A 144,179-nucleotide genomic window follows, 5' to 3' on the forward strand; every position below is an offset into this window, starting at 1 on the left:
CACCACAGGAGATGTAGCTTAATCACACTTTATTCACAGTACCAGCAGAAGGACCCGACGGAACAACCCACCTGCCTCAGGGGTCACAATTACTCACAAGGAAGGTGTATAAACAACGCAGTGGCTGTCTTCAGGCTGCTCTGTTTGACCAATGTGGATTTATTTCCTTGCTTTCCTGTGTTTCACACGAGTTTTTTTGCACCAGCATTTTGTACACCTCCCTTGTTTATAGAGAGTTCAATTGTGACCCCTGAGGCAGAACGTCTTTTTTGGCCAGCCTCTCACAGACAAGCTCGTTAGCCAATTAAGTTGCACGCACATCTTGGGACCACACCCCAAATTTGGGCACCACAAATAGAATCCAAGGGTCAATGTGTTCATGTTACAACAGATAATATGGTTGCACTTAGTGACATATTTGATGGTTTAGTTAACTGTTCTGCGTTAACGCACATTAACTGTGCTGATCACTCCTTACTCCTTCCCTTCCCTTTCCTGTGCCCTTTCATACTAGGAATTTAACGAGGGATTTAATTAGATTTAGATTTATTATTTATAAGCCACCCTTACCCAGGGCAAGGTACAATGTACATATATAAAATACATAAAACATACCAAAAAATTACTTTTGACCTACTTTATAGTTCATAAACAGACAATCAAAATGCCGAAAGTTTCAGCCTTTTACTTGTCCAACAAATACAGAAAAGGCCAAGCACAACAAATGTGCCTTCAATTGACGTTTAAATGCCAACAACATGCTTCAGTCCAGCTGGCAATCGATTCCATTCGGAAGGGCCAGCAATCGAAAAGGACCCTTTCCTAGTCACATCTAAGTGAAATTTGTTCATAGCAGTCTCAATTATATTTCCAGCGATCATTGATTGCAACCGTCTCTGTGGAACATAACTCTGAATAACATTCTTCAAATACACAGTAGTGTCATGAAACAAAGCATGATGAACTAACATCAACAACTTAAAGTTAATGCATGTTAACTGTATTTACAAAGTAGTAACTGCTTTTAATGCATGTTAGAAGTACATTAAATGCTTACTACTGTAAATAGGCCACTTTGTCTTGTAGAGTAGCATTTTCTATGACTCACATTGATAACTTCTTTCTGGCTGAGGGCAACTGACCATGGACCAGATGCACACTAGGTTGTAATTCCTGTGCCTTTAATCCCAATTACAAGAAGACACACTTCACAAATACCCAGGTTTTGCTGCTCATTAAGTTTAATGGAACACTTCTGCAATAGAACAACTGGCTATTACAATCACAATCTGTAGTCTACACCCCTAAAATTGCTTGTTCTGACTAAGACTAAGCATGGAACAAACTACAGTAATTTCAGATCATTTTTTTACTTCCAACACATCCTAACTGGATTTCAGCATATCCAGAGTGAATCTTAGTTTCCCCTGGAGTGTGTATTTGAGTTGTGTGGTCACTCTACCTTAAGTGTAGGGTAACCAGCAGTGTTGTATAGTAACTAAGTAAAAATATCTAATTACCCTCAGTTGTGTAATCACCCAGGCCCACCCACTTTGGGCTCAGGCCTACCCAAAATTCTTGCACAGTTGTTATTGACTGGTGGGGATCCCCATGTCCCACCAGCTATAGGGGTCCCCTGGTGGCAAAGAACAGCTCCTTTTCCTACTTTCTCCAGCCGACGGCACTGTCTACACGCTGCCGTTAGTCATGCTGGGCTTCCCCTGCCACACAAGCTCAGTTTTCACACATGCGTGAAAACTGAGCAAGAGCAAAGGGGTGGGGCAGTGGCAACACATGGACAGCAGAGCACTGCCAGTTAGGGCAAGAAGGAGAGGGAGCTGTTCTTGCTGCCGGAGGACCCCTGCAGCTGGTAGGACTTAGGGATCCCCAGCAGCACAGGTATTTACTGTAAGTTTGACTTGGAATGGGGGGGGGGGGGGGGGTTGTGGAGACTACAGTACATTTGCCCAACCAGTTTGCCCAGTGGCCCATCCAAAATTTGAGGTCTGGCTTTGCCTCTGGATATCCTACTTAAGGAAAAGCTTTGTCACTTTTATTTGTAAAGAAGTACAGGAAACATTTGTTACTTTTACATTTACCAAAGTAAAGATTTACCAATTTTTACTACTTTTATCTAGTTACATCTGAGGCTTGCCATTAAAAGTAAAAAACGGAAACGATACATAAATAATGATTCCTTGGTAAACCAAATGAAGCAGAAAAAACTGGAAAAATAGTTTTTAACATAGTAACATAGTAGATGACGGCAGAAAAAGACCTGCACGGTCCCTCCAGTCTGCTCAACAAGATAACTCATATTTGCTGCTTTTTGTGTATACCCTACTTTGATTTGTACCTGTGCTCTTCAGGGCACAGACCGTATAAGTCTGCCCCACACTATCCCCGCCTCCCATCCACCAGCCCCACCTCCCAACCACCGGCTCTGGCACAGGCACAGACCGTATAAATCTGCCCAGCACTATCCTCACCTCCCCAGCCCTGCCTCCCAACCCCGGCTCTGGCACAGACCGTACAAGTCTGTCCAGCACTATCCCTGCCTCCCAACCACCAGTCCCGCTTCCCACCACCGGCTCTGGCACAGACCGTATAAGTCTGCCCAGCCCTATCCCCGCCTCCCAACCACCAGCCCCGCCTCCCGATCTTGACTAAGCTCCTGAGGATCCATTCCTTTGGCACAGGATTCCTTTATGCTTATCCCACGCATGTTTGAATTCCGTTACCATTTTCATTTCCACCACCTCCCGTGGGATGGCATTCCAAGCATCCACTACTCTCTCCGTGAAAAAATTAATGCAAACCTCACCATGTAAACAGCAGTGGAGCATCTCATCTTAAATTTTGCTGTTCAGGGAACACAGCCTATAAGAATAATAGAGTTGCCTGTGTTTGTTGAACTGTTTACTGGTCTCCAGCCAAACAGAGCAGTGATGAGTTTGGTGACTTTGAAGTGGTGATGAAGCTGAAGCTGGTTGCAATTCTTGGTGAACAGCATAAGTCTCTACCACAATAGACTGCCGGTCATCCCATGAAAACTTTTACTTTGGGGTGGCTGTCCACTGGATTAATAGTCTTTAGAAAGGAAGTCTACTTGTCTGGCCTTTAAAAAGATTTAAGGGTTTGCAAATATTTGGGACTAGAGTCTATAAATGATTCTTTAAAAATCTGCACCCAAAAAATCCATGCTTAGCACTATTCTATTTGTTAGTGCTGGGGGAATGCTTGGGGATAGAAAGTAGATATGCCTAGTGCTTATTGGATAGTGCAGCTACATTGCTGTGCAGCTACAGATTAGCACACGGTTACTGCATGAGCCCTTTCCACGTACTAAATTGGTGTCGGTAAGGGCTCATTTGTAAATTGGGAAATTAGCGTGTAGCCATTAATTGAAGAAATTAAATCTTGGCCATTTTACAGCTACTCCAAAGTATGACAATGATAACAAAGATGAAGAAGAAGATGCAAGTGATGAATTAGAGATCACTACTTCTAATGCAGATGATAATGACAGTGATGGTGATAAAGCATTCTTTGCTATAAGGAAGTCAAGGGTTTCAGATAGAGATTCCATTGATCAATGCCTGCAGACCTATTGAGATGACATAAGTAAAATTGCATTCTGATTTGGTGGAACATTTTATCATACTTCACCACCAATTAAAATGTTCTATTACGTATTGTGTTGACATTGTAAGTCGTATACTATGCCATACTTTGTATTGTTAGTTGAATATTTTTACTGCTGTAAATGCATATTGCTCATGTTTGATCTATTCTTACTGTACATCGTCTTGAGTGAACTCCTTCAAAAAGGCGGTAAATAAATCCTAATTAATAAATAATAAATAAATAAATACTGAATGTTCCACTTCTTGTGAGTGCAGTTGAATGCTTTTTTTTTTTTTTTTTTAGCTCTGCTGGTTTATAACAAATATAAAATAGAAAATGTTCCACTCAATGTGAAAACTTAAACGCGTGAAACCATTCTTCCCGAGGGCAACTTTCCGCAACCTGATACAATCAATGGTACTAAGCCATGCTGACTATTGCAATGCACTTTATGCAGGATGCAAAGAACAACTCATAAAGAAACTGCAGACTGCTCAAAACACAGCAGCCAGGCTTATATTTGGAAAATCACGATTCGATAGCACCAACCCTCTATGAGAAACACTGCACTGGCTCCCAATCAAAGAATGTATTACTTTCAAAATCTGCACCCTGGTCCACAAGATTATCTATGGCGAAGCCGCGGGTTATATGATTGACCTCATAGAGCTACCAACCAGAAACACAATCGGAACATCACGAACATACCTAAATCTTCACCACCCTAGCTGCAAGGGACTCAAGTACAAATCAATTTACGGATCCAGCTTCTCCGATATAAGCAAGCAACTATGGAATGCATTACCAAAAGCCTTAAAGATAACGCAGAACCACCTCAACTTCCGGAAATCACTAAAGACCGATCTGTTCGAGAAGGCATACCCTACTGATCCAACTTAAGTGCCTGAACTCAGCAACGCAACGAAACTAAAACTTGCAATGAACATTATATAACTCTTCTTCTCTTGATTCTATAATTTATTTATTTATTGCATTTGTACCCCACATTTTCCCACCTCTTTGCAGGCTCAATGTGGCTGTAACACATATATCTCATTCTCTATAGCATCACTTTGTATTTGTTTCATCACCAGAGGTGGCTAACGCCTTACGGTACTATGTAAGCCACATTGAGCCTGCAAATAGGTGGGAAAATGTGGTGTACAAATGCAACAAATAAATAAATAAATGATAACTCACAAGTGCACCTACATAAGTGACAGTCATTTTCAAAATTTAGTTTTACTAAACGAATAATGGTTTCAATTGTAGAACAATAAAGTTTTTAACGTGTTCTTCTGTACTTTTACTTAAATATTAAAATGTGATTTTTTTTTTACTTTTACTAAAGTACTTTGAACAACACTGGCCAGACAGCTCAGCTTCTTGTAAAGGGGGACAAACTGTGCCAATTCTGGTTTCATCTTATTGCATGCATGGAACTATAGTTGGATTTATTTAATATCATTTGTAATCCCCCATTTCATGACAATCTGCACAAAATGGAGGGCATCATCTATAAGAACATATTGAATATCAGTGTGGAATCCAGCAGAAAAATCAGAAGTACATCCTCACCCATGCAATACAGTAAAACCAAGACTGGCTCAGCTTGATAGTTTTTAGTATTTTTGTTTTGTGTCATTTCCCTTGTCATTTCTGGGAAAGTTCATTTTATGAGGATTTTCTTGTCCATTTTGTCATTACAGTAGCAATGATGTTAAGAGTGCACCTTCTTTGCAAATAGTGTGCAACTCCAAAAGTTCAATGCCAAAATTTTGGTGCAGATCCAAGATGCAAACACAACTAAATAAGTTAACGAGCCATCAAGTACTAATTAATAGGCCTTAACAATCAATTATTGAATTATTCGCCTTAATTGGTACTAATTTGAATTTGCCTATGCATCTGCATTTGCACTATTCTATAACACCTGGCATCTAAATCCCAACCAGTCACCTTAATTTCTAATTCTTCCTACTTTCTTATCCATCTATATGTTACAACTTTGTCTTACCCTTCACTACCAATTATAATGTTCTATTACGTATTGTGTTGACATTGCAAGTAGTATACCATGCCATACTTTGTATTGTTAGTTGAATATTTTTACTGCTGTAATTGCCTATTGCTCGTGTTTGATCTATTCTTACTGTACACCGCCTTGAGTGAATTCCTTCAAAAAGGCGGTAAATAAATCCTAATAAATAAATAAAATAGCACAGTATTTCCCAAGTCAAGTCCTGGAGTACCCCTTGCCAGTCAGGTTTTCAGCATATCCACAATGTATATGCATGAACTTGGTTTGCATACACTGCCTCAATTATATGCAAATCTCTTTCATGCGTATTCATAGTGGATATCCTGAAAACCTGACTGCCAAGGGGTAGTCCAGGACTGGGAAACACTGCCATAGCACGCAACTCAAAAGGGAGCACGGCCAGGGTAGGGGCATTTGTCCTCAGCTTTATAGAACAGGTTCATTTGCATGCTGAAATGCCACAAGTTGAGTGCCTTATCTCATTATACTCAGCTTCAACTTCGCATTAATTACATCCTTATTCAAAACATCATGGTCTAGTTAAATAGACACTTTAATAGGATCATCAGATCTGCGTAGCTACCTCTATAATGGCTAATGTGAGCCAAGCATATTTCAGAGGCAGTACCGCAATCCTCATTGATCCTAATTTTTGATTTCTATTTAAACTTTTTTTATTTTCATTAGTTATCATTTAACTTGATATATATATAATTTAGTACTTAGCTTTTAAGCTTCAATTAACATGCATAGTGGAGACTCGGCATTTACAGCAGGATTCAGCTGGCGTAAATACCAGCGCTCATTTTTAGACACAAAATTTAGCTCTATGCACTGTCTTAATAACGACACTCAATCTGGAGTGCCCTTTATATAAAGCACTTGGTGCCAATTATTTTCTGGGGCCAAATTTTGACCTCCATTTATAGAGTTCCTCCCTATGTGCAAAGAGGGTACACTCTTTTGGTAAATGTTCATATTCTATCCTGATAGTTCATGCACTATATTAGTGACCCTTTTCGCAACTAGTGCAAACTTTGCAAAGAGCATGCCCTGGTTACAAATAGTATGTACTATTACTGCCAAATAAAAAAAAAACATAGAATGTCATGTTTTTTGTTTTTTTTTCTCATTTTCAGTTGTTAATGACATGGGATATATGAGTGACATTTCTCATGTTGTTGCAAATGACAGCCCAACCCTACCTGCTATGGGTTGCTAGTAGAGACACCTAAAGACTTTACTAAAATAACTTATTTATTTAGATTTTGTTCACACCTTTTTCAGTAGTAGCTCAAGGTGAGTTACATTCAGGTACTCTGAATGTTTTTCTGTCTCAGGAGGGCTTACAATGTAAGTTTGTACTTGAGGCAATGGAGAGTTAAGTGACATGCCTAAGATCACAATAAGCAGCAGTGGGATTTAAACTGGTCACCTCTGGATTGCAAGACCAGTGCTCTAACCACTAGGCCACTCCTCCACCCACTCAATTATTTTGCATAGCTATGATACAACCAGTTGTTAGACAAGAGTATCTTCCAGTTTTCTAATCAAGGGAGGAGACTTGTTTTGGAGGGAATGTCCTTGGGGTATACAGTAAATCCCTATGAAAAATTAAAATTCTTGTCCTTGGCATCTTGCTTTCCTAGCTAGATGACATGCACATGCAGGACAGCCATCCAGCCCACAGGCCCTAGTCATCTAAGCCCAATCAATTATATAAGATAAAGATACCTTACCCCCCCCCCACCCCACCCCTTTTACAAAGCTGTTCTAACTGCTGGCAGTTATATGGACAAGCAAGTTATTATGAATATGTAATCAGCTTGCTGTTATAGCCAGTAGACTATTCTAATGCCAGTTAATATTATTTTAAAAATGGAGTTACCATATGAATAGTAGAAAATATATAGAAAGAATATAGAGGAAGAATTAGAAACTGGTAAACCGAGTGCTTTTTGTATTTATGCAAACATCATTACCTCAGGAGAAAGAGTGAGAAATAATTTTAAGATTGGATATTCGAAAGTATGGTGAGAGAGTGAATAGAGTGAGCTTCTGTGTTGAGAATGTGAGAGTGAGAAAACAAAACGAGAGTAGGTAGAGTTAAATCTATCACTCAGAATATATTTCAGAAGTGTTTTATAATAAAATTAAGTTGAATATAAAAGTATTATATGTAGTTATTTTTGGCGATGCATAATCATTGGGGATCCAAGAAAACAAGACGGCAGATGATCCGCAAAATCCATCGTGGAAGCAAACAAAAGAGCAGATCACTAGGTGGTGTTAATAAGACTTTATTTCTCCAATAAAGTCTTATTAATACCACCTAGTGATCTGCTCTTTTGTTTGTAATCATTGGGGATACCCTGAAAACTGGACTGGCTGGTGGTCCTCTAGGACAGGTTTGAGAACCACTGCTGTAGAGCATACAAAAATGAATGATCACACACTCAAAGAGTGGAAACAGGCACAAAGAAAATACAAATACAAAATCAGACATACCAAAAGAATGCATTACAAAACTATAGTAGGACCAAACTACAAGGACACGCACAAACTCTTCTCACTTGTAATCAACCTCCTAAACACCTCACGGGTCACCTCGAATAGCACAGACACCCCATCGGCCACCAACTTAGCAAATTATTTCAATGAAAAAATTACAAAGCTTTGACGTATGATACCAAGCAATACCATTGAGTATACAAGCTTCCTTGAATGCTTAGACCCAAATCCTGGGGAATACCCAGCTGATCGATCATGGACCAATTTTGACCTGATCTCAATAAATGAACTCACACACTGGCTCAGTAAATATGCCAAATCTCAATGCAAACTTGACATTTGCCCTACCAGCCTAATAAGATCTGCACCCAAACAATTCAAACAAGACCTCACGAACCAAGTAAACTATAGACTCATAAATGGACTCTTCCCCATGGAAAATGGAAACATCCTACTCACTCCACTGCCTAAAGATGCCAAGAAAAGCACTATGGACTTAACCAACTACCGACCAGTCGCTTCTATCCAACTCACAACAAAATTGATGGAAGGCATAGTGACGAAACAACTCACAGAATACCTGACCAAACACTCAATTCTACACGAATCTCAATCAGGATTTCAATCAAATCATAGTACAGAAACTGTACTAGTGTCGGCAATGAACACATTCAAAAAAACAATCGCAACCAGCAAGAACATACTTATACTGCAATTCAATATGTCCAGTGCCTTCGACATGGTGGATCATGAAATACTATTACACCTACTAGAGTACTTCGGAATCGGAGGCCCAGTTCTCAAATGGTTTGAAGGATTCCTCACCACCAGATCCTAACAAGTAACAACGAACATGGACAGATCGCCACCTTGGAGACCAGAATGCGGAGTTCCTCAAGGATCCCCCCTCTCACCAACTATCTTCAACCTAATGATGATACCATTAGCCAAACTCCTAGCCAATCAAAACCTTAACCCTTACATATATGCCGATGACGTTACGATCCATATCCCGTTCAAAAGTGACTTAAACGAAATAACAAACGAGATCAACCAGAGTTTCCAGACCATGCACTCTTGGGCGGACTCATTCAAGCTAAAACTCAACGCAGAAAAAGCTCAGTGTCTAGTTCTCACCTCCCAATACAACACAAACAAATACCCCACAATAACCACACCCTACTGCACACTCCCTATCTCAGAAAATCTGAAAATCCTTGGAGTCACTATTGATCGAAACCTCACTCTCGACACCCACGCAAAGAACACGACGAAAAAAATGTTCCAATCGATGTGGAAACTCAAAAGAATAAAACCTTTTTTCCCAAGAAACATTTTCCGCACCCTAGTACAGTCATTGGTATTAAGCCACTTGGACTACTGTAACGCTGTATATGCAGGCTGCAAAGAACAGACCATCAAAAAACTCCAAACAGCCCAGAACACCGCAGCCAGACTCATTTTTGGAACACCTAAATACGAAAGTGCGAAACCCCTCAGAGAAAAACTACATTGGCTCCCGCTTAAGGAACGAATTGAGTTCAAGATCTGCACAACTGTATACAAAATCATTCACGCAGATGCCCCACTCTATATGCTAAACTTAGTGGACTTACCGCCCAAGAATGCCAAAAGATCGGCCCGCAAATTCCTCAACCTGAACTTTCCCAGCTGTAAAGGAATGAAGTACAAACAGGCGTATGCTACCACCTTTGAGTACAAAAGTACACAGTTTTGGAACGCACTACCCAAGGCCCTAAAAACCATGACCAATCTAACCAGCTTTCGCAAAGCTTTGAAAACGCATTTCTTCAACAGAGCCTACAAAAGTCACCTACAATGAAACAAATCATTCCTTAAACCACCCAAGTACACCAAATCACCTCTCTCACAACCTTACCTAACACCTTCTACCTAAATTCCTCTTTCACCTCAGCTTATGATCGAACAACTGTTTTCTTAGATCATGTAATGACGTTCTCATTTCCACACTCTGTAAGCCACATTGAGCCTGCAAAAAGGTGGGATAATGTGGGGTACAAATACAATAAATAAATAAATAAATGAGACGGGAAGTATATAGATAAGAGTTCATCATCTAAAGGGACTGGTGCTGTTTATAAGTGAATAGCCTAAGATTTGTACAGGCAATGGAAGACTGGGCTTCTATAAGTCCAACAGGAGAAAGACACTAACACAGGAACCAAAGGGAACATTCCTGACCTGAACCTATAGAAGTGAAAGAGAATGCATGAAAGCAGAGGAGAAAACATACCAGCTAGGAGATCAGGAGTGTATATATTTTAAATACCTTTGATTTTGTATTCAGTTACCTTACTTTGTTTTCATAGGCTCATTAATTTCATAGCACTACTTCTGTATATTTTGTGGCATTGGGAGGGCTTAATAAATGGGTGTTTTATCTTAACCTTGATTTGCCTTCCTCAGCTGTTCTTCCTAGGTAGGCTCATTGTGCCTGTCCAGAGACTACATACAGATTACATACCAGGACTGGTAGGGCCCTTTTTTTTATACTTCTTTGGAGGAGAGTGTGATTCTATAGCTAGAGACACTAGCGGCCTTATTTTCGAAAGTGATGGGCGCCATATTTCGACCCAAATCGGGAGATGGGCGCCCATCTCGCAAAGGCGCCCAAATCGGTATAATTGAAAGCCGATTTTGGGCGTCTTCAACTGCAATCTGTCGCGGAAACGGGCAAAGTTGACGGGGCGTGTCGGAGGCGTGGTGAAGGTGGGACTGGGGCGTGTTTATCAGCAAAGGAGAGAAGGACGCCCTTGGCCGATAATCGAAAAAAGAAAGGCGTTTTTAGCACAAATTTAGGTCACTTTTTTTGGACCCTTTTTTTCACGAACAAGTCCCAAAAAAGTGCCCTAAATGACCAGATGACCACCGGAGGGAATCAGGGATGACCACCCCTGACTCCCCCAGTGGTCACTAACCCCCTCCCACAAACCCCCCCCCCCCCAACTTTAACAACTGTTTTTTCCAGCCTGTATGCCAGCCTCAAATGCCATACCCAGCTCCATCACAGCAGTATGCAGGTCCTGGAGCAGTTGTTAGTGGGTCAGCCAGGTGGACCCAGGCCCATCCCCCCCACCTGTTACACTTGTGGTGGTAAATGGGAGCCCTCCGAACCGCCCCCAAAACCCACTGTACCCACATCTAGGTGCCCGCCTTCAGCCATAAGGGCTATGGTAATGGTGTAGAGTTGTGGGCAGTGGATTTTGGGGGGGGGGGATTTGAGGGGCTCAGCACCCAAGGGAAGGGAGCTATGGACTTGGGAGGTATTTTACTTTTTTTTTTTAATTGTTACAAGTGCCCCCTAGGGTGCCCAGTTGGTATCCTGGCATGTGAGGGGGACCAGTGCACTATGAATCCTGGCCCCTCCCATGACCAAATGCCTTGGATTTGTTCATTTTTGAGCTGGGCGCCTTCGGTTTCCATTATCGCTGAAAAACAAAACCACCCAGCTCAAATCCACACAAATCCGATGCATTTGCCCGGCACAAACCGTATTATCGAAAAAAAAAGATGGGCACCCATTTTATTCAAAAATACGGTCTGTTCCGACCCCTTCACGTACCCGTTCTCGGACATAGACGCCCATGGAGATGGGCATTCACGTTCAATTATACCCCTCCATGTTTGTGTTCTTTAAACAGGCCCCTGGGGACACTTTCAGCCTACTTTCAGATTATCTTTTTGACTTGACTAGCCTAGTAGTATATTTGTGAGGAAACAGATGAGCTTAACTCTGGAATGCTAGTCATAAATATAGAAAGCTCCCAAATTTATTCTTCTGGTCTTACAGAAAGCTTGGTTTTTCAGGAAGTCTGCAAGGATTTTTCATTAGCATATTTTTGGAATGTGAACTGTGCTGTTCAGTCCTTTTGTGTGGGGGAAGGGCGAAGGACCAGAATTCATAACAACTGGGTTAATGGCATCGCCTTCAGTGTTGCCTGGCATTTCTTGAAGTTATTCATTACGACTGTTACCATTGATTAATTCATGAAACATTGTCGCTCGCTGCTAAGAGATTTTTCAACAATCAATCAGATAGATAAGGAACATGCTCTGTATTATTTGTGAAGCTCTGTCAAATGAAAGTAATATCTGCTGTCAATAAGCAAGGCATTTCATAAAAATGTGGTCCTGAATTTAAACTGGTTTCTAAAGGTCAGGAATTTAATCATTTGAAGGTAAACTGGGTCAAAGTGAAAACTGAATGACGCACACAGAGGTTGAGGAGAAGGGCCACAAGTTCCTAGGTGAAAGCTATACACACTTTAGAGATATCATAGAAGGCATCAGGGGTCAGAATATAAAGACCCACCATGGCATCCTCAGTAAAAGCCAGTTTATTGAGAGGTTGGCAGTCTATCAGGACAATAGGTTTTACATACAAGCAAATTTCAAGCAATCCTTTGTTGACAGGATAGCTATAACTTCTTGCTGGTGTACATATCAAATTTAAGTAGGCACTTCCATCTCACTGGATAAAAGCTACTCATAACTTTTCTTTAAAACAATATAAGAAAGGAGAGGGGTCAGCTTATCCCTGATTAACTGGCAGGGCCCAGAGCAGAAATTAGGGAGGGGACCGCCTGACAACCACTAGCAATCTGTGCCTTCCAGGGGCGTAGCCAGACACCCAATTTTGGGTGGGCCTGGGCCCAAGGCAGGTGGGCAGAAGAACTGTGCCTTGTCCCACACGTGATTTGGCCTCTCCCTCTCTCGCCTGCATGCCATATGGTCTCTCAAACATCCCCTCCCCCGCATACCTTTTAAATAGCAGATTTTCACCAGCAGCAAGCAGCAACTAATGTACACTGCTCATGTTGGCCCCACAGCCTTCCCTCTGATGCAACTTCCTGTTTCCACCTAGGCAGGAATACATCAGAGGGAAGGCTATGGGGCCAGTGGGAGCAGAATGTATCAGTCGCTGCTCACTGCAGGCAAAAATCTGCTATTTACAAAGTATGCAAGAGGGACAGTTGTTGGGAGTTTTCAGCTGGTGGGGCTTGGGGATCCCTGCCAGCCACATCATAGATATGCTGTTACTGGGTGGGCCTGCACCCAAAGTGGGTGGGCCTGGGCCCACCCAGGCCCACCCTTGGCTATACCACTGTTGCCTTCTTCAGCTCCAGGCAGTCTTAAAGCCCTCTGTGACATGAGTGCAGAAGGCAATTGCCCTAGTTGTACCTCCCTAACACCGGCCCCATGAGCTGGAACTTCTGATAGTTGGGAACCCTCAAAGAATCTTTTTGCACTGAGTTAGGGTCAATCAACCAGGCATCTATAGCATATGCAGACCTGTACTATGAAAAAGATTATGAATGAGCAGATGTCCTTGTTATAACCCAACAATGTACAATATTGTCTAGCAGTACTGAGAGATTGAGATTGTGGTGAGAAGTCATGGCTGCCATAGTGGGATCAGTGCACCCATGGGCTGGAGAGAGTGGACATTGCTCCTGCTCTAACAAGCCCCCTCCCTATACCACCAGGGATATACAGGTAAGATGGGAGGGGGAGTCTGGATCATTGGGGGGAAGGGCTTCAGCTGGGGGGGGGGTTGATTATAGGGGGAGGAGCTTGAGTCTGACATTGGAAAATTACAAAAATTCATGATGTGTCATTTTTTTTCTGCTCCTTTTGGTTTGCCAGCAACAGGAAATGACAAAGCAATTGTTAACAACTGCTTAACCCTGTATTTTATTTTTTAAATAATTTTTCCATCTATCTAGATTTGTTTAATCTTTAGCCTGTGTTATTTTACAACACTTGCTAGAGAAATAAAATATCTTGTTAGTCTGTTTTGTCATTTTCCATCAAAAAAGACAGAATGAACAAAAGGAAATATTGTTAATGTTTTCATGCTGTTTTAAAATGACAGCATTTCCTTAAATGAAGCTTGCTAAAATTCCAGTAAGGTGGAAGAACCCTTCAACAGACAAGCCAAGTTACCCAGTTCCAGGACGGAGATTTTTGGCCAATCCTAGGGGTCCTTTTACTAAGCCGTGGTAAAAAAGTGCCCTGCGGTAGTGCGAGCATGTCTTATGGGTGCATGCTGGGCCATTTTTTACCGCTTCTAGGATAAAGGGCCTTTTTCTAAGGAGCTAGAAAATGGAGGTGCGCTAAAATTGAAACCAGTGCATGTCCATTTTTGACCTGAGACCTTACTGCCACCCATTGACCTAGCGGTAAAGTCTCACGTGCTGCCTGCACACTAAGCATGCAGCGTTCACCAATTGCTGTTTACTGCCAGGTAAGCGGCTCACGGTACAAGACAGAAAGTTATTTTCTACTGCAGGATTTGGTGCACGCCAAATTCAGAACTACCACCCGGCTCATGCACTAGCCAGGCAGTAGTGCGATTAATCACGTGCTGTACACGCGTAGGCCCATAAACAGCTTAGTAAAAGGGCCCTCTAGTTTTTAACTTACACCCCAAAGCTGTGTGGGATATATAGTCCCTGATTCTATCCATTGAAATCCATAATGCACCATGATAGGGTGTCAGAAAGCTAGGACTGGCTTAAAATGTCTCATTTGGAACTAGGTAACAAATGAGGTCTGCTTCAGTCAACTGCCCTCCAGCTTCTCAAAACCACTGTACTGAACTAATGAGGAAATAGGAAATGACTGCAGACTGAAGCAACATTATAACCTGACAGATCCAATTTCATTCACCCCCCAAAGAAATTTGGTAAAGGGAGCAAATTTGAGCAGCCAGAGAAAATGGAGGGCCAGGATTGGGACTTGAAGTGAGCAGTAATCAAGTTGCTGTAAGACCTAGAGGGGAGAGGGAGGCTGGTGAAAACTGGACCTTGTGGTAATCCAGGGCAGAATGTTAAAAATGTTTTATTAAAACCAAAGTGTGAAACAAACAAAACATATTAAAAAATTAGGGGGGAACCAAATGTTCTAAAGTTGAACCAAATATCTTTTTGTCTGTGCACATTTCTAGAGACCAGTGAAGTCTGGACCATGAGGTAATCCAAGAGAGAAGAGGGTGACAAGTGTTATTTGAGCTCTGCTATAATCCATGAGAGGACAGGGAGGCAGCTGACCTGTAGGAAATGTGTTAATCCAGAAAAGGAACTGGGGGGGGGGGGGGGGGGGGACAGCCGTGGATTGGCTGTGGGTTAAAAGGGGAGGGAAGATGGCAGAAAGAGAACTTTAGCTTCCCCCCAAATCACAAATGAATCAAGCACGGAAGAGGAGCTTAAAAACTGTAGTATACATTTTTCTAGATGATGCTAACAGTTTTCAGTAAGATTTCACACATGTAAACACTTTTCGACTGATCTATAAAGCACCAGTTGGTTTGGAGCTTTCCAGGGTAGCTGTTAATGTTCTTTTCCAAAATCTCTACAAGAAAATATATTTGTATATAGCCATGTTTTTTTTTAAATGTTCAGTTTGTATGATTCTTGCATAATAAACAAATATATTTTCTGAAACTTATACTAATGGGTATTAAGCCTGAACACGTACTTAACACGGGAAAAATAGTCTACTACAAAATGTACCAAAGTATTTTGAGGTATTTTGCTATTAGCATTTGTTAACCCCCGGATTCTATACAGCGTGCGTAGTGTTCAACACTGAAATCCACGTGTATTCTGTAACAACATGTGTAACTTAATTGGCTTAACAAGTTAATCAGCGTAGTTAACAGCACTTTACGAACATAGTAACATAGTAACAAAGTAACATAGTAGATGACGGCAGAAAAAGACCTGCACGGTCCATCCAGTCTGCCCAACAAGACAACTCATGTGTGCTACTTTTGTGTATACCCTACTTTGAGATTTGTACCTGTGCTCTTCAGGGCACAGACCGTATAAGTCTGCCCAGCACTAGCCCCGCCTCCCAACCATCAGTCCCGCCTCCCAACCACCGGCTCTGGCACAGACCGTATAAGTCTACCCAGCACTATCCCCGCCTCCCACCACCGACTCTGGCACAGACCGTATAAGTCTGCCCAGCGCTATTCCTGCCTCCCACCACCGGCTCTGGCACAGACCGTATAAGTCTGCCCAGCGCTATCCCTGCCTCCCAACCTCCAGTCCCGCCTCCCACCACTGGCTCTGGCACAGACCGTATAAGTCTGCCCTGCACTATCCCCGCCTCCCAACCTCCAGCCCTGCCTCCCACTACCGGCTCTGCTATCCAATCTCGGTTAAGCTTCTGAGGATCCGTTCCTTCTGAACAGGATTCCTTTATGTTTATCCCACGCATGTTTGAATTCCGTTACCGTTTTCCTCTCCACCACCTCCCGTGGGAGGGCATTCCAAGCATCCACCACTCTCTCCATGAAGAAATACTTCCTGACATTTTTCTTGAGTCTGCCCCCTTCAATCTCATTTCATGTCCTCTCGTTCTACCACCTTCGTATCTCCAGAAAAGGTTCGTTTGCGGATTAATACCTTTCAAATATTTGAACGTCTGTATCATATCACCCCTGTTTCTCCTTTCCTCCAGGGTATACATGTTCAGGTCAGCAAGTCACTCCTCATACGTCTTGTTACGCAAATCCCATACCATTCTCGTAGCTTTTCTTTGCACCGCTTCGATTCTTTTTACATCCTTAGCAAGATACGGCCTCCAAAACTGAACACAATACTCTAGATGGGGCCTCACCAACGACTTATACAGGGGCATCAACACTCCCTTTCTTCTGCTGGTCACACCTCTCTCTATACAGCCCAACAACCTTCTAGATACAGCCACCGCCTTGTCACACTGTTTTGTCGCCTTCAAATCCTCAGATACTATCACCCCAAGGTCCCTCTCCCCGTCTGTACCTATCAGACTCTCGCCACCTAACACATATGTCTCCCATGGATTTCTATTCCCTAAGTGCATCACTTTGCATTTCTTCGCATTGAATTTTAATTGCCAGACCTTAGACCATTGTTCTAGCTCCTTCAGATCCTTTTTCATGTTTTCCACTCCCTCCGGGGTGTCCACTCTGTTACAGATCTTAGTATCATCCGCAAATAAGCAAACTTTACCTTCTAACCCTTCGGCAAGGTCACTCACAAATATATTGAACAGAATCGGCCCCAGCACCGATCCTTGAGGCACTCCACTACTCACCTTTCCCTCCTCCGAACTAACTCCATTCATCACCACCCTCTGGCGTCTGTCCGTCAACCAGTTTCTAATCCAGTTCACCACTTTAGGTCCTATCTTCAGCCCATCCAGTTTATTTAAAAGCCTCCTATGGGGAACCGTGTCAAAAGCTTTGCTGAAATCTAAGTAGATTACGTCCATAGCTCGTCCCTGATTCAATTCTCCTGTCACCCAATCAAAAAACTCAGTGAGATTCGTTTGGCACAATTTCCCTTTGGTAAAACTATGTTGTCTCGGATCTTGCAACTTATTGGCTTCCAGGAAATTCACTATCCTTTCCTTCAGCATCGCTTCCATTACTTTTCCAATAACCGAAGTGAAGCTTGCCGGCCTGTAGTTTCCAGCTACTTCCCTATCACCACTTTTGTAAAGCAAGTCACTTAACCCTCCATTGCCCCATGTAAGCCGCATTGAGCCTGTCATGAGTGGGAAAGCGCGGGGTACAAATGTAACAAAAAAAATAATAATGAGCCCTAATTGTCAAAAATTTCAATTTATGCACATAACTTGCTAAGCATATTCTGTAATGCACTGCGCTTAGGGGCCCTTCTACAAAGGCGTGCTGAAAATGGCCTGCGGTACTGTCGATGTTTCTGTTGGGTGCGCGCAGAATCATTTTTCAGCACGCCTGTAAAAAATGCCCTTTTATTATTTTTGCCGAAAATGGACGTGCGGCAAAATGAAAATGGCCGTGCTTCCATTTTGGGTCTGAGACCTTACCGCCAGCCATTGACCTAGCGGTACGGTCTCACAGGGTAACCAGGCAGTAATGGTCTACGTGCGTAAAATGCCAATTACCGCCCAATTACTGCCCACACGCCAGAAAATAAAAATGTTAAAAATGAAATTACCGCAAGGACCATGCAGTAGCCGGGTGGTAACTCTAAATTGACGCACGTTGGGTGCGTGTAGACACCTACGCGGCTTAGTAAAAAGGCCCCTTAAATTTTAATGCACCCAAGCAAAAGGGGCATGGTTATAGGTGGGGAAATGGGCGTTTCACGAGCATTCCAAAATGTACGCACATAATTATAGAACATGGCCCAATGCACCTATGTCTACACGGCAGAATTTATGCCACATTTTTGTTGGTGTAAATTGAGGCGTATAATTTTAGATGCTAGGATATCAATTAAGCATATTCTATATACTGCGTTTAAATCTAGGTGCCCCTTATAGAATACGCTTAGGCAGAAATGTTTCCCATGCAGATTTTCTAGGCACCATATACAGAATCTGGCTCTAAGTGTGCATTAACTATTTTTTGAAATTTATTTTTAGATGGGGTGTGTCATGGGTGGAGAATGGAAGTGGTAGCTTTATTTTTTTTCCTGCAATGTTATTTAAACAAAAATATTCTTGAAAAATTATTTTGGATTAATGACGATTTATTCTTGGCTGCTTAAGATAAGTTGATTCTGCAGTACCTGTGTTGCTATATCTGAAGATCCATGCTATCAAAATGATATGGTTTGCAAAGTAGTTAAAGATAGGCGAGTTGTGTATGATGCTGGGAATAATTTTGGGCATCCCTAAAGGGGAGCATGCAGGGAAAGCCCCCAACGATTTGTCAAGCTCAAGTTCCAGGCCCTGATGCTCAGAAGTAAATGCGGGTGCTAGAGGCCATTAGCACCATACTAGCACCCGCATTATTTGCACAGAATATTCAGAGAGGTCAATAGCGGGAAACAACGAGCGTTCCAAGCATTAGCACAGATAGAATACAAATGTAGTCAAGCTCATGTAAATGAGGTTATTTTGTATTCCTCCCCAGTGCTCCAAAAAGTGCGCCCAAAACAAAACTGCCTTACCGCTGCAAAAAATAACGCCAGGTCAGAGCAGGTTGGTAGAGTGTTGGAAGAGAGGATTTCTCACAATTCTCATGTTTCTCTCATTATTCTTTCTGCAAAATCTGCCTCTTTTGATTGCTTTTGGAAGCATTAGGAAGCCCATGCAAGCCCTTAAGCATTGGTCATGAGAAACAGCAGACCCAAGCGAAAGCACACATTGGTATCTGTTTCCTGTGTCTAAATATAAGCATCCAAGCTAAAAGAAATTAAAAAAAAATGCTTATATTTTGGCCGAAGAAAACAGATGCCAATATGTGCTTCATGTGTTTTACCAGACTAGGGGCGCAGCCAGACCTCGGTGGGAGGGGGCCAGAGCCCGAGGTGGGGGGCACATTTTATTCTGCCGCCGCGCTGCCTTGCCCCCCCCCCCCCACCGCATTGCCGCTCCCCCTCACCTCCTTGCCACTTTCCCTCACTGCCTCGTCACTCCCCCCAATAAAGCAAATACCTTTGCTGGTGGGGGTCCCCAACCCCCGTCAGCTGAAGCCTTCTTCAGCACCGGTTTCCAGTGTGGCCGCGTTCGCTGCCCTGCTCTTTCTTCTTGCTGACGTCCTGTGCTTGCTCTTTTATGTGAAATTGAGCATGCTCAGTTTCACTTAAAGGAACGTACAGGACGTCTGGAGGAAGAAAGAGCACAGGGCAGGGAAGGCGATGCGCCAGAGTCCAGTGCTTAAGAAGACTTCGGCTGGCGGGAGTTGGGGACCCCCACCAGCAAAACCAGGGGCCCGGATGAAATTGGGGGGGGGGGGCACTTATCTATGCCACTGTACCAGACACATGCGCATGGGAGCTGAGCTTACCACGGAACTCTTGTGCACATGCACAAAGCACAATCCTCCTGCACCAAAGCACAATCCTCTCACTGAGCTCCCTAATGCTCAATGCTATGAGTGTGCCTATATTTGCGTGTCATTAGTGTTGAGCATTAGGTCGTTGTTCTTCTGCACTGTTCTGGCGGTATTTTTGCAGCGTTATTCGGAACAGCACTGGAGTTTTCAGCATCATTGCCCAGGTCTGTCAGATTGTGGAGGGAATAGTGATTTCTGAGCCTTGATAAGGACTGCCACTGAGATAAAAAAAACTAGAAGGAAAATCCTGGGTAACTTTAAATGAAATCTTATGGCAACTAGGGATGTGCATTTGTTTGGGGAGTCCCTGAGATGAGCCCCTAGTGGTTAGTGCAGTGGACTTTGATCCTGGGGAACTGAATTCAATTCCCACTGCAGCTCCTTGTGACTCTGGGCAAGTCACTTAACTCTCCATTGCCCCTGGTACAAAATAAGTACCTGAATATATGTAAACCGCTTTGAATGTAGTTGCAAACACCTCAGAAAGGCGGTATATCAAGTCCCATTTCCCTTTCCATGTCTGCCCCACAACCATTCAGAGTGGAGCAATAGCCTAATGGTTAGTACAGTGAGCTGATATCCTGGAAACTTGGTTTGATTCTCACTGAAGCTTCCTGACTTCGGGCAAGTCACTTCACCCTCCATTGCCCCAACTACAATAAACACCCTGAATTGTGGACTCACTAGGGACAGAGAAAGTACCTGCATATACCCCCTACTTCTATAAAAGTCACCAAAAATTATGCACACAAGTTTGGACACACACCTAATTTGCGCACTCAGTTTAATTTAATAACGTGCCAATAAATGGCTTTTTAACAAGCAATTATTGACGCTAATTTGAGTCAGTTAAGATGTTCACTTGTAAATTTAGGCACATGACCCATGCCCAAATTTTACACATGTCCTGAAAAAGGGGACACGGAAATGGGGGTCATGGATGGTTAGAGGTGGATCATAGGATTGGTTTTGGGTTTCACACACAATTATAGAATAAGGGGGTTCCACATATAAATTGAGTCAGGGGTATTTGAATCATGTTTTTGTTGGTGCAAATGGACCTGCCTAAATTTACATGTGAGCCCCGGGACTTAAGCACTATTCTATAAACTACGCCTAACTTTAGGCATGGCTTATATAATAGTGCTTAAGTGGATGGTTTTGGCACTAATTGTTTAGGCGCAATTTATGAAATCCACCCCATAATGTGTACATCACTGTGTGTGCCAAGCCCCTCCGAGAAAAACTGCATTGGCTGCCAATCAAAGAATGTATTACTTTCAAAATCTGCACCCTGGTCCACAAAATTATCTATGGCCAAGTCCCAGGATATATGACAGAACTTATAGACCTACCAACCAGAAACAGAACCGGATCATCACGAACATACCTAAACCTCCACTACCCAAACTGCAAAGGACTTAAATACAAAGCAACCTATGCGTCCAGCTTCTCCTATATAAGCACACAATTATGGAACACACTGCCAAAAGTTGTGACGACAACCTGCGACCACCTAAACTTCAGGAAATCATTAAAAACCTGTTCAAAAAGGCATACCCCGCCGACCCAACATAAATGCCTGCACTCTGCAACACAACATAACCAAAGCTTGTAATGGACACTACATAATCTTTCCTCTCCTTGATCCCCCTTGTAACTGAAACATAAGTTCCTTTACTCAACCACAATACCACCTGTATTTGTTTCTTTACTGGACTTGGCAAATGCCTCTATGGTGCTATGTAAGCCACATTGAGCCTGCAAATAGGTGGGAAAATGTGGGATACAAATGTAACAAATAAATAAATAAATAAATTTCTAGTAGCACTATAGAAATCAAACAAAATAAAACGTGGAAAAGAAAATAAGATGATACCTTTTTTATTGGACATAACTTAATACATTTCTTGATTAGCTTTCGAAGACTGCCCTTCTTCGTCAGATTGGAAATAAGCAAATGTGCTAGCTGACAGTGTATATAAGTGAAAACTTTCAAGCATTACTATGACAGTCTGACAGGGTGGGAGGATGGGGGTGGGTAGGAGGTATGCATGGGGACATCAAAGCATATCATTGATATTCTAACAGGATGGGTGTGGATAGGTGAGGGGTGGAGATAGAAATGGTAAGTAGTAGTAATTTTGTAGGCTGAAGCAACAGGACCCCCCCAAAAAAAAATTTTGATTTTTATTCTGTGTCAGAAATTTACTCTTCACAAATAGTGTGCTCTCTACAAAAAGAGTACACACTCCACAAATAGTTCACGCTCTTTACGGAGAGTATGTATTCTTTACAAATCGCACTCACTCCAAAGAATGCAGACTATTTCCAATAATACACCCTAAAAGAAAAAGATTTAAAGATTTTTTTTTTTTAACTGAAAATTCCTGAAAATAACGATGTGAATATGCTAGAAATGAACGGGATCACAGTATGCTGTCTCTCTGTGGTGTTGCTGGACAGAGCCATAAATTGCTTCTTAGTAGATGGGATAAATCTGTCAATCAACTTCCTTTAAGAGAGAAAAGACATTAATTTAATTTTGGCTGTTAAATAACAGTCTAAGGATTAGAATCATTAAATTGTTCCACATTGTACTAGCTAGTAAAATTTGATCTCTAACTCATTATGTTTCTGAAATGGTGTTTACAAGAAAAAGTCCAGGTTTCTATAGCGAATGTACACAGTTTTTATTTAAAATTTTGATTCTTTTGGGTTGTTTCTCTCTTTTTTTATTCTTTCATTCTTTTGCATTTTAATGATATACTGTACAAGGTCATGTGGAGGGACCTGTGTTTGATACTTAAATTATGTCTTTTGTGCCCACTGTTGGCCAGGGCAGCATTTACAGTTCTTAAGAATGGGGAAGGGTGAAACTCAAAGTCGTGCATCAAGTGGGTACATTTAAGGTCTATGATTACTGGGTTCCAGAAGAAGCTTAACTAAATCCCCCCCCCCCCCCTTACATGCTTGTTTTTCTGAAACTGAGCATGCATGAGGGAAGCCTGCCCCTGCATGTACTTGGTTTTTGTGCATGCACCGGGGGGGGGGGGGGGAGAGGTGCGAGGCCCAGGAAAACTGCCACCAACTGCCTGGCTTCATGAGGAGGATGACATCTGCTAGCAGGTCTTGAGAATCCTTGCCCGCTCAGGCATGTGAGTTCGGGTGTGGGTGCAGGGCAAAAAGTTTTGCCTCTCCCCCCACTGTGGGCTCAGATCCCACCCCCATCAAAATCTGAGATCTGGCTATGTGCTTGGTCTGAGCTATTCTTTTTTGGCATTCTACAACTGCCACATTTTTGTCATATGAAAAATAATCTTCTGCAAACTATGGAGGGCTTTTACTAAGATGGCGGTAAGCACGCTCTTACCGCGGCTTAAAAAAGTTTACTGTGGGAGATCCTGCGATAAGTCTGAGATTAACACATACAAACCATACGCCCCAAAAAATATTTTCATTTTTATGGCAGAAGGGGCATTTTGGGGCAGAGAGTGAGCGTGCCAACATCGATGAGTGCTAAGGACCTCTTTTACAAAGCCACACTACCAATTCTTGGTGCGGCAAATGAGAGGAAGCCTATTCAATTCCTATGGGCTTCCTCTTATTTGCCATGCGGGAATTGCTACTGCAGCTTTGTAAAAGAAGCTCTAACTGATTAGTGCATAATTAGCACCTGAGCCCTTACCGCCTACAAAATAAGTGCTCGCGTGCTAATTGTTTTTTAATGGCCAAATGCTAATGGCGACATTAATTTTAAAAAAGAAGGGAAATCAGCCATTTTACTGCTGCAGTAGAAAGTGACCTTAGCGCATGGGACAAGGACGAGCTAAGGCCACTTTTTCCTGCATCTTTGTAAAAGGACACCTATATCAGCTTCAGCATTTTTCGATTCCCCTGTTCAGAGATCTTTCAGATAAAAAGGTCATGTGCAAACAAGGGCTTTTATCAGTAACACTAGTGTACCCTATTCACTGCATGCATTACAACAAACTGCAGGGCCCTTTTACAAAGCAGCGGTAAACCCAACGCGGGCTAGCTGCACGCTAATCTGGAGCTACCACTGGTCCAACACGGGCACCAGCGGTAGTTCCAGCCCCAGCGCACACTATTTCCCATGCTGGGGAAAATATGGCTGTAATTGTTAGCGTGGCACTAACCCAACAGTAATCAGGCAGCACTGCGCACTATCTGGTTACCGCCAGGTGAGCGAGGGAGCCCTTACTGCCACCTCGATGGGTGAAAGTAAGTTCTCCCTCTCGCTTGGCCACATGGTAAAAGCAATCTTACCACATGGCTGTGGCTATTTTTAGCTTTTTCTTTTACCCACTGCAGTAAAAAGGGCCACTACAGCGCATGGCAAAAATGGACCTCGCCTCTAGCACAGATTCCTTTTTACTGCAGCTTGGTAAAAGGATCCCCATGTACGTTACAGCATTCCTGAGCTACAAATCCAAACCGATTTCAGAACGGAATACTTTGGATCAGAATGGGATTTTATTTTTTATTTTATATTATTAGTATTAGTATTATTCCATGGGTTTGCTGGGTTTCCTTTACTGTTATCACTGTTGTTTCATCACAGTGATACCTGTTCCCTGATCTTTTGTTTTCAGCTAGAGAAAACTTGGCACTGGATATGCACTATCTGAGCCCGCAGCAGTCAGCGAATTTAAAAACGCTGACTGCCATATGCAGAAAATGACCTGGATATTCAATGCCAGACCTGGCAGTGCATCAATGACTTTATAGTCAGAATACAAAGAGGAAATCTTTTTAAAAATCCAGGAACAAAAGACCTTGGAAATTAAGATGATAAAATATTTTCACACCCACTTGACAGGGCTTAATAAGGATCTGGGTTTGTTATCACATTATAAACCACAAAATTGTACTGCTTTGTCACCGTCTGATCACCCATCCACCTCTCTCTGGCCCTGATGCATTAGCGCCAACTAGTGCCCGCATTTGGTACTGCCAAATGCTCAGATCTGGTGAGCACGTGAACCAATGAGCTCACCAGATCTGAGCGCAATGATCATGCAAACACATGCTAATCAGGTCTCTTCCTATTCCTACCCAGTGCTCAGTGGACAGTGTGCAAAACAAGGGCGCTCTTTATGATGTCAACTTTACACTACTACTACTTATCATTTCTATAGCGCTACTAGACGTACGCAGCGCTGTACACTTGACCAGCTTGGAGCTGGAGTTAGGGTTGTCAACTATGGAGATGAATGGGGAGACTGGGAAGAGAGAGGTAAAGGCACTGTCACGTCATGTTCGGGTGCAAGTGTAGTCCCTCAGATCAGGCTACCATTTGTTTTGCTGGAAAAGGAGAGTTTTGCCAGCTGCAGACATTCACCTGTTGCACTTTCTCTGTTTCATTTTAAGAACTCGGAACTCGGCTGCCCTTGGATTTTTCTGTCCCTGGTTTTCCTACTCTATTCCGTGAAATGGACTCCCCGGTCACTGGTGCTGGGAGGAAGAAGCTCCTACACACGATCCCCTGTTCAACAAGGCTTGTGCACATGTACTGGGCACGTCCCCCCTCCTAATTTCCCAAAGCTCAGGGCTAACTGTGTGCATAAAATTTGCATGCCATTAGTGCTAAGCGTTGGGAAATTCTTTTGCCATGCTGTAATGACGGTATTTTCCAGCACTGCTTTCTATAGCGCCGGAGTTTTGAGAAGTCTGGGCCTCTGTTTCTTACTCCTCCCCTCTCCGCCACCCTTACCATTCTTTTGAGAGTGTCATTAGCATGCTTTTATATTTCACTTATATATTCAGAAATTTTCATCTTTTGCTCATTCCTGGCCTGAGGAAGAAGGTTCTGCCTTCAACAGCTAGTCAAAAGTTGTATTAAGTTAGTCCAATAAAAAGGTATCACTTTATTTTCCTTTTTTTGTTTTGGTTTATTTCTATTTATTGCCTTTAAAGTAGCCCTAACATGGCAACGACACTTCGTAGACTTAATCCGGGCATCAACACTGAATATCCAGGCAGCTGCTGGAAGTTATTCAGACCGGTGTTCAGAGAACTGGCCACATAAATTATGATTGCCTTTTTGTTGTCCTAACTTTATCCAGGCACTTACCTGGTTAGTGGACTGAAAATTGTCACTAACTGGTTACGTCCCAGATCAGCCCTTATTCCTTCCTGGACTGCCTCAGATGTAACCAGATAGTGCTACAGCAGTCAAAACATATATCAGCAGAACTAGGGTTACCATATGGCTCCAAAAAAAGGAAGACACATTGATCCAGTCTGGGTTTTGCTTCCGTTGTGGAAGTAAAACCCAGACTGGCTCAATCCGTCCTCCTTTTACTGGAGCCATATGGTAATCCTAAGCAGAACTAGCCAGTTAGGTGGTGCTAAATACATTTTCTGGGGCTGGCCAGTGAGATTTAGGGGGTAGTTATCAATGTGGGCTACTGGTAAGATGGGTTATTGTGCCAGCAGTTGTGTTATTTTACTGATAACTTCTTTCCCCCCCCCCCCCCCCCCTAAATGGGTAGGAGCCCTCCTACCTGTTTAAATCATTTTGAATATCTACCATTTAGCGTTTGCATCTCCAGAGAAGTTTGGAGTACATGACTGGTTTACAGGACTCACTCCGCCCGATATTTAAATGCAAATGGTCGCTAAAACGGCACTTAGGTGGCTATCCGGCAAAATTCAGTGCCAGATAACCAGTTATTCGGCACTGAATATCGCTAGTCAGCAGCTTAAAGATAGCCGGTTATATCAGGTGATATAACTGGCTATTGGCCGGTATCTAACGTGAGAGTGGCCAAGTTTGGTGGCCATATTTGGCCACCACAATAGGTGGAATAACTTTGGCCGGTCTCATTTTATGCGGCCAGCGATGAATATCAGCGTGGCCGCTTAAAATCAGACTGGCCAAAGTTAAACTGGAAATTCGATGCCGGTCACTGGAAATGGACTGGCACTAAATATCTGGATTTAGCACCAACTGCGGGAGACAGCCTGACTATCTTCCTCAGTCTGAATATCGGGGCTACGGGGTTCTCATCTCAGTTCAGACTGAGTTATATGACTAACACTATGCATAGATCTCTTTATTCTAGTGTTCTAGTGTTCATTTTACACAACTGTGATTGGATAATACTATAATAAAAGTCCTTAGCTATTCATCAGAAATTATACCATATGTATGATCAGTGCGTTTTTTCTAGCAAAAAAGGTGCCGGTACTCAAATGCTAGGCCACCTTTCAGGGGTGAGGTAATCATTGAGGGACCCACCCCACAATAGCCAGGCTCCTTGCAATCAGTCAAGAATCTATCACAAGGCAGAATTGTTGTGTAGATCATGGGTTCTTTCATTAAAACTTGGGGTCCATGGGTCAGACAATGGAAAAGGTGCCGATACTCAGTACCCCCAAGTACCCCCTCAAAAAAAGCCCTGTGTATGATAATCTACTTTCACAAAACAAGTGAAACCAGCAGATTTGCAGGAGTTAAAATTAAGGGCAAGCACTCAAGTAGGACAGGTATGAGAGTCTAAAGTAGTACTGTTTGTTTCAGTCAAAAAGTCTTCGATTCGCTCATATGAATTGATTTTTTGATGATTTGATTCAGTTTAACTGAAATATATGTGCCAATATCCTCAGGCCTCTGCTAATATTATAACCGACAGACAGAAACTTAAACTTGGTTACAGAAGGTAGCAGCAATTGAGCATGGACTAACTGTAATATGAACAAGTTTTAATGTGAGTACACAGTCTTTCATAACGTCAAAAGGGAAGTTAGGTCAGGCCCTACATCTTCTAGTTTTTATTGAGAAAATCATTTTGTCCACTTTGGCCGGCTTTAGACATCTACATCTTGCAGCTATAATTTGTCCAGCAGCAGAAAAAAATCTTTCTGACAGCACCTTCTGTGCATGCTGTTTCAGCAGCGGCAATTTCGCTTACCTTTGCTGCCAGAAACTAAAACATCATCGACAGTTTCCAATGGATCTTTTTGTTTAGAGCAGGCAAATTCCGCGCTGCATCTGATTTGGATATCGCTGTCGTGGTCTTATTGTGATGGAAATCTGGCTTTCTTAGCTGTATCTTCCACTGTTTCCCAGAGACTGCATTTGTGTTGAGGCTTATCCACATCCTGTGTTCCAAGATCTGGAATGGCTGGTGATGTGTGAGTGATCTCCACAGAGGCTGTGCTGCTGTGCTGCTGTGCTGCTGTTGACTGGCAATGGTACATCAGTGGTTTGCATTTTTAAGATCTCTTGAGTTGCAACTGCAATGACATCTGATACTTTACCATAGGTTGACTTGAATCTTGGATCCAGGAAGCTGCTTGATCTATATAAATTATCAAATAATATATCTTGAATTCTATGCAGTAAACTTTCCTTCATCTCTTCTTTTAGGCGAGAAATAACTTTCAAGTTTGCTGATTCAGTATCTTCAGGAACAGAGTCTGTTTTAATTTCATCATCAATATCAACTTCTTCTCCTGTCTCTTCTGATTCTTCCCTGTTTCATGTTATTGATTGAATTTCATGTTCAACCAGTGGATGAACAACAGACACAGTAAAATACTATTCTCCAGATGTTAATTGTTGTGGCTTCTTCAAAAGCCTGCACAATATCAATGAGTTTGTGGGCCAGATCATAGTCATGCTAAGAAGGTGCAGCTTTCTTTGTAGTTTTATTGTTGCTGCTCCTTAAAGCTAAATCAATGGGTTGCTGCAATTCAACTGCACTTATCAACGTAAATACTGTTCCGATGTGTTTTTACATTAGCAGTCAGTTTCTTCACTGGCATTCCCAGCGTTTCTTGAACAGTTTTACATTTTCAGTGAAGGAAAGTGTTGATGATATCACGGAATTTATTCATGAAGTCATTGATTGCTGGATGAGACCACAGCCCATCTTCCACACATAACAGCAGAGTGTGCTCGACGCAGCTACAGTGAGCGGTACAGATTCTTTTTTGAATAAGTTTCGCTAAACCTTTTTTCATTGATACAGCCTTATCAGTAACAACTGCAAAAACGTTGCCTTCTAACTTCCATTTCTTCACTGCACTTTTCATGGCATCTGCTATATTGTCACCTTTGTGTCTCTCTGGCATGTACTGTATATCCAGCACAACATTTATTGCATGAAAGTCATCATCTATGCCATGTGCCATAATTGTAATATAAGCCGCCAGGTTCTGCTGGTCCAGAGGTCTGTGGTAATGCTTACATATCTCAGACTTTGAAGCTGACATTTCATCATATTTAGCTTCGATCATTCTACCTAAAGTTTGATGTGATGGCATGGCATAACGTCCGTTGAAAGCCTGAGAATAGGCTAAAAAGCATTCATCCATAGCAATGTTAAATGGTTGCATATCTTTATCAATAAAAAATATGAGGTCAGTGTTAATTTTTTTCTTATCTCCTGGTGGGAGTGGCTCGCAGAAAAAATGATGAAACCCGGGCTTTAAAAAATGCTGCTGATGCTTTAGGCTTTGTAGCTACAGAGGTGTCAGACTTAACGGATTTCTTAGAAGTATCTTGAGCTTGGAGATCAAAACATTTTGCTTTATGATGTTTTCAACGTTCTGCCAAAGATTACGGATGCCAATTTCTCCGCTCACTTCAGTTTTCTAATCCAACTGTTCAAATACAGACCATATAAGCGAACGCTGGCCTACCAGTCACACAGAGCTTGATTTCTTCTTTTTCTTTGTCAAATCCATTGGCTGCTAAACTGGGGCAGCAGTTTATTTTAGATAAATCCTAACAACAAAAACAAATCAAGTTTCAAAAAAGGAATCCAATAGTGAGACTATTTCTTGTAACTATTCCCTGAAATCTGCATTTATACGCTCACACTTTCTTAAGTATAATAAATGGAAAGTCTAGCAGTCAACGCTTTCTTGTCTATTGCCTTCAGCAAGATTCCTGACACAATAGTTGGTTCGATCAGACAGTTCTGCAGAATTTCTGGAGCACCCTTTTCCATAGACATAGAGTGGGCCATTTTTGGGGGGACTTAATATATCTGAAACCCCCAGTCCAGTTTGATCCTGGTAAAATAACATGTCTTAATGGTAGCCCACATTGATAACTACTTCTAAGGACATAAGCATTGCCATGCTGGGACAGACCGAAGGTCCGTCAAGCTCAGTATCCTGTTTCCAACAGTGGCCAATCCAGGTCACAAGTACCTGGCAAGATCCCAAAAGAGTAGAATACATTTTATGCTGCTTTTCCTAGCAATGCCAGTGTGGCATTTAACTGAATCTGGTGATTTTGTCAGCTGAATACTAACCCCCATCAACTTCCTCAAAACCGAAAACATCATCACCAAGAACAGGTGCCAAGCAGGCTTCCAGAACAGATTTATTCATTCAGCTCAGTCTTAATTATATCTATCATGCCCTGTCACTCCTGGGCCGCTCCGAGCTGTGCGCTGGTTTTGTGGAAGGGACAAAACCTCCATTAAAAACCGAACTCAGATGCAGGATCAATACAGGTTTTCAAACCAACTCCTCCCCCGCCCAAGATTTTACAATGAGATATTATTTCAGACCACTAACTAAATTCTCATTAAAAAAAAAATGCTGTTGAGATATTTCTCTAGTTCTCAGCATTCTGAATGCCTTAGCTTTCATTAAGATGCAGTGCTGATAGTGTGCTAATTTAGCCCTTCAAAATTCAAGCCGTTCAGAAGCACATATTTGCATAGTATGGATTTGTATATAAGATCTCATCACTTATCCCCCTATAAGTCTGACTGTGTTATCAGTTACCTGTAAACAGGGGCGTAGCTATGGGGGGGCCACGGGGGCCTGGGCCCCCACAAATTTCATCCGGGCCCCTGGTTTGGCTGGTTGGGGTCCCCAACCCCCACCAGCTGAAGCCTTCTTCAGTGTGGTCTCCGGCGCAGCCGCGTTCGCTGCCTGCCCCCTGCTCTTCTTTCTTCTTGCTCCTCTTGTGCACGCTGACACTGAGCACGTCAGCGTGCACAAGAGGAGCAAGAAGAAAGAAGAGCAGGGGGCAGGCAGTGAACGTGGCTGTACCAGAGACCGCGCTGAAGATGGCTTCGGTTGGCAGGGCTTGGGGACCCCCGCCAGCAAAGGTATTTGTTTGTGAAGGGGCAAGGCGAGGTGAGGCAAGGCGGTGGGGGAGGGGAGGCGAGGTGAGGCATGGCGGTGGGGGGGGGCAGTGGGGGGGGCACTCAAAATGTGCCCCCAACCTCGGGCTCTGGCCCCCTCCCACTGTGAGGTCTGGCTACGCCCCTGCTAAATCCACAGAGCCACAGCTGTGGAGCTCTTTTCCAATTTTGGCTGTATCAAAGAATCTACATTCTGCTGCAGTGCCTCAGTATATCCAAGCATGGGGCAGTGGGATCCAAGAGCACTGCCTGCTAACCACATCCATCATGGCACCACTGAGAGCGCATTCCAATCCAAATGCTGTGCTAAGGCGTGGGGGAGAGGAGCGCCATGGGGGAAGGTGGCTGCAAGAGGAGACAGGCCCCTAGACGATGGCAGCTGGGTTTCATTTTGAGAGGAGGAGTGCACAGCTAGTGAGTGAAAATAAACTCAATTTTTAGGAAAACAAATCGATTTGCCAAAAATCAAATCGGCAAATTGATTCGAATTGTGAATTGAACAGCACTGTCTGGAGCAATGGTTCTCAACTGGTACGTTGCAACATGAGCAGCCTAGAGATGTGTTATAGGATCAGCACAAACAAAGCAGTGGCTTGGAGGGGAGAGTGATAGCAGGAAACTCATCATGGAGACAGAAGACATGCCTACACTAACCCCAAAGCTGCAATCTTCTCCTGCTTGCTAGTAGCAAACTATGCTTACCAGATTTTCAGGTCTAGTGCACAGAGCCTTCAGAAGTACAAGCCTGCTAAATGTGGTTTGCTGACAACCAGAGGACGAAGTGTGGCATCAGAGCTCATGTAGCCCTGTCTCCTGCCACTATACGCCCTGAGTCACTGAACTTTGAAGCTTCATTTTTTGTGGGGGTGTAGGGCAGCAGGAAGGGACAGGGAGCTGCTGGACTATAAGGGTAGAGGGGGCAGAGGGAAGAAGAGAGAGGGGACAAGGAACTGCTGGTCCTGGACTACAAATCCCAGCTCTTTCTTCCTTCCTTCCTTCCTTCCTTCCTCCTTACCATCACTTCCCCATACCATACACATGGATAGAAAATCATAACCCCCCTCACGAATTAGACTTCTCCCTCCCTCACCCCTGTGACTTGGCATCTCTCTCCCTTACCCCCTCCCTCAGTGAAATCTCATCTTGTTTACCCATCCCCACACCCCCAAATCTGCGGGTATCCATCTGTCTTTCTCTCTCTCCTCCCCCCACTTCGAGCCCATTATCTCCCCACTGCCGCCACACTGGAGTCTTCCAATCTCCTGGGCTGCCAGCAGCTTCAGAAATGAAAGCAGTAAGCATGCTGCTTTAGGCCTGTCCCTGAAGCCCTTCTCTCTCCTACAACTTCCCACCTATGTGGAAACAGGAAGCTGTAGGAAAGAGAAGGACTTCCAGGGCAGGCCTAAATCAGCATGCTTACTGCTTATGTTGCTGAGGCTGCCAGAAGCCCAGGAGACTGGAAGACTCCGGGGAAGTTGGGGGGGAGCAATACCAGGTGCCGCAGGGCTGGAAGTGGAGAGAGATGCTGCAGGTGCACCACTCAAGTTGGGGGATGCCAGGCAGGAGAAATGGGGTAGCAACCCATGGTCTTTCCACTCAAGTTGACAACTTGTTTGGGGGCAACAATGCCCCCTCCCCCCCAAACAATGCCCATGGTGGAGGGGAAGGGAAAGGGGATAGGGAGTTGCTGCACTATAGGTCTGGAGTGAAAGAAAGAGCAGACAGAGAGTTGCTGGACCTAATGGGTGGAAGGGAGAGGAGGGGAGAGTGGACAGAGAAATACTAGACCATAAGAGGAAAGAGAGAAGAGAGGGGAGTACCTGGACCAAAAGGTTTGAGAGGAAAGGAAAGGAGACGTAGAGCTGCTGGACCATAGAGGTGAAGGGGGTGGGAACATAGACAGAAAGTTGCTGGACTATATGGGTAGAGAGGGGAGGGGAAGGGATATGGACAGGGAAATGCTGGACCATAAGGGTGAAGAAAAAGGGAGAGGGGCCAATGGGTAGCTCTATCATAGGGGTGGAAGAGAAGGGTCATGGAAAAACAAACTTTGTTAGGATACAAAATAGTGCAATTTGTGCATACCATCATTCTGTGCTTTGCTGCCCATCATGTATGATTTCTGGTCTTAACAATTCTATTTTGTTAAATAGTTGATAATAAGTTACTGTTCTAGATCTGCTGATTAAGACCAGTTTTGTACACTGCCCTGATGCATCTGCGAATGGCAGTATATCAAATAACAGTAAATGTAAAAAAGAAAAAAAATGAAGCATAGGGATGGAGGAGAGAAGAGATGGGACAGGGAAATTCTGGACCATAGGGTGGAGAGAAAAGGCAACAGGATGGGGACATGTTAGATCTTAGGGGTAGAGGACTGAGAGGGAACAGGGAAATACTGGACCATAGAGATGAAGGAGAGAAAAGGAGGGACAGGGAAATGCTAGGTTACAATTGTGGAGGAGAGAGAGAGAGAGCAGACAGGGAGATGGGCTGCACGTGTGAGGGGAAAGAAGGGGGACAGGGAGATTATGGGCTACAAGTGTGGGTGGGTAGAGAGAGAGAGAGGAGATGCTGTGTTTCAAGGGTGTTAGGGAAGAATAAGGATGGGAGATGCTGGGCATGATAGAATCGTGTGGGAGAGGCCAATGGGTTGCCAAGGAGATGAATGAAAAGAGGATGGTGAGTACAAAGGGTAGAAGTATATTAATGGGGAGTAGATGAAAGAGAAGAAAATGGGAGGCCAGGGAAGGAGTGAGACAGGAGAAATGAGAGAGGAAGAGGGTGAAAGGAGGAGATGGAAAGTTGGTAGGTAAGTGAAATATAGATGGAGGACTGAAGAGTGAAAGGGTGAAATCTGAGTGGGCAGACAGTAAAGAAAGAAATATGTCGGAAGCAGATGTAGAAATCAGAGGCATAGCCAGACCTCAATTGTTTTGGGGGGAGGGGTGGCGTGAGCCCGGTCTTCGCACTGCTCACAGTCCCCATCACAACCCCATATACCTGAACTGGTGGAAATCCCTAAGCCTTGCCAGCAACGATATTCGACGCTGCACTGCCCGCCCCAATGCGTATTCTCGGTTTTACCTGTAGTAGGTGTAGTATTGTTCTAGAGCCCCATATAATATTTGCAGTGCTGCCTAATTTTAGGTAGGGTTCATGTAGTTTGGATCATAGGGATTAGTGCTACTGTTGTGTGACAGGTTTTCTACATACATATTCATTTAGGATTTGTTCAGTTTTTGTATTATTTCACAGTGTGCCTGGAAAGATTTATGTTACTGTCACTCAGGTGACATGAGAATCAGATTTTTTTTTTGTATGGTAAATTCCATGGAGAAATATACTAGTTCTTTTTTTATATACAGTGGTGGAAATAAGTATTTGATCCCTTGCTGATTTTGTAAGTTTGCCCACTGACAAAGACATGAGCAGCCCATAATTGAAGGGTAGGTTATTGGTAACAGTGAGAGATAGCACATCACAAATTAAATCCGGAAAATCACATTGTGGAAAGAATATGAATTTATTTGCATTCTGCAGAGGGAAATAAGTATTTAATCCCTCTGGCAAACAAGACCTAATACTTGGTGGCAAAACCCTTGTTGGCAAGCACAGCGGTCAGACGTCTTCTGTAGTTGATGATGAGGTTTGCACACATGTCAGGAGGAATTTTGGTCCACTCCTCTTTGCAGATCATCTCTAAATCATTAAGAGTTCTGGGCTGTCGCTTGGCAACTCGCAGCTTCAGCTCCCTCCATAAGTTTTCAATGGGATTAAGGTCTGGTGACTGGCTAGGCCACTCCATGACCCTAATGTGCTTCTTCCTGAGCCACTCCTTTGTTGCCTTGGCTGTATGTTTTGGGTCATTGTCGTGCTGGAAGACCCAGCCACGACCCATTTTTAAGGCCCTGGCGGAGGGAAGGAGGTTGTCACTCAGAATTGTACGGTACATGGCCCCATCCATTCTCCCATTGATGCGGTGAAGTAGTCCTGTGCCCTTAGCAGAGAAACACCCCCAAAACATAACATTTCCACCTCCATGCTTGACAGTGGGGACGGTGTTCTTTGGGTCATAGGCAGCATTTCTCTTCCTCCAAACACGGCGAGTTGAGTTCATGCCAAAGAGCTCAATTTTTGTCTCATCTGACCACAGCACCTTCTCCCAATCACTCTCGGCATCATCCAGGTGTTCACTGGCAAACTTCAGACGGGCCGTCACATGTGCCTTCCGGAGCAGGGGGACCTTGCGGGCACTGCAGGATTGCAATCCGTTATGTCGTAATGTGTTACCAATGGTTTTCGTGGTGACAGTGGTCCCAGCTGCCTTGAGATCATTGACAAGTTCCCCCCTTGTAGTTGTAGGCTGATTTCTAACCTTCCTCATGATCAAGGATACCCCACGAGGTGAGATTTTGCGTGGAGCCCCAGATCTTTGTCGATTGACAGTCATTTTGTACTTCTTCCATTTTCTTACTATGGCACCAACAGTTGTCTCCTTCTCGCCCAGCGTCTTACTGATGGTTTTGTAGCCCATTCCAGCCTTGTGCAGGTGTATGATCTTGTCCCTGACATCCTTAGACAGCTCCTTGCTCTTGGCCATTTTGTAGAGGTTAGAGTCTGACTGATTCACTGAGTCTGTGGACAGGTGTCTTTCATACAGGTGACCATTGCCGACAGCTGTCTGTCATGCAGGTAACGGGTTGATTTGGAGCATCTACCTGGTCTGTAGGGGCCAGATCTCTTACTGGTTGGTGGGGGATCAAATACTTATTTCCCTCTGCAGAATGCAAATAAATTCATATACTTTCCACAATGTGATTTTCCGGATTTAATTTGTGATGTGCTATCTCTCACTGTTACCAATAACCTACCCTTCAATTATGGGCTGCTCATGTCTTTGTCAGTGGGCAGACTTACAAAATCAGCAAGGGATCAAATACTTATTTCCACCACTGTATATATTTTTATTAGGCAGCAAAAAACACGCTAGTTCTGACCTGCATCTGCTGTTGGAAGACGATAGGGTTTTGTGGATGTAAAGCATTTTTACATTTAATTCATAAGAACTGCCGTACTGGACTAGATTCTAAATATCAATCCTAAAAAATCAGAGCCAAAATGAAATACACCTAAGCGTATTGTATAAAGCACATCTTAATTTAGATGTACTTTATAGAATAAACCTAAATTTCCATGCAGTTTATAGAATACACCCACGATAGATTTTAGAATGAGCATAGATTTTAGAAATGCCTATTCCATGCCCATGGCCATGCCCCTTTTTCAACTATGTGACTTAGAATTTACGTGTATCACGTTATAGAATATGCTTAAACAGTTCTCTGTGTAAATTCTAATTAATGTCAATTAGTGTCAATAACTGCTTGTTAATTGTCAATTATTTGTGCTGATTGGCTTGTTAACTAATTAAATTGTGCATGCAAATACAGAATAGAACTGTATTTGCGAGCACAACTTAAGTCACGGTATATAGAATCTAGGGGACTGTGTCAAACCAAAAACTGTGAGAATCATGTATGCAGTGCGTCATGTATGTAAGCATCATTCTGACTGCAAAAAAAGGTTGAGAAGCAGCAGTCTAGAGCAGTGATTCTTAACCTAGCCCTCGGGACGCACTCAGCCAGTTGGGCTTTCAGGATACCTAGAATGTATATGAATGAGATAAATTTGCTTGCACTACCTCCATTGTAAGCAAAATTTTCTCATACATATTCATTTTGGATATCCTGAAAATCTGACTGGATGGGTGTGTCCGGAGGTCTGGGTTGAGAACACTTTGTCTAGAGAGACAAAAGCTGTAGTGGGAAAAGAGAGAAAGGGATGAACGTTGACTGATAAGTAGTAGTAGTAGTAGTAGTAGTATGTACTCTATATATGTACAAAAATGTATACTACTACTACTACCAGTTATCATTTCTATAGCATTACTAGACGTATGCAGCGCTGTACACTTGAACATGAACAGACAGTCCCTGCTCAACAGAGCTTACAGTCTAATTAGGACAGAAAAACTGGACAAATAAGAGATAAAGGGATTACTAAGGTGGGAATGATAAAATATGGGTACTGAACGAGTAAGGGGTAGGAGTTGAAAGCAGCATCAACGTGCATTTATTTAAATTCAACCCCAGCTCTTAACTTTTCACTCTATTTAGGTTTTAGCTCATACCCTTTCAGTAGTAGTTCAAGGCAAGTTACATTCAAGTAGGAATTTCCTTGTTTCCAGAGTGCTTACAATCAAAGGGGTCCTTTTACTTAATTGTATTTTATGTACTATCGCGGGAAAAAGGTGTTAAAGCATTTTGTGGTAATTTGCCTGTCCATGTGCTAATCACATGCCACCTGATATTTAGCGCTATTTAACCGGTCAGAATGGATGCTGACCGGTTAAATAGCGCTTAATGGCTATCCGTCAATTTTCAGCGGGGGAAAACCGGCTAACCTCCACTGAATATCCGTGGTTAGCAGCTGGCATATAACTGTTTATATCATGAGATATAACTGATTATCCACCAATTTTTAAACCGGGTTTGGCGGTCATATTTGGCTGCATCAAACCCTGGTATATCTTTGGCCGGTTTAAAGATAACCAGCTATGTTTGCATATTGACGTAGCTGGTTATCTTCAAACCGGCTGAAGAAACCCAGATATTCAATGCAGGTTCAGCGCAGTCTGTGTGAGACAGTCCGGCTATCTCCTGCAGTCTGAATATTGAGGCCATGCTATTTATTTTTCATTATTTTTTGGGAGAGGGTGTGTCATGTGTGGGGAACGAGAATGGGAGTGGTAGTGTTATCCAGTTAGCGCGTTCACTCAGCGTGCACAAATTGGATAATGTAGACAACAGGGGAGCACTTAGAATCCCCTAAATAGGAGGCAGTATGTGCTCCGGCATTAATATTTTTGCAGGTCTTGTTTGCTAATGGAAAATGAAAACAGCCCTATTTTGGGGTGTGTTCAAAATTTGCTTAACCTATAGGAAATTCCCGTGTTGAAAGGTGCTAAGCCCATTTCTTAATGTATTTTAGTAAAAGGATCCCTATGTTTGTACCTGGGGCAATAGAATGTTGCACATGGTCACAAGGAGTGTCAACGGAATTTGTACCCACACAAACTATGCTACTGGCAATGTCTACACATCATGAGTGTATGTACTTCTGCTTATGTATTCAAGGAATTTTACAGGAACTCCCTTCCATATGTACAACATGCTTGATGGACTAATTTCATAAAGCATTTTCCAGGTGTAAGTCATGTTTTCCGTGCAGAGCAAGGTTTTTTAAAATTCCATGGCCATAGATGTGTAGGGAAAAATGCACATAGAAAGACTGCATCTGTTAATAAATCTGGTCTCACTTATGTCCTCAGGATTTTCAGATGACGGTGCAACTGGTGATATTGGCCCATGCTGATTACTGCGCCTCCATTTCTTTGGGGGTTGCCAAAAGATCCCTGAACAGGTTAAAGCTAGTTCAATACGGCTGCATAATAGGGATGGGCAGCTCAAGATGTTTCATTTTGTTTCATGTCCCATGTTGTGTGGACCACCAATGCACCTCGTGGTAGCCCATTTTGAGGGATGGAGGAGAAATCGAGGCTAGGGGCTAGGGATGTGCTCAGTAGGCTGGTGGAGGGTGGTGATTGAGGTGTGGGGCTGTGATTGGAGGGGTTGATGGGCCTTGATCGGTGGTGGTTGTGTGTGTGTGTGTGTGGGGGGGGGGGGGGGTTATGGAGGGGAATTGGGGATATGATTGGGGAGGAGGGGAGCCATAATCAGGAATTCATGATTAGGGGGGAAGGAGTTAGGGATGTGATTGGGGGAATTGGGATGTGATTAGGAGGTTAGAAGGTCATAATAGGGGTGGGTTAGGGATGTGCTTGGGGAGGGGCTGAGGATGTGATCAGGGAGGTGGGGAGCTGTGATGGAGTGGCTGAGGATATGACTGGAGAGATGGGGTGCATGATAGGGGGGTTATGGATATGTTTGGTGGGTTAAGGATGTGGAGATAACAGCAATTAGCTTTAATTAGCTTTAATTGGCACTAATTACCACCAATTAGCATTTACATGCATAACTACTCTTAGTTAATATTCTATATGTTCTGTGCTCAAATTCCACAGTAAACAACTTAAAATGGGCTGAGGACATGGCAGGCAATTAGGCGCACAGATTACAGAATATAAAATCAAACTCAAACATATCATCACCTTGGAAAGCAGACTGTGGAGTACCACAAGGATCACCGCTATCTCCAATCCTATTCAACCTAATGATGACCCCACTAGCCAAGTCATTATCCAACCAAGGCCTCAACCCTTTCATCTATGCACACGATGTCACAATATACATTGCTTACAATACTAAATTGACAGAAATCACCAACGAAATCAAGCTCAGCTTGAACACCATGGACTCATGGGCAAATGCATTTCAACTAAAACTCAATAAAGAAAAATACATTGTCTCATCCTCACATCCCAACATAGTGTGGACAACCCCACAAGAATCAACACCCCAGATTACACCCTCCCTATCTCAGAAAGCCTGAAAATCCTCGGCGTTACAATGGACTGCAACTTAACACTAGAGAGCCAAGTGAAATCCACAACAAAGAAAATGTTCCACTCAATGTGGAAACTCAAACGCGTGAAACAATTCTTCCCGAGGGATACATTTCGCAACCTGATACTAAGCCACATAGACTACTGCAATGGCATTTATGCGGGATGCAAAGAACAAACCTTAAAGAAACTTCAGACTGCTCAAAACATGGCAGCCAGACTTATATTTGGAAAGACACGATTTGAAAACACAAAACCCCTCCTTGAAAGACTACACTGGCTCCCAATCAAAAATGCATTGCTTTCAAAATCTGCACCCTGGTTCATAAAATTATCTACGGTGAAGCCCATGGATACATGACAGACTTGATCGACCTACCAGCTAGAAATACATCCAAATCAACACGAACATATCTAAATCTGCACTACCCAAGCTGCAAAGGACTAAAATACAAATCAACTTGCACATCCAGTTTTTCCTACATAAGCACACAACTGTGGAATGCATTACCGAAAGCATTGAAAACAACTTACGACCACCTCAACTTCCAGAAAACACCAAAAACTAACCTGTTTAAAAAGGCATACCCTAACGATCCAACTTAAATGTCTGATCTCTGCCACACAACAAAACTAAAGTATGTAATGGACATAACACAACTCTCCCGCTGTACGATTCCCTAATGTGGCTGTGCCACACAAACTTTACCTACCAAAACATCACTTTGTATTTGTTCACATCGGTGTCGGCAAACGCCTATCCGGTACTATGTAAACCACATTGAGCCTGCAAATAGGTGGGGAAATGCGGGAAACAAATGTAACAAATAAAAAAAATACTCACCTAACTGCCTACAGCTGCCTTTGAGCTGGTGTAAGTGCTCGCACATAACGCTAGGCATGTAGATGTGGACTTATGCTAGTATTCAATAACAGCAGTTCCATGCAGAACTACCATTAAAGAATTCACACTCAGCGCACATCATCTTGGTGCCTACATTTCAGTACCAGCTTATTGGGCCCAATATTGAAACTGTGGGATTTAGCATGGCTAACTTCCGTGGTCAGCGCTGAGCCCAGATATTCAGTGCTGGGCCACTTCCGGTGACTGGCATTGAATATCCGGTTTATTTTTGGATGATTCAAACTTAACCGGCCAAGCTGATATTCAGCATTAGCCGGTTAAGTTTTAACCAGCCAAAGATAGGCCTGCTATGAACACAGCCGAATAAGGCCAACAAACGTAGCTGGTCAGCCAATAAATATTGGCGCTAACCGGCTATGTTACGCAACATAGCCGGTGACCGGGCTAGCTGCTAACTGGCAATATTCAGCGAGAGACAGCCGGCTATCTCCCTCTGAACATCACTGGATAGCCAGCTAAATACCACTTTACCAGCCAGGTGCTGTTTCTGGCCTATAAAATGGTTTTGAATAACAGGGGGGGGGGGGGGGGGGGGATTGAATTTACTCTTGTGTGCACCAGTGGCGTAGCTATGTGGGGCCACGTAGAACGTGCAGGACGTCAGACTCACAGAAACAGAATGAAGCCTTGCGCCAGAAGAAGAGGACCTCGGCTGGTGGAGTTGGGGTCCTCTGCCAGCAAAGGATGGCAACGGCGGCGGGGGGGGGGGGGGGGGGTTGGTGGAGGGAGGGGGGAAATGGTGGGGGTGGCACCGGGGGGGGGTTAAAATCTGCCCTCTCACCTCGGGCTCTGGACCCCCCTCCTGCCGAAGTCTGGCTACGCCTCTGGTGTGCACAGTGCAGAGATGATCTGTATAGATATTTAGTGGCACTATGAGGATAATGCCTCTGAATAGTCCAGTCAGCAGCACTTTTCTGATAGTAGGTGCAGTTAAATATAAGTGTACCATAAATATTGATCCAAATATCTTTCTAATAGCTCTTTACACATTGATCATTTACATTTGTAAAAGTGACACCTGTTTTCTACAGTGTCTACCTTAGGCACTGAAATTTAGTATTCAAATTAAGGATCTCAGTTTTATTTGAATATCAACCTCAAGAATTACTGTCCAGTCCTATGTGGTACATGTTGCACTTCACAGTCCAGAATGCTACATACATATGTGTGTTGCATGTCATGAACAAAGAAAAATGAGCAGGGAAAATACATTTTGTGTTTTTTCATTTGTTGATAATAGTGCAAACTACTACTACTACTACTTATAGTTTGCACTATTCTTAGAGAGTACACTCTTATCCCCTAATTCTATATATGGTTCTAAAAATTGCTTATGCAAATTTGGGCATGTGTAAAATTTGTGTAAAATTTGCACACGCAGTTTAATTGCATAATAAGTCAATTGGCAATAATTTGAATTTACGCACGCATCTTTTAGTCGCTTTTCTATAAACATGTGCACATAAATGTTGACACGTAGATCCAAAAAGGGGGCATGGTCATGAGAGGGGCATGGGTGGTTCAGTAGTGTTTCTGGAATTTGCACGCAGTGTTACAGAATTATGTTTTTCGGCATCATATACAGAAATTAGTCCTTAATGATAAAATGACCTAAAACACCTGAATAAATGAAAATTTCCATAAACAATATAGGAAACAGCATGAAACAAAAAAAATGTATGGATGCCTGTCACTATTATTCAGATAGTGTTAGGGCAGAGAGTAGGCATTCCACCTGAAAGTGATAGCAGCTGAATATTTCTGACTTTCCTTATATTCAGCTGCTATCACTTTCAGGTTTATTAAAACTTGACTCACTGCATCAAAAGGGGGCCTGCACTGGCATCGGCATGTGCTTTTGACGCACAGCAAGGCACCCTTTTACAGCAGCAGGTAAAAGGCAGATTTCCCTTTTCTTAAAGAAATGGTCGTCAGTGAACCTCAAGAATGACTGTCCAGTCCTATGTGGTACATGTTATACTTCACAGTCCAGAATGCTACATACATATGTGTGTGGGGGTGTGTTTAATAACCTGAAAGAACAAAAAATGATTTATTTAAAATGTGTTAGCTGAAAAATGTTTCCTCTTGGGTTTTCCCTCTCTCTTCCTCTTCGATAATGATGTTCTCTCCCATAGCCTTAATTTACATCTGTAATACTTCAGAAAGCCTTGGATTTGTTGTTTAAGCTATACATTCATATTTCCAGATCACCCTTCTCTTGTGTATCTTGAGATAATATACTGAACAAGCAAAATCAATCATTTCAGCACCTAAATTTTGCTGACCTTTTGATAGTTTACTACTATGGGCCAGATTCTATATAAGGTGCCTGCAAAATCCACACAGCAAACATTTCCAGCTAAGCGTATTCTATAAGCAGCACCTAGATTTAGGAGCAGTATATAGAATATGCCTAATTGATATCCCAGGGACTAAAATTATGTGCCTCCATTTACACCAACGAAAATGTGGCCTAAATCCCTGCACGTAGACTTATGCGCACTGGGTCATATTATATAACTACATGCAAAAATGTTGGAATGCCCACAAAATGCCCATTGAGATGGTGGTAAGGGCTTTCGCGCTAACCCTGCGGTAACCGGACAGCACACAGCACCGCCCAATTACCACAGGGTACACACCGGCACTAAAAAAATTGAAATCTTTTTGCAGTGCCAGATATGGCGCACACTGGGGGAGGGAACTACCACCAGACTGCTGTGGTAGCCCAGCGGTACCTTCCCTTTTAGCGAGTGGTAAGCCTGCGTTGGGCTTACCACTGCTTCATAAAAGGGCCAATGCTAACAAGCCCGTTTAATTCCTATGAGTTTCTTAACATTTACCACACATTAAGCTTTAGTAAAAGTGCCTCAACATGTTTACAGTCCATATAGGGGGATTGGGCGTCCAAGTGGCAGATGAAGTTCAATGTTGACATGTGCAAAGTGATGCATGTGGGTAAGATGAACCCGAATTACAGCTATGTCATGCAAGGTTCCACGTTAGGAATCACAGACATAGAAAGGGATCTGGGAGTCATCGTTGATAAGACGTTAAGAACTTCTGCTCAGTGTGCTGCGGCAGCTAAGAAAGCACACAGAATGTTGGGTATTATTAGGAAAGGGATGGAAAACAAACACAAGGATGTTATAATGCCATTATATCACTCCATGGTGCGACCGCACCTTGAATATTGTGTCCAATTCTGATCGCCGCATCTCAAAAAAGATATAAAGGAATTGGAGAAAATGCAGAGAAGGGCGACAAAAATGATAAAAGGGATGGAACGACTTCCTTATGAGGAAAGACTGAGAAGGTTAGGGATCTTCAGCTTGGAGAAAAGGCGGCTGAGGGGTGATATGATAGAAGTCTACAAGATAATGAGTGGAGTAGAGCAGACAGATGTGAAGCGTTTGTTTACACTTTCAAACAACAATAGAACCAGGGGACATAAGATGAAGCTAGAATATGGCAGATTTAAAACGGCACCCCGTTATAATAGACCGTACAAAAAAAAAACCTGACAAAAAACCCCAACAAAACAGACTACAAACAAAACAGACCATGACAAAAAAAAACGTCCCCCCAAAAAACCCACAACAAAAGGAACCCAAGACAAAATAGACTCTTAATCAAGCTAGATTATGTTTTCAAGCAGATTTATCTCACTAGATACCAAGTGTGGATAGTGAAGTCAAGCCATAGGCAGGTGCCAGGACTTTGAAGTGACAAGCCGTGGACGTTTTCAGTAATTTACCCTTGAAATTCATACCATTGAAAAATAAATCTATTTCAACAAGCCCTTTTGTCAGGAGTCTATTTTGTCTGGGACTTTTATGTCAGGAACTTTCTTGGTTTGGAACCTTTTTGTCTGGTTTCTTTTGACCAGGAGAACGTTTTTCTTTACTCAGCATGTAGTTGGATTCTGGAACTCGTTGCCAGAAAATGTAGTGACAGCAGCTGGCCTTACGGAGTTTAAAGGGGGTTTGGACAGATTCCTGAGGGAAAAGTCCATTTAAAATTATTAAAAATTAATTTTCTTTTTTTTTAATGGGTTTTGCAGGGTTCTTGAAGCTTGGATTGGCAGCTGTCGGAGACAGGATGCTGGGCTTGATGGACCCTTGGTCTTTTCCCAGTATGGCGGTGCTTATGTTCTTATGTTCTAGAATTAAAATACATCTACAAATAGCCTAGTATATCCATACAATTTGATGAGATCTATATTAGAGTTGATAGTGCACTTTGGGCTTATTTTTTAAAAATTGTTTATTTCACTACAAACAGGCCAGAAAAGACCAATTGCTTGTGCTGTTGTGTTAGTGTACTTTGTTAACCTGAGCTGATAAATGCTTGTGCATTTTTTGTTGCTAACCAGATTCTGTGGAGGGAACATGAAAAAAGAGGTTTTTTGCTGAAGCTCTTAAATAAATGCTATGGTTCTTTTTCTTTGGATGCCAGTTTGTTCCTACAGGTCCAGCCCGGGCTAATTGCTGCAAAGTCCCTGGAGGTAACAGGGGTGGGAAGGAAATCTAGGAGGAAGAATCCTTGGGTAGAGAAAGAAGGCTCACAGCATCAAATCCTGACCTGGTTCTAACAGAGCTGGAGAAAAGATGAAGCATGAGAGACTTGCTAGATTAAAATTTATATAATTCAGTTTATACCACATACTATTTAATAGCAAACTAAAAAAAGGAAAAGTAAATCTGTAATAATTTGAATGAGCAGGTATGTGTATGGACATTTCCTTCTCTACCCAGCACATTACCTTATCATGAGATCCTCTCATCAGGACTTGCTAACTTCCAAATGGTACCAGTACACTGAGAGCTTTGGACTATAAGCAGCAAGACACATTACAATCAGAGAGAGTGAAGACAGTAAGAAAAGTGATGATGAGTTGACAGCGTGGGAAGTTGCATCAGATTGCTAATATCACACCTCATAACAGGCGTATAGAGTGGCCACAATGTACTTTGGAAAATTCTTTCAGAAAATCTTACTGAAATATATCAGGAACCAATATAAAATCTACCTGAACCAAAAGCATGGTTGGAACTGTTGTTCCCCCCCCCCCCCCCCCCCAAGTGAAACAAGAAGTGTGGAGAAGATGAGCCCTGCAGCTATCTTTTAGAGGCATTTATTTTCCTGATCATTTTGTGGTGGATAATTAGTTGACTCTTGCGTGGTCATGAAGATTGGTGTTTAAGAGTGGCGGTGGGGAGCCATGTATCATGTACCTCCTGAAACAGGACTCTACAGGTACTGGAGGATCTGAGGGTTAGCTGCATAAACTTGATCAGAAACCCTGGCATAACCCACTGCAGGATAATCCTGGCCTTAACTGATGCATACAATAAGGATAAGTACATAAGTATTGCCACACTGGGACAGACCAAAGGTCCATCAAGCCCAGCATCCTGTTTCCAACAGTGGCCAATCCAGGTCACAAACACATGGCAAGATCCCAGAAAAGTTCAATACATTTTATGCTGCTTATCCCAGAAATAAACAATGGATTTTCCCCAAGTCATTTTAATAATGGTCTATGGACTTTTCCTTTAGGAAGCCATCCCAACCTTTTTCAAACTCCGCTAAGCTAACCGCCTTTACCACATTCTCTGGCAACGAATTCCAGAGTTTAATTACACGTTGAGTGGGCTGTCATTTGCAATGACATAGGAAATATTAACGAAGTATCCCATGTCGTTGCATGTCGTTAACAAACAAAACTGTGTGTTTTCATTTGCCAGTAACAGTGTGCACTATACTAACAGTGTACAGTATTTGTAAAGGGGGTGTGATCTTTGCAAAAAATGCACACTGTCTGCTATGAGGGTGCACTTTTTCTGAAAGAGTGTATACTCTTTGCAAAGTGGGCACACTCTTAATGACATTGCCCCTGAAATGAAAGTCAAGACTAGCCAAAACAAACAATGCTGAAAACATGGGAAATAAAATGAAAAAAAGATTTGTGAGCGGCCTATTTCTAGTGTAAAATACATTTTGGAGACGTTGCCTATATCTTGTAGTGGGTTGCTAAAGTGCAGTAGCGTCACCTTGATGGAATCCACATAATGCGTCCCTTTTGAAATCATCCACTCCTCAAGTAGCAGCTTCTTGTATGAACACCCTGCACTTTTATGGTGGTCTATCACAAGGAGATTCAGGCTTTTGTTTAACCATCTCACCCACACCTGTAGTGCCATCACAATTCAATATGAACTGAAGCTGAAATAGTATACAGTCCCTTGGCAGCCACACCCTCAATTCAAACAGCATCATGGAGTGGGAAGTCTATGATCCACCCTGTAGCGCACCCAGGTTTTGACGTCAGGGAGAGCAGACCATTTGTAAAATAGGTGCCAGTGTGAGGCTGAAGAGCTGATCAGCATAGACACTATTTGGAGGAACGGCTGCTCTCCTTGTGCCTCCCCCCCCCCCCCCCCCCCGATCTACGCCTCTGGTTCCACCATTTGCTTAGCCATGTTTTGTCTACCCTGTCTCTGTTAGGAAAGTAAATCTCTTAGGCACACTCATCTCCTGTGAAATCAAACAGCCTAGGCTTTTGCTGCATTTAACAGTAACCGTGACTATAGGTTAAGTCAATAGCAAATGCTTCTCTTCTCCCCACTTCCCAGTTAATATAATCCAAAGGGAATCGATCTCTCCTTTGAAGCTCAAATAGCCTTCTCAAATTAACCTTGTTTGGTAAGGACAATGGTCACTGGGGGCTTAGACTGAGCTCAGTGTCAATGGTGTTTTTTTTTATTCTTTTGCTTCCCTCAACACGAAAGCAATGGAAGTAAATCACACTGTTGTAACCACATGTGGAAAGTGAATAAAATGCTTCTTGCTCCCTCCTCAGAAACCTGCTATCTTAACATACAGTATTCCCAATTCCAGCTTTGAAGTGCATAGGTACTGAAGTGTCTACTGTTCCTCATTCTGATGCACCAGCATGGTGCAAAAGAAATCTTTGGGAGGAGATCAAAGAAGTTACTGTCCAAGTCTCTTTTTTTTAATACTATCTTTCTAGTTCTTTGTCAGCAGCATCCCGAAGCTCCTGGGAGGTGAGAAGGATTCTATTTGCATTGCATAATTGGCAAAGCCTGTCACAACATTGCAGGAGCCGCCGGCTGCTGCTTTTGTGCTGGGAGATAATTCCACCTGATTTATTTATTACCATAATGAATTTAATTCTCTTCTCTTTCATTTCACCGGCAGTGTAGCCTTCATGCTAACCTGTAGTGGGCCTAACTGGCTGGTGATGGAAAGGGATCCCTTGATTTAGAGGGTTCAGTCCTCCATACATAGCTACTTGGGTTGACAGTAGGCCAAACCTTCATCTTCTTCAATTTCCTTGATTGCAAAGACAAGTCTTTACATCTTACAGTAGCATCATCAGGACTAACCTTTTGGTGGGGCCTGAAGTTAACATGGGTGGGCATTAGACTGTACAAATCCAGATCAGGATTTGATGCTGTGAGCCTTCATTCTCTACCCAAGGATTCTTCCTCCTAGATTGGCACCACCTCCAACTCTTCTCTCATTGACCTGTGCACTGCTACTGGGTGGGCCTGATTCCAAAGTGAAAGGGCCACAGCCCACTGCGGCCTACCCATATCTACACACCTGACTAATCTAAGATAACTGGAAACTACAATTAGTTCTTGACCAGTGATAGACTTAAAACCACTGGATTTGTATTTTCTTTATAGCAGTAAGGTTTTCAGAATATCCATAATGAATGTGCATAGGACAGATCTGCATAGTCTGCCTCCACTGCATATAGAGAGCTCAGTATAGGCTGCACCTGCAGCCGAGCAGAACTTCAGTGAGTCAAGACTCTGATAGGAAGTTCACTTGAAAGCTCTATACATCATAAATTGCTCTCCTACAAGAACTCGCAATTAAAGCTGTGATTAGAAAAGTGCAACAACACAACACAACACAAAATTTGTGAAATGTTAAACTACACATTTGAAAAACAGAGTTCTCTGTCAATTACATCACCAAAGTCCACAAGAAGGAGGAAAAAGATAAACCTCGTCAAAATTTTATATGTAGAGTGAGGTTAACATAAATCACCTCGTTAACTCAGAATGACATTGGAAGTGAAGAAACAAACACGAGCAGACTTATCTGAACTTTGTCGCTCCTACACCGTGAGTTTCAAACGTCCTACAGACATTTCCGTTTCAAAGGATTTTCCTCAGGGACACCAGTGTGTGAAGTGAAAATATCCTCCACCTGGCATATAATCAAAGGTAAAGAATTCCAAAGTTGTGGAGCAACAAAGAAAAAAGTACTATGATGCGTGATCTCTAGTTGGGCAGAACGTGGCCCTGGTAATACCGTATGGTATTGTTAATAGATTGCAAGGCATATGCTGAAGAGTATGGAACGGTCAATGACGAAAGATACGAGGGTGTACCCTGTCAAAAAGCTTTGAAAGCCAAAAACAATGTTCTCCAGAATCAGTACAGCTAATAAGGCTGCAAATTCATTACTGCACATTTGGTTCATTAATGTGCCTTAAAAATTTGAGTGCATGCAAAATTGATTTAATTGGCCTACAAATTGGCATGCATACAAGTGGTTTCTGTGTTTAAAGTATTAATGCGCATTAAAAATTGCTATCCCTGCTGAACAATCACTGAAGCAATTCAAAATTACCCTGATGACCTGGCTTTTTACTTTTCCTTTAACCCTTCTTAGAGGAGTGTGGTGTCAGTCTGTTGGGTTAGCTTTCCTTTTTCTGCCCCTTTCCTCACTCCATGGTTCCCCTTTGCCCTCCGCATTGAGGCCTTCCCATCACCCTTGTTCTCTCTTATTGGATTCTCTGTGTATATCAGATTTTCTTTGCTATCAAAATGTTGTAGTTCCTCTTTCCATTGTTTTTGTTTTGTAAGTTTTTAGATTGTGAACCGCCTTGGTCTTCCAGTGGATTTAGATAAAATTCTTTAGGGCAGGCATTCGTTGTACCTGCATTTAATATGTTGGAAGGTGCCAAACTGGAAAATAAATTGTGACTTACCAGTATATGATTAATTGGCACAAGGTGACTATTAGTACTGGTTGTAGTACATAGGCAGTGTGAGGTCAATTTTCCAAAGGTTTTACATCTTTACCCATTTTAAAAATGGGCTTTTCATAATAACATAAGAACAGCCATACTGGCTCAGCCCAATGGTCCATCTAGTCCAGTATTCTGCTTCCAGCAGTGGCCAATCCAGGTCACAAGTACCTGGCAGAAACCCAGTTAGTAGCATCATTCCATGCTACCAATCCCTGGGAAAGCAGTGGCTTCCCCCATGTCCATCTCAATAACAAACTATAGACTTTTCCTCCAGGAACTTATCCAAACCTTTTTTAAACCCAGATAAGCTAACCGCCAGTACTATATCCTCTGGCAATGAGTTCCAGAGCTTAACTATTCTTTGAATGAAAAAAATATGTCCTCTTATTTGTTTTAAAAGTATTTCCATGCAATTTCATTGAATGTCCCTTGGTCTTTACACTTTTTGAATTAGTGAAAAATCTATTCACCTCCACCCGCTCAGCACCACTCAGGATTTTGTAGACCTCATATCCCTCCTCAGTCTTCTCTTTTTCAAACTTGCCTATCCTTATTGTAGGTAATAAGTACATGTGCTATTTCAGGACACTCACAGTGTAATAGAACATTTCCTGAGGCCAGAAGAGTGAAAGTACATGCAGAGATTTGAGTCAAATTTATGCACACCGTTTGCCTCATGAACCCAATATGCACAAATATATTTGTACCCACGGACTTTACTGGTCAGATATTCAAAAGGAGATTTGAGGGAAGAGAGAGTGGAGATTTCTTTTGAAAAATGACCTTGTATACAGAGACTATCTGCCTTATTTTCGAAAGAGAAAGACACCCATATTTCGACCCAAATTGGGAGATGGGCGTCTTTCTCCCGTGGGCACCCAAATCGGTATAATCGAAAGTCGATTTTGGGTGTCTTCAACTGCAATCTGTCGCGGAAACGGCCAAGGTTGATGTGGGCGTGCCAGAGGCGTGGTGAAGGTGGGACTGGGGCGTGCTTATCAGCCGAGGAGAGATGGGCATCCTTGGCTGATAATCGAAAAAAGAAAGGTGTTTTTAGCGCGAATTTGGGTCACTTTTTTGGACCCTTTTTTTCCCACGAACAGGAATAAGTCCCAAAAAAGTGCCCTAAATGACCAGATGACCACCGGAGGGAATCGGGGATGACCACCCCTGACACCCCCAGTGGTCACTAACCCCCTCCCACCAAAAAAAAAAAAAAACTTTAAAAACTTTTTTTTCCAGCCTGTATGCCAGCCTCAAATGTCATACCCAGCTCCATCACAGCAGTATGCAGGTCCCTGGAGCAGTTGTTAGTGGGTGCAGTGGACTTCAGCCAGGTGGACCCAAGCCCATCCCCCCCTACCTGTTACACTTGTGGTGGTAAATGGGAGCCCTCCAAACCGCCCCCAAAACCCACTGTACCCACATCTAGGTGCCCCCCTTCAGCCATAAGTGCCATGGTAATGGTGTAGAGTTGTGGGGAGTGGGCTTTGGGGGGATTTGGGGGGGCTCAGCACCCAAGGGAAGGGAGCTATGGACTTCAGAGGTAGTTAACTTTTTAAAATTGTTACAAGTGCCCCCTAGGGTGCCCGGTTGGTGTCTTGGCATGTGAGAGGGACCAGTGCACTACGAATCCTGGCCCCTCCCATGACCCAATGCCTTGGATTTGGTCATTTTTGAGCTGGACGCCTTCAGTTTCCATTATCCCTGAAAAACGAAACCGCCCAGCTCAAATCCGCACAAATCCGATGCATTTGGCTGGCACAAACTCTATTATCGGAAAAAAGATGGACGCCCATTTTTTCCAAAATTATGGTTTGTCCCGCCCCTTCACGTACCCGTTCTCGGAGATAGACGCCCATGGAGATGGGCGTTCACGTTCGATTATGCCCCTCCACGACTTTAAGTTAGACACCTTTTTGCCTTTCTTAATACAATCCAGTTGTAATTTTCATACTAAACAGCTGGAAGCTGTGTAGAAGTCTTTCGCCAGCATTTCTGCCGATATGGGTAATGCTAAAACACTGCACTTTCAAGCACAAGAGACAGGTCTTCCACTTGTAGTGTTGCAAACTTTTCAGCATCTGAATTACTGCATTATCATTTGAAGAGATACCTCTCAAGTGTGTAGTATGCAAAATCAGTCTTTCCATAAAATAAAATCTATCAAATCCAGCACTATGAGTACGCTTTAAAGGGAGACATTCCCCTGCCTTCGTATATCACAAAATGTAAATAAAAGCTTCTAAAGTTTAAATTTTACAAGAGATTAATATCATAGCACCACAGCCCATGTGACAACCCCCCAGCAGCTTTTTTTCTTTCTTGGAAGGTTTGCTTTGTTGGCAAGAAAGTCCAGAACAGCCTTTGAACCAGATGGCATGGACGAGTCGAGCCTAGCATGTATGTGATGTCACCCATGACTTTCTTGCCAACATCAGTTTTATAACAGCTGCTCGAAGAACTAATATACTACATGGCCCGCATTGGCTGAGCTCCTGAGTCACTGCCACCGTGTGGGAAGTGAGAAAGAAGGGAGCTGCTTGGCAATGGTACCGCCATGGACAAACAAACGTAAAAATGTGCACTGTGAAAGGCCTGGATTGCAGAGATGCACTAGTAAAAAAAAACAAAGGTTTCCAAGCCCCTTGCTACCAAGTTACTTACTCAATGAAACTACTAGCAGCAATGGTAATATTTCAATTCATGCATGGACTTTGCCAGAGATTTGGTTTCCAAAATGGATCTGGACTCCAAGCTGAAAGCCACAACCTCACAAGCAGATTGTATAAATGTTTATCAACTAAACAGAGCATCTTTCCAAACTGCTTTGGTTGTATAACAGAAAGGCAGTATATCAAATGCATGACCCTTACCTTTCTTTGCACTCTATTTTCACTTGGGAGGGCAAAGTGCTTCTTCTTGAAGTAGGCTGTCAACTCATAGAGGGTGTGGCACTATTGAGCTGACTGTTGGATAGCTCTTCTGAACTATAATCTCTCTAGAAACTATGGGCCTGATATTCAGCCGGTGGCAATCAGCGTTTTGCTGACCACCACCAGCATTAAACCTATAAATGCAATGCTGCGCCACGACTGGGCACCAGCATTGAATTTCTAGGGTTCCAGAGTCAGCTAACGTATAGCCGGTTAAGTTTGATATTCAGCACTTAATTGGCTATAGGTTATTGCATAAAGATAGGACTTATTTTTATAGGGTCCTATTTATGCAGTTAACCTGGCCGGTTAAATGCTGAATGTCAACACTTAACCAGCCAAGTGCTGACTCTGCCCCCAGAACACCCCCAAAATAGCTGACTTTCAGTTTGGTGCTAACAGATTATTTTCAGCAGGACTAACCGGTTAAGTACCTGAGATGCTAAAGCTGCAAAAATCCAGCTTCTTGCTGGACAGAGTAAGAATTGGGTGTACAGTTATGCATATATTTTATAGAATCCTATAACTTATGTGTGTTTTATTTCAATCTAGATGCAAGCATTAGCATCAGTTCTATAGCTGTTTTAAGTGGTCATGCCTATAGGCATGCATTTGCCCTGCTACGCTATTATTCTATAATGAAAAGTAGGTGCCTAATTTCTTTTATATAATAGGCTCCAGATAGGTGCCTTCTTGGTGTCTACATAGAGACACCTCTTTATACCCTAGTGCAAGTGGCAGAAAATGGGCTTACATTTAATGCATGGTCAATTACACCATGCTTAGATGTTGGCCAGAATGTATGTACATTATAGCATTCTATAATTTATGCATGTATTTTCATGTTCCCCCATATTTTTCCCATGTGCCCATCCATTATCAAATTACACAAGGTCATTCTCAATAAGGTGGCCCATGGGAGAAAGCCATGTTTTTGCAGCCCAGATGCCCTTCTCCTGCTCAGGCTCTTCCTGGGACAGGAACACCATCTGTTCCCCATATCTGGCCAGAGGAAGGACTCCAGCAGGATGAGCAGGGCCTGGGAAAGGCTGAACAGACCATTACAACAGGGCAGCCTCCTTTCCCAGAGAAGTGTCAACAGGGGGAAGAGTGAATTAGGCCAGCAATGTATTGTAAACAGAGAGATGTGTCTGTCAGTGTCTCTATGCTATTAAAAGATCCATAGACAAATGATAGGCAAGTGGCCCAGGGACAAATCACCAACAGTTACTGAGAAGAGGATCATATTGAGGCTGATGAAAGAAAATTAAGCAGAAGCTATATGAAGACAGGTTACAAACCCAGCTGAACTCCCAAAGGAACTAACACTCTCTTCTCCCTAAATATAAGTCCTCTCACACAGTGGTAACATATACATGCATAAGTCAGACAGCACATGTCCCTGTTAGTGAAGGGAGAGGCCAAGGACCCTGAAAGCCGAGCTTTGATTTCATCCATCTGTCTGGTCCACTAATGATAACCATACTCACACATTCCTCTCAAATAAGCAGTAACAAATGAAACACTGCACTGGTCCAGAGTCTCACAGGAGTGACCAAGGAGGCTAAAACGGTGGGAGTGGCAGAAAGGCTGCCAACCTGCATGGAATTCCAATAATGAGTGCCAAACATCTACTCTGAGAGGGGTTGCACCCTGGAGATACTGGGAAGGATAGGTGTGGGGGGGGGGGGGAGGGGAGAACATATGCTCCCAGGAACAACAAATGTGAGTGTGGCCATACAGCTGCTCCATGAAGGGCCCAGCTACCAATCCTCATCCCGCATTACAACATCTCATGCCCTTCACCACCATATAGAGGTTGTACCAAAGGCCCACATTGGATAACAATGCACAGAAGAAGAAGGAAAAGGATTATAAGTGGATGGCATATCACAAAGCAGGTTGCTACTACAAAGGCAAAGGTTCATGCCCTATCTACCAGAGCCATCCTTGTGCCAGAAATGCAGATAGAACTCCCAGAAGCCATCACTATAAGTCTGAACATACACACATGGAATGAAGGGAAGTGTCCTCAGTCATTCCTCAAAGTTCATGGTGGGCCCAGCAAGGTGACAGAAGGCACCTCTCTAATTCAATAGTGTGACTCAACCTCTCTCTCCCCTTTTTTCTCTTTATATGCAGATGGAGGATCTGAAGAAGAGAAACAGTTTCTACTCTTTCATCAACAGGAATGGAAGAAGGAGGTCTGGGCACAAATGAAGGAGGAAATAGGTCAGTACATAGTGCTCACATATACTACCACAATTATTGAATACCCACATGAATGCATTTACCATAGCAGGACTAGCCCTTGCCTCAGCAACAACCAGTACATCTATTCTATTTTTGATTGTATTTAATTTCATATATATTGCCCACAAGACTGAAAGCTATCAAAGTGGTGTAAATTGCAATCACAACACTGTTTCCTTTTCCGCATTCCAGGAGCAGGGGAACATCTTGTGGGTTTAAGGGGGCAAACACACCAATCTTCTACCCTATCCCAAAGTTCTCTAGTTGCTTGCTGATGCTGTGTTAGACAAAATACAATATATCTTGATCCATGTCCCTTGTGGCCTACCCCATTCCATGCTTAGCCCTCACTCTCCATGAATTAGCATTTCCACCAAGCTAACATCTCTGGAAACCCATTCATAACACCCTGCCATACAACTCATATTATCTGTAAGGCAGGTCTCACAGATAATTGCCCTAGACCACATCTTTCATCTACCTCAACCCCACAACACCAAAGGCTTCTCCCACATCAGCCACCTTGAGTTTCCTGGGGAAATTTGTCTGGTAAGTGCTCACAATATACCAAAATCTTATGCCTGTGCCCTTGTAACACACACATCCCACCTGCTAGAAAGACACCACTCATAGGGCAACCTAATCCTGGAGAGGCAATGATGACAATAATCTCATTACTGTGCCTACCAGGATCAGGCATTGAAGATGTTTCTATGTTTTGTATCCACAGCCCAAAAGCAAGTTTCAGGCTCTCCTCCAGGACCTCCAGGTGATGCAAGCACTGTGCCAGCTATAGCCCCAGACATCACTTTCTCCCAGTAACCCTTCACTGCTACTACCACTTCCCTTCAACCACTTTTCTCCGCCTGTTCCCAAATGCCACCACAGGTACTGAGGGATGATGCTCAGGAGGTGGCAATATTATCTGACAATGAGGAGGACCTTGACATCCAGCTGCTGCCATCAACTACCTCTTATGCAGCCATTGCAACACCCCCTATGGGGTGCCTGGAATAGACTTCCTGAGCCGGTACGTCAAGCTCCATCTCTGACTGTCTTCAAATCTAAGCTAAAAGCCCACCTTTTTGATGCTGCTTTTAACTCCTAACCCTTATTCACTTTGTTCAGAACCCTTATTTTATCATCCTCACTTTAATATTCCCTTATCTCTTGTTTGTTCTGTCTGTCTGTCCTAATTAGATTGTAAGCTCTGTTGAGCAGGGACTGTCTCTTCATGTTCAAGTGTACAGCGCTGCGTACATCTAGTAGCGCTTTAGAAATGATAAGTAGTAGTAATAGTAGATAGGCCACAAGCTGCTATGGTGCTGCATATGGATTCCATGGACTGCAAGCTAAAGGTCATAGATTAGACAGCTGAGAGGATGGCCTTCATTTAAAGGTGCATGTTTTAGACCCTGGTGCTCATGACATTCACCCTTGAATTTGCGGGCATCTTCTATATGCCTTCTCATGGTTCCCTTTAGCCTTGCCACCTTCTGACATATGTCCTCCTCCTCTCCCTGGGGTGGCCTATTTCCCTCTCTCCCTCCTCTTGTTTCCTGTTCTGCTCCTATGTTAAGAAATAGTTATTGTTGAAAATAAATGTCTTAATTTGTAATCTCAGATGTCAAGTGTATTTATTGTTGGCACATGGTTTCCTACTCATTTTCTGCCATATGTGCATGCACTCAAACTGGTAGACACAGTGGCATAGTAAGGGAGGATGGTGCCTCTGCCCTCTTACTACACCACTTCCTCTACCCTTCCTGTTGCATACCACATAACTGAACTGGTGGGGTCCCCAAGCCCCATCAGTGGCAGCCTTCCTGCCTGCACGCTGTGTTGTCCACTCCTCCCCATGCAATGCTGGGTTTTTGTACAACTGAGCAAGTGCGAGGGAAGCCCTTCCTCCCTGCACTTGTGCAAACTGTGCATGCACATGGGTGGACCTTCCTTGCACATGCTCAGTTATACAAAAACCCAGCATTGCATGGGGGGACGTGGGAGTGGATGGCATGAGCCCTGCCAGCTAAGCACCTGAATTTTGGGGGAGAAGCCTGGGGCACCCAGGATGGTTCCCCTCCTCCCCCCATTATGCCACTAGGTAGATAGACCAGTGGCGTAGCTATTTGGGGCATTGGGGGTCTGGGCCCCCGTAGATTTGGCCCTGGACCCCCCCTGTCAATGACCCTCTTGACCCCCCTCTTGCCGTCACCGTGGGCTACCTTTGCTGGCGGGGGACCCCAATCCCCGCCAGCCGAGGAGGTCCTCTTCATCCTGCGAAGGCTTCATTCTGTTTCTGACATCCTACACGTTGTATGTGCAGGACATCAGACTCACAGAAACAGAATGAAGCCTTCGCGGGATGAAAAGGATCTCCTGGGCTGGCGAGGATTGGGGTCCCCCGCCAGCAGAGGTAGGTGACAGCGGGGGAGGGTTGGCGGCAGGAGGGGGTCGAGAGGGTCGTTGGCAGGGGTCATCAAAGTTGGCGGCAGTGGGGGGGGGGTCGGCAATGGCGGGGGAAGGTCGGCGGCACCGGGGGGGGGGGGGGGCTAAAATGTGCCCCCTCACCTCGGGCTCTGGACTTCCCTCCCTCCAAAGTCTGGCTACGCCCCGGACCCTAATCTATAATATAACTGATGGAGGACCTATGGTATATGAGGCAACCCAAGCCTGCTGCAGTTCAGCCCTCTTCAATGTGGTCACACAGACCCTACAGGTCAAACTTGAATCCAGCTTCATGTCTGCCTTGGTCCATGTGAACCTGTGCCTAGGTAGGGTGATTTTCTTCTTTATATCACTGTACACCAAATACCATCCCCACGGTTAACTGACAGATGATTTGATTTAATAATTTGATATACCAGTTTACACACAAGTTTTAAAGCAGTTTACAACAACAATTGTTTAATCATAACGTAATAAACAGATAAGACAACTGAAATTAAATCCCACCCATCAATATTCATAATTAAACCTCAGAAGAGAATGCAATTAAAAATCACCAAAGATATTTTGAAACATAAAAGTTTTCAAGGCTTTTCGAAAACTGAAGTAGACAATTAAACTGCTAACCACATCAGACAGAGAACTCCATAAGGATGGACCCACATAACTAAAGGCCCAGTTCCTAGCTGATGACAATCTGACTGTCTTTAAAGACTGAAGTTGCAACAAACAACATTATGAAGATCGTAAAGATCTTGAACGTTCTTGAGGAGCCAATTTTTCAGAAAGATATTGTAGGACACCCATATGAAAAGCCTTACAAATCAGGCATAAAAGTTTGAAAGATATGCTAGCAGAGACCGAAAGCCAGTGTAGTTCTTTCTGTATAGGAGTAATGTGGTCAAATTTCATGCAGCTGTATTCTGAATTAACTGCAGTCTCTTGAGACTTATTTATGTCAAAACATGAAACAGCAAATTGCAATAAAGTCTGCTAGTTACAAGTACATGAACAATTTTGACCAGATAGGAATAAGTTAGAAAAGTTTTCAACTGAGGAATCAGCCGTAATTGTAAATAGCATGAGCTTACAATGTTACTAATATGTCTGTCAAACTTCAGAGCATTATTGCAATAAAACCCCAGAGGAATAATTTAATATTTGAGAGGAATCAATTTACCCTGCATCACTGGCCAAGTAACAAGTGATTTAGATTTCTGAGACAGCCACATAGCAACAGATTTATCAACATTTAGAATCAACTCATGGTCTCTCAACCAGTTTTCCAACATTACCAATTTACAATTCAAATCGGACATCACTCGAGACTGATTATCCTGTATAAAGACAAGTAGTTGAATATTATCTGCAAAAAAAGAAATATATAATTCCAAACTGTCCAAAAGCTCTGCCAATGATGCAAGATAGATTATATGATGTTTGTCCCTATCAGTTAACACAGTGGAAAATAACCCAAGGTGATAGGTTGGGCTGTCATATATCATGGCAGCAGCCATATAATATGACACTGAGAATATATGCAGATATATCTGTACTGTGTGTCCATACACATAGCCCTTGCAAAGCCTTAACACTGCATCTTTGTCATCCCACCACTCACAATCATTATCAAGGCAATTTTAAAACAGGGCACGTGGTATGAGCCTGTTGTATAAAAGATCATAGGCACCTTGTTTCCTTTACACAATATTAGCCTAACTGGGTATTTGCTCAATACGCCAACTGGTGCAATGTCACAGATACATGTGTTAAATATAGTATTTTATAATTTGCATAAGTAAATGTGAGCCTTCCCCTTGTTTTGCACATGCGTCTACCCCCCTTGCCAAAACATGCTACATAAATTAAGCAGGTATTTGCAAAATACAGTAATACCTCGGTTTTTGTTGACTTCGGTTATCGTCGATTTTTTCACGAAAAATTTGTCTTGGATTTCTTTGGCATGCCCACGTGACCTCACTGCTAATTTTGCGAAAACAAAGGGCGACCCACACGTTCTACTGCTCAGAAATAATTGCCTCGGTTTTCGTCGGTTTCGGATTTCGCCGATTGTTTTCGGACGGATTATCAACGAAAACCGAGGTATCACTGTAGCACTTAGTATGTGCACACATGTATATAAATGTTATTATTCTAAATATTTATGCATGTAGGGGGAGGTTCTATATATGGTGCCTAAAAAATCCTCACGGAAATCAGTGCTGACTAAGCATATTATATAAGCGATGCCTAGATTTAGGCGTGGTATATAGAATACACTTAGTTGATATCTCAGCACCTAAAACTAGGCACCTCCATTTACACCAATGAAAACTTGGCGTAAATCCCGGCGCATAGATTTATGCGCACTGGGCCATATTCTATAACTATGCATGTAAATTTCAGACTGCCCACACAATGTCCATTTCCCCATCTATAACATTCCCCTTTTTACCTGAATGCATTAGAAATTAGGCGCACTGAGTTACAAACTATGTTTAGCGAGTTGTGTGCCTAAATTCTAATTATTGCCAATTATTGCTCATTATTGCTTGTTAATTGCTGTTATCAATGCTAATTAGCTTGTTAAGCTAATTAACTTATGCACACTGTTATAGAATACACTTGGATTTTGGCACAGATCTCTAGGAGTGCTATATAGAATCCTGGAGGTAATGGGCATGTAAACAATCGCACCAACGTTACAGAATTGTCCCCAGTATATACAACAAAAAAGAGGGCAGGGTTTAGGGGACTCTGGGGGACTGCCAGTAACACATATAGGACTAGATTCTTTATATGGCATCAAAAACATCGGCGTGGAAATAAAACACCCTTAGCGCTATTCTATAAACCGCTCCTAATGGTAGGCATGTGTAGCACCTGGACCTATGATTAAATGTAGGCGTGACCATTTATGCCAGCGCCTAACGTAGGGGGTCTTTTACTAAGGGGTGCTCACATTTTTGGCGTGCGCTAAAATTGTAGGCACGCTAAACATTAGAGACGTCAATGCATTCCTATGGGCGTCTCTAACATTTAGCACACCCACACTTTTAGCGTGCGCTAAAAACATGAGCGTGCCTTAGTAAAACATGCCCCTAGGATCAGGCATATTGATAACAGTGTATGTAGTTTCTAGGAATGCACATGACCCACCCATGCCCCTCCCATGGCCACGCCTCCTTTTGAAATCTGTACATTAGAATTTACGTGCACCACTTTAAAGAATGTGCTTAGAAAGTTATGCGTGTAAATTCTAATTAGTACCAATTAGTCCTGATAATTGCTTGTTATTGGCCAATTATCAGCACTGGTTGGCTTGTGATACAATTAAGTTGTGCATGCAATTTGCTTGCACTACCAAATTTGGATGCACAACTTTAGTCACCATATATAGAATCTGGGGGATAGGGAGGAGTTCTGTATAGGTTGCCCACAGTTAGTAGGGGCATAGCTACTATGGGGTCATGGGGGCCTGGGCCCCTGTAGATTTCTGGACCCCCCCTGCCGACGACCCTCTCAACCTCCACCAACCCGCCGTCAACCCGCCATCGCCGTCTGCTACCTTCGCTGGCGGGGGACCCCAACCCCCGCAAGCCGGTCTTCTTCCTTCATTTGTTTTCTGAGTCTGACATCCTACACATACAATATGCAGGACGTCAGACTCACAGAAACAGAATGAAGCCCTGCAGATCGCAAGGCTTCGTTCTGTTTCTGTGAGTCTGACATCCTGCACGTTGTACGTGCAGGACGTTAGACTCAGAAACCAAACGAAGGAAGAAGACTTTGGCTGGCGGGGATTGGGGTCCCCCGCCAGCAAAGGTAGACGATGGCGATGGCGACGGCGGGCGGGGATGGGTGGGCGGGGGGATCGAGAAGGTCATCAGCAGGGGGGTCAAAGTTGTTGTTGTTGGTGGTGGTGCTGGCAGCGGCGGGGGTGTGTGTGTGTCGGCAATGGCAGTGGGGGGGGGGGGGGGGGGGGGGGGGGGGGGCTAAAATGTGCCCCCTTACCTTGGACTCTGGACCCCAGTCCTGCCCAAGTCTGGCTATGCCCCTGATAGTTAGGCATTCGATTTTGTGCATGGAGCAAAGTAATTGACTATATTGCTAATAACAATCAATAATTGGCATTAACAAGCATTTAATTGGCAATAATTAGGAGTTATGGGTCGTATTCTATAAAGCTTGTGCTTTTAAATTTACACTCCTATAATTATGAGCATAATTTATACTCCTAAATTTATGCTCCTAAAATTAGGAGCATAATTTATGCTCCTAAACGTACGCTAAATCTATGAGAGTAATAGGTCCTAAACTAGGAGCATATTTATTTATTTCATTTGTACCCCACACTTTCCCACTCATGGCAGGCTCAATGTGGCAATGGAGGGTTAAGTGATTTGCCCAGAGTCACAAGGAGCTGCCTGTGCCAGGAATTGAACTCAGTTCCTCAGGACCAAAGTTCACCACCCTAACCACTAGGCTACTCCTCCACTCATAATTTAGGAGTGTAAATTTAGAAGCATAACATTTATAGAATAAAACCCTATGTGCAGATCTGCCCCACCCTCTATTCTATAACATGCACACTTAATTTTCATAGCACGTAACACCAAAGGGGGTGTGGCCATGAGAGGGGCATGTGCAAGTCAAGGGCGTGCCAGGTGGTCGGGCATGCAGTTACAGAATACTGTCATTTACATGCCTAACTGCCATTATAGACTAGCACAAGCATTTACACTAGCCTTTGGCAGGTGTAAATTCTCATGTACAATGTTAGGTGCAAAATGCACACTAAGCTAGTATTCTCTAAAGGATGCTTTGTGCAGAACAGCCTTGTAGAATTTGCGCTTTGCACGGATCTTCCCAGTGCCTAACTTTGGACGAGTTATACAGAATTCCCCCAATAATGTATACATGTAAGTGGCAATATTCAGCTGGTAGACATATACATTAAGGAAACAATTCTATAGGTAGGTGCCCCGACAATGCGCTCTGTCCCAGTATACATTCCCCATGCATTTGCAAGCTAGAGCACTCGGCCTATTATGAAATAGTGCTCCGTGCACTTAAGTGTGTAAGTGCTACTTTTATGTGCATTTATTTATTTATTGGTTGCATTTGTATCCCACATTTTCCCACTTATTTGTAGGCTCAATGTGGCTTACATAGATCCGGAGAGATGGTTACAGACTCCGGTGTGAACAATACAGAGTGGTTAGAACGGTTAATTAGAATTGGGATGGTCTGTCCCGTGCAGAATGTAGGGTGGGATCTACAGCAAGAGATTGGGTATTGTCCATTTCCTAGTTTGATTGTTGTGTTTCATTATTTGGTGTTTATATCTGTTCTGCGGGGTATGCCTTTTTGAAAAGGTGTGTCTTTAGTTTTTTTTCAGAAGTTTAGATGGTTATTCGTGGTTTCAGGTCTTTTGGTAATGTATTCCAGAACTGTGTGCATATGTAGGAAAAGCTGGACGCATATGTTGATTTATATTTCAAGCCCTTGCATCTTGGGAAGTGAAGGTTTAGGTAAGTTCTTGCTGATTCAATTGTGTTTCTAATTGGTAAGTCGATTGTTTGGTCATGAAGCCTAGAGCTAAGCCATGGATTATTTTGTGAACCAAGGTATAAATCTATAAAATACTATAATTTACACATACGAAAGGTGCATAAGTTCATGCGCTTAGTTATATAATTTCTCTTTATCCCAAAGAGTCTATATTGGCCTCCCAAAGTTGGACACAGATCCCCGATCTGCAGGCAATCTAATAAATAATTGATGTTAATTGGCACTCATTTGGAGTTACGAATGGATCTACCCTTCGTCCTATTCTATAACATGCCCGCCTACATTTTATGGCGTGCTCCTCAAAAGGGGCAAGGCCATGGGAGGGACATGGGCAGGTCAGAGTAATTCCCAGAATTTAGTCGTGATGCTACGGGCACCGGCATTACACCAGAATTCAATAAGCAGAAATCTAGCACACAAAATTAGTCACGAGATCCATGCTAAGCTAGTACTCTGCAAAGGGCAGTCACCCTGCGTGGAACACTAGTTTAGCATGGATATTTTCCATGCCATTTACTGAATCCAGTCTTATGTATATGTCCAGCTGAGCCACACAATAATAAGCCATTAGTGAAACATCTATTTTGGATGTTTAATTTTACTTGGCTTTTTACTGGCACTGTCTAAACAGCTGGCAGCACTAAATATATGTGTAATTTGAAACTAAGTTAGACATTTCCAAATTATGTGTTGCTGGATATTAATTTATTAATATACAAGATATTCTAAGAGTGAAGGTAGCCAGCCTCTGGTATATGTTATTTACTGAGTAGAATCTCTGCGACTGATGTTTTTAGACAAATATTGGCCCAAGATGAAATAGGTGAAGGCAGATCTTGCCTGGTGGGAGAAGGATAGACTAAATGGCATTGCAGTTTTCTTTCCAGACTAATATTTTATGTTTTGTGTTATATCAAGCTTCTACTACAGGGTACAATAAACTTGACTGCGTAGTGTAGGCTTCTGCAGAACCTGTGGTCGATGTGTGTAAATCTATACACAGCCCCATATGAAAAGTCTCCAGCTGGTGTCCCCAGGAATCTACAACATTTCTGTAGAAATCTGCATGGTTAGATCCAACTGCTATGTCCTCCACCTGCCACTGCAAGCATAGGATGCATGAGGAGCACCAGTTAACTTTTTATATTCTGCTAGTCTAGGTATACCAAGCCAGTCAGGTTTTCAGGATTACTGCAATGAACATGCATGAGTGAAATTTGCATTCAACAGGTATCATATATGTGACCGAATTTGAACAACTGCCAGAAGACCTCATCTCTAAAACTCTTAAAAGATATGCTAAATCCAACTGCAAGCTAGACATATGTCCAAACAGCCTCATGAAATCCGCTCCCCAGAAATTCATAATAGACCTAACAAACCACATAAACTACATGCTACAAAATGGACTTTTCCGAAAAGAAAAAGGAAAAATCTTGCTCACCCCTATTCCTAAAGATACAAAGAAAAACACGAGCGAAATAACCAACTACAGGCCAATAGCATCTATACCACTAATAACCAAGTTAACTGAAGGTATGGTAACTAAACAGCTCACAAACTACCTAGATAAACACTCAATACTGCATGACGCCCAATCAGGATTCCGATCGAATCATAGCACAGAAACAGTATTAATCACCCTTATGACCAAATTCAAACAAATCATCGCAACTGGCAACAATATACTCCTCCTACAATTTGACATGTCAAGCGCCTTCGACATGGTAGATCATGGAATCCTGCTACACATACTCGAACATTTTGGCATAGGAGGAAATATCCTGAACTGGTTCAAGGGGTTCCTAACCCTACGTTCGTATCAAGTCACATCTAATTCAACCACGTCCAAGGCATGGACACCTGTATGTGGAGTCCCACAAGGATCACCTCTTTCACCAACCATTTTCAACCTAATGATGATCCCTTTAGCAAAACTCTTATCAAACCATAAGCTCAACCCGTATATATACGCCGATGATGTAACAATATACATCCCATTCAAACAAGACACCAAAGAAATCTCCAACGAAATCAATCAAAGTCTACACGTCATGAACACATGGGCAGATGCATTCCGCCTGAAGTTAAACGCAGAAAAAACTCGATGCCTGATACTCACCTCCCAATACAACACAAATGAATTCAGCGCTATAAACACACCAACCCTAAACCTCCCAGTCTCAGAAACACTAAAAATCCTTGGAGTCACCATCGACCGTCACCTAACACTCGAAACCCACGCAAACAATACAACCAAGAAGATGTTCTACGGCATGTGGAAATTGAAAAGGATAAGACCATTCTTCCCAAGATTCGTCTTCCGCAGCCTAGTGCAATCCCTCGTCCTCAGCCACCTGGATTACTGCAACTCACTATATGCGGGCTGCAAAGAGCAAATAATGAGGAAACTTCAAACAGCCCAGAACACAGCAGCCAGGCTCATCCTCGGAAAACCAAGATACGAAAGGGCGAAACCACTACGAGAGAAATTACATTGGCTTCCACTTAAGGAATGCGTTACTTTCAAAGTTTGCACACTAGTCCATAAGATCATCTACGGCGAAGCCCCAGCGTACATGTCTGCTCTAATAGACCTACCACCCAGAAACGCTAAAAGGTCATCCCGAACATACCTCAACCTCCACTTCCCCACTTGCAAGGGCCTGAAATACAAGACGCTACACGCGTCAACCTTTTCCCACATGAGCACGCAGGCCTGGAATACACTACCGCGCAACCTAAGAATGATTAACGAACAAGCTTCCTTCCGAAAACTACTGAAGACGCACCTATTTGAACAAACTTACGGAAAGAACCAAAACACATAGAGTCCATACTCACTGTTCATCAATGCAACATACATCCACTTCAGATCCCTCATCCTGTAATCAATTGTCCCACTGTCTCCTCCTAATGTTTCCATGTTGATGTCCCATTGTTATATTCATAATGATAATCGCATGTCTCACACAAGTCTGCACAATGTATTCCATATTCAAGTTGTTACAAATGTATTTCTACTATTCATATCTTATTGTAAGCCACACTGAGCCCGCAAAGAGGTGGGAAAATGTGGGATACAAATGCAATAAATAAATAAATAAATAAATATATAGACCAATGAGCAGGGAAATCTTAGCCATTGCTCATGCTGTTAAGTCAGTGCAATAGCTGAACCCCAGATTTTCAAATAACTGTTTAATGAAGTGAACTCAAGGATTTCCATCCTCTTGCCTGGGAGCATTCTGAAAGCTACCTCCTAATTCAGGTTAACAGGATCCTTGCATGTTACCAGAGGCAGTCTCCTTCCAGCCTGCTCTGAGCTGCAATTACAGCAGACCCACCACAGATGGTGCTGTTGCTTAGCTCTCCACTGCAGCCAAGCAACCAGGACACCACGTCTCCTGTTCATGTAAGGCAGCATCAGCAACATCTCTCATATTTGCCTTCTTCCCCCCTGAGTAGAAATAATTTATTCTCTTCCCCCACCCAAAAGCCTCTTTTGACTCCGTCGACTGTGTCCTGTGCTAGTATAATATAAATATTGACTGAAGATGAAAGCATACATCTGCAGTGCAAGGCCACTAAATGCCTTGTGCTTTGATTAAAAATGTTTTTGTCAATTATAGATTGAATTTTAGTGCTCATTAGGGTGATGGATGTTGGGGCTGTTGGAGGTGGTATTTTGTAGTTGCTGCACCAGAGTGTGTTCTTAGAGCGAGTAGATTAAGTAAAAGAATACAGTTTCTAACATTTCAGCATACAAGCACTGAACCTTGCAGCAGATTGTCTTGGATAGCTCGAGATACTGCACCAGGAAAGTGCCATAACTCCTGGTCATACATTACTGTACTGGCCACATAAATCCCAGCATGGAAATGTAGAGGTTATAGAGCAGCACTATCTAGTAAAACCATTTTTTAAGCTGTCAGTGCTACTCTATATTCTCTAGCACTGTCTCCAGTGTTGATGCATTTTTCTTCCGCATGGATTCGGTGCTAATGCAGTGTACTCTGATCAGAGGTGGCTAGCTAGCTCTGTGTTTTACTAATCATGATATCAGTCCAGGATCTTTTCTGCTGTGCACTTGTGGCCTGGTGTTTTTTAAATCTGAATTGCACTCTGTACATACAAGTGGATACAACCAGAACTGGGTAACTATGTTTGTTAAAATAAACCCGATAGGTAATACTAGCTACACACTAGGAACTGGCAAGTCACTTGGAATTCCATTTTCTGTCTTCAAATTGAGGAAGGAGTGGCCAGGAGCAGCCTGGTCAAGTCTGAGGGTCCTAGGACAGATTATGTAAAAACTGGGCCTGCTAAAATTCAACCCAACTTCACACAGATGCCCTCTTTGGCTCATAAAATTGACAATCGCATCAGCTTCTGTACTCACTCACAAATTAATCACACTATACAACTTATCATGCTGGAAAAAAACTGGGCCGCAGCTTTATTTTAATATCAACAAAATAAGGTATAGGATAGAGTGATCCCAAATTTGACTCAATCCACTAATTCCCAAATGACCTTCAATTTAAATAATCCTTCTTACACAGCTAGTCAATGACGAACTAGCCACTCAATTTTACTACTCAAACTCATATCAGGTGCAACCCCAACCCCACTCACCCCTTTTTAACATCCCACCAAACGCAGAAACAACATAACAGCAATAAAATTAACACATAAGATTCTTAAACACCCAGAGAACCCGAGGGAGGGCCAGATGGAACTTAAAACAGTGGCGTAGTTATGGGTGGGCCTGGGTGGGCACAGGTCCACCCATTCCTGCCTCAGGCCCACCCTGTGTGGCCTTCAAAATAGTTCAGCAGCGGCTGCCTCACTCCCCTCTCTGCCTCTTCTTCACCCCCAGATCTGGCATTTGCCTCCCGCCTGCAGCTCCATAACACACCCCTTCCCTGTTCTACCTCAGCACCTTCCTCAGCAGCTTCCCTTTGACACACCCTGTCCTCACTGACATCACTTCCTGTTTCCTCCCTGGCAGGACATGGCAGAGGGAAGCCTGAGGAGCTGACCAGGCAGCGGATGTACATAGCTGCTGTTGAAAGTACTGAGGTATGGGGCTAGTTTCCGAGAGGGGGAAGATGAAGGACAAAGGAGGAGGGATTTTGGAAGGCCCACCCATCCAAACTTTAGGCCCTTCCAAAATGAAAGGTCTGGCTACGCCCCTGACTTAAAAATTCCCCAAAAAACACCTCCTCAACCAGCTTAAATCCACCTATTGTCCCTGACTTTCCTTACAGCAAAATTAACCCTCCAACTCCGGCAATGTTTCTTCATAACCTCCCACCCACAGCATGCTCAACGAATCCATGACCCTCACACTCTCCTGCTCTATCACAGCTCAAGTCCCTCTCCTGCACCCCCTCAGCACTTCATTCTCCTACCCATATCACCTTTAAAACCTTCTCGACTTTTATACCCCACCTTCCTACAACTGACTTATTTCTCATTTTAGATCCACTCCTTTAAACTTTATTTTAAGATAGAATAAAATTCCTTCTATTCCCTCCCCCTCCATTTTATAAAAGTGACCCTCTGTGAGTAGCGAGGTCAATGTTATATAGCCCCCAGCTAATGCCTGGGCCCCCCTTTACCATTCAGCTGGTACAAGGACTACCTTAGTTCCCACATTCACCTGACACCTTAATGGCTTTTGAACTGCTGTCAAAAATCACGGGTGAGTTAGCCACATCCAAGTCAGCCTAGAAATGTTGGGTTTCTGTCCATGCTAGGTCAACAGCATAAGACAGCATATCCTTTTATGAAGCAATAAGCTGCCATACCATATATAAATTCAAAGTTGCAAATTAATGTGCAGCATGCTTAATTAACAACATATGCATCCAACCTCTCATACATAAGCACCCAACTATGGAATACACTACCAAACGCAATAAAAACAATTCACGACCTAACAAACTTCAGAAAATCACTAAAAACCAACCTGTTCAAAAAGGCATACCACAATGACCCTACCTAAATACCAGACAACGAAACTACACCGGAACTGGACTAAACCGAACTCTCTACACTTAACTGCTTCACGTACTCTGACATCAAGGAACTTTAAAGCAATTCCACTTTATTTCTTATTCTGGAATTGAACTCTTTATACTTGAATGCTTACTCTACTCTGTCACTTATGAACTCTATACAATATCACTTTGTGTTTCTCATCCCGGACATGGTGATCGCCACAATGAGCCTGCAAACAGGTGGGAAAATGTGGGATACAAATGCAACAAATAAATAAATACAAGAAACAGACTCTCAAAACTGAATTAAAAGCTCTAACTACTAGCCACAATGAATGCGAGAAATAAACATTTTGTTCATTAAGCTAAAAAATGTTTCACTGTTGTCCATAATCAAACCCTAAGTGCAGTGGCGTAGCCAGACTGCCAATTTTGGGTGGGCCTGAGCCCAAAGTGGGTGGGCACAAAATTCCCCCCCCCCCAGCAAAATTTATTCACACTCAGATGCATTTGTCACACAGGGTAAAGTTCTGCTTTTCAGTGCGTCCAATTTCAGACAATTTATTTAATAACCTAACACCCTTTTCAATGAGCTTTCAGAGGCCAAAACCTCCTGCCTCAGGTCAGTATAATGCTGTTACGGTATCCTCTCCTGACCTAAGGAAGGAAGTATTGGTCTCTGAAACTTTATTAACACCATATTACTTTATCCTAAATTAAAAATAAAATTATTTTCTTTACCTTTGTTGTATGGCCATTTACTTTTTCTCATTGTGTTGCTCCCAGTCTCTAGATTCTGCTTTCCTTCGTTTTCGCTTAACTCTTCTGCCAGGGTTTCCTGGCCATTTGTCATTTTTCTCTCCTTTTTCTTTGCTTTCTTCAATATTTTTCTGCCTCTCTCTGTGTCCAGATTTAATTCATTCTTACTATCCATTCTTTAATTTCCTTCATCTACTTATGGCTTTTCATCTTTTTCTCACCCTTGTTCTCCCCATGCCCCTTCCTCTTATTCTCCAATCTTTCACTACTCCCCCTTTCCATGCAGCAGCTCTCCTCTTTCTCTCCCCATCCTTCCAGTCTCTCCCCTCTGTCTCCCCATCCTTCCAATAGTCTCCCCTCTTTCTTTCTGCATCCTTCCATCGTGTCACCTCTTTCTCCCTACCCTTCCATCCAGCGTGTTCCGCCTTTCTCTCCCCATCCTTCCACCCATCTACCCTCTCTCCTGATCCTTCCATCTAATGTCTCTCTCCCTCCTTCTAACCAGTGTCTATCTCTCTACCCTTTTCTGTTCAGTGTCCCTTCTCTCTCCACATCCTTCCAGTCTCTCCCCTTTTTCTCTGCATCCTTTCATCCATCTCCCCTCTTTCTCTGCCATCCTCCCATCTGTTTCCCTCTTTCTCTCCCCATCCTTCTGTTTTCTCTCTTTCTCTGCCATCCTCCCATCTGTTTTCCCTCTTTCTCTCCCCATCCTTCCATTTTCCCTCTTTCTCTGCCATCCTCCCATCTGTTTCCCTCTTTCTCTCCCCATCCTTCCATTTTCCCTCTTTCTCCCCATCCTGCCATCCATTTTCCCTCTCCCGATTCAGGCCCACCAGCCCCAGTTCCCATTGCCGGCCACTGCTTCTTTCCCTGATGAGCTGCAGGGCCGGCGCAACAAAAAGAAGAAGCGCTCAGCTGACTGAGCTGAGCACCAACGCAAATGACGACTCGACGAGAAAAAATGTTTTAAAAAAAACGCGGCACCGCAGGCAGCCTCGAAGCATTGGCTGCTGGCTCTGCAGGCTCCGCTCATCTCTTACATCACTGCCCCTGCTTCGCTCCAGGGACAGTGACGTAAGAGACGGGTGGAGCCTGCAGAACCAGCAGCCAATGCTTCGAGGCTGCCTGCGGTGCCGCATTTAAAAAAAAACATTTTTCTCGTCGAGTCAGCGTTGGCGCTCAGCTCAGTCAGCTGAGCGCTTCTTCTTTTTGTAGCGCCGGCCCTAGTGCTCATCAGGAAAAGCAGCAGTGGCCGGCAATGGGAGCTGGGGCTGGGGCTGGGCAGGCCTGGGCTGAAATTGGGTGGGCCTGGGCCCACCCAGGCCCACCCATAGCTACGCCCCTGCCTAAGTGTAAGCAGTGGCATTTCCTGTCAGGTCTTGAAGACCACGGACAGGTCTGCTTTTAGGGATTCCTAGAAGGAAAATCTATGAGACAGATTTTCATGCATGCTGCCTCTGTTGTATGCGAATCTATCTCATGCACATTTATATGGGATTGCTTGAAGATTAGGTCCATTTGTGGCCCTGAAGGACTGGAAATGAATATAAAATTATAGATTGCTCTAAAATGTCTGTTTTGCTCTCAATTGGTTTTATTGCCTCCTGGTCTTATCGTACTCATAGGTCTTCTTTCCTTTCTGCATGATCAGACTGTAACTTAGTTTTGCAGCCTTTGTGCATCTTATAACATGGTGCCTAAATTCACATGTAGGTTTATGGGTGAATGTACAGAATACCAGTACTTAAGCGAGGAGGTGTATACGTGATCTGTCTAATTCTATATATGGTGCTCAAAATTGCATGCACAAACTTGGACACTCGCAATTGAATTGAACAATGAGCCAAGTAGCATCGATAATTGGGGGCTAAAAATCCATTATTGGTGCCAATTGGCACCAATTTGAATTGACTTGCGCATCTTTGTAGTCGGTATTCTATAAAGATGCGTGCGTAAATTTTTACACACAGATCAATAAAGGGGGCGTAGCCATGGGAGGGGCATGGGTGGGTCTGAGACACTCCTTCAATTTGTGTGCAGTGTTATAGGATATCCAACAGATTTAATAGTCCCCGATTTATTTCTCAATGCTTTTTCACCATATTGCTTAGTGACTTCTCAAGCTTGTCACAGTCTCTCGACATATCTCTTATATTTCAAATTTTGCCTCAGAGGTGCTTAATTGTCCAATAATAAGTTTCTGGTAATTACTTTAGCACCAAGGTCCTCATTGGCTTCTACATAATTTTTAGAAGTATTTAAAGCACTTAACTTAAATATGCTCGGATTGTGGGCTCAACACTTTCCGACATGCATGTTTCGCCTCCCGACTGTGTCAAGAACTTCACCCTTATGCCGCTACTAGCGCCAGCTCGACTCGATTATTTCCGGGATTACCCCTGTCAAGAGGAGGCAAAGCATGCATGTCGGAAAACGTTGAGCCCCCAGTCTGAGCATATTTTTTTTTTTTCAAATAAGGGCAACTTTACAGTGCAAACAATTTTGAATATGGAAAAATCGCTGGGTGGTCATGCTAAAAAGTCTGTAACTTTGCTGTGTTTAAAGATACTATCTAGATTTACGTGCAGAGTGAAATGACATTAACACAAACTAAAGCTATAAAATTTCATGTTGAATTTCCAAGTGGTTGCTGAGAAAACAGAAAAAAAAAAAAAAACCTTGGGCGAGGGGGTGGGGGAATAATTGTTTTTGTTCCACCCTGCATATCAAGCCTACTTCATTAAATAAAGTAGGGACCTGCTTTTAAGATAGGCACATGTACACCAGCCCTATAGCTGGTGTAAATACTAGTGCCTAGCTGTGAACTAGAATCTGTACAAATTATTAATAATGAATATTTTACATGTGACCTTGTGCACCCTGTTACATCTGCTCAGTCTCTGACCTTTCTGCCAAACTAATAACAAAAACACTGTTTAATTTATTTATTTTATTTATTTGTTACATTTGTATCCCACATTTTCCCACCTATTTGCAGGCTCAATGTGGCTTACATGGAGGGGCATAATTGAACGAAAACGTCTATCTCCATGGGCGTTTATCTCAGAGAACGGGTCCGTGAAGGGGCGGAGCGAACCGTATTTTCGAAAAAAATAGACGTCCATGTTTTATTCGACAATTTGTGAGCTGGGCGTTTTTGTTTTTCAGTGATAATGGAAAATGAAAGCGCCCAGCTCAAAAATGAATAAATCCAAGGCATTTGTTCGTGGGAGGGGCCAGGAGTCCTAGTGCACTGGTCCCCCTCACATGCCAGGACACCAACCGGGCACCCTAGGGGGCACTTTTACAAAAACAAAAAAAAAGGTAAAAGAGCTCCCAGGTGCATAGCACCCTTCCCTTGTGTGTTGAGCCCCCCAAATCCCCTCAAAACCCACTGCCCACAAGTCTACACCATTACTATAGCCCTAAGGGGTGAAGGGGGGCACCTACATGTGGGTACAGTGGGTTTGGGGGGTTGGACGACTAAGCATTAAGCAGCACAATTGTAACAGGTAGGGGGGGGATGGGCCTGGGTCCACCTGCCTGAAGTCCACTGTACCCCCTAACAACTGCTCCAGGGACCTGCATACTGCTGCCAGGGAGGTGGGTATGACATTTGAGGGTGAACATAAAAAGTTGTGAAACATCATTTTTTGTGGTGGGAGGGGGTTATTGACCACTGGGGGAGTCAGGGGAGGTCATCCCCGATTCCCTCTGGTGGTAATCTGGTCATTTAGGGCACTTTTTGGGGCCTTATTCGTGAAAAAACAGGGTCCAGGAAAAGTGCCCTAAATTCTAGCTACAAACGCATACTTTTTTTCCATTATCGGCGAAAGGCGCCCATCTCTCCTCGGCCGATAACCACGCCCCAGTTCCACCTTCGCCACGCCTCCGACACGCCCCCGTCAACTTTGCACGCTTCCGCGATGGAGTGCAGTTGAAAACGTCCAAAATCGGCTTTCCATTATACCGATTTATTCATTTTTGTGAGATAAACGTCTATCTCCCGATTTGGGTCGAAATCTAGGCGTTTTTCTCTTTCAATTATAAGGTGGATAGTACAGTAAAGGTGTTCACCAATTCTGGTATGAACAAATACAGTAATGTTGTGGTAGAATAAGGTTCGTGTGTACAGACACATTAGGGAATCGTAGAGAGGAAGAGAATCATAGAGAGGAAGAGTTGTTATATGTCCATTATGAGCTTTGGTTTCGTTGTGTTGCAGGGTACAGGCATTTAAGTTGGGTTGGTAGGGTATGCCTTTTAGAACAGGTTAATTTTTAATGATTTCTGGAAGTTTAGGTGATCATAAGTTGTTTTCACGGCTTTTGGTAATGTGTTCCATAGTTGTGTGCTTATGTAGGAAAAGCTGGATGCATAGGTTGATTTGTATTTGAGTCCTTTGCAGTCTTGGGTAGTGGAGATTTAATAGGGTGAAAAGTGCATACTGTAGAAAGAACAATTCTCAGCATGAGCCCCCCCCCCCCCCCCCACTCCCCTCCACTAACAAACAGCCATTGCAGCAGAAGATATGTGAAGCTGTGGCGGCACCAACTCTTTCTACACCTCCAATGCTTCCTTACAGAAACTTCAGAAATTAAAGGTCAAACAAGTAGTAGCTGATACCTTTTCACTGGACTAATTTAATGCATTTCTGACTAGCATTCAAGCGTTATGCTTCCCTCATCAAGTCAATGCAGAATGAGCAGAGGATGTTGCCTGAATATACAAGAGGCTTACAGGTACGGTAGAGTCATAACGCAAGTTATAGAATGTCTTTGGAAAACCAGAGGCATTTGTTTTACAGTATTTAAAGTGTCAGCTTGAATTGTACACGCTTCACGAATCTTACAGAACCGAAGCCATGGGGATTTGGCTTGATTTTAAAAATCTATGTAGGCTAGCGGGTCCTAACTGCCAATCACTGTTCTTCAGGTGAGCTAATAGCATATTACGTGCAGCTTTAGCTACAGCCTAGTATTTAAGAGGGACTGTATTGTAAAAGCTGTCAAAACAATTGTAAAGTAGTTCCTACCCTATGACACTTTTAACATGAATCCCCACCCTTTCCCACCAGAACAAACATTGGATGGCACTGTGGTGAATGAAATAGCTGTGTATACACACACACACACACACACGTATATAGATAGATAGATAGATAGATAGATAGATAGATAGATAGATAGATAGATAGATAGATAGATAGATAGATAGATAGATAGATATACGTCACCCAATATTTAGCACTATTTAACTGGTCAGAACGGATGCTGACCAGTTAAATAGTGCTTAATTGGTTATCCGACAATATTCAGTGGGGGATAACCAGCTGTCCTCTGCTGTTAGCGGCTGGTGGATAACCAGTTACATCACACGATATATAATCGGCCATCCGCCGATTTTTAAACTGGGTTTGATGGTCATACTTGACCGCATCAAACCCTGGTATATCTTTGGCTAGTTTAAAGATAATTGGCTATGCCTGAATATCAGTATCAAGAAGGAGAAGGAAAAAGCCTCCATGAATGGAGCAAACCACAAAGTCAATCAAAAAGTGGAGTCGGTAGATAAAAGTGGAACCGGATGAATCTTTATTAGGCTCAGCAACTGTGAACAAGGAGAAACCCAACACAGCTGGGTTTTAGCATACAAATATGCTTGCTTCAGGGGTAAATTCTCTTGTGTTGAAATAGCAGATGTTGAGAGGATGAATCAAGAACTCTGGTTCTATATTCAATAACACTTGGAAACAACTTCAATGAAGCTGAGCAAGTAAAAAATCCTTCAAGGATGTAAGTCTCAGAACGTCTCACTGAAAGGTCTGAATATTGACCTAGCCAGTTATCTTCAAACCGGCCAAAACCCTCCCGGATATTTAATGCTAGTCACTGGAAATATCCTGGCATTGAACATCCGGGTTCAGTGTGGACTGCGGGAGACAGCCCAACTATCTCCCGCTGTCTGAATATTGAGGTCACAGTGTCTGTAAAAAATGGGACACCTTGGTAAAAAAGTGGCTATAGTGAGCTCTTATGTGGAACATTCCTGTGTGCTCAGGCCATTTTTACCGCTAAGGTAAAATGGCTGATTTTCTGAGTTTTTCAATAATGGCCATGCACTAATGTTCACACTAATTAGAGCAGGCTAAGCATGTGAGTCCCTACAGCTTACAAGATAGGTGGAAGTAGGAGGCTCACGTGCTCATGTTCACATTAGGCGTGTGGTCATTAGTGCGAGAGTGAGTCCTGACTACCACCTAGTTTGTAAGTGGTAAGGACTCATATGCTAAAGCTGTGCTAATCGGTTAGCACGTGGCAATGTAGCTGTGTTACTGTTTAGCACAGAACATGCCCTATCTCCACTCCCAGACTTGTTCCCTGTGCCAAAAAATAAAAAAATATTTTTTAGCGCCTGGGTAGAACATGCACATGACAAAATTGCCATGGGACGCCTCAGCACCCCCTGCGGTACACCATTTTTGTGCTGCGATAAGCAATAATACATGCTTACCGCAGCTTTGGGAAAATGCCCTTTAGTATGTCCTTTGGAAATACATTAGTCCATCATTTATTAGGAAACTCCCTTAACAAATGCTTTGCACCATATGCCTCATTTTCCTGCAAAAATTTTAATTGCAACTTTATCATCTTTGCTAAATGTCACTTTGCTAAAACAGATCTTACTGGTGACTTCCTGAATGATGTCATTTAGAAAATAGGAATCATTCAGATTTTACAGCATCTTGCAGTAACACCTGTTAATAATAGTAATAATTTTTTAATAATAGTACATTTGTTTTGGGGTTATTTGGAAAAAAGTTGGGGGTTCCATTATTTCCAGACACTCTGTACAGAAAAATGAGATTAACAAATGAGCTTAGACGCTAGATAAAGAAAGATTAAGGAAAGCACACAATAAGTAATAGAATATAATTTGCACAGAAAGGGAAAATGACTTGCTCAGTGTTACACAAGGAGAACTGAGAATAGGATCATGGAGCTTGCAGGGAATGGGGAGAGGGGGGAAGTGTAACGGAGGTTCATGGGTTGTTTTTTTTTCTTTTGGAGTGAAGGAGTAGCCTTTTTGTGTCCCTATTTGGTATTGTGAACTGAAGACCATCCATAGGAAGACATATTTTGCCATGACTTTTCTGATAGACCCCTGATGCAGGCATTTGCCGAATCATGGACCGTGTTGGGTCTTTGAATAAAACTGCTTCCTCTAGAATTTGGCTACACCTCATTGTTCTATCTTTGTCCTCATACACTTTCATTGCTCCTAATATCTGAACTGAATCCATATTTGAGTAATTCTACTTTGAAAACTTAAAGGCAAGCTCTAGTTTTGTGTTCATTTGACTATGGCAGTGCATTCTTACCGACAAAATGTTGCAAAAATTACAGTTGATTCAAAATTTGGCAGCAAGGATAGTGACGAGGAAAAAGAGAAAGGATAGTGCTAGACCAACTCCATTGGTTGCCTATTAAAGAAAGGAGTGATTCTAAAATAATTGTATTGATTTTTAAGGTATTGTAATTACACTTGTGCTAATGCCTGTGAAGGTATATGCCCTCTGTATTTCAGGGTTGCTGAGAGACAGAACCTTTGCCCCCTCTACTCAGGCTGCCACCGCTCTTCCCCACTCAGGCTGCAGCCGCCCCTGCCCCCTTACCTTCTTGTGTCTGCTCCTCCCTCGGTCTGTAACTCTTGTGCTTCTGTGTACCGGCACCCAGGTTATCGCATTAACTCAATCATCAGGGTCCCAACACATAGAAACAGGAGAGAGACAGACTGAGGGAGCAGAACCATCTGCCTGCCTCCGGAAGCTTTCTAGCGCCGGGCTCCCCTTGGAGGCTAGGCCTGGGGAATATAGCCCCCCTGCCCCCCCTCTTGGAGACCCTGCTGTATTTCTGTGTTCCTCCCAGAATACCTTGTTGGTAATCCCCACTGTGAAAGAAATCAGATTAATGAAGTGGCAAAGAAGGGATTGAGGGTGGCTGCAGCTTCACGCTGAAATAAGCTCCCTCTAGATTTGAGAGGAGCAGAAACCTTATATCAGTTTCTGCTGACTCTCAACAAAAGGTCTTTTTCAAGATCACCAGTGCATTCCTAAACTCCCTTCTGGAGTTTTACTTATTCAAGCAACCAACAAAGACTCCTGAGACAGGCCTATGGCCGAAACACAGATCTGTGTCGAGTCTACAATAAACCATTGTGAATAATAGACTGTTGTCCTGGTCTTTTGAGTCATTGGCCCACTTCCCACTTTCCTTCCACTACCATCTTGAATGGACCATTTTAGTCCAAGAAGAGGGTATATAAAATGTTATTAAATAAATAAATATTACATGTGTGCCTGTCACATTTTGGTGCTCCTACTTACACATGCTTTATGGCTGGTGTAAGCTCGAGCACTTAAATGTTAGGCTTATCTATGCTAAGTTACTCTATGAAGGAACCTAGATGCCTAGGATTAATTATAGAATACTAATAATTAAACCTAGGCATCTAGGTTCCTTCATCGAACAGACTCCTATCACATGCCCTCTGGGTCCCTAAATGGAGGCATTCAGTTATAGGATTACTCTTTTTGGTTTAGATTCAATATATGGCACTAGAAAAATCAGCATAAAAAACATGAGCACTATTCTATAAACTTTATCTAAAGTTAGGCATGGTTTATAGAATATGCAATGGTCTGACTACAAAGGGCCTGCACCAGCTCCAGTTGATCCAGAATGCAGCAGCAGCAAGACTCATAGAAGGTTGCAAGCAACGTGACCACATCACACCATTTTTGCAAAAACTTCATTGGCTACTAGTACAATACAGGGCTAAATTTAAAACTCTATGTCTGATCTTCAAGGCCCTGAAAGGAAATGGCCCCGAGTAGCTGAAGAATAGGATGATCCTCCACACACCGCCAAGGACACTAAGGTCCTCCCAAGAACTTTCACTAAGTACACCCTCTCCAAAAGACATTACACGATGTGATACCTGCAAGCGAGCCTTCTCCGGAGTAGCCCCCGCACTCTGTAATGCATTGCCTGAAAGGCTCCGCTTAACACAAGACTATCTCTACTTCAGGAAGCAGGCGAAAACTTGGCTCTTCAACCAAGCCTTTAATGGAAAAAGTAACTAACTTGTTAGTCTCATTCACACACACAAGGATTGACTCTGGCTGCACATACTACAGCGGAACATGTTTAACCACTTCTACCCTAGCTGAGATAATATTTAACCATATTTCTGACCTCACATGCTACTTTCTTCAAATCAATCACCTTACTTTCTAATTCTTCCTACTTTCTTACTTATCAACATGCTACAACTTTGCCTTACCCTTCACTACCAATTATAATGTTCTAGCACATATTGAGGAACATAACAGAACGCTAACGCCCATCTCCATGAGCATCTATGTCCGAGAACGGGTAAGTGAAGGGATGGGACAGACCGTATTTTCGAAAAAAATGGGCGTCCATCTTCCTCTTCGAAAATACAGTTTGTACAGTCCAAAATGCCATGGATTTAGTCGTTTCCAAGCTGGGCATTTGTTTTTTTTAGCGATAATGGAAACTAAAAACGCCCAGCTCGGAAACATCTCAGTCCAAGCCATTTGGTCGTGGGAGGGGCCAGGATTCATAGTACACTTGCCTCCCTGACATGCCAGGACACCAACTGGACACCCTAGAGGTCAGTGTGGTGGATTTCAGACAACGCTCCCACAGGCATAGGTCCCTTGCCACGGGTGCTGAGCCCCCAACTCTCCTCCCCCAAAACCCACTACCCACAAATGTACAACAGTACCATAGCTCTTAGGGTTGAAGGGGGCACCTACATGTGGGTACAGTGGGTTTTGGAGGCCTCCCATTTACCAGCACAAGTGTTACAGGTAGGGGGGATGGGCCTGGGTCCCCCTGCCTGAAGTGCACTGCGGTATCCACTAAAAGTGCTCCAGGGACCTGCATACATGCAGGCCTCTAGGACTTGTTGCTGCTGTATAATCTTGGCACACCAGTTGACACCTGAAGACTAATGTCTCCGAAAACGTCCTTTATTGGAATAAGCACGTTTACTCACAGTTAACTGCAGATCAGAGGTTGTGCCCCACTGGCAAAGAGTCTTCCTGGTACTGAGATGAGCAGTAGGTCAGAGCTGGCAGAATGGTATACAATGCCCTCTTTCAGCAACATTCAAGGTAAGAACTAAGTTCTGTAATGTGGCTAACACATGAAAGGGATCTAAAACTGTCTTACAAAAATGGCCACTACCTCATGGACTACCGAAAACAAAACAGGGCACACTTTGACCCAGTAAGCAGAGGGAAAAGCACCATGGGAGTAGAGCCTACCAACTACCAACATCGTGAGCATGTAACACAAGCTAGTGGAATCACGGAGTCCAATACCCTACACCCACCACAATGCATTGCTGATGTGACTCTGCAGTGCCCTTAACAGAAAAGGTGTCACACTCACCTGAGACCCGCATCAGAACCAGGGAAAGGCTGTCAGAGGATAGAACACATTCTGCTGTCATGGAGGTGGGTACGGCATTTGAGGCTGGCATACAGGCTGGGAAAAAAAGTTTGTAAAGTGGGTGTTTTTTTGGTGGGAGGGGGTTAGTGACCACTGGGGGAGTCAGGGGAGGTCATCCCCGATTCCCTCCGGTGGTCATCTGGTCAGTTGAGGCACTTTTTTGGGACTTGGACCTGAAAAAAAAGGGTCCAAATAAAGCGGACCAAATTCTCGTTAAAAACGCCCTTCTTGTTTCGATGATCAGCTAAAGACGCCCATCTCTCCTCCGCCGATAACCATACCCCAGTCCCACCTTCACCACGCCTCCGACATCTCCATCAACTTTGTTCATTCCTGCGACGGAGTGCAGTTGAAGACGACCAAAATCGGCTTTCGATTATATCGATTTGTTCGCCCACGGGAGAAAGACGCCTATCTCCCAATTTGGGTCGAAATATGGGCATCTTTCTCTTTCGAAAATAAGCTGGATTGTGTTGTCATTGCAAGTAGTATACCATGCCATACTTTGTATTGTTCGAATATTTTTACTGCTCTAATTGCCTCCTGCTCATGTTTGATCTATTCTTACTGTACACTGCCTTGAGTGAATTCCTTCAAAAAGGCGGTAAATAAATCCTAATAAATAAATAAAATGCATATTGGCTCTCCCCAATACTTAAATTAAGGTGCAGCCATTTACGCCAACTAAAACCTGGTGTAAATACCTGCTTCTCATTTAGATGCAGATCAGGCATATTCTATAACAGTGCACGTAAATTTCAGGAACAACCATGACCATCCCATGGTCACATCCCCTTTTGTGATCCACACATTAGAATTTACACGCACCACTTTACAGAATACGCTTAGACAGTTGCATGTGTAAATTCAAATTAGTGCCAATAATTTTTAGTTGCCAATTATCGATGCTAATTAACTTGTTAAACAATTATGTTGCACATGCAAATTGGTTATGCACACTGATTTTTGCTTGCAACTTTAGTCACCATTTATAGATTCCTTGGGTTTATGGCTAAGTTCTGTATTTGCTGGATAAAGTTGCACATATGGGGTTAGATCTATAAAGTGGGGCCTAATATTTATGCAGTGAACATGTGGGGAAATGTTTAGAACAGGGATGTCCAACATCATCCCTTGCCAGGTCAGGTTTTCAGGATTTTTCCCAATGAATATGTATGAGATCTATTTGCATACAGTGGAAGCAGTGCATGCAAATAGCTGTCATGCACATTCATTGGGAAAATCCTGAAAACTCGACTGGATTGCGGCCTTTGAGGACTGAAGTTGGACATCTTTGGTTTAGATAATTGCATATGCATGGGTATGTGTACACATGTATGTGTAAATGCCAAAATTTCACCAAGTGCTATTCCCTAAATACATGTGTATCTTACCTAGTATTTGGTACAGGTAGGCATACACATAGGCAGAATCTGGGCGGAACTCATTCTTATTCCTGTAACTTATATAATGTGGCCAAACAAAAAATGGACAAAGAGACAAAATGATGTAAGAGTGATCTCTAAACTGTTGTTAAAATTGTCTGTAGTACCTGAAGACAGGAGGGTGAACAATGTAACGCTGACTTTTAAAAAGAGTTCCAGGGGTGATCAGGGAAATTACAGACCGATAAGCCTGAAGTCAGTGCCGGACAAAATAGGAACTGCTTAATGAATAGAAATCAGAGGGTAGGGTTAAATGGCCATTTCTCTCAGTGAAAGGGGGTGAATAGTGGAGTGCCACAGGGGTCTATACTGGGACTGGTGTTATTTAACATTATTTATTAATAAGGTGGGTGATAAAATTTGCAGAAGACACAAAACTATTTAAACTTGTTAAAATGCATGCGGACTGTGAAAAGTTTTCAGGAAGACATTTGGAAATTGGAAAAATAGGCTTCCAAATGGCAGAGCAAATTTAATGTGGACAAATACAAAGTGATGCACATTGGGAAGACTAATCTGAATCATAGTTAGTTGATGCTAGGGTCCACCAGAGGAGTCAGCACCTGAAAAAGATCTAGGTGTCATCATAGACAATACGACTCATAATGCCACTGTATTGACCCTTACCTTGTTGTTGTGTTCAATTTTGGTCACTTTATCTCAAAAAATATATATCAGAATTAGAAAAAGTTCAAAGAAGAGTGACCAAAATGATAATAAGGATGAAGCTCCTCTTATAGGAGGAACGGTTAAAGAGGTTATAGCTCATCAGCTTGGAAAAGAGATGGTTAAAAGGGGATATGGGTGAGGTCTTCAAAATCCCGAGTGGTGTAGAATGAGTAAAAATGAATGGATTTTTACTCTTTCAAAAAGTACAATGACTAGGGGACACTCAATAAAATTACATGGAAATACTTTTTAAATTAATAAGAAGCAATATTTTTGTCATTCAATAAAATGTTAAGCTCTGGAACTCATTGCCAGAGGATGTGGTTACAGCAGTTAGTATATCTGGTTTAAAAAAATTGGTTTGGTTCCTAAAATACCCTGTATATAGAGTTATATTATTAGTGACGTTTGCCTTTGATTTAGATAGGAACAATGTTTTGAAATTGTATTTCCGACATATGGGTGGTAGTTTTTTTGGGTTCAAAGATAAATATATTTCCTGACATATCAAGGGAATTGCAGACTAGGAGGTGTGAACTCTTGGCTTTTAAGCCAAGAATCATTGCCCTGGGTGGGACCTTCCTAGAGCAATTCCCTTGTAAGTGTTTTATTTCCTGATTACTTATTTGTTGAACCCAGGAAGTTACAAGAGTTTGTGGAGTTAAAAGAACAGATGAAGAACCCTCTGCAGCAACTTCCTTTAAGTTACCACTGTACCGGCTGCAATTACCGATTAACCTTCCTCCCTCAGAAAATATTAAGTGTAAGATTAACCATTCCGTGTTTTTCTTATTTTCTTTGAGATTGTTTTCCTGCTCTTGGATCCCCCAATTGTGGACTAACAAAGATTATATTTTTCCTCAATGTTTGTTTTAATTGATATTTTCTCTTTTCTTTCCCATTTATGTATTGGACATAAATGTAATATAAAATGAATAAATAAAATAATTAAAAAAAAATTGGTTTGGACAATTTCCTGGAGGACAAGTCCATAGTCTGTTATTGAGATAGTAATGGAGAAGCAACTGCTTGCCCTGAAATTGATAGCATGGAATGTTGCTGCTAATTGGGTTTCTGCTAGGCACTTGTGACCTGTCGTTTATTTCTCTATAATATCTCCAAAATTCACCCTTTCCTTTCTGAGCACACTACCACAATCCTCATCCACACTCTTATAACCTCTTGCTTAGACTATTGCAACTTGCTTCTCACAGGTCTCCCACTTAGCCATCTCTCTCTTCTTCAATCTGTTCAAAATTCTGCTGCACGACTAATATTCCGCCAGTGTTATGCTCATATTAGCCCTCTCCTCAAGTCACTTCACTGGCTTCCTATCTGTTTCCGCATACAGTTTAAACTCCTCTTATTGACCTATAAGTGCATTCACTCTGCAGCTCCTCAGTATCTCTCCACTCTCATCTCTCCCTAAATTCCTCCACAGGAACTCCATTCACTGGGTAAATCTCTCTTATCTGCACCCTTCTCCTCCACTGCTAACTCCAGACTCAGTTCCTTTTATCTTGCTGCACCATATGCCTGGAATAGACTTCCTGAGCTGGTATGTCAAACTCCATCTCTGGCCGTCTTCAAATCAAAGCTAAAAACCCACCTTTTTGATGCTGCTTTTAACTCCTAACCCTTATTCACTTGTTCAGAACCCTTATTTTATCACCCTCACTTTAATATTCCCTTATCTCTTGTTTGTACTGTTTGTCTGTCCTAATTAGATTGTAAGCTCTGTCAAGCAGGGACTGTCTCTTCATATTCAAGTGTACAGTGCTGTGTACGTCTAGTAGCGCTATAGAAATGATAAGTAGTAGTAGTAAGTAGCAAATAGATCTCATATGTATTCATTAGCGATATCCTGGTAACCTCACCAGTCTGTGGCCCTCTGGGATTACAATCTGACACCTCTGTGTGATTAATGTGACTGTTTTAATGAAATACTATGAATAAACTGTAATAACACACTCTTACATATTTTGATTCTTTGACCATTTTTTGTTTGACCTCACTTTGTTGCTGCACATATTTATCCATGAGGATCTTCTTCTCCGTTTTTGTTTGTTTGCATCATAACTTATGGAATACTATAAGTTAGAAGTGTATCTCTGGCATTTAGGCATGAGCTATATGGCTGGCCTAACTGCTCAGGCCTAACCACATAAGTGTGAATCTACCCAATTATGCTATTGTTCTATAAAGGAAAGTTGGTGCCTAATTTCCTTCATAGAATGGGTGCCTTAAAACAGGGGCACTATTCTAGAATTATCCCCATCTTATAACACATCTTTTTTTCTGACACATGGCACGTCACACCCTCCACGAGTTCTATTACAATGTCCCTCTATTAACAGTGGGTTTGGTCTGTCCTTTGGAAGTGATTACTAAGCCTGCTGGTCTCTCATGAAACACTGTGCTAATTCCTACTAACCCCACAGCTTCATTAAATGTCATTTTCTTTGCCTGCTTTTACTGAAATTCATGATAATAGGCTGTTCCATTCAATCAACCAGCCCAACGTGACTCTATGGTCAGACTCCGCTGTATGGTATACTAGGAAGGGGCTCAGAACTTAAACTAGCACATACAGAATCTTTCCTTAAACAAATTAAAGCTAAATAGATTGCACTTTATTTTAAGTGGCCATTAAGTAAAGCTTAACTAATGCAAAGAGAAGAGGAGACCGCTAAGAAGAACATGCACATCTGAAGTGTGAAAATGAATATATTGCAATTCAGCCTTGCACAATAAATATCAAATTAATTCATGATGATGGGACAATTAAAGACACCTCTTCCAAACTGAATGCTCCAGAGATACCTTGAATGATCCCAGGAAGCAGATCTATCTTCTTTGCTTAGGGAGGAGGGGGAAGACAGTCAGCAATACACATCATCAATATATGAATCTTTAAACCGTCCAATTGGAAAAAAAAAAGAAGTCAGGCTGTTAAAACAGACTTAGGTATTGACTCAGTATGGTATGTTCTTGATGCTTTAATTTATTGCTTGACTGGCCAGGTTCATTGGTCAAAGTGCTGTGCGCCCTCTCTGCATTAGGTTTTGTTCTGTTCTAATAATTGTATTCTAGTTTTGAAAAGCATATTGTACAATTATGCTGTCTACAAAGTATAGTTTCATTAGATGGATTCCCAAAACTCCTTACAGCATAAATTCCTGTAGATCTGCCCTGTAGTGTGTTTTTTGTCAGCTTTGTTTTTTGGGTGTATGCAAAGGGTATCCTATGGCCAGTGTTCCCTCAAAGCCGTACATGTGCATGGATGCTCACAGCTTCTCTTTCTCTGCATGCTGCTAACGAATCTGAAAGGAACAGAAAGAATCCCCAGAACATCTTTCCCACAGCATGGGAAAGTGCAATGCAATAGTTATAGGGACCTATTGACAAAAGAGCATTAAAAGCTTTTCTCATTGCAACATGCAAAAAGTGCCTTTCATGAAAGCAATCCTAGAGGGCTACAAACAGCCTAGGATCCTGGATATGCCTAATGAATATTCATTCAATTTCTTTGCTTACAATGGAGGTAGCACATGCAAGTGCTATAAGTGCATTCACTCTGCAGCTCCTCAGTACCTCTCCACTCTCATCTCTCCCTACATTCCTCCCCGGGAACTCCATTCACTGGGTAAATCTCTCTTATCTGCACCCTTCTCCTCCACCGCTAACTCCAGACTCAGTTCCTTTTACCTTGCTGCACCATATGCCTGGAATAGACTTCCTGAGCCGGAACGTCAAGCTCCATCTCTGGCCGTCTTCAAATCTAAGCTAAAAGCCCACCTTTTTGATGCTGCTTTTAACTCCTAACCCTTATTCACTTGTTCAGAACCCTTATTTTATCATCCTCACTTTAATATTCCCTTATCTCTTGTTTGTCCTGTTTGTCTGTCCTAATTAGATTGTAAGCTCTGTCAAGCAGGGACTGTCTCTTCATATTCAAGTGTACAGTGCTGTGTACGTCTAGTAGCGCTATAGAAATGATAAGTAGTAGTAGTAAGTAGCAAATAGATCTCATATGTATTCATTAGCGATATCCTGGTAACCTCACCAGTCTGTGGCCCTCTGGGATTACAATCTGACACCTCTGTGTGATTAATGTGATAGGCACACCCAAACAAAATCCACATTAAAAGCCACCAGGCACAGTTTACTCCCGCGGGAGGGCATTCCAAGCATCCACCACCCTCTCTGTGAAAAAATACTTCCTGACATCTTTCCTGAGGGGGGCAGCCTCAGGAAAGATGTCAGGAAGTATATTTTCAAAGAGAGGGTGGTGGATGCTTGGAATGCCCTCCCGCGGGAGGTGGTGGAGATGAAAACGGTAACGGAATTCAAACATGCGTGGGATATGCATAAAGGAATCCTGTGCAGAAGGAATTGATCCTCAGAAGCTTAGCCGAAATTGGGTGGCGGAGCAGGTGGGGGGAAGAGGGGTTGGTGGTTTGGAGGTGAGGATAGTGGAGGGCAGACTTATACGGTCTGTGCCAGAGCCGGTGATGGGAGGCGGGACTGGTGGTTGGGAGGCGGGAAGTACTGCTGGGCAGACTTGTACGGTCTGTGCCCTGAATAAGGCAGGTACAAATCAAGGTAAGGTATACACATATGTTTGTTTTGTTGGGCAGACTGGATGGACCGTGCAGGTCTTTTTCTGCCGTCATCTACTATGTTACTATGTTACTATGTTTAACTGGAAATACTTTAATTGCAGTTCTAGGGCCCCAATGCTCAAAACTCCGGCGCTGTTCCGAAACAGTGCAGAAGAACAATATCGTAATGCTCAACGTTAATGAGATGCAAATATAGGTGCGCTCATAGCATCGAGCAGTAGAGAGTTTGGCGGGACGATTGTGCTTTGGTGTGAGAGGATTGTGCTGGTGCATGTGCAGAAGAATTCCGCGGTAAGCTCGTCTCCCACGCGCATGCTTCTGGCAATACCCGAACGTGACACACACATTAGTGTCTGTTTTCTGAGGCCTAAATAAAAGCGTTTTACTTTTTTTTTTTTTAAAGCTTGGACGCTTACATTTAGACACAGGAAACAGATGCCAATGTGTGCTTTTCACTGGGTTTTTAAAATTGTTTTTTAGCATGAACACTTTAAATTTAGATTCCTCTAAATGTCCTATGGAGTGGTGGTGGAAGTAGCTAAATACTATATAATACAAGGTTTAAAAGCGCCATTTTTGAACGCATTCAGTGTTGCTGGTTGACCAGGCAGGAGCTGTCAAGATTTATGTAAGAATTGCGTGTGATATTTTGACACAGTTTAGGTGAACTATATTATTACGGGTATGTCCTATATATTTTTTTTGATGTTAGGATTTATGAAAAAGCCACTGGTTTTCCTACACAGACCCTGAAGCAGCTGGAGCTTGCTGTAAGTACAACGAAACGCTGGCCAACGTCGGTCGAAGATGAGGAAGCTGTGGCAATGCTATTAACAATGGATCAATAAGAGCTAAGTTCTTTGTTATTCATCTTTTTATACAATTGTGTATATGAAAGATCGATACACACCGAGCAGCAACCTACACTGTGGTATTTGATAGCAACAAGGAAGAGGTTATTAGAGAGGTTCCCAGCAACGTTTCCTCTTCTTCATATTTTTCCATTGAATAATATTGGGGGGGGGGGGGGAGGGGTTTGCCTATGATAAAGAGCAGATCCTCTTAAGACCGAGTGATTGATCAACAGGATCGTTTAATGCCTGTGTGTTGGTTTGACCCAGGTACTTTGAGGCTTTTTCCCCCTAAAAGGTTTCCAAAAATTAGGGGCCATACATCCTATTCTTCTTACAGATAGCAGTGGAAGTTATTAACACTTTAAATTTAGATGCAGGAAACAGACACCAATGTGTGCTTTCACTTAGGTCTGCTGTTTCTCATGACCAGCACTTAAGGGCTTTCACGGGCTTCCTTCTGCTTCTAAAAGCAGTCAAAACCAGCAGATTTTACAGAAAGAATCATGAGAGAAGCATGAGAATCATGAGAAATCCTTTCTTCCAACACCCTAATGCCTACTCCAACCTGGAATTATTTTTTGCAGCGGAAAGGCAGTTTGTTTCAGGCGCTCTTTCCCGAGCATACAAAATGACCTCATTTACATGAGCTTAACTACATTTGCATGCTATCTGTGCTACTGCCTGGCTTACTCATTGGTTCCTATGCTAGACCCCTCTGAAAATTCTGCACAGGTAAATGTGGGCGCTAGTACAGCACTAATGACCTCTAGTACCCATGTTTACTTTTGACCATTGGGGCCTAGAGGCGTAGTTAAAGTTTTCCAGCAATCGTGTATTGAAGCAGAAGTGTGTGTTAACATAAATTGTGTGGCATTTAAATGAGCTTCTCTGCATAATTTTGTTAGCAACTCATTTAAACAATTAACACATCAGTGCACATTCATGACAAAAACTGCACTCACATTACAGTGATTTAGCAGTAATGCAGGTGTAAAGGGGGCAACTCCATTACTGGCTGCATACTTTTCTTTCTGGAATACTAGTGCAACCAGGTATTAACGTGTCTAACTTTTAGGCCTTTATATTTACACCAGCCATAAAGTAGATGTAAATGCAAGCCTTAATAGGCCGATGATCAGAAACAAACGCAGGCGCTAGAGGCTCTTAGCGCCATACTAGCGCCTGCGTTTGCTACCGCCCCATGATCAGAGACCCTGAGCATGTGAAACAATGCGCTCAGGGGCTCTGAATGCAACTAGCATGTAAATACATGCAAAACAGGGCTCTTAGTGCAAGTAGAATACAAATGCATGCTAAATGTATTCCTCCCTAATGATCAGCGAGCAGCACGCCAAACATTGGCGTACTGTCTGTGGCAAACCCTACTCCAGCTTAGAGCTGGCGTTAGGGTTTGCAGACCATTGGGGGGGAATGGTGAGCCCTGTCCAGCATGCATTTGCTTGCTAGCAGGCCAACCATTCCCTCCTCCCCCCCAATGCAGCAGCCCCCCTCCTCACATGATCAGGAACCCTGATATGACCCCCCATTCCAGCGACATAGGGGCTGGAGATCTGGTGGACCTACAGAACCCCTGACACAGGTTCAGGGGGGGGGGCTGGACATCCAGTGGGTCTCTAGCCCCCCCTAACCCCCCTGGCATCCCCTCAAATGGAGCCCTGGTGGCCCAGTGGGCCCTGAGTCATTCTTCCCCCAACCTGGTGGTCTAGCGGCCCTTCCCCTGCTCCTACCTTCATTGGGAAAAGGTGATAGTTTATCTCCTCTTCCATTGGTGCTGTGCTAGTGGGGTTAGGGGGACCTACCTGATCTCCAGCTCCCCCTGAACTTGTGACATGGGGTCGGGGGGACTGGTGGTCAGTCGGACCTCCAGCCTTCGTGTTACTTGGCTTGGGTTGGGGTGCCTGAGTGCATGACTCTGCACTTTACCCTATGATCAGAGATAATAGTGTGCTTAAATTTGCATGCTATTATCTCTGATCATAGGAGCGATAAAACCCCGTGCTATTCCAGCGCTATTTTTAGAGTGCTGTTTGGAACAGCGCAGGGCTTTCGATCATCTGCCCATAAGTGTGGCACTCACATACACAGTTTATAGTATCCTGTTAAGTTACATGCATAAGAGGGAGCTCTACTTATGTACCACCCATGCTCTGTCCCTGTGTAGACCACTCTGGCAAATACATGCTATGTAGGTGTGATGGGGTCTATGTCCCATCCCTTAGGAAAACTCAGGACCAGAAGAAAAGGCTGGAGGCAGGAACTGACACAAACAAATCAGCTTCAGTTCTGTTTGATGAATGCAAAACTGAATTTCCCTGTGAACTGCAAGATCAATTCCTAGTGAAACAGCTAGAAGATGGAAATCATCTGATATTTGGAAGCAAGCATTCTAGCTTTCCCAATAGAAGCAATGGATAGTAGGGCCCTCCAATTGGGCTGTGGGATTGAGCTTAAAGGAGGAGCCTACTGCCCTATAAAGGAGGGCAGAGCTCAGGCTCTCTGGAAGAAAGACATACTGGTGGAAGATGGACTGGAATCTGAAGACTATAATAGGGATCTAGAAGGTCTACTTTGTACACTTTTACTAGTGGTTTTTGTTTGTTTTCCCCCACAGGCTATTAACTAGGAAACACTACTTATCGTTTCTAAAGCGCTACAAGTTTCCTACCAGTGGGTGGATGCAGTAGTAAGTTAGGCTACTTGGGTGGTGGCAGGTGGACAGACATGACCCAGGCCTAGCCCTAACTTAAGGGTCTTGAGTTTTTGATAAGTTGAGCCAACAGATAAGTTGGACTGAACATCTATTTGGATTTTTGGTGCGATTGGGAGTTAATGAAAGTAAGTATTTTGGACCTGTACTGATTATTGAGCTATATTTATTTTTGGATTGAACATTTGTGAGGACCTGAACAATGCTTGTACTAGGAAGCAGAGCCTTTGGATGATCTCCTCAGGGAGGGTCCACATGGACACTCAGCCCCCCCTTTACGTAGGTGGCGTTACACACAGAAACTTATTATTTATAAAATCATACTCCTGGCATTTAAAATTCGACTCACTGGAGATCCAGCCTTTCTTGCCTGCTTGCTGTCCCCCTGCATCCCTACTTGTCTCCTCCGTTTGTTCATACAGCGAGGTCTGATTGTCCGCACAACTAGAGAAGTCGCTCATGCTAAAATAAGGCATTGTATCTTTTCAATACAAGACCCTGAGCTATGGAACCAGATACCGGAGCATCTCAGACCTCAATCAACCCTTGATTGGTTTAAGGTAGACCTGAAAAATTACCTTTTTCAAGAAGCATTTTGCTGACATCCAATGTAGGTGCCTCAGGGCTCTGGATTTGTTCCCCTACTAGTGTGTGCCCCTTGTCCCCCGCTTTCCTATCATGATTATTATAGTTCGCTCCCTTACCCATCTAAGCTGTCTTTTCCCTGATTTGTTTTCCCTTTCTCTATTACTGTATAGTCTGTGAGCTGCCTAGCTGGCATTGCTGATAGGCAGGATAGCAAGTTGTTAATAAACTTGAAACTTGGTCCACACATTTGGGTGGGTGGCCTGATGCACAATTACTCAGCTCATGCTTACGTGTGGGCGGTGTGATGCACGGATATTTGACCCACACTTACTAGTGGGTAGTGTGATGCATGGATAGTCAGATCATGCTTACGGGTGGGTAGGGTGACACATGGATACTTGGACCAAGCTTACAAGTGGGTAGTGTGATGCACGGATACTTGGTCCATGCATATGGGTAGGTTACATGTCACACAGATACTTGGCCCATGCTTATGGGTGGGTGGTGTGACACATGGATTCTTGGCCCATGCTTATGAGTGGGCAGTGTGACAGTAGGTTAAGTGGGTATTTGCAGAATTGCACTTAGTTGCCAAGCTAACACATACATATAGTATGGTAAACATCTATGAGCATAACGTGTGTACAAATGTGAGTGCGTAGGTTATCAAACTGCCTGTTGTGTGTTAATGTTATCACTTTTTAATAAATAGGCCCCTCAGTCATTAAAATACTATGCAAGCCATACAGATCTTTCTTCAAAGGCACCATGGTTTGATGTGTCTCAAAATGCCCTCTAGTGTTAAAAGAATGGAAGGGCATTTTCGAAAAAACGTTCAAGTCAGAATAGGAACGTCCAAGTCAGAACGCCTATCTCACGTGTATTTTTGAACAGGATACAGCCTGTTCAAAAATACGTGAGATGGACATCCATGTACTGGAAACTTCCTGCATATACATCCATTTTACAAACTGAAACATCCAAATTTTGAACAGGGGAAAACAAGGGACATGGACCTCTGTATAGCAATGTTCTTAGAAAATGACCACACAGACAGCCATGCAGAGCAGAGGGTCAGCCTAGTGATTACTGCAGTGGACTGTAAACCAAAGGACTCAGGTTCCAATCCCACTTTAACTCTTTGTTTTTGTAATTGTGAGCCCTCCATGAATAGAAAAATACATATTTTAACTGAATATATGTCACCAGCAAGCCTGAAGACTATTGAAATGGTGTACATTTAGGTACAGTAGGTATTTTTCTGTTTCTGGGGGGATCATTTAAAAAAAAAAAAAAAGAATTACAGTGGGATTTGAATCTGGTACCCTGAGTTTACAGTCTACTGTACGAGCCACTAGGCTACTTCTCAGACCAGCTTCTCACACTGTTAAGAATGCCCATAATACTTGAATCTGTCATAGAACCTGATATGCCCTATCACTTTCACTTTCAGGAGAGGAGGGAGGGGGACAGCAACTACTGGTAGATTAAGGAGGTCTCATGCTTTAATCCCTCCAGTGGACAGCTGCTCAATCAGAGCACCTTTCTGTAACCTGCACATTCCTAAAACAGGTCTAAATAAGGATGTCCTTCTTTTTAGACATGGACATTTCTTCCACTTTGGTAATTGCTGTTGGGTGTCCACCCCATGATATTCAGTGCAATTTAACCGGCCAGGAACAGCTCCTGGCCAGTTAAACAACATTTAGCCTGTTAACCGCTAATATTCTGCAGGAGATAGCTTGTTAGCACCAATATTCAGGCCTGGGTTAAGTGGTTAAATAGGACCATGTAAATAGCAGTCCTATCTTTAACTGCTGGGAACTTAACAGTTAATGCTGAATATCAGCTTAACTGGTTAAATTCCAGTGGTCCAAAATGAAACCGAATATTTAGTGCCAGTCACCGGAAATGGCCTGGCATTTAATATCCAGTGATCCTATGAATTTCAGCTCAGATGTATTGATCTGTAATTAGCAAACCAAAAAAGTATCAAGAGCCTTCATATCCAGAACAGGTCCTTTAATAAGATGCGTAAATTAATGCTGTATATCATTGACCCAACACGGGCCATGTTTCAGCATTCAACTCCTGCATTAGAGGTCATAGAACATAAAGATTCCAAAATGAACCAGCCCACCGTTGGCCTATTAAAGAGTCAATTCTTTAGCAGTTAGTTCTCTGTAGGTGTTGAGTGCTGAAAAGGACCCATGTCAGGTCAATGATGTACAGCATCGATTTACACATCTGATTAAAGGACCTGTTCTGGATTTGAAGGCTCTTGGTACTTTTTTGCTTTGTATCATTTGTTGTGTGCTTCAAATCCCTTTCTGTACTGCTGATCTGTAATTAGCATCCAGATTTTTCTGTGGAGTAACCTGCTCAAGAAGCAAACTTTTCTATAACCGAAAACATATAGCTTGGATTATTTATTTTTTTTTTTAACTTTGCCTCCATCTTGAAACTTAATAGCAAGTGAATGAGAGACCTCAAAGAAATACCAGCCCCTACATTTCAATCTACACTGGCTACCTGTGAGAGAACGAATCACATTCAAGATCTGCACTCTGACACATAAAATAATCTACGGCTTGGCTCCGGAATACATGATTCCTCTAATAGATCTCCCACCTAGAAATGCCATCACAATAGCACGCACCTTTTTACAACTATATTACCCATCTTGCAGGGGTATTAAATACAAGCTTCTTTTTGCCTCTACTTTCTACTACTCCAGCATGAAGATTTGGAACGCTCTTCCCCTGTACCTAAAATCGCAAGCTGACCACCTTCTTTTCAAGAAGCTGCTGAAAACATACCTTTTTGAACAAGTGTATTCCATTAGTAATTCTGCTGTTTAGCCATCCTAATTGCTGCTAACGTTTTATCCTTATTCTACTGCTAAATTCATGTGTTGTATCTTTTAACTTTTGTGATTCATGGAAGCCACATTGTGCTTGCATTTGTGGGAAAATGCGGGGTAGAAATGAACCGTAAATAAATAAATAAATAAATAATGCCACTTGCAAAGGCTTGAATATTTGGCGGGTAGGAACAGCAGGGGAAAAGGTGGCAGGATAGACACTGTAGTTCTGCATATTATAAGCACCTCATAGGCAAAAATTGGTTGAACAAAAATATGATCTATCGTTAGTTAGTTCTTCTTCACTTTAACCAGGTCCAATAAATTGGTGGATTTCCAGGGTCAATGAATCTATAGGCAAGATTTGTCAACTAAAGAAGTTTGAGGGCAGTTGTCAGTGGATTTCTCACATTCACTAAAAAGGGTTCATCTCTTGCAAGTGTCTGTGAAGTTTTATAAGATGTGCAGAGAGAAAGAAGAGAGCAATATCACAATTGAAGGTACCACATTGTTCACAAAATACAGTCATATGATGCTTGTCCTGGGGATCAGCAACAGAGATCCAAGTTCAATTGTCAGACCTAGCTTTTGCTCGCTGACTAGGGCTTGGGACAATGTGGAAGCAACTTTCATAGTCTATGGGGAAGAAGAGCCCCCCCCCCCATTGTTCAATGATGATACCCATTGGCTGGAACTCGGTTGCACACATACCAGATTTTGGGCTGGCAGAAAGAAGGATATGAAAATAAGGGAAACACTGCAGAGAGTTACAAATGAAGGTTTAAGGCATTATTACCTAATAGAGACCAGTTTTGACTGAGTTGGAAGCCCAAAGAGACAGGACGAAACTGCTGAACCAAAAGTATACAATAATAATAAAAAAAGAAAAAAAAAAAAAGAAAAGTGTCTTTCTCAAGCATCATAAAACCACACTGAGAACAGCAGCAGATTGAGATGAGCAATGTCTTTTTAAAATGACATGCATTGAAATTGTCAACAGTGGAGCAGCCAGCAGAGCCTGCAAGGGAAAGGTAGCATGATTAATGCAACCCCTCTACCTCTGACAGCCAGCCCAGTCTGCCCTTACATAACATAAACTGAGACGAGGTGCTTTTAGGGAATAGAACAGATTAAAAACTATTAGATCCAAATGCTTTAGAGTTTTGAGCATAATGAAATGATGTCCTTTATCATAGAGATGCAATAGTCTATATGGGAATAAGGATACATAATAACTCCTACAGTAACAAGGTTTTAAAACAACATCTGAATTACTTGTCTGATTAAGGGAGAAAATTCAATAATTCTTTGAGGTTACATGTCTTTGAAGAAATATCCATTCAGAAAACAGGTAATAATACCAGGATGCCCAGCAAGTAATATAGACAATATAACCATTTTTTCAGCCCCAGGAGACATGAGTTCTTTCCTGTGGGTGGCTTCAAATTTTTATATGTATGTATTTTTTTTAATTTTTGGGCTAGCTGGAGATGCTGCAGGGGCAACATTCACAGGTCTCTATCTAGGCTTTCAAGTTGCCCAGTTCCAGGAGGGAAACTTTTTGACTAGTCCTGATTTTGAACTTACATTCCCAACTCACTGTGGTTTTTGCAGCCCTAATCCTACCCAAAAATGCATCAAGATAGGGTTCTCAGCATTGTGACCATACTGGGCACAGATATGGAGGGGTACATGAATTGCTTCCAGTCCACTGTCTCTTCTTATTAGTGGTGGTGAAGCAGGCAGGATAGGATGGGGGTGGGGTATCAGTGGGCGAGTTGCACAGGGCACAACTATAGGTTGGTACATTTTTGGTTGTCAGAAATCTAGAACTAGCCCCCAAATTCCCTCCTGGAACTGGGTAACTTGGCAGCTCTGCTGTAGCCCCAGGTAAGAATCAACACCCCAAAGACTGGACTACATGGAAGGTTGAGATATGTAAAAGTAGAGCAGTCCCCAGGGTAGTTGCCATCGAAACCTTGTCACGCTATAGTCCAGTGCAGGTAGTTTCCAACTAAGCCATAAGCCCAGAAGAGGAAGAACTACCAGATCAAAAAATAAATAAATAAATACAAATTAAAAGAGAGGCAGAAGGAAAAGATAACACCATTATTATTATTAACATTTGCATAGCGCTACCAGATGCACGCAGCGCTGAACACCTGACATAGGAGAGACAATCCCTGCTCAATAGATCTTACAATCTAAAAATAATACAGACAGCCAAGACAATTAAGGGTGAGGGAAGTACTGGGTGAGAAGGAACGAGGGGAGGTAATTGAGTAGTAGCTAGGAGCCAAAAGCAGTGGTGAAAAGGTGGGTTTTCAGCATAGATTTGAAAACAGGTAGAGATGGAGCTAGACGTACAGGCTCAGGAAGTCTATTCCAGGCATAAGGTGCCATGAGGGAAAAGGGACGAAGCCTGGAGTTAGCGGTGGAGCAGAAGGGGACAACAAGAGAGATTTGTCCAGTGAGCGGAGTTCACGGGGAGGAATGTTTCCATCAAATTGTTGAGGAACGCAAAAGCAATTAAGAATTATCTTCTCATCATGTTAGAGTTGAAGGCCTTCAATTTGGAATACTGTCAACAATGGACTGTAGATACTCAAACCCCGTTGAAGGATGTAAATAAAAATCAAAAAGAGGAGGATAAGGTCTCAAACTGCCTGGGCGTCAAGGTGAACCAATATCTTCCAGGCACACACTGGACTCTTGCTCATCGTCGACCAAAAACCTCCCTCCAACCTTCTCTCATATTTTATTTTCTTGTTTTTAATATTTTAATGTTTCTTTTATTTTAATTTTTTGTTTGCTTTTGCTTCCATTGGTTTACTTCAACATTTTTCAACAACTCAAAACTATAAAAATAAACACATAACTTAGCTTATAAGCCTCTGAGTTTCTGAGGTCAATCTGGCTGTAGTCAAACACCAAATGTTGAGATTCCCGATGGGGACCTGTTTCGCCCTCCAGCTTTCTCAAGGGAGGAGTCAAGGCATTCTGGCAATCGTATTCTATTCTCTTACAAACAGCCGTGTTGGCAACCGGAATATCCAGTTGTCATTCGTGGACACTTGTTCATATTTTCTTCCAGATAGTACAGACATATTTATTTCAATAACTTGATATGTGCTACAATTTGTTTTAATACACAAGAACTAATGTAGATCTAATTGCTTTTACTGCTGAGAAGAGGCCGTGACACTTATTTGCCAGAAGGCAAAGGGAGGATTTAAGCAACTAGTGCAACTATTTTTGTGTGGATTACAAACTACATTTAGATGGGAGATTAGGCTAAAAACAGAATTCTACATGATTGATGGACCATCACATTCCAATAAGCATGCTGCTGACTGGGAAGAGAAAGCAGTTAGCTAGAAACCTACATGAAGCTGCCCTGCTGACTCTTCACTGCTGGTTGCTGGCAAAGCTTGGCAATGACTGCACTCTGTCTCAGAGGTCTTCTGATCAAGCTTTTTAAGTGACGTATTTATACCTGCTAAATTGATCTGCTAATCCTTTATTAATAGTGACAAATAATGTAAGTCCACATGCCACGTAAGTGTCCTGGCCTCCACTCGGCAAATTTGGGCACGGATCCGATATCTGCATGCAAACTAATTAGTTAACAAGCCATTAACAATCAATTATTGATGTTAATTGGCATTGATTTGGAATTGTGTGCAGATCTGCCTGCATGCTATTTTATAATACTGCACGTCCAAAAGGGTTATTTTAATAAGCCATAGTAGCATTTTTAGCTCACAGTAGAAATCAGCTGACGGTAAACGCCGAGACGCCTATTATATTCCTATGGGGAACTCAGCATTTACCGCAAGCTAAAAACACTATTGTGGCTTAGTAAAAGACCCCCAAAATGTCTTACGTGCAACCAAAAAGGGGATGTGGTCATGGGAGGGACATGGGTGGGTTAGGGACATTCCCAAAATTTTAGAGCCGTGTTAAACAATACAGAGGTTACGCACCCAACTTGTGTGTCAGGTTCAGCAGGTGTATGTCCTTGTGCCCCAAGTTGGTTGCTGGAATCCATGCTAAGCACAATTCTATAAAGGGTGGCCCACAGCACTGAGGCTAACATACAAAGAAAGCTCTTCAGTTATAGGTGTCTAACGTTAGCAGAATTTTCAACCAAACTTTGGAACCTAAATTTTAGCTTGAGAATTTGTTTACCTTTAGGATCTTAAATTTAGGACTGATATTTGTCTATAGTTGAAATGGCTAGCATTGAAAATTAGCATGGGGCCAATGATCAGAAACAAACGCAGGTGCTAGAGGCTATTAGCGCCATACTAGCACCTGTATTTGCTACCGCCCCATGATCAGAGCCCTCAAGTGCGTGAAACAACATGTTCATGGGCTCTGAACTCAACTAGCATGCAAATGCAAGCAAAACAGGGCTAAACCTATTCATCCACAATGATCAGCGACCAGCCGCTGGCTGCGGCTAACCCTATGCAACTCAAAGCTGGCGTTAGGGTTTGCAGATCATTGGGGAAGAATGGTGTGCTCTGTCCAGCATGCATTTGCATGCTAACAGGTCCCCATTCCCCCCAATGCAGCAGCCCTCACAGGAACCCCAACTTGACTGACCCCCCCCCCCCAAAGCAACAGGGCGCTGGAGGTCCAGTGGACCTCTGGTCCCCCTGACACCCTAACCCCCCAACATCCCTCAGATGTCCCTGGTGGCCCAGTGAGAAACTCCCTTATATGATGTGAAGCCCTGCCCAATGCAGCTCAGACCTGTCAAACAAGTGCGGGATGATTGTGCCTGAGTGCGTGCTCAGGCACAATCATGCCTAAGAACTGCCCCATCATGCCTGTGACCTGCCCCTACCTGAGGTAAGCAGCTAGCACAGACTTTTTATCGCACTAGCTGGATTTAATGTGTAGTAGCCATTACCACAGGTTCTCACAATTGACTGCTGTGCAGTAACACCTGTACTAGATGCTTACCTTAGTAAAAGGGTAATAAATAGGTAGGTAAAAACGCAAGTATATCAAAAGGCTGGGGTAAATACAATTCACAGAGAGGCAAAAAAAAAGCTTTGATCTTTGTATACTTAAAAAGTTCTAATACAGGTACAAAAAAAATGTTAATTTAAATGTGGTAAACAAGCTGAAGGAGCACCCAAAAATCAGAATTAAAGGCCTCAAGTTTGAAAATGAAACATACATTTTTCCTTGAATGCATTCCTATAATTTAACAAGAATTAATTTGTAGGAATGTTCACTGGAAGCACTTTTAGTTCAGTCAGTTTTTGGATCACTCACCCATCCAGTCTGTTTCCAGATTGAATTCATTTGCTTCTAATAGAGCAAGCAATTTTGTACTAGAACAGTGGAATGAGGACTCCAAGGAAAGGGACAAAGAAGCACCAACATTGGCAGGAAGACCCTAAAGCACCAGAAAATGCATATTAAAGGAGATAAAACAGCTCTTAAACTAAAGTGGGGGTCGAGGGGGGGGGGGGGCTGACAGTTGCCCAGAAGTGCATGGTTCTATGTGGAGTATCCTTGAAGGATACTATCAAAACAGGTTATTTAGGGAATCCCAATAAAGAGGTTTCAATAATGGCGAAAGAAAGCCAAGAGTATCCAAGAAGAACAGAGTAAAGGATGCAAATTATCCCTGTCAACTTCTAAGCAGCTTGTAGATACAAGGAAAAAAAGCACAGTTTGAAGTGCCTATATACAAATACTAGAAGCATAAAAAATAAGAAGGGATAGTTATAATAGGCATCTCAGAGACCAGGTGGGACAATCAATGGGACACTGTTACCAGGGTACAAATTATATTGCAATGATAGAGTGGATCAAAATGGAGGGGTGGGGTCGTGCTATATGTTAAAGAGGGAATTGAGTCAAATAAACATTCTACATGAAACAGATAGTATTATCGAATCCTTATGGATAGAAATTCCATGTGTGAAGGGAAGGAGTTTTCTGGTAGGGCTGTACTACCGTCCACCAGGACAGAATGAACAGACAGATGAAGAAATGTTTTACGGAAATTAAGAAAGCTGGCAGATTGGACAACAGTATAATAATGGGTGATTTCAATTACCCCAATATTGACTGGCTAAATGTTACACCAGGGAGCGCTAGTGAGATAAAATTCCTAGACAAAATAAATGACTTTCTTGGAGCAACCTCTAACAAGAGGTGGAGCTATTTTAGATCTAGTCCTTAGTAGAATGCAGGGCATAGTACAAGAGGTAATGGTGTTGGGTCAGCTGGGAAACAGTGATCATAACATGATCAAATTTTAGCTGATATCTAGAGTCAAGTCACTAAGGAAATCTACTGTAGCAGCATTTAATTTTTGAAAGGGTGACTATGATAAAATGAGGAAAATGGTTAAAAAGAAGCTAAAAGAATCAGCCACAAAGGTTATGACTTTAAATCAGACATGGACGTTGTTTAAAAATACCATCATAGAAGCCTGGACTAGATGTATTCCATGTATTAACATAGGTGGAAATAAGCGTAAACAACAGCCAGCATGGTTAAAAGGTGACGTAAAGAGGCTATTAGAGTCAAAAGAAGATCCTTCAAAGAATGGAAAAAGAATCCACATGAAAAAAGTAAGAAGCAACATAAGCACTGGTTAGATGCAATACATTGATAAAGGATGCTAAAAAAGAATATGAAGAGAAACTTGCCACAGAGGCAAAAACTCATAGTAACAGCTTTTTCAGGTACATCAGAAGTACAAAGCCTGTGACAGAATCCATGGGACTGTTAGATCATCAGGAGCAAAAGGAGCACTCAGGAGAGGGCAACACCATAGTGGAGAGACTGAATGAATTCTTTTCTTACGTCTTTACAGAAGAAGATGTAAGAGATCTACCTAGAAATGGTTTTCAAAGATGACGAGGAAGAGGAACTGAAAGAAATATCACTGAACTTGGAAGACATACTGAGAATTTAAAGAGTGTTAAATCACCTGGATCATATGGTATACACCCAGGATGCTAAAATAATTCACACATGAAATTGTTGATGTGCTGTTAGTGATCTATAACCTGTTGTTAAAATCATCTGTAATACTTGAATATTGGAGGGTGGCCAATGTTATGCCAATTTTTAAAAAGGAGTGATCCAGGAAATTACAGGCTGGTAAGCCTGACTTCAATGCAGGGCAAAAAAATGGAAACTATTATAAAGAATAAAATTATAGAACATATATACAAACATGGTTTAATGAGACAGAGTCAGCATGGGTTCAGCAAAGGAAAGTCTTGTCTTACCAATTTGCTTCATTTCTTTGAAAGCGTGAATAAACATGTGGATAAAGATGAGTTGGTTGATGTAGTGTATCTAGATTTTTCAGAAAGCTTTTGACAAAGTTCTTCATGAGAGACTCCTGAGAAAATTAAAAGGTCACGGGATAGGAGGCAATGTTCTGCTATGGATTAGTAATTGGCTATTGGACAGAAAACAGAGGGTAGGGTTAAATGGCCATTTTTCTCAATGGCAGAGGATGAATAGTGGAGTGCTGCAGGGATCTGTATTAGGACTGGTGCTATTTTAACATATTAATAAATGATCTGGAAATCAGAATGTGAGATGATTAAATTTGCAGATGACACTAAGGTTCAAAGAAGAGTGACCAAAATGATAAAGAGTATGGAACTCCTGTCATTTGAAGAAAGGCTAAAGAAGTTAGGGCTCTTCAGCTTGGAAAACAGATGGCGGAGAGGGGATATGATTGAGGTTTACAAAATCCTGAGTGGTGTAGAACAGGTAAAAGTGAATCAATTTTTCACTCTTTAAAAATATACAAAGAACAGGGGACACTCAATGAAATTACATGGAAATACTTTTAAAACAAAAAGGAGGAAATATTTTTTTCACTCAAAGAATATTTAAGCTCTGGAACTCATTGGTAGAGGATGTTGTAACAGCAGTTGACATATCTGGGTTTAAAAAAAGGTTTGTACAAGTTACTGGAAGAAAAGTCCACAGTCTGCTATTGAGATAGATATGGGGGAAGCGACTGTTTACCCTGGGATTGATAACATGGAATGTTGCCACTATTTGGGTTTCTACCAGGTACTTGTGACCTGGATTGGCCACTGCTGGAAGCAGGATACTGGGCTAGGTGGACCATTGGTATGACCCAGTATGGCCATTCTTATGTTCTTGTGGCACCAACATTGGCAGTACTCTTCTCATCCTCTTTTAAAATTTTGATACTTACGCTTCCAAACAAAGGATTCATCCCCCTCTGAAATCTAATAAAAAAGACATGTAAAGGAAATGGTGCTGGTTTCAGATTCATGATAATATCATCAGTCATAGGATTTGGAAGCAAAGGTGGCATAGGCTTATTTGACTGCTTGTCAATAAGTTTCAACATGGTAGATCAACTCTCTCTGCTTCCTTGTCCCTTCCCAGAAAGGGTTCTACTATGCCTGGCTGTCAGACTCAATGGCGATTGAACCTATGACTCTTAGGAGCAGAAGCTAAAGACTTCCAGCTGAAGCCACAGAGGCAAACTGAGAGCTAATTAATAGATATCCTCTGGGCAGCACAAAGCAAGTAATGCCCCCAAAGGAGCCTATTTGATCAGCATGGGGTCTGTGTTTGAACAGGGATCAAATACTACTCCACTGGATTCCACCAGGGGCTTGTCTCACTTTCTCCTGTCTAGAGGGTAATTGTGCACTGGATTCTGTCTGGACTGTGTAGCCCTCTAGACTTCATGTTACAACAATCATAGTGCTGACTGCTGATCAACCTCACACTGACAAAGTGAAAAATATGTGGTCTTTTCTGGCCCCAGAAATTGTAATAGGTACTGAAAACAGAGGAGTCCTTTTACTAAGCTGCGGTAAAAAGTATCCTGTGGTAGTGTGGGCTTGTCTTTTAGGCACGCGCTGGGCCATTTTTTTTACCACAGCTGGGAAAAAGTGCTTTTTTAAAAATTGGCCTGGAAACGGGCGTGTGCTGAAATTAAAACTAGCGTGCACCTAGTTACGGCCTGAGCCCTTACCGCCACCCATTGGCCTGGTGGTAAGGGCTCATGTGCTACCCACGCAGTAACCATGCAGTGTGTGCCAACTGCTGATTACCACCAGGAACGCTGCCATGGTAGAAAATAAAAAAATATTTTCTACCATGGGATTTGGCACACACCAAACTCAGAATTACAGCTAGGGGCACACGCTAGCCTGGTGGTAGTGTCGATTTGGTGGGTGCTACCCACGCATTAGCCCTCCCGCGCCTTAGTAAAAGGGACCCAGAGACCCATGTCAATTTGGTTAGTTTAGAGAGGCACAAACAAAACATCACCTCATTTGTAATGTTTTACCATTCTTCAAAAAATGAAAGCACATCCCTATTAACTAACTTGTTAGTCTCACTCACACACACAAGGATTGACTCGGGCTGCACATACTGCAGCGGGACATGTTTATCCACTCCTATCCTATCTGAGATAATATTTAACTATCTCTCTGACCTCAGGTGCAACTTTCTTCAAATCAATCACCTTACTTTCTAATTCATCCATATGTTACAACTTTGCCTTACCCCTCACTACCAATTGTAATGTTCTAGTACATATTGTGTTGACATTGCTAGTATACCATGCCATACTTTGTATTGTTGTTCAAATATTTTTACTGCTCTAATTGCCTACTGCTCATGTTTGATCTATTCTTACTGTACACTGCCTTGAGTGAATTCCTTCAAAAAGGCGGTAAATAAATCCTAATATATAAATAAATAAAATATTAATTTGCAGTTTTCCACAATGAAACACTTTCTTTCAATAACAGAGTATAAAACGATCAAATCAGAAAAAAGAGATTTATGTATGATGAATCCTACTATATTTAAGAAAAATTGAAAAATAGGGTGTTTTGTTTAAAAAGAATTTATAGTGCAAGTCCACTATAGCAGTCATTTTCAAAATAGAAAAATGTCTCAAAAGCGCATAATGTGCCAGATGGACGTTTTACATGGGAAAACATCCAAGTTGCTATTTTTGAAACTCAGATTTGAGACACTTTTCTCTGCAGTTCATCTAAATTGCAAGGGTGTGTGTTGGGCACAGGATTTGAGAGGGCCCAGCTTTTGGATGTTTTCCCAGGATAATGGAACAAGACAAAAACGTCTAGGGCAAACATTGGGATGTATGTATCTGGACCTGTTTCAATCACAACTAAGTCACAATAAGGTGCCCAAACTGATCTGCTGACCACTGGGGGGATTAAGGCATGACCCCCCCTTAATCCCCCAGTGGTCAATGACCCCCCTCCAATGCTCTAAAGATATGACAGTGACAGTGCATACCAGGCTGTATGACAGATTCAGATATTGTGGCCATTTCTACTAGAGCAGCAAGCTGATCCTAGCAGTAGACTAGTGGTCAGTGCAGTGGACTGTAGAGAAAAGGACCCGGGTCCATATCCAACTCTAACTAGTTCACTTGTGGTGAAAATTGTGAGCCTTACAAAACCATAAAATACCAACTGTATCTATAGATAGGAGATACCTGCAGACCTGAGGGCTTCTGTAGAGATGTACAGTTAGATACAATAGGTTGTAGGTGTTTCTGGAGGGCTCACAATATCAAATAAGGGTGTTAAGGTAGGACTTGTACCTGGGTCCCTTTATGTGAAGTCCACTGTACTGACCACTAGGCTGCCCCTCTGCTCTGCTGGGATGTCTATCTGGCCAATTTACTAGGTGCCCTGTTTATAAAGACGCACAAGCGTTTTTAGCACGCACTAAAAATTAGTGCATGCTAACTGTGTAGATGCCCATAGTAATATTAAGGGTATCTACACAGTTAGCGCACACTAATTTTTAGCGTGCACTAAAAATGCTAGCGCCTTTGTACATAAGTACATAAGTATTGCCATACTGGGAAAGACCAAAGGTCCATTGAGCCCAGCATCCTGTTTCCAAAAGTGGCCAATCCAGGTCAAAAATACCTGGCAAGATCCCAAAAATGTGCAAAACATTTTATACTGCTTATCCCAGAAATAGTGGATTTTCCCCAAGTCCATTTAATAACGGTCTATGGACTTTTTCTTTAGTAAGCCGTCCAAATCTTTTTTAAACTCCGCTAAGCTAACCGCCTTTACCACATTTTCTGGCAAAGAATTCCAGAGTTTAATTACACGTTGAGTGAAGAAAACTTTTCTCCAATTCGTTTTAAATTTACTACATTGTAGCTTCATCGCATGCCCCCTAGTCCTAGTATTTTTGGAAAGCGTGAACAGTCGCTTCACATCTACCCGTTCAACTCCACTCATTATTTTATAGAGTGAACAGGGTTCTAGGAATGCTGCTACACAACCATCTCTATGGCTTCTTTTTGTGTGTGTGTTTTTTTCTAGGACTTTTATTTTTAATGGTACCTAAAGAAATACGTACTGAGCACAAAAATGTCTGGAAATTAGAGATTTTCAAAAGAAACAAACAAAAAAACTTTTTCCCAGTTTGAAAATTGCTATGTTTAGGATGAGAATTTTAGACATTTTCACCAAGACGTCTACAATTGGACTTGAATGTCATATCGAAAATGCCCCTCCATGATTCTATGAGTAGGGACAAACAGGCTAAGGTGCACACTGGCATGCTTTCTTAATGGTTCCTAAGTGGTAAACACTTCAGTTTTTACATAAAACACATTCACAGTAGTAGTGTGGTAGTCTAAATTAATGTGAGATTGTTTTTTAATCCCCAGTTCCTGCCTGTCAGTAATTAATTCTTTCAGTGCACCCAATAACATTTTTAAAGGCTTTTCAAATGCCTATGAATACATCTCTTACTGGAGGTTAGCAAGGGTGCCTTTAAAAAACGTGGGGTCACAGCTCAGATATGAACACAGTGCTAGCTATTCTTAGAAGGATATTAAAATCTTTAGAAGGGTATGTTGATTTTTTTTTCCTGTTTATTGATTCAGTAACTATTGTGCTACTTCCTCTCTGTGAGTTATTATCTGCAATCTCATTTCTTTGTATAAAGGGATTGAAAAACCTGTAGAATTGATTATCCCAGAGAATGAGTAAAAAACGAAGCTGTCTGAGGGGACGAGAACAGATTTTATCAAGAGGGATGTGGTGTGGTAGACACGTTAGTCCACTTTTAAAAGGTAATAAATTGAAATAAAACAAAACAGAGAAAAAAAATTCTGATCTGAAGAAGGGTTATCTTCAAAAGCTAATCAAAAATGTATTGTTAGTCCAATAAAAAAAGGTATCATCTTATCTTCTTTTCTCTGTTTTATTTTATTTCTATTTATTACCATCAAGAGGGATAAATTTGATATTCTAGTTTACAATTATATATCACAATATGATTTTCTTCAATTAAAAAAGGGTTCATTTTCTATTACAAAAAGATGATCTGAGAGTTCCTCCTTTCCGTAACCAGCCACAAAGATCCTGCTTCTCTCACTAACTCTCCTTGTAACCCTGGGCAAGCCAGTTTGGAAGTTATCCTATAAGTTGGTGTCTCCCTATACATGCCTCAGCTCTGTGTGTTGAGAACTAGGACTGCTGAGAAACAAAGCCTTGCCTGAGGAAAACAATGTTAGGGGGCACACTGCCACTGCAGCCCCCTCCCACTGCTGCTGCCCTATGCCCCCCCCCCCCCAAGTCCTGTACTTGCCTGGAGTCATTGAATCATTGAATGACAGGCAGCAGCAATCAGGAAAGACTTGTTTTGCTGGCCATGGATCCTTCTTCCTGCCGTGTCATGCCTCCTGTGAAGTAACTTCCTGTTTCCGCATAGGTGGGATGCGATGGGAAGAGATTCTGTGGCTGGCAGAGCAGTCTCTCTCGATTGCTGCTGCCTGCCATTCAATGACTCCAGGCAAGTAGAGGATAGGGGGAGGAGGGAGGGAAAGACACTGAATTTCACCTGGACTGCTGGTGCTGGGCCTCTACTACTATTTAGCATTTCTATAGCACTACAAGGCGTAAGCAGCGCTGCACAAACATAGAAAAAAGTCAGTCCCTGCTCAAAGAGCTTACAATCTAATAGACAAAAACTAAAGTAAGCAAATCAAATCAATTAATGTGTACAGGAAGGAGGAGAGGAGGTTACAAGTGGTTACGAGTCAAAAGCAATGTTAAAAAGGTGGGCTTTCAGTCTAGATTTAAAGGTGGCCAAGGATGGGGCAAGATGTAGGGGCTCAGGAAGTTTATTCCAGGCGTAGGGTGCAGCGAGACAGAAGGCGCGAAGTCTGGAGTTGACAGTAGTGGAGAAGGGAACAGATAAGAAGGATTTATCCATGGAGCGGAGTGCACGGGAAGGGGTGTAGGGAAGGGTACCTGCAGTAATACTAGCATTTATAACTGCAGGCACACAAATGTGGTAAGAATGAGTGTAACTTAAAGTGTTCTGTAAGTTGCTTGGATGGGTGGCAGCCCGGCCCATGCTCCACCCCTGTGTACATCCCCAGTGCATTTTATCAATATCACCTGGATACTATAAATGTTACCCAAATTTGGCCACCCAAACTTGCATGCAATCTTGAGATCCACATGCAAATAAATTAATGAGCTGTTAACAATCAATTATTAAGGTTAATTGGTTCTAATTTAAATTTGTGCTCAGATCTGGATGCGTGCAATTCTATAAAGATCCATGCCCAAATCTTCTTGTGTACAACCCAGATTAGCGTGTAGTGCAGGGGTAGACCGATCATTCAGGCAACCAGACAGTGCTTGAGGACCCAGAACAGTTGGTGGTCCAATGCCTGTTCCCCACCTGTCCAATATCTCTATCCCTCCCCTCCAACCCCTGGTCCAGCAATTCTTCCTCCCCAACTTCCTCTTCCAGCCTCAGGTCCGGCAATTTCCTGTATCCAATCCCTCCCCCCCCCCCCCCCCCAGTCTACCTTAAAGTGCTTCTCTGTACAGGTCACCAGTAGCAGCAGTGATCCACTTAAGTTGTCTACCATTGGGCCCGAAGCCTGCTCTCTACTGCGTTCCACCCTTGCACCTGCAGGAAGTTATATCAGAAGGGGGTGGGTCACAGTAGAGAGCAGGCCCAAAGCTGGGTGGAAGACTGCTTAAACAGATCACTGCTGCTGCCGGTGACCTGTACAGAGAAATGCTTTAAGGTAGAATTTTGCCAGTGAATACATTTCAATATTTCAATTAAAAAAAGAAACAGAAAAGGAAAGTCAACTCTGCAACCTCTAATTGGTTGGTATAAAAGGAAAAATCACCACTTCACTGTGCATTTATAAAGATACTTCATTTCATTTATTAAAACTCATATATAACATCTTGGCTTTAAAAAGTCTGGTTTAAGTTCTTTTTTTCTGTTACCTTGATGTCAGGCCCTTAAATATTCTATTTCTCCTCACCCTATCTTCATAGTTTTTAATGTGCCTAAAAGAAACCTAGGGTTGCAGAATACTTCAGCAAGGGGCATGCAGCCAATCAGATCGCTTGAAGGGTTGACAATTCCCTATCATTTTATTCTACTGCTAAAGGGAAAAGTCAGATTGCTATGTCATGTTTATGGTTAAAAGAAGCCTGGTTGTCAAAAATGACATTTCAGAAGCACATGAGAATGTAGAACTCATAGCTACAATATCAACTAGATGCTGTAGTAGGCACTCGGGATGGCATACAGAGAACTCCCTTGCAAATCTTTGTAGCACATGGAAGGTAACACACTTTTAGTTCATACATGCAAGAAGGAACACTCTTAAGCCGCTACAAATATTTCCTGCCACCCCAACCCAATGATAAGTGCATACTTATTCCATGTGCTATTACATTTTCTGGCTGAAAACCTTTTAAGAACTAGGAGAAAAGATCCACTCTTTCGCACTCATGAATTCAGAACAACAAGCAGGTGTCTGCTTAACAGAAGAAAAATGGTGCACTTTATGCATCATTGCCTTGAATGGCCCATATATTGCATGCCATACACGAACAATGTAACCTCAATGGAGCGCACAGATGCCAACCTTTCAATGCTTTGCCAACTCTTATGTGGAGGGCATCTCAACAGTTCCTAGCAGCCAGGTGCCACTGCCTGTTCGCTTTTGATCTAAATGCCTAGTCAGGCTTCTGAGGGCGCTTCTTAACAGCCTGTGAAATGCTAATTCTTTTCTCTTCCCCCCTCTCAGCTGCGCCCACTCACCAGTTCTGAGAAGTAGCGGACCCCTTCATCTCCTGCTCCTAGCCTCAGGTGGGTCAGCATTTCTGGAAGCCAATCCTGATACTCTTACCATGGCTTCTGTTTCATGAAGAGAGTTGTTTTTATTCAGAGTGTGTTGTGCAAAACTGGTAGAAAGAGTTACTCAGGAGAACAGATAGGAAAGCAGAGAACAGGAGAAAGATGGGGCTATGAGAAAGGGAATAGGAGGGAAAAAATGGGAAGAAGTAACTGATGGAGAGAGAACAAAACAGGAATGAAGAGACAAGCCAAGAGAGAGAGAGAGAGAGAGAGAGAGAGAGAGAGAGAAAAAGAAAGGCCGGGGTGGAAATAGGGAGACTGCAGGAAATTGAAAAGAAAACAGGTGGAGGGGAGATAAATTGAGACATATGTGTAATTTGGTTGCTTACTTTGGGAGGAAGGGGGTCAAAAGGCAAGAAATTTATATTGGCAGTGGGGGGGGGGGGGAATCATTTAGCATTAATAAACATAATATTTAGGGGGGGCTCCCCCTGCCCACCCCATTATACCTATGAAGAAAGATGGAAGCAGGAAAAATACAAAGAGGTAAAGAGGAAGAAAATAGGAATCAGATATGTATAGCCAAAAAAGGAATGAGGATAGATTATAGAGAGGGAAGCTATGGGTAAATGTGGATTTTATTTTATTTAATATATGCAATCTTATATTCCACAGTTATTTAAAAACAAGTTTCGGTTCAATGTGGCTTACAGTTGATTGGATTGGGGTTACAAATTAGGGGGTCCTTTTACAAAGTTGTGCTGAAAAATGGCCTGCGGTAGTGTAGACACATGGACATGCGGCAAAATGAAAATTGCCACATGTTCATTTTGGGTCTGAGACCTTACCGCCAGCCATTGATCTAGTGGTAAAGTCTCATGCAGTAACTGGGTGGTAATGAGCTACGTTCGTCAAATGCCACTTTGCGCTCATCCAGTACTCGTGTCCAAAAATAAAAATTATTTTTTGGACGCGCGTATTGGACGCATGCCAAAAATGAAATTACCACAAGAGCCAGCCGGTAGCTGGGCAGTAACTCCATTTTGGCACGCATTGGGCACGCATAGACGCTTACACAACTTAATAAAAGGGCCCATAGCTGAGGGATTAGAATAGGTCAGGACATTAGGCATTGGTGAGTTCTTAGTGGCGTTTTAGATTAGTCATACACTTTCTTGAAAAGATACATTTTCATTTCCATTCTGAATTTGAGATAGTTGTTGATGCTTCTTTGTTTGTGGATTTTTAATGGTAACTAAGCTCTAGAGCAGGGTGTTATCTGCGTTTCCTGAGAAGCCGTCTGGCTAACAGATTATGTGCGTTCGAGAGAATATTAAAAATTATGTGATTGCTTATATAGAGTTACTGGTAAGAATTCAAGGGACAGAGGGTTTGTGAATGAGGAGCAGCACAAAATGTGGGGGAATGTTCCGATCTGATTTCTCTTAGACAATACAACAGAAGATAAAATCTTCGCAAAGCATACAGATGTCATTAAAAGTACAGTGAAGATGACAAGGAGCCAAACACAGTCAGTCATGGTGCTGTAAAACCTTTAATAAAATTAGGCACAACTCAACATGGACCTGTATTTTGGCTAACTGGCCTGCATCAGGAGTCTATAAAAATCATAACATATATAGCTATTTAGTTTTCTCATAACAATAGCAATCATATATTAAAAAACAATTTTACAAAAATGATTAAAAATATATATAATACAGATAGTGGTGTATCACAAAATACAAAATGATTGTAAAACAATGTCAGAAACTTATGTATATAGTAATACCGGAGAATAAAATTACTAGCATGTGCTTACTTAGAAAACGTGGCAATATTTAAAGAATATGTGATCATAAAAAGATATCTGATGGTAAGAAAATGTGATAATAAAGATGAGAAGAGATCATGCACCAAACTCTACAATATACAATGATGCAGAGATAAAAGCATTAAAAAAGTGAACTTCCACAGATCCACCATGTGCAGGTGCAGAGATAAAACCATTGTCTACACTATTGTCTAAATAGATCTCGATGCGGCATCTGTTGTAAAAGTGGCCTACCTTTAGACACTATACTTGAGAATGCAGCTAAGTTTAGTTTAGATGTTGATATAAGACAATATTGTTTATCATACTGTGACAAGTTGTTACTTTTCACACAATGAGAATAGTGTAATCTGGTGTATACCTACGTATACCTTACTGTTAATTCTGCAGTAACTCCGTTCTGGATATATGAGTGTACTTTTTAAGCTATGACTTTTATGCTATACTATACAATTTGTACAAGACCTATGAAATTGTTTTGATTTTTCTCATCCTTATGACGTCACTACAATACGCATTAGAGGTTCCACATAAGGGAGACAACGGTGGCGGCCTTGTTTTCTTTTCTGTACCATTTGGATCAGAGAGTTCTGCAGTAGTCTGACAAGTAGTAAGTCAATTTTATGAAAGGAACTCTTGAAGTACTCGGTCAAGTTTTTAAGTTAAGCATTGATAGGTCTATTTTTGTCTGTGGGTTATGGACATTTACTTTTCTTTTTTTATAGATTGTACTCTTGAGAGTGCCTGTAATATGGTATAATATAGGTAATTTAGATTGCTTGTGAATTATTGCTTTGATATCCTTCTGGTTTCACCTCACACTGTTACTTATCTATTTTAAATAGTTCACCATTCATTAGGTCATCGACAGCGTTTATGGGCTCACAAATTTTGGCTTTTAAACCACTACTGGGATTTGGTATGTGTGGATATCGCTCAGATAAAATGACGATATATTTCTTCTATAAATATATTTCTGTAGCGCCAGATATGACAGCACACTGGGGGTGGGAACTACCACCGAAAGAGTGCACAGTCTTAACAACATTGCTCCTGAAATAAAAAAAAAGAGCCCTTTTATCAAACTGCAGTAAAATGCGGCAGTAGCATGTGCTTTCTTGGGTATTTTCCAAACGCTAAGGCTATTTTTACCTTGGAGACAAGGGGAGCCTCTCGGACTCTGCCTCTCCTCTTACCCATCTGCACTCGGGTAAGGTTCACGCTAGATTCGCCCATGAGCAAGTCAGAGCATGTCCGTTTGGGCTGTTCAAACTGTCACCATCTTGGATCCCATTACATGTTTGTTATTGTTATTTTTAGACGCCTGAGGCAGGCTTTTGTGGCCGAAACATGGCTTGTGTCATGTCATTGGATGTTTTAATAAACAACTTTTATTTTGGACATTGTGTAGCTTCCTTTTTTGTCACCTTCGCTGTGTTTGGCATGTATGTGTAATTGTGAGGGTTCCTGTTCTTCTGTTTTTTTTTTTGTTGGGCCTTAGAATCCAGGCCATATGACACTAGCAGGCAGCCTATCAATAAACATTATTGACATTATTCATGACATACAGCCCCTTCTCTCTGCTCCTTTTCAGAAGTCAAATACTGTAAGTGATGTAACGCATATGCTTTTAAAGTGTTATAAATTCTATTACATGCAGGGATCTTTTTTGGAAAAAACAATACTGTGTAAATCAAAATTACTATTTGCAATCATTTTCTGGGTCAAGATGTTTATAAAAATGAAATGGTTTCTGTTGCTTGCCTGCTAAGGTACAGATTCTAAACAGCCAGCCAACGCAAGACCCTGGCTATCATTTCTCAATGCAATCTGATTGCTAAAATTGGAATGGCTTGCAGTAGCCTGTCCCAAAGCTATCCAATTAATTCTGGGCCTCTAAATTGCAGAAAATGTTTCGTGTTTAGCCATATTTGGTTGTATCTCCTTTCCCCCCCTTCACCCCATTTAAGGTTTTGAAAAAAAAAAAAAACTGTTCAAGCCATTTGGATGCAAAATTTGATTTTTGAAAGGAGGATGAGGTCATAAGTACAGAAAAAGCATATTCATATGTGCAGAGGTTCAGGTTGAATTAAATGCTGTGTAACAGAACAAATCATCTGCCCACAGTCTAGAAAGATGTTTTGGAGTTCAACCCTCCTCCCTCTTTTGAAATGACTTGTGAAAGTTTGTTGGCAATTCTCATGTTAGTTCATGTTCTTTTAGCCTGAAATGACAGTGTGTGTGTGTGTGGGGGGGGGGGGGGGGGGGCAAATTTTTCAGTTTATTTTTCTATGTCATGAAGAGTGTGCATTCTTCACAAGGGAAAATGTATAACAGGGTGCCTAGAATTAAGTGCCTAGAATCTAGAGAGAGGCAGGCTAGTAGGAGTCTGTTTTATAAAGGAATGTAGATGCCTTACCTTCCTTTACAGAATAGCAGTCTAAATGGTTATATACATGTGAGATATGAGCACTTATGCCAGCCGAAGTGTTGGTTTAAATCAGTGACGTTCCTAGGGTGGCTGACACCCAGGGCGGATCGCCGATGTGCCCCCCCCCCCACCTCTGGCGAAAGGACACCCCCTCCCGGAGAAAGGACACCCCCCGGGTACATTTTTACCTGCTGGGGGGGGGGGGGGGGGTGCCGCGTGCCTGCTGCCCCGGAACAGGAAGTTACCTGTTCCAGGGCAGAAGGAGCACAGAACGAGCAGAGCCGACAGGCGCACGGCACCCCCCCCCCCAGTGGCGTGCACCCGGGGCGGACCGCCCCCACCACCCCCCTTGGTACGCCACTGGTTTAAATACTTCCATCTAAATGTCAATTAGGGTCCACCCCTTTGTATTTAAACGCTATGGGCCAGATTCTATATATGTTGCTTTAAAAATCCACGCGGAAACATTTCCGCCTAAGCGTATTCTATAAGATTTAGATGGTGTCGGCACGTGTTATTGATATGCACCAAGGCCTCCCTTTTACCTCAGCAAGTAAAAGGTAAGACTTTCTTTTTTTGAGGAAATGGCCATGTGGCAAGTGAAGCACTTGCTGTGTGGCCATTTCGGGGGGAACATTTACCACCACCCAATAGAGATGGCGATAAGGGCGCCTAAGCTAACCTGGTGGTAACTTGGCAGCCTGCGATACTGCCTGAGTACCACCGGGTTCACACTGGTGCTACACAAATAAATGTATTTTTGTAGCGTTGGATATGATGGCACACTGGGGGTGGGAACTACCACCGGGCTACTGCAGTAGCCCAGCAGTACCTCCTTTTTAGCGAGCCCTTAGTCATTTAAGTGCATATGTGCATACATGTGCTCATCAATATTAATATTCTGTACATTTAACCATGTACCCCCAGATTCTGTAAATGGTGCCCTGAGATCTGCATGCAAATAAATTAGTTAGCGAACCATTAACAATCAACAATTGGCTGCTAACAAATCGGAGAAAGGTTTTTTCACCCAACGCGTAATTAAACTCTGGAATTCATTGTCGGAGAATGTGGTGAAGGCGGTTAGCTTGGCAGAGTTTAAAAAGGGGTTAGACAGTTTCCTAAAGGACAAGTCCATAAACCGCTACTAAATGGACTTGGGAAAAATCCACAATTCCAGGAATAAAATGTATAGAATGTTTGTACATTTGGGAAGCTTGCCAGGTGCCCTTGGCCTGGATTGGCCACTGTCATGGATAGGATGCTGGGCTCGATGGACCCTTGGTCTTTTCCCAGTGTGGCATTACTTAATTACTGATGTTCATTGGAACTAATTTGGATTTGCACGTGAATCTGGCTGCATGCGATTCCATAATGATCTATGCCCAAAACCTCTTGCGTGCAACCCAGAAGGAGGCGTAGCCACGGGAAGGTAATAGATGGGTCGGGGCATTCCAAAGAATTACACACAGTGTTATAGAATTTGGAGGCTATACACCCAAGTTGAATGTGAGGATTTACATCAGGTTTCAGCTGGCATAAGTTCTCACACCCACAGTTGGGTGTGAGAATTCCTGCTAGGCGCTTTCTATAAAGGGTGCTCATCCCGGACTGCCCTTTCCCAGTGCTTATTTTTTGCCACCATTTACTGAATCCAGCCTACAATGTGCATGTAAATTTAAACATCCCATCATAGAATTGCACTCCTACTGGCCACTGGTACATGTATCCAACCCCACAACTATCAGCACCCCAGACTACACCCTTCCTATTTCAGACAGCCTGAAAATCCTAGGAGTTACAATAGATCGTAACGTAATACTAGATAGCCAAGTGACACCCACAACAAAGAAAATGTTCCACTCAATGTGGAAACTCAAACCCCTGAAACAATTCTTCCCATGTGATACATTTCGCAACCTGGTACAATCAATGGTACTCAGCCACTTAGATTACTACAACGGAAATTACGCGAGATGCAAGGAACAGACTTAAAGAAGCTTCAGACCGCTCAGAACATGGCAGCTAGGCTTATATTTGGAAAAACGCGATATGAAAACGCAAAACCCCTCCTCGAAAAACTACACTGGCTCCCAATTAAAGAATGCATTACCTTCAAAATCTGCACCATAGTTCACAAAATAATATATATGTCAGACCTAATCGACTTACCAACTAGAAACACCTCAAAATCAACACGAACATATCTAAATCTGCACTACCCAAGCTGCAAAGGCCTCAAATACAAATCAACTTACGCATCCAGCTTTTCCTACATAAGCACACAACTGTGGAACGCATTACCAAAAGCCTTGAAAACGATGCATAACCACCTAAACTTCCGGAAATCACTAAAAACTAACCTATTCAAAAAGGCATACACTGCCGATCCAACCTAAATGCCTGATTTCTGCGACACAACAAAATTAAAGTACGTAATGGACATAACTCATTTCCTCCGCTGCACGGTTCCCTAAATGTGACTTTACCACAGGAACTCTGTCCTCCCACAATATCACTTTGTAATGTTCTCACCGGAGCCGCCAAACGCCTTCCAGTACTATGTAAGCCACATTGAGCCTACAAATATGCGGGAAAATGTGGGATACAAATGCAACAAAGAAATAAATAAATGTATAGCCCTTTTGAAAATTGTCCTGTATGGGTTTCTGTACAGAACTGCAGACGCCTTGCATGTGCTATACAAATGGCAATATGAATTGCATTAAGATAAGGATGGCTCATATCAAGATGGCATAAAAAAGATGCGTTTGGCCAGATTCACCATAAATTGCTGTTGCTGTTTCTCAAGAGAGGAGCTGTTTTAGTCCAGTAGGTGAAATTGTTTGCACTTCACCACTGGGTGGTATTTCAAGCCTCCAATGCAGCCATTTAGGAGGGTGAAACAAGGCCATGTCAGGCATATGACTGTTCTAAACTTTTGAGGTAAATAAATGCATCTTTTTCTGAAAGATTTTTTGGCGACTTGCTTCTTTTCCATCCCATGAAGGATTTTATGAGTCACCTGTCTACCTGTTTTTTGGCTCATATTAGGGACATCCGAAGCCAGAAACATACCCTCTGTGTGCTGCCTGGTTGCCGCCGGGTTAGCGCAGGAGCCCTTACTGCCACTTCAATGGGTGGCGGTAATGGCTCCCCCCCCCCCCGAAATGGCCGCACGGCAAGTACTTCACTTGCCCATGGCCATTTCTTTTAAAAAAGAATGAACTACCTTTTACCCGCTGTAGTAAAAGGGGGTCTTGGCGCACATCAAGAATATGTGCTGATGCCAGCATAGGCCCCCTTTGGCTGCAGGTTGGTAAGAGGGACCCTTAGCTTGCTACAGCCCTGGCTCATATACAATGATGCCTTTGTATAACTCTATGGTGCAACCACACCTTGAGTAATACGTTCAGTTCTGGTCGCTGTATCTCAAAAAAGATAGAGCAGAATTAGAAAAGAAGAGCAACCAAAATGATAAAAGGGATGGAACGTTTCTCTTATGAGGAAAGGCTAAAGAAGTTAGGGCTTTTCAGCTTGGAAAAGAGAAGGATGAGGGGAGATATGATTGAGGTCTACAAAATCCTGAATGGTTTAGAATGAATTAAATTGATCTTTTACTCATTCCAAAAGTACAAAGACTAGGGGACACTCGAGGAAGTTACATGGAAATTCTTTTAAAACAAATAGGAGGAAATCTTTTTTCACTCAAAGAATAGTTAAGCTCTGGAACTCTTTGCCAGAGGATGTGGTAACAGCGATTAGCGTATCTGGGTTTAAAAAAGGTTTGGACAAATTCCTGGAGGAAAAGTCCATAGTCTGCTATTGAGACAGACATGGGGAAGCAACTGCTTGCCCCATGATTGGTAGCTTGGAATGTTGCTACTAATTGGGTTTCTGCCAGGTACTTGTGACCTGGCTTGGCCACTGTTTGGAAAACAGGATACTGGGCTAGATGGACCATTAATCTAACCCAGTATGGCTACTCTTATGTTCTTATGATATGAGATATTGTCTGTTCCATTTTTTTCTCCCCATTTGTCATAAAGGTAGACTGAAACTGTACATACACTCTTGGTTGTCTGAAAAGGTGTCCTCATGATGGTATATCCTTGTGCGTCATTATTCTCATTAGATAGCTTACCAGGGAAAAAGCTACCTCATAATTACTGTAAGCCAGTCCTGCTTTCATGCTATTACAGCCACAAACAGGGAGTCCAGACCTCCATAAGAGGAGCAAAGCACATTAATTCTGCTGACAAAAGAGGGAGGGGGAGAAGGAGAGGCTGTCAGAAAGACTAAGAGAAAGGAATTGTTATGTAAATGCACAAAATGAAAGGGTTCCACCCTCTCCCAGTTCCTCATCTTTGAATGGGATGAGGTGGTTAAACAGTGAGGCCTCAAAGAAGGAGGCCTGACAGCTGCATATACAGAAAATGATGGCATTTCCCTAAACAGTTTGCAAAATGGTAATTATCTGCTCGGCTCTGACAGGTGGCACTTAGCAAAGAGAGAGAAAGAGAGCAAGGCAAGGGGAGAAAGTGAAAGGAAGGGTAAACCTCCTGCTCTGTTTTATCTGGGAGATGAAGGGAAAAAAAGGGACCAAAGCAGAAAAACCTTGGAAGGGCAACAGCAGCCGTACAATCTGTTTCTGTTCTACATTTTTAAAGCGCAAGGCCTTCTCAAACTGTCGCCATGTGCACAGGGTAGGCAAGGTGATTGGAGAATACCATAACACTCTGATATCAGAGACAGGGAGTGCCAGACCTGTTATATCCACTTTGCATATACAGACTTTTAGTTTTCAGTTTCTTTAAGCCAGGTTTCTCCAAGTTCAGTCCTCAACGGCTGCAAGCAGACCAGATTTTCAGGATATCCTTAATGAATATGCATGATAGAGATTTGCATGCAATGGATATAGTAGGCATGCAAATCTTTCTCATGCAAATTCATTGGGGATATCTTGAAAACCTGGTCTACTTGCAGCCAGAGATGGGTAGTAACAAAGTACTTGTACTCTGTTACCGTGCTTAAGTACAATTGGCAGTACTTTTACTTGTAACGAATTATACTTTTTTTTGCCATTCTTTTAACTTGTTACAAGTAAGCTGTATTTTGTAAATGTAAAAAGTATTTTTTAAAGTATTTTACATACATCTGCTTCTCCCCGTCTCCAGGCAATGTCAGACCTGGCTTACAGCTGATTGGGCCCGACATCTAGTCTCAAAAATAGCACAGCTGAGACTGGAAGTCCAGGCCCAATCAGATGCAAGCTAGTGTCTGATGTCACTTGAAAACCCTAGTCTCGCTCCCCCTCCTCCGAGTATGATTGGCCATAGAAGTGTACTGTCAGCCTATCACCTACCTAGAGTCCTCTGAGGCGGCCTCCTCCTCCTAATTTAGCAACAGACTAGTGCGGCTGAGCTGATTGAAGCAAGGAGGACTCGGAGGAGGCGATACTTATGTGTTGAAGTCGTTACATGTGCACATTCTGTTCAGCAAAGTCCTGCTCCTGCAGCCTGACCAAATAGCCCATAGCCCCTCTGTTACTGCTGCCTGGACCTGGTACAGCAACTTGACAGAGATGGGCTGGCACTGATCTGCAAGTCTGCAGTCAATCTGCAGGGAAAGCCTCCTTGAACTAAACCCTCTCTGCCCGAGCTGATGTAGGCTCACACTGAAACATGCATGGGTCAGCAGCATCAGAGGATGCCTGACTACTGAATTTAGTATTTAGAAAAATACTAAATCAAACTCTATCTCTCCTAGGTGTTTGTCCTCAACTGACCCCTAGAAGCGATATCGTACCCTATAATTTTCTTAACTGCTTTCCCCGTAGTTTTCCTAGCGCCAGCTCCACCATAGTGTTTCTTAGTAAAGATGGCGGCGGCGTGTTTCAGAACTCTATTTCAACCCTTACTCAATGACGTCAGTAGCCCCGCCCACACAGAGTATCCTCGGCTTCCCTTTATTAGATCAGAGACCTCCAATCTAACTCTGCATTTAAGCCCTTAAGTATAACTGTTTGGAGCCAAAATATAAACCACTGTTCTCTGAAATTTAAAATTTTAGCTATGGAACCCCCCTCCCTTCTTCTTTCTATATTTTCCACAATCCTCCATCTCAGATCTTCTATTTTATGCTGTTTCTGCAGCCAATGTTCTACCAAAGGGGCTTGCATATTTTGTGTTGTTATTCTAGATTTATGTTCGTTCAATCTAATTTTGATAGGTCTTATACTCCTACCAATATATATAAGCTCACACGGGCACATGATCGCATACACAACCCCACTGCTATCGCAGTCCGTCATTCTATCATTTTTTAAAATCTTATCTTTTGCAGGGGACATCCACACCTCACCTGTCACCGCCAGATCACACCACTGGCAATGACCACATGTCTTCTGACCTCCTCTAGATGGTACAGCTGGGGGAAAGCTCTTAAACTTGTTCATACTTAAACGTTCTCCTATGGATTTCCCTTTTGTATAAGATATCACAGGGAATTCCCCAAAACACGGGTATAGTTGAAGAACTTGCCAGTGGTTCTTAATAAACTGCACCGTTCTCTGACTCATCTGATTGAAAGGCAAGACACATGTCAAACCTATCGCCTTATTGCTTGCAGCCATTGTGAATGTGATTTTTGAATTTTTAAATTTTAGAATTTTTAGATCTTTGGATCTATAAGGAGATGGATAAATTATATTCCTCTCTTTACAGAAAGCCTGTGAGTAAGAATACTTTGCTACAATTTGGCAGCTTCCATCCTCATCATTTGAAATATAATTTGCCTGTAAGCCAATTTTTGCGAGTTAGAAGAGTTTGCTCCACGTTAGCTGATTTTAAACAGCAAGCTAAAGCATTAAAATCTAGATTTTTAGCTAGAGGATATACAAAATCCTCTGTGAAGAAAGCTTACACTAGAGCACGGTTTGCCCAACGCCCATTGCTACTGCAGGAGGGGAATAAGAAGGGTGAAGAAGGTTTGACATGTGTCTTGCCTTTCAATCAGATGAGTCAGAGAACGGTGCAGTTTATTAAGAACCACTGGCACGTTCTTCAACTATACCCGTGTTTTGGGGAATTCCCTGTGATATCTTATACAAAAGGGAAATCCATAGGAGAACGTTTAAGTATGAACAAGTTTAAGAGCTTTCCCCCAGCTGTACCATCTAGAGGAGGTCAGAAGACATGTGGTCATTGCCAGTGGTGTGATCTGGCGGTGACAGGTGAGGTGTGGATGTCTCCTGCAAAAGATAAGATTTTAAAAAATGATAGAATGACGGACTGCGATAGCAGTGGGGTTGTGTATGCGATCATGTGCCCGTGTGAGCTTATATATATTGGTAGGAGTATAAGACCTATCAAAATTAGATTGAACGAACATAAATCTAGAATAACAACACAAAATATGCAAGCCCCTTTGGTAGAACATTGGCTGCAGAAACAGCATAAAATAGAAGATCTGAGATGGAGGATTGTGGAAAATATAGAAAGAAGAAGGGAGGGGGGTTCCATAGCTAAAATTTTAAATTTCAGAGAACTGTGGTTTATATTTTGGCTCCAAACAGTTATACCTAAGGGCTTAAATGCAGAGTTAGATTGGAGGTCTCTGATCTAATAAAGGGAAGCCGAGGATACTCTGTGTGGGCGGGGCTACTGACGTCATTGAGTAAGGGTTGAAATAGAGTTCTGAAACACGCCGCCGCCATCTTTACTAAGAAACACTATGGTGGAGCTGGCGCTAGGAAAACTACGGGGTAAGCAGTTAAGAAAATTATAGGGTACGATATCGCTTCTAGGGGTCAGTTGAGGACAAACACCTAGGAGAGATAGAGTTTGATTTAGTATTTTTCTTTTGCAGGGGTAGGTCCTTGAGACAGCTTGCCGTTGCAAGCGAAACATGCATGTCGGACAGTGATACCCCCGGGTCCAACAGATAAGATAAGTGTAAAAGTGGACATGTTTTCTATATAAACTATAGCTTAAGTAGCCTATAAAAGAATAAACTGGGCCAATGAAGAGGTTGATGTCAATATCGGTCGCCACATAAAGCCTGTAAGGGTGTGGACGACACACATCACTGAGGCAATCTATAAAAGTATATAAACGCTATAAGAGAAAATTGACTGCTGAAGAATTTTTGAACTATATCTAAGTATATATGTGGTGAAGAAGTATAATAATATATATATTGTGGACTGGCTTGCTTAACTGTTGAGATATATTTTGACCAGTTCAATCATTAACTGAATCGGCCAATTATTGAGTGTTGACTACTTGTATGTGCATGTGGGGATCTGCACATGCAACTAAGCAAATTTTCCAGAGACTTCCACGTGCAGCCAGGAGATAGTAGTGTTGCTCACCTGCTGCCTGCAATGGTAGCAGCAGTCCTGCTACGAACTAGTAGTCAAGCCAACTCTCAGTCTTAGTCCTCATTGTGTCTGATCTGCACTCTGCAGCAGTACCGCGGTGGGAAGGAGTATTCTTTTTTTTTTTTTGCTACAGCAAGCTAAACAATCAGCCCACCACAGAGCCGAGAAAGAACGGACCAGACATTTGCAGGGACTATGCCCTGGCTTGTCTGCCTCTTTAGGGTTACAGAGGAGGTGGGTGTAGAGGAAGCAGTGAGCACCGGTTCTCTCATGGGGTTTCCTTTTCCCATTCCCAGTACCACCCTTTCTTGCTGGTGTTTACAGTGCCTGCAAATACTATCAAAGTGGGGATGCTCCACACCCAAACTCTGCCCTGTTGTGAAAACATCTTAATGATTGCACTGACTGCTCTTCCCACCCCTCCTTCCTTCTCTACCTGCATACAGTGACAGACAGGCTCCTTAGAGAAATAGTGTGGCTTTTCATGATAGTGCTGCCCTAATCTCTCACCAGTTCTCTAGTCCCAACCTTACTTCTCCTGCACTTATAATACCTAATTTCTTTTCACCATTGATTTGCTAGAAGTATTTATCAGGCAGTTCCTTGACTAATCATATGGTTAGCTTAGATATATAATCTGATTCCATGTGTTCGATAGTAATTTAATAGCCATTTTTTGTAAGCCTATGTTATAGATTAATATCAGAAACAGATCAACCTTATGCTCTGGTGCAGGCAGTACAGTAGCAAAAAAAGAGGTTCTGGTGCAGGTAGAACAGGATTACTATAAGGGGTCTTTTTACTAAGCCGTGGTAAAAAGTGGCCTGTGGTAATGTGAGATGAAATGCTAGTCCATTGGACTCCACCAGGGCCTTGTCTCACCTTCTGCTTTCTAGAGGGTAACTAAGCACTGGTTTCTATCTGGACTGTGTAGCTACCATGGCTTTAGTTGCTGCCCTCTAGTCACCATGTTACAACAATCAGTGCTGTCTGCAGGTGAGCCTCACACTGACAAAGTGAAAAATACGTGGTCTTTCCTGGTCCCATAAATTGTAATAGGTATTGAAAACAGAGGAGTCCTTTTACTAAGCTGCGGCAAAAAGTGGCCTGTGGTAGTGTGGGCACATCTTTTAGGCACATGCTGGGCCATTTTTTAAGGCGGCTGGGAAAAGGTTTTTTTTTTTTTAATTGGCCGGGAAATGGGCATGCGCTGAAATTAAAACTAGCATGCTCCTATTTATGGCCTGAGCCCTTACCGCCACCCATTGACAGTGGTAAGGGCTCTCGCGTTAACTGCTGATTACCGCTGGGAACACCCCTGTGGTAGAAAATAGAAAATTATTTTCTACCATGGGATTTGGCGAATGCCAAACTCTGAATTACCACCTGGCGCATGCGCTAGCTTGGCGGTAGTGCCAATTTAGCATGCGCTTCCCGCACATTAGCCCTCCTACACCTTAGTAAAAGGTCCCTTAAAGTAAGACATTGCAATGCTTTAGCAGGTTAATTTGCCATTAAAGCAGTGCAATGTGCTAATTTCTGCTTGTTGGTGGTAGAATTTAAGTTCCCATTCAAATTCCCATCCTCACTCAGCCCTGCAAAATCTAGCTATAGGAATATAAGAAGGCAGCACTTCTATATGCGTTTAGGGGATGGGGCCTATTCCACCAAAACAGTTTCAGCATAGGTTCACAAATAAATGTAACCAGCTCATTAAAAAGGTATTAATTTACATTTGTAATTTCATTTAAGCTTCTGTTCCATTGTACCCTCAGAGATCTAGGCAGATTACAAGTTAATATGTACATATGATCCTTGCAAATTCTTCAATCAATGTCTTTCCACTGCATCAGGAGTCCATAAACTCTAAAATTAAAAGACAAAGCATTTACAAATGTAAAATTAATCTACATTTAAAAATGATATGCATATAGCTATTAAACCTTTTATAGCAGCAATCATTTGAAAATGTAAAACACAAAACCCCTTCCCTCCTCCACCCTCTCACAAATAGATTTAACAAGCTTGTTAAAAAGGTATTAATTTAAATTTGTAATGTTATTTATTAAGTTTCTGTTCCATTGTACCCAGAGAGATCTAGACATATTACAAGCTGAAATGTGCATAATCACAATACATTATTGCTTGTAAACATATTAGATTCTGTGGTCCAACTTGTTAAAGAATACATTTTTTTAAAAATACGTTTTTATTGGAGAACAAGATAATTGTAATATACAAACAATCTATCACACTGTTAGCAGGAAAAACCCCTTCCTACCCTCCCAACCCAATACAAAAAAAAAGGCAGAAAATTGAAACACATCAATAAGCATCGCCTCCAGACCCAACTTTATCCATGTATAGACCACCCCCAAATCAAAAATTGAGAATGTGGCTGTGAACCATAGGCAAGAGTGTCTCATAAAGGTCCCCAGATCAAAGAGAGATATCTAACCCTCTGGGAGTCCATGTACAAGATTTCACAGTGCTCCAAAGCTGCTTGGTGGATCAACTGTGACCTCCAACTAGTCATCAATGGTGTCTCAGGCTGAAGCCAACAATGTAAAATACATTTAATCCCCAATAAAACAGATCACTTCACAAAACCTAAATATTCTTTTGGTTTAGGGCAATGGTTCCCAAACCTGGTCCTAGAGGCACCCAAGCCAGTCAGGTATTCAGGATACCTACAATGAATATTCATGAGACAGATTTGCTTACACCATCTCCATTGCATGCAAATCTCTCTCATGAATATTAATTGTGGATATCCTGAAAACCTGATTGGCTGGGGAGCATCCAGGATCAGGTTTGGAAACCACTGGTTTAGGGGATGCAGTGCAATCCGCTTAAGTGCAAAGGTCTGGGACCAAAGAAATACATGCAGTTAACCGGACCGTGCACTTAACCATTGTGACCCAAAGAAGCTTGACATCTCATAAACATATGTACAATGCTGTTTATTATTATACGTACAGTATACAGTCTCCATTAACTGACGTTAGGCTTACTTGAAGTAATCAGTTACAGTCCTCTGTACACTATTGGGTCTGTGAGTTCCATAGACTACGTCTGCCAGACGGTAAAAACTGTCTTAGCACTGACATCTAGTGGCCTCCAGACAGGCCCGCACGGTGTTCAGACTTTCCAGCGCTTTTGCAAAAGTGACAGGAGGAGGTTGTTGAATTTCATCAGCATGTGCCTCGCTGCTCATTTCATCATCTGTTCCATCATCAGCCGTTGTTGCCTGCGTGTAGGCGCATATCTCGACATCAGTGCTGTCTTCAGCTGTTTGTACATCATAATCAACAGCTATGTAACGATGGAACTCCTCTTCAGTAACACTGGCTGGGATGTCAATAACCTGTTCATCTGACGCATTTGCAACAGCTGCATCTGTTTCGTCCCTCTCCACATCCTTAACAAAGCTTGCCTGCTTGTAGCAGTTCACAATGGTTGTCTGTGTAACATGATTCCAGGCTTCTTTCTGCATATTTAGGGAATCCAACAGTGATAGATTACGAGCCAGTTCAACAGCACGTTTATCCTTGCCAGTCTGGTCATCCATAATGCTCATCAGACGACGTAGCACAAGAGCCCGATAATGTTGTTTGAAATTGGCTATTATGCCCTGATCCATAGGTTGGATCAGAGAGGTAGTGTTTGGTGGCAGGAAGACCACCTTGACGTTAGACAGCCTGACATCATCCCTGTGTGCAGCACAATTTTCACAAAGCAACAAAATCTTGCGCTTTTGTGCCCGCATTCTAGTGTCTAACTTCCTTAGCCACTGCTTCCAAATTTCCCCAGTCATCCATGAATTTGTGTTAGCCTCGTATGACACAGGAAGTCACTTAACTTTCTTGAAGCAACGGGGCTGTTTGCTCTTTCCAATGACGAGGGGTTCCAACTTCTCACTCCCATCCATATTACAGCAAAGAAGGATCGTCAGTCGGTCCTTCGACGTCTTACCTTCAGTAGTTTCAGCATGTTTGAATGCAAGTGTTCCATCAGGAATCGCTCGCCAGTAGAGACCATTTTCGTCAGCATTGAAAATGTCACGAGGTGCAAACTCATTCAAGATGGTAGGAAGAACTGAAACAACCCAATTTTCAGCACCAAAGTCATCAGCATCTTGTTTCTCACCATACTGTTTCTTGAATTTTATGTTGTTCCTCTCCTTCCATCTTTCCAACCATCCAACAATGGCTTTGAATTCAGTTAGTCCAAGACTTTCAGCTAGCTGGTTAGCTTTCTCCATAAGCAGTGGACCACTGACAGGAAACTGTCTGCTTCTGACTCGAGAAAACCACCGAAGAAGAGCATCTTCTACCTCTGCAGCTTTTCCCGCCCGTTTTCATTTCCGTTGTGGATTTGTATTGTTTTGTCAGTCTTCCAGAAGCTGGTCTTTCTGCTTCTAGACATGTGAAATTTGACTGGGATTGACACCATATTCTTTAGCAATAGATGCTTGACTTTGTTTGTTTTCTAATTTTTTAAGAACTTCTATTCGTTCAGCCAGTGTTAAAGTCTTACGGTTCCATCGCGATGACGATGACGACGACGACGACCCCAGTGTATACTCTAACAACATTCTTTCACTTATTCTGCCTGTGGCAGCTAAAGGGGCGGTAAATTTGAAATCTCATTGGTTGTCACGCGCCAATCAGCTTCCATATTTCATGCGCGCGCTTATGCGGAGTCTTCCCTGCAGAGGAGCGGTATTAAACCATGCATGTATGCGAATCTTGCACTTATCAGTGGTGTGCTAAACCGAAGTTTGTCCCCATAGAAACTAATGGCACCAAAAACGGGACCGAAGTACGGCATGCAGTTAAACAGAGCATGCGCTTATCCGACGTGCGCTTAAATGGAGTGCACTGTACCACGTCATATAAGGCAAATAAAATTAAGTGTCACGGGGTTCACAGTGCATGCCACATGGCAGAAACTTGCATGGCCTGCCAAGTCCAAAAACATTGAATAGGGGCACACCTGGCTGGCAACATTTGAGACAAATATTGGAGGCACTAAAGTGAGCTTTAAAGGCTTGAGAAGCTGAAATGTATAAAAATGTATAAGCATATCACCAGTTTATATTGGATCTCCCAATGTAAAACATTTTTAGTCGGAGAACAACACAGAGTGAGACTCATGGGAAGATGGTCACTTGTCACTGTAATTGACCAGTCTTCTGACCACTGTTGTACCAAGGGAGTCAAGTCAAAAGCAGGCAGAACGTCCAACAAATATTTATGGTGGAAGCGACAGGCATAGCTATGGGTGGGCCTTGGTGGGCTTAGGCCCACCGAGTCTCAGCTCAGACCCACCGAGTCTCATCCTCTGCACCAATCAAGGGCTTTACAACTGGTAACCCTGCACACACACAGAACTGCTTTTTTGCTGCTATTTGGGCTGACCTGGAATCGGGTTTTAGGAGGGGGGGACCTCCGCTACAAGCTTACCTCTGTCAAGTCTGCTCTGCTTCAAGTTCTCTGTGGATGCTGCTGCTTTACTACATGCAACACTTGTAGCTTCTGCTCCTGCTCCTGTGCACCGGGTCCGGCATCACTCCCGCTATGCAGCAAAGTCAGCCTGGGAAGTTTTAGAGCTGCGTTGCTGCTTTTTAAAAAATTAGTTACTGCCCCTCCCCCTGCTGTGCTGTGCCACTGGAGAAATCTGGCACTCTGCAGCAAAATCATCCCGGGAAGTTATTTGGAGCTCTTGCGCTGCTTTTTTAAAACGTAGCTGCTTCTGCCCCCCTCCCCCCCCCCCCCCCCCCCCGGTGTGTGGGGGCAGGAGCACAGGCTAGAAGTGTGGCATCCACCCCAAGTTAAGCCTACTCTCCCTCGCGGTATCCTCTTCAGGACACTGATTCAGGGCCTCATCAGAGGCACTGCAGTTTTTCTGTGCAATGTTGGATTGCCCTTGGGGAGCTGGTGAGTGGGGAAGGGCTCTGCACTGGTCAGGTTAAACAAAACAGTTTTATATATAATGCTGATGGGTTCTGCACTGCCCAGATTAAAAAAAAAAGGTTTATAATTTCATGTTGGTGGGCTTCTGGATGGGGGTGGGCTCTGCTGTGCCCAGGTAAAAAAAAAAAAAGAGTTTTATATTTCATGCTGATGTGTTTCTGGTTGGGGTGAGGAATTGGGAAGGGCAGGGCTGATGCCAGACTATATAGGATGGGGTAGGGCAGTGCTTATGCCGGGCTACAGGGAGGGATGGGGGTAGGGTTGCCAACTGGATCCAGATTCATCTGAGAGGGTTGTTCCATTCCTGGGCTAATGCATGCAGGGGCTTGTAGCCTTGCTTTTCTTAGTGAATCCAATGGGGAAATCATAACCACAAGTCCTTGAATGCAGTGGGGTAAGCCCAGGACTGGATCAACCCAGTGGCGTTACTAGGGAGGCTGACACCCGGGGTGGATCACCGATGCACCCCGCCCCCCGGGTGCAGCGCCCCTCCGGTGCAGTGCAACCCCCCCCCCCGGCGAAACGACACCCCCCCACCCCGGCAAAAGAACTCCCCGGGTGCACATCGCTGGGGGAGTGCCGCGCGCCAGTCAGCTTCCTTCGTTTCCATGCTCCCTCTGCCCTGGAACAGGTTACTTCCTGTTCCGGGGCAGAGGGAACATGGAAACGAAGGAAGCTGACCGGTGCGCGGCACCCCCCCAGCGGTGTGCACCCGGGGCGGACCGCCCCCACCACCCCCTTGGTACACCACTGGATCAACCCTGTCGGGTGAATCGGATCTAGCTGGCCACCCTAGATGGGAGAGTCGGGTTGGGAAGGGAAGTGCTAATGCCGGGCTACAGGGAGGGATGGGGGAGTACGATAGGGAAGGGCAGTGTTGGGTTATAGGGAGGGATGGGGGATAGGGAAAGGAAGGCCACTGTTTATGCCGGGCTGCAGGGCCATTTTTAATTTTTGGTCCTTTATTCTGTAATTGGTGGAGGTTGTGTGTGTTCTTCTCATACTACCAAGGTGAGAGATTCTTCTGGCATGTGGTTTGTGTGGGGATCTATATCGGTCTGAATTGTCTGGCTTTCCTAATGGGTGGGATGTGTATTGCTGTTATGTATATATTCATTGCTTCCTTTTTAAAGCTGTTGCTTTTGATATTTGTGTGTTCAGAATTGATGGTGTTAAGGTTTGCAGCATAGGCTCTGAGAAACTTCTTCATATGATTTAGTGTTACTTCACAAAATGGATCTTTTACTAATGAATAGCGCATGTTTTCTGTAACAGGACCCCTAGGAATACAATGAGTTCTATGGCAAATAATATGAGCTAACTGTTAGTAAAAGACCTCCAAAGTATCTGGCAATGAAGGGATTTTGTGTTGCTATTATTGAGGTGCTACCAGATTTGAATATGTTTTTTCTATGGAAAGCTGTACTATGTTCTGTATCCTACAGATTCCACAGTAGGTGGAAAAAAATCTTGATGTTGACAATGTGACAGTATGCGGTTGATGCAGAAAAAGCAAAACTATAAAAAGCCAAAGTAACCCCTTTGCAAAACCAAATAAAGGAGAATAACAAAACGAAAAGGGGGAACAACCAAGGAAGTGCCAACCAAGGGATATTTATTAAAAATATCAAAAACAAAGGTCAACTAAAATGACATATAGTCCATAAGGATCTAGAAAAATGGTATCAGGAGTCAGATCAACTAAGACAACATACAGTCCACAGGGATTATAAAAAAAGGGTATCAAGATTCAGGTCCTTTGTTTTTTGTTGCCAAAACGAATTGTTCAGGTTGATCATCAGCTGCAGCTATTGTCAATTTTCCATCACAGCCCAATAGTATGTGTTGTCTTCATATCTGTCCTTTAACAGTACAAAGGACTTACAAGTCCAACTGAAGTTGAAACACCTGAGTCGAGTCTTGATACCTTTTTGTATTACAGAAGTACATAAGTAGTGCCATACTGGGACAGAGCAAAGGTCCATCAAGCCCAGCATCCTGATTCCAACAGGGCCAATCGAGGTCACAAATACCTGGCAAGATCCCAAAAAAGTACAAAACATTTTATGCTGCTTATCCCAGAAACAAGCAGTGGATTTCCCCCAAGAAATCATCTCCGCTGGGCAAAGAGACAAAGTTAGCCTGACCTGACAATCGTTCATGTGTCAGCAGATGTAGTGGCCAGTGCTGCTGTATGGGACTCATGCACGTGCTACTTCCCGGTATGAAAGATCTTTAGGACTGCAGGGTACATGAACATGAAACCCACCTTGTGCTCCGAAAGAGTAGCACATGGCGGGTGAAACAACTTGCACTTCTCTAACAGTGCTGCAGTGTAATCCTGAAAGTTGCATACCTGTGATCCATCATAGGACAGGGAATCTCTGCTGGCTGTGAATGCTTTTAGGGCTGTTTCCTTATGAACATAATTGTGAAATTTAACTATCACTATCCAAGGTCTCAGGTCACCAGCCATCTTTCTTCCCATTCGATGTGCACATTATAAGGACACCGGGCCGAGACAATCCTGCAGCGGCCGTGAATTTTCCAACCATGAATCTGTTTCAGACAGCAGATGATAATCCAGCACAGTTTCAGGGATACTGAGAAAGCACAGATTGCCATGCTGTGATCTGTTCTCCAAATCTTCTAATTTAGCCGCATAGGTGTTCAGCTGTTCATGCATCCATTTCACCTCCACTGCTGATACGTGTGCGTCATCTTCTAGGCCAGAAACAATTGCTGAAAAGGACCTCCTAGTTATACCTTCATTACATAATATTTCCTCTGTCACTGTGCGTCATTCTATTTTTTCGATCTGTGCTCCCCAGCTTTGGAACCATTTGCCACAAAACCTGAAGACTCTTTCTACTTTGTCTCATTTTAAGATGGACTATATAGACTTATCTTTTTTCAGGGGCTTATGAGCATTAGCCGAGGTTGTATTTCCTTGTGTTTTTTTTTTCACATTTCCCCTTTTTATTTCCTGTACGATATTGTAATTCTCCCCTTGCTCCTGTGGTGCCAGTATGTTTTGATGAGATTGTTGTGTGTATATTTTTATTTTTTCCCTGTTAGATTTGTAACACTTAGACACATGGTTGATGGATGGGATAGAAAGTCTTTTAATAAACTTGAACTTGAAACGTGCTTCCAGTTCTGTGGTATGTTTGTTCGTCTCTATAAGCAAAGTTTCCAGCTGCTTAATTTGGCTTGAAAGCCTCTCCAGCTGGGGTCTCAGCACTTGTTCCACTGCACATTGTAGGTCCGCCAGAGCTGTCACAGTAAACTGGGTGACAGCCCCTACCGCGGTTGCCATCATATTGTCGTCCATTGTTTTCCCTTGCTGCCTCTCTGTTACGCTGATTTGCCAGACATCACTCCTGTCAAGCGGTCAGTGTATTTGTCAATGCACTCTCCCAGTTCCAGAAGCCTCCCATTTGTAAGTAGGGGCCCAATATCTCTACAAGATTTGTACAAAATTCCACAGGGTCCTTGGAGTGGATCAGACACACGTCTGTCTTCCCTCACAGCATCACGTGACTCTTAAGAATATTTTTTGTTTTTGTACTTTTTACCTTTACTTGCGTTTTATTTATTTTTTGGATAAGCCCTTCTATTTTTACTTCATTAAGGTGTATGTTTACTGAGGTGCTTTAGCGTTTTTAACGCGCCTGTAAATTTAAGGTGCATTAAACGCTAACGTGCCTACACATTTCTATAGGTGTGTTGGCGTTTACCATTTACACACGTTAAAAATGCTAACGCGCCCATAGTGCCGCTTACAGGCTTATTTTTGAAAGAGAAGGACGCCCATCTTTCGACACAAATCAGAAGATGGGCGTCCTTCTCCCAGGGTCGCCCAAATCGGCATAATTGAAAGCTGATTTTGGGCATCCCCAACTGCTTTCCGTCGTGGGGACAACCAAAGTTCCTGGGGGCGTGTCAGAGGCGTAACAAAGGTGGGACTTGGGCGTGCCTAACACATGGGCATCCTCGACCCATAATCGAAAAAGGAAGGGCATCTCTGATGAGCACTTGGATGACTTAACTTGGTCCTTTTTTTGTTATGACCAAGCCACGAAAAGGTGCCGGAACTGACCATATGACCACCGGAGGGAATTTGGGTTGACCTCTCCTTACTCCCCCAGTGGTCACTAACCCCCTCCCACCCTCAACAAAATTCTTTAAAAATATGTTTTGCCAGCCTCTATGCCAGCCTCAAATGTCATACTCAGGTCCATCGCAGCAGTATGCAGGTACCTGGAGCAGTTTTAGTGAGTGCAGTGCACTTCAGACAGGCGGACCCAGACCACCATTAAAATATTATTTTAATGTTTGTATAACAAAATCTTGTGGTGGTAAATGTGAGCCCTCCAAAACCCATCACAAACCCACTGTACCCACATCTAGGTGCCCCCTTCACCCGTAAGGTCTATGGTAGTGGTATACAGTTGTGGGTAGTGGGTTTTTTTGGGGGGGGGGGTTGGCGGGGCTCAGCATACACGCACGGTAAGGGAGCTATGCACCTGGGAGCAATTTATGAAGTGCAATGCAGTGCCCCCTAGGGTGCCCCAGTTGGTGTCCTGGCATGTGAGGGGGACCAGTGCACTACGAATGCTGACTCCTCCCACGACCAAAGGACTCGGATTTGGTCATTTCTGAGATGGGCATCCTCAGTTTCCATTATCTCCGAAAATCAGAAACGACCAAGTCTAAGGATGACCATCTCTAAGGTCGACCTAAATTTCCAGATTTGGGCGTCCCCGACCGTATTATTGAAACGAAAGATGGATGTCCATCTTGTTTCGATAATATGGGTTTCCCCGCCCCTTCACGGAGACGTCCTGCGAGGACGTCCTCAGAAAAACTTGGGCGATATTTAGCAGGACATAGCCAGCTATCTCCCACTGAATATTGCTGGATAGCCAGTTAAGTACCATTTAACTGGCCAGGTGCCATTCCTGGCCAGTTAAATGGTTTTGAATATTAGGGGCAGAGCTTTAAAAATTTTCTATTTATTGTAAAAATTGCCCTTTCAGTTGCTATTATCCTATAACACATTCATTCTCAAATCTGTTCTGGGGTCTACGAGCCAGCCAGGTTTTCAGGATATCCCTAATAAATATGCATGAGACAGGTTTGCACGCCTGTCACCTCCACTATCTATAAATCTCTTTCATACGTATTCATTAGGGATATCTTGAAAACCCAAACTGACTGGCAGATCTCCAGGACAGATCTGAGAACCCCTTGTATAACATATAGACATGTAGCCTGACAATACTAACAATGAGTTTACACACCAGAAACTGTAAATGAATAGGCTAAATGGAGTATCTAAATATTATTTTAATGTTTTTATAACAAAATCTAACTGTCATTCTCTTTCCAGGCTGGAAAGTAATTTAAAAAGAATTAACCAATAAGTAATTTAATTAAATTCTAAAACCAAGTTATTTAAAGAAATAAATTATTTAAAATTTTAATTAATAAGTAATTCAAAAATGTATGAACAGAGTAATTATCATGAATCTCTCTTGTGTTCACACCCCAGGATACTGAAATATATGGACACAGTATGTCTAAAATTGCATATATCTATTATAGTGTTTAATTAAATATTTTTATTATTTCATTTATATAATATGCTTTCAAGGATGTTATAAAGCATGAAACAGCAAGGGAGACACACAAACGTGTGGGACGAGAGATTTTTTTCAAAGTCCAGTTTGCTTATTTCTACATGGCAAGTTGTCAGCAAGGAAGACCATGCATACAGTATGCAAAGAAATTTAGCAGTGACAAGAAACCAGGGCAAACAAGTCACAGTTAAACTCACAGTAGATGGATTTTAAGACTGGTTCAAGACTGGTGGATGTTCTCAATTTTCTTCTAGGACTTGCTAGAGGTACTAAAAGAAATGCCAAATATGCAAAGTGACCACCATGATTAAGCAACTTGCATACAGGTAAAGCCTGCATTCAGGGGCAGCTAAACAGCTTTTTTGGGGGGGGGAGGGGGAACAAACAAACCAACCAATGCCCCTGCCTCCAAACTCCCTAGTTGATAACGCTATATGGCTCACAGATTTTGTCAAGCTATGCTCTGGTGTTCTACCTCATTCCCTGGTCTACCTCATTCCATTATTTATGATTTTTGGATTACCCCATTTTGAGTCACTTCAACCGTACTATTCTAAGCTGCACTGGCTTCCAGTCATGGCAAGAATTCAGTTTAAGTTGGGCATCACTACTTTTAAAATTCATATTGGGGAAATTCCTAACTATATGTTAAATTTAACATCTCTGTTACGAGGATCGTCCTCTAGATATAATACTTATAGCTTGTTTCAACTTAAATGTCCAATGTTTAAGAACCTAAAATCAGTTAAATATCTTACTTTGTCTATTCAGTATCAGTTAGATAACCACTGGAATCAACTCCCAATGCATTTGAGGTCTTGTACTCATTATCTCTTTTTTTAGAAAACATTTAAAGATTTTTTTTTAATTGATAAGGCAGGTTTATTCAATGGACAATTTAAAGCTCAATAGGCGGCTTAAGCTAATGATCGTCATATACTATTAGCTTGTTTTATCAAACTGTAGCTCCTAGACAGATTGGTCTAGTTTTCTGACGTTTGTAATCCACCCTTGAACTGTATAAGTACATAAGTACAAAAGTATTGCCACACTGGGACAGACAAAGGTCCATCAAGCCCAGCACCCTGTTTCCAACAGTGCTCAATCCTGGTCACAAATACCTGGCAAGATCCCAAAGAAGTTCAATACATTTTATGCTGCTTATCCCAGAAATAAGCAGTGGATTTTCCCCAAATCAATTTGGTAATGGTCTATGGACTTTTCCTTTAGGAAGCCACCAGACCTTTTTAAAACCCCACTATGCTAACCGCTTTTACCACATTCTCTGGCAACGAATTCCAGAGTTTAATTACACATTGAGTGAAGAAAAATTTTCTCTGGTTCGTTTTAAATTTACTACTTTGTAGCTTCATTGTATGCCCCTTAGTCCTAGTATTTTTGGAAAGAGTAAACGATTCATATCTACCTGTTCCACTCCATTCATTATTTTATAGACATCTATCATATCTCCCCTCAGCCATCTTTTCTCCAAGCTGAAGAGCCCTAGCTGCTTCAGCCTTTCCTCATAGGGAGGTTGTCCCATTCCCTTTATCATTTTTGTTGCCCTTTTCTAATTCCACTATCCAGCTTATTTTTCGAAAGAGAAAAACGCCTATAGTGCGACCTAAATCGGGAGATAGACGTTTGTCTCGCAAAGGCGCCCAAATCAGTATAATTGAAAGCCAATTTTGGGCGTTTCCAACTGCACTCCATCGAGGAAACAAATAAAGTTGATGGGGGCGTGTCGGAGGAGTGGTAGAGGCGGAACCTGGGCGTGGTTATCAGCCAAGGAGATATGGGCGTCTTTAGCTGATAGTCGAAAAAAAAGGCGTTTTGACCGTGATTTTGGGTCACTTTTTTGGACCCTTTTTTTTCACGAACAAGTCCAAAAAAGTGCCCCAACTGCCCAGATGACCACTGAAGGGAATCGGGGATGACCTCCCCGGACTCCCCCAGTGGTCACTAACCCCCTCCCACCAAAAAAAAAAACACTTTAAAAACTTTTTTCCCAGCCTGTATGCCAGCCTCAAATGCCATACCCACCTCCATGACAGCAGAATGTGTTCGATCCTGTCACAGCCTTTCCCTGGGTCAGATGTGGCTCTCGGGTGCAGTACAGGTTCACATCAGCATTGCATTGTGGTGGGTGTAGGGTATTGGGCTCTGTGATTTCATTAGCTTGGGTGAGGTAATTAAATTCGCCGATGACACAAAATTATTCAGGGTCGTCAAGTCGCAGGAGGAATGTGAACGATTACAGGAGGACCTTGCGAGACTGGGAGAATGGGCGTGCAAGTGGCAGATGAAGTTCAATGTTGACAAGTGCAAAGTGATGCATGTGGGTAAGAGGAACCCGAATTATAGCTACGTCTTGCAAGGTTCCGCGTTAGGAGTTACGGATCAAGAAAGGGATCTGGGTGTCGTCGTCGATGATACGCTGAAACCTTCTGCTCAGTGTGCTGCTGCGGCTAGGAAAGCGAATAGAATGTTGGGTGTTATTAGGAAGGGTATGGAGTCCAGGTGTGCGGATGTTATAATGCCGTTGTATCGCTCCATGGTGCGACCGCACCTGGAGTATTGTGTTCAGTACTGGTCTCCGTATCTCAAAAAAGATATAGTAGAATTGGAAAAGGTACAGCGAAGGGCGACGAAAATGATAGTGGGGATGGGACGACTTTCCTATGAAGAGAGGCTGAGAAGGCTAGGGCTTTTCAGCTTGGAGAAGAGACGGCTGAGGGGAGATATGATAGAAGTGTATAAAATAATGAGTGGAATGGATCGGGTGGATGTGAAGCGACTGTTCACGCTATCCAAAAATACTAGGACTAGAGTGCATGAGTTGAAGCTACAGTGTGGTAAATTTAAAACGAATCGGAGAAAATTTTTCTTCACCCAACGTGTAATTAGACTCTGGAATTCGTTGCCGGAGAACGTGGTAAGGGCGGTTAGCTTGACGGAGTTTAAAAAGGGGTTAGATAGATTCCTAAAGGACAAGTCCATAGACCGCTATTAAATGGACTTGGAAAAATTCCGCATTTTTAGGTATAACTTGTCTGGAATGTTTTTACGTTTGGGGAGCGTGCCAGGTGCCCTTGACCTGGATTGGCCACTGTCGGTGACAGGATGCTGGGCTAGATGGACCTTTGGTCTTTCCCAGTATGGCACTACTTATGTACTTATGTACTTATGTACAGTCTCACAATGTTGGTAGTTGGTAGGCTCTTCTCCCATGGTGCTTTCCCCCCTGCCTACTAGGTCAGAGTGTGTCCTGTTGTGTTTCCTGTTGTAGTCCTTGCGGTAGTGGCCATTTTTGTAAGCCAGTTTTAGTTCCCTTTCCTGTGTTAGCCACGTTAGACAACTTAGTTCTTACCTTGAATGTGGCTGAATGAGGGCATTGTACAGCATTCTGCCAGTTCTGACCTACTGCTCATCTCAGTACCAGGGAGACTCGTTGCCAGTGGGGCACAACCTCTGATCTGCAGTTAACTGTGAGTAAAGGCAGTTATTCCAATAAAGGACTTTTTCATAGAGATTAGTCTTCAGGTGTCAACTGGTATGCCAAGGTTATATAGCAGCAACAAGTCCTAGAGGCCTGCGTGTATGCAGGTCCCTGGAGCACTTTTAGTGGGTACCGCAGTGCACTTCAGCCAGGTATCCCCAGGCCCATTCCCCCCCCCCCCCACCTGTAACACTTGTGCTGGTAAATGGGAGCCCTCCAAAACCCACTGTACCCACATGTATGTGCCCCCTTCACCCCTAAGAGCTATGGTAGTGTTGTACATTTGTGGGTTTTGGGGGAGGGGGGTTGGGTGTTCAGCACCCTTGGTAAGGGAGCTATGCATGTGGGAGCTTTTTCTGAAGTCCACCGCACTGACGTAGGGTGCCCAGTTGGTGTCCTGGCATATCAGGGGGGCGAGTGTACTACGAATCGTGGCCCCTCCCATGACCAAATGGCTCGGATTAGGATGTTTTTGAGCTGGGCGTTTTTAGTTTCCATTATCGCTAAAAAAAAACAAACGCCCAGCTCAAAAACGTCCATTTTTTTCGAAAATACGGTTTGGCCCGCCCCTTCACGGACCCGTTCTCGGAGATAAACGCCCATGGAGATAGGCGTTTCCGTTCGATTATGCCCCTCCACATCTATTTTGAGATGCGGTGACCAGAATTGAACACAATATTCGAGGTGCGGTCGCACCATGGACCGATACAAAGGAATTATAATGTCCTCACTTTTGTTTTCTATTCCTTTCATAATAATACCTAACATTCTGTTTGCTTTCTTAGCCGCCGCAGCACACTGAGCAGAGGGTTTAAATTTATTATCAATGAAGACGCCAAGATCCCTTTCTTGGTCAGTGACTCCTATATAGGTATAGGTGGACTATAAACACAGGTAATAAGATAACATAACACTTACATAGATTCTTCAGTTAACTCATGTTAACCCCAGGTAGGTGCAGTAATTAGGAGTTATACATGCAATTGCCCTATGCACTATTCTATAACATGCACGCCTAAATTTCAGAGCGCACAACTCAAAAGGGGATGAGGCTATTAGAGGGGCAAGGGCAGGTCAGAGGCATTCCCAGAGATTAGGTCTGATGTCATAGAGTACTTGGAATAACACGCTTGACTGCCACCAGTTGGGTGCCATTTACTGAATTTGTCCCTATCTGTTTAGGACATTCTCAGCACTTTGGGGAAGAAAGTCTTGCTATAAAAACAGAGAGATGCACACTACATTAATCTCTTAATTCTAGGAGTCCTTTTACTAAGCCGCAGTAAAAAGTGGCCTGCGGTAGTGTAGGCGCGTGTATTGGGAGCGCGCCAGGCCAGTTTTTGAGTCTGCAAAAAAAGGGGGGTTTAAAAAATAGGATGGGAAAAGGGCATGCAGTAAAACTGAACCCAGCACACGTCCAAAAGCAGCCTGAGCCCTTAACTCCACCCATTGATCTAGCGGTAAGGGCTCACGCGCTACACACATGGTGACCAGTCGGCGCACGCCAACTGCTGATTACCACCGGAAATGATGCATGTGGAAAGAAATAAATAAATCATCCCGGCGTTATGGGCGCACATCAAATCTAAAATTACTGCCGAGGGAGCAGTAACCTGCAAATAGGTGGGAAAATGTGGGGTACAAAATGCAACAAATAATAATAATAATAATAACCTGGCGATAGTCTCATTAAGCATGCACTGCACAAGCGTAGCACCTAATGCACCTTTGTAAAAGGGCCCCAGTAAGTCACCAAAAATTGTGCATGCAAATTTGGGCACATATCCAATTGGCACACGCAATTTAATTAAATGACAAGCTAATTAGTGCCAATAATTGTTTAACAAGCAATTATTGGCATTAAATAGATTTAAGTGGCATTTACAGGAGTAAATGTAGGCATGGGATACACGCCTAAAATTTACGTGCAATCTGAAAAAGGGGGTACAGAAATGGGAGGGTCATGAGCATAAAAAAGGGCATTCTTAAAATAATTGTGCACTTTTTTATAAAATAATGGGGATACATGCCATACTTTTGCACCACATTTCAGCTGGTGCGAATGGCCGTGCGTAAAGTTAAGTGCGATTCCAGAGTATAAGTGCCATTCTATAAACCACGCCTAACTTAAGCATGGCTTACAGAATAGCGCTTTTTGGCACCATTTTTTTGTGCCATATATAGAATCTAGCCCTAAGTATGTGGCCGAAAATGTGGTATACAATTAGCTATACCTTTGGAAGTAACGATTCCATATTAACCGCAAGGCTCAGTCCTACCTATTCCACACAGCTCCATAACTGGAATTTCTGCTTGAGGGGGGTCCTTTAACCAAGCTGCAGGAAAAAGGGATGTACGGTAGCAGCGGGGGCTGTTTTTCCTGCATGCCAGGGCCCTTTTACTGCAGCAGGTAAAAAGCCCCCAAAACAAAATGGCCATGTGGTAAGAAAACTCTTATCACATTTCCTCTGAAAATGGCGCACGCTTGACCCAGAACTACAACCAGCAACTGCGTTGGGCCGGCAGTGATCCCCCAAGTGGTAAGCCCATGTTGGGTTTACCGCTGCTCTGTAGAAGGTCCCCTAGGTATTTAACATGGCAGTTAGAACATGCTAACATAAGTACATAAGTATTGCCATACTGGGAAAGACCAAAGGTCCATCGAGCCCAGCATCCTGTTTCCAACAGTGGCCAATCCAGGTCACAAATACCCGGCAAGATCCCAAAAATGTACAAAACATTTTATACTGCTTATCCCAGAAATGGTGGATTTTCCCCAAGTCCATTCAATAACGGTCTATGGACTTTTCCTTTAGGAAGCCGTCCAAACCTTTTTTAAACTCCGCTAAGCTAACTGCCTTTACTACATTCTCTGGCAATGAATTCCAGAGTTTAATTACACGTTGAGTGAAGAAACATTTTCCCGGATTCGTTATAAATTTACTACATTGTAGCTTCATCGCATGCTCCTTAGTCCTAGTATTTTTGGAAAGCGTGAACAGATGCGTCACATCTACCCATTCAACTCCACTCATTATTTTATAGACCTCTATCATATCTCCCCTCAGCCGCCTTTTCTCCAAGCTGAAGAGCCCTAGCCGCTTTAGCCTTTCCTCATAGGGAAGTCATCCCATCCCCTTTATCATTTTCGTCGCCCTTCTCTGCAATTAATATGCTGCATTTTTAACGTGGAGCTGCATTATTAGCACACAAGAAGAGCTGCATTAAACACTCAATGCAGCTTATTAAATAGGCCTTTAAGTATTCCCCTGCCCAATAGGGCTTGCAATTCAAGTTCCATAGCTGAAAATTCCCTGATATTGCAAAGGCATGCAAATGGATAGAAAATTATTTCTTCAGTTGAAATCTAGAACTCTTGCAGTGGGAGCTAAATTTCTTATTGAAATCTCCTGCAAGTGTCTGGTAAAGTTTCCTGATGATTTTTTTTTTAAAGACCCACTTCAACTTGAAATATTATTGTTAGATAAGGTGGCATAGTAAGTGGTAGGGTTATGTTAACATTGGCTGAAGAATTTTATTTTTGCCAGGAGGGTGAATAGTGGAGTGCCACAGGGAGGATGTGGTAACAGCGGTTAGCATATCTGGATTTAAAAAAGGTTTGGACAAATTCCTGGAGGAAAAGTCCATAGTCTGCTATTGAGACAGACTTGGGGAAGCAACTGCTTGCTCCGGGATTGGTAGCATGGAATGTTGCTGTTAATTGGGTTTCTGCCAGGTACTTGTGACTTAGATTGGCCACTGTTGAAAGCAGATGGACCATTGGTCTGACCCTGTATGTCTATTGTTATGTTCAGATGTATGTGGAATATATTCTAATTTCTTATTACTATTTATTGCTTAGTCCTTGCTGTCTCCCTTGATGTGAGCATGTATTTTTTCTAGTTTTAGGTACTAATTGCAATTAAAAGATAAACATTTAAAATTAAAATATTGTTAAAGTTCTATACCTGAGGTAATAGAAAGTGTGTGATTTTGCCAAGGTCATGAGTGTCAGTGTGAAATCTTAACTTCCATGGTTCTTGGCTCTAATCATTAGATCATTTCTCCCTTACAGCACATGAGGTAAAAGTGGGCATTCCTCTTATCTAACAGCTGTTCACTGATGTTACAGATGAATGTTTAGCTGATTTTGTACATATAAAGAATATATACAACTGAAATACAATGGGGATCATTTTTTAACTGAGCACACACATAAACAGCTTGCGCATACTTTTCCCTGTTGGAATACAAGAAAATATGTGTTGCCATACTGAGACAAACTAAAGATTTATCAAGTCCAGTATCCTGTTCCAAGAGTGGCCAATCCAGGTCACAAGTATCTGGCAATATACCAAAAGAGTAAAATGAATTTTACTCTGCTTATCCTAGAAAAAAAAGCAGTGCATTTTCCAAAATACATCTTAATAATGGCTTATAGATTTTTCTCTCAGGAAATTATCCAAATCTTTTTAAAACACTGCTATGCTAAGTGCTTTTACCACATTCTCTGGCAACAAATTGCAGAGTTTAATTACACGATGAGTGAAGAAACATTTTCTTTGATTTGTTCTAAATTTATCATTTAGTAGCTGCATTGCATGCCCCCTAGTCCATTTTTGAAACAGAAAACAAGAGATTCACATCTACCATTTCCACTCCATTCGGTATTTTATATAGTAATGGTGAATTTTCAAAAGGGAAAAATAAGCATACATCTGCTTAAAAATTACCCTAGGGAATTTAGATATTTACCCCAACACCTGCTCTTTCCAGCTGGCAAGGAACCCTGCCCCCCATCTCTGCAATGAGAGCCCTGGGTCAATTCCAAGACCTCTGGAAACAGGCAGTGGTCTGCCCTATTTTAAAGAAGCCTAATCTGGATCTTTCTGCTAGCCATTATTGTCTGGTCTCCAATTAGTCATTTATGTCCAAAGTTCTTAGTGTTTCATCAGCTCACGTCCTTCGCAAATAAAGTTTTGCCCTGCATCCAAGACAATCAAGGTTTTGAGCCCATTAGAGTATGGAGACCGTGATGATGGCAATGCTTATCTAAATAAATGCCCACCTTGACCAACACAAGATCGTCCTGGTGGTTTTCCTTAACCTCAGTGCTAGTGTTGAAGCTTTTGACCTTATTAACCACAAACTTCTCATTTCTCACCTATCGTCCCTCAGTATCACCGGTGAAATTCTTGCTTGGTTCACATTCATCCTGTCTGACCACTTTTTTCAAGTCATTACTTCTTCCTCTTCCTCAACTATCAAGGAACTTCACTGTGGCATCCCCCAGAGTTTGATTCCCTCGCTGTTACTATTTAACCTTTTCCTGAGACCTCTTGTTGCCCTCATCCAGTCCACTAAAATGATAGCGGGGATGGGACGACTTCCCTATGAAGAAAGACTAAGGAGGCTAGGGCTATACAGCTTGGAGAAGAGACGGCTGAGGGGAGACATGATAGAGGTATATAAAATAACGAGTGGAGTGGAACAGGTGGATGTGAAGCATCTGTTCACGCTTTCCAAAAATACTAGGACTAGGGGGCATGCGATGAAACTACAGTATAGTAAATTTAAAACAAATCGGAGAAAATTTTTCTTCACCCAACGTGTAATTAAACTCTGGAATTCGTTGCCGGAGAAAGTGGTGAAGGCGGTTAGCTTAGCAGAGTTTAAAAAGGGGTTGGACGGATTCCTAAAGGACAAGTCCATAAACCGCTACTAAACGGACTTGGAAAAATCCAAAATTCCAGGAATAACATGTATAGAATGTTTGTACGTTTGGGAAGCTTGCCAGGTGCCCTTGGCCTGGATTGGCCGCTGTCGTGGACAGGATGCTGGGCTCGATGGACCCTTGGTCTTTTCCCAGTATGGCATTACTTATGTACTTATGTACTTATGTACTCTACAAACAAAGTTTGTCCCCATTTAGATGCCCCCACCTTGTCCCTATGGGTTCTCTCTCCTTCCCTACCCCATCCCCGCAGGTTCTGTCCCTGTCCCCATCCCATCCCCATAGGCTCTATCCTCATCTACAAAAGCCTTGAACACTTACAATCTTATATTTAAATATTTTTATTAAAGTATAAAAAGGAACAATATGCTGTGTAACTGTTGTTTATAAATCACAAATAGAAAACAATAATAGCAAGAAGCAACTATAACAAGGCCCTCACAAACACCTTCTACCCTTCCAACCCCAACAATAGCTGACTTCTACTACCCCAAGGAATCCTAATCCACCCTGTTAGGATGCCCATGGGTACAAAATACAACCCATTCTGTATGCCCTAGCGGGGGAGAAATATGCCCCATAAAGAAGGTGTTATGATTTTTTTAATCTGTGGATGAATAAGTCATCAACAATCTCAGGATTCAGACTAGCTCTCCTGTATTCCACAGCCTTTCCTGCAATAGAAGATGTCTTTTTAGAAGATGTACTGGTAGCAGGAATGTATATGATCCCCCATGCAAATTTTGCCAGTTGTAGCCAACACACTTGCTTGTTTTTCAAAAAATAAAAATATCGTCTGCATAAGAACATAAAAACATAAGCACCGCCATACTGGGAAAAGACCAAGGGTCCATCAAGCCCAGCATCCTGTCTCCGACAGTGGCCAATCCAGGCCTCAAGAACCTGGCAAAAACCCAAAAAACAAAACAAAAATTTAAATTAATAATGTACAATGGACTTTTCCTTCAGGAATCTGTCCAAACCCCCTTTAAACTCAGCAATGCCAACCGGTGTCACTACATTTTCCTGCAACGAGTTCCAGAGTCTAACTACGCGCATCACTCAAACATAAATAATGGTCCAGTTCATTAACAGGCTTCAAAGTAAAGAATGACACAGGGACAAAGTTCATTCCCATCCCCACAGGATGTGTCCCCATCCCCTCCCCTTCCCCGCAAGCTCTGTCCCCATCCCTATCCCACGCGTCATTCTCTATACTCAACCTACCCATCCTATTCCTCCCCTCCTTCACTTGCCCTACTCCAGGCTTGTTTAGATTCAGTTTTTCGATGGTTACTTGATCACCGTTTAGTTCTCAATGCTGAGAAAGCCGTTGCTTCGCTGGTTCTCTGGTCCCTTTAACACCCCCACCCCCACACACACAAACTGCATCCTCTCATGTTTTTGGAACTCAGATCACC

The sequence above is a fragment of the Microcaecilia unicolor genome, chromosome 5, assembly GCF_901765095.1.
Source record: "Microcaecilia unicolor chromosome 5, aMicUni1.1, whole genome shotgun sequence".
In the NCBI taxonomy this organism is placed as follows: Eukaryota; Metazoa; Chordata; class Amphibia; order Gymnophiona; family Siphonopidae; genus Microcaecilia; species Microcaecilia unicolor.